Source organism: Tenrec ecaudatus, chromosome 18, assembly GCF_050624435.1.
Source record: "Tenrec ecaudatus isolate mTenEca1 chromosome 18, mTenEca1.hap1, whole genome shotgun sequence".
NCBI classification, from domain to species: Eukaryota; Metazoa; Chordata; class Mammalia; order Afrosoricida; family Tenrecidae; genus Tenrec; species Tenrec ecaudatus.
The window spans coordinates 4099251-4235420 of NC_134547.1; the positions used below are offsets into that span (position 1 = coordinate 4099251).

The window sequence follows — 136170 nt, forward strand, 5'->3', positions numbered from 1 at the left end:
CTCAAGTTATTAAATGTAGGAATGTGTAACCGAGTGCACATCATTACGTTGTCTATAAACGGTTTCCGATGCAGTCTTCCAAACCCATGTCGCTGTGGACTGAGCACATCCCCAAAAAGGCTCTGATCTGCCCCTAAAAAGTGTTCCTCACTCTGGGTTCTCTAGCTAAAAGATAATCTCATCAGTCGCCTAATCCAGGAGTGAAAACTTGTCATCCTCACTTACTGCACCTCACCTTTTCCCACTGGTCCTGATCCATTAGTACTCCAATTGTCTCCCTTCTGTCTCACTCCTGCTCCTCCCTGTCCCCTGGTCTGGACTCAGTTTAGGCTCATGACTTCCCTCTGGGACCACAGCATCAACTTCCTCCTTGGCTCCAACTTCACCTCTGCACAGCCTCTTCTTCCCTCCACCAGGTAGACTGACAGGTAGATAAAGGGGTGTGGATTTCATTCAGACACATGGCTACCTCATATGTTACGGGGTAAAACTGCTGCTCCAAAAGGACTTCTTGGCTGTAATATTCATGGCAGCACATGGCCAACCGATGGGTTCAGACTACCAGCCTTTTGATTAATAATAATTGGCTGCTAACTACAAAGTCAGCACTTCAAACCCACCAAGTGCTCCGTAACAGAAAATTGAGGCTCTCTGCTCCCAGATTTACAATTTACAGCCACAGAACCTCCCAGGAGCGCCTCAGGGGCAGGGCAGGCCATTGGACTGGAAGTCAGGGACTGTCATCCGAATTCTGGCATTTGGGGGCACGGTTCCACGATCCTGAAGGTTGGACAAAGGCAGCAGTACCATAGGGCACAGCCCCCCTTCTTGCAAGTTCAACCAAACCCGAAGCCAGAGAGGCGGGCATGTATTTTTCTCTAAAATGAATGGAACTGATGGTGAAGAAGCGGACAAACTTCATACTGATATTGAGTCCAGGCGGCGTCCCCATTTGAGCCGATTCTTCAGGCCCGCTGCCCTCACTCCTAGACCCCAGGAGGAATCAGCCCAGAGGCAGCAGCGCTGCATTGAGACCCCGAGATGCTTAAACTCTTCCCTGAAGAATGCTGTGCCCTCTGACTTAGACCTCACCAAAGCAGCAGTTTGGGCATCCTCAATGCACTCAAACGACGTGCCTTTTCTGTGTTCTTTTAGTTTCAGAAATAAAAAGAAGTTTAAGGGGCCAGATCGGGGTTGCAGGCTGGATAGGAAAATCCATCGAGAGGACCCCTTGGGAATCCTCAACAGTCACCTCCCCCTTCTGAGCTGACCTTCCACCATGAAGAGAACTGGCCAGCAGATCCTCCCACAAGCGACTGTTTTGATTGGACCTCTTTTTGAAGGCACTTTTGTGAGACTAAGACTAGTGTATTGCTGAGAGAACTTGTCTGCAGCCATTCGGTGACCCGTTTTGGGGGAAACCCTATGTACAACAGAGTGAGACACTGCCTCGTCCTGGGCTCGCCTCCTGATCATGTTTGAGGCCATTGTTGCAGCTATGTGGCAATCCATCTGCCGAGGGTCTTCCTCTTCTTCACTGACCCTTTGCTCTACCAAGCACGATGTCCTTGTCCAGGGGCTGAGTTGAAGTCTTAGAAGGGTTTAAATCGTAAGACATGAAAAAATGATTTGTAAATTATCAGGGGTTCATCAGGGAGGGAGGGGAAAATGAGGAGCTGATACCAAGGGCTCGAGTAGAAAAAAATGCTTTGAAAATGATGGCAACAAGTGTACACATGTGCTTGACACAGTGGATGCATGTATGGATTGTGATGAGCTGTACGAGCCCCCAATGAAATGATTTAAAAGAAAGCTCACAGGAGCAGCTGAACTCTTCTAAGTCACTGTGAAGCAGAACTGTCTTAATAGCAGTAAGTAAGCTTGCACCTTTTTTTGTTTAGAAGGAAGAGGGAAGGGGGATCTTTGCTTAGGGATTCTGAGTTTCTATTTGGGTGATGGACCAAGGCCAAGGGGTCTTGTGGCTGAGGACTAGACAAAGGTGTATGTGTAGGCTTGCCTGAGAAGCAGCTATCAGAGAACTGCATCCTAAGCATTTTGACTCCTGAATTGTAACCTGTTAAGTTAGGGTACTTCTACTAAGCCCAGAATCATGAAAATGATCTGTGTGTGGCTATAGCAGTGAATTACTGGACCCAGCAGAAATAGTGTGCTGTGGGTAGGATGGCTAGTGTCAGAACTGGCAAGAAGGTTGGAGTGGAGGCGTGCACAACCTCCGCTTCATAGGAATCGGCCTTTGACTGATGTTGACTTTGTTTCTCCTTCATGGCAATCCCGTGTACAATGGGATTGGACCATTACAATCCGTAGACTTGGCTGATTTTCCAGAATTAGACCTCCGAGGCCTTTCTTCCTAGTCTGGAAGTTCTACTGGCAACCCTTTAGCATCCCCAGGAGCACGCAGGTCTCCACTGACAGACGGGTGGTGTCTGCCTTTCAGATGCGCTGGCCTGGGATTGAACCAGCGTCTCCTGCACAGAAGGCGAGAATTTCCCCCCTGAAAAACACCCCTGCCTTCTTCTCAGGGTTGCCCAAGAATTCAAGCCAGGCTTGCCATTTACACGGTAAGTTTATTGAGACTTCCCAGGAGCTGGGCCCTGTGGAGAGAGTCCCGGAGCACGAGGAGCGGCCAGCGGACGAGACCAGCCGCTGGAAAAAGGTCCCTACAGAAAGAACACTTGCAGAGAGTGCTCTGAGACAGGGAGGGACATCGGGGTAGTGCTTAGAGAACTGGAGTCCCAAATCTAACCGGGGAGCGAGGTAGGAGGGTGCTCTAGCTGGCCACACTCAGCGACTTCCCGGCAACCTCTTGCTGCAGGCAGAGCTGATGGCCCTCAGCTCACTGCAGGCTGGCCCACTGCAGGGAGGTGTACACCACCTTCCCGTCGGGCTGCGGGGAACACAGCAGCAGGGTCTTTCTGACACTGGTTCCGAGGCGGCCGGCTGAGACCAGGTCCTGGAGTGGGATGGAGTCCCCAGCCGCCCAGCACTGCGCGATGTAGTGGGCGTGGAAGCGGAGCGGATCACCTAGGTGAGAGACAGACAGGCTCACAGCTAAAGGATTGTCGATGTAGCCACCAGCTGTAGACTGGAAAGCGTCTGGGGAATGACTGTCGCACGTGGTGCCATCAGGAGGGACCGGTCAGTCCCTGGTGAGAGGTGAGTGGACACAGTGGCAGCATGGACAGTGGTGAGGATTCTGCAAAGGTTCTAGATGAGTGGGACCGACTTGGTGGTACTGAACAGCAGCATCCAGCTTTTCAAACCGATCCTGTGGAGCCCAGGAACTCCCCCCCAAGGCATCTGTCTCCTCTGTGGTTTTTTGCTGCCAGGTCAGGTCTGTTCTGCTGGGTAGGTCTGTTCCCAGGACTTTCCTCTGGGTGGCTGTGGGAAACACACCAGGTTGTCCCCCCTCCCCCATAATATATGCCAAATCTAAGGTGCCCTTTGCAAACAATGTCTATACACTTGGAGCTCAACTGCTTAAAGGTTATCTGCTTGAAGGCTGTCAGCCATGAAGGCCATCAGGCCCTAGAGTCTGTCCCACCCTAAGTAAAGCCCACTCCCTTCTGATTAGAATGGGTGGTTCAAAGTCAAGCCAACTCAGGGAGGACCAAGGTTAGGTCTTGACTCTAGAGCCAGCCCATCTTGTCACTTGTATGCCCCCTGGTGCCTCCCCTTCCTATGGCATGTACACCCCTAGCTCGTCCCCCTCCTGTCGCACGTGTGCCTATGGTACGAGCCCTTCCTGTTTTGATGTAATTAGGGGGACTTGCACATCCCCTGACTGGAAATACCTTCGCTCTCTCTGCAGGGATCTGGCTACTGAGATCATGGCCTTCCTGGAGGTTGAGTGCTAGCAGGCGTTATCTTGTCTGATATCTCTAATTTTACCCCTCGATTACACAATCGCCCCTTGGACCCGTTCGATTGTGGGGGCTGGTACCCCACAGTATACCCACAGGGCAGCCAGGCAGGTCCATCCCCGAAGCTATCCTATAGGACAGAGAATTGTCCCCTAGGGTTTCCAAGGCTGTCATCTTAGTGGAAGCCAAGTCTTATTTTTCAAAGGCGATCAAAAGTGGCCGCATTTGTTGCTGTCCTCGCCCATGAACCCGGAGCGCAAACTCAGTCCACATCACGAGGAGCTCTGAGCACGGGCAGGGGCCCATCTAATGAGAACGACCCTACCGGACTCCAAAAGGAACACGTGCCAGGGGATGGAGCAGTCCACAGATGGGGCACTCAGCCCACAGATTTTCTGAACAGGGCCGGAGGGGACACACTCTTATCTGGTGGCCCACGCACGTTGCACAGGCAGGCCAGGCCGGCCTCGGCGAGATCGTGGGCTGCCGGCCACGGCAAGAAAGACGCTACTGGGGGACGTTTCGGGTCCCTAGTGCACAGGCGCACTATGCTGACGAGACAGAGGTCAGTGATACGTGATTAGCGGCATGACGGGAAGCTTTGAAAGGCCCGTGACAGTGACCCAAGTGTGACAGGAAGGTGCTTATAACGCGTGAGTTCACCACCAGAAAAAAAAATTATTTTAAAAGTGGAAGACTCCTTGTCATCAGGGCGATTCGGACTCACAGCAGGGACCCTAGAGGACCCTGGAGAGGTCATCTGCCCCACCGGGTTTCCAAGACGACAAACTTTGTGTAAACAGACTTGTTACATTTTTTTTTCTTCTGGAAAGTGGCACATGGATTCAAACCACTTCCCTGGCGAGCACCTTCGCCACACTGCCATCAGGACAGGACACCCCTGCAAAATGACCCAACTGCTTCCTGGTAAGCTTGGGCTGCCAAGTGGTTCCAGCCCCTTTGGGGGTGATGTGGGGGCGGGGGGGGGGGTTGGTTATTCACAGGCTAAGAAAAGATGAGGCAAAAAGACAATGAGATCTAAAACGCGTGTGGGATTGAGAAGGATCCAGGAGCATGAGGGGGCAGGTCCCTGTGGAGTTACATAATCTCCTGTCAATTTGCAAAGGGGTGGAGTCTAGCCTGTCAATCAGGTCGCAGCTTGATGACCTCATTTAGGAGACCCAAACTGAGATAAATAGTTCACTAGAGGCTAGATACATGCTCACTCCCTGCAAGACATTCCTGTTGACAAGACACATGGATCTACGCTGATAGAGCCAGAGCCCTGGAGCTGGAGGAGCCACTTGGAGACTCCTGCCAGCGCTGAGATGCTTCAGCCACCACTAGATCCACGAGACTTTCCACCCACTGGCCTGTGAATCTCCTGCACTCAGGTCATTGTGTTGTCTGAGTCTGAAGAGGAATTTATAGACTCGTATCCCACATATGGGCTTATAGGGCTTATGGACTTGATCTGGACTGGGCTGTTTTCTCAATATACAATTACTCTTTGATATAAAGCTCTTTCCTATACATGTCTCCCTGAATTTGTTTCTCTAGTCTACCCAGACTAACGCAGTCCCCAACCCAAACTCACCAGGATAGACCAGGAAGTCGCCCCCAAACTTGCCAGCAGCGCTGAGGAAGAAGCCTCGCTCCCACAGGTCTCTGTAGACACTGTAGCGCAACTCGTGGGCAGGGCGGCCCGCGTGGGGCCAGTCTTTGGACTGGACACGCCAGTCCAGGGGCCGAGCTTTGGCAGGTCGAGGCCGGGCCGTGGCCAGCTGGATGAGCAGAGCTGACCTGGGCAGGGAGGTGGGCCCGTCGGAAGGCCCTGGTTGGGAAGATGAGGGGCCTGGGTTTGATGGAGAGAAGGGAGAGCCTGGTGACTCCAAGGGGCCAGGTCTTCTGACCCCTTGGAGGACCAGGCCATAGATTGCGCAGTGAGATTCCCACAAGGCCTCTCTTGGCCCCCTGTCCACTGGTCCTTGGTCTCCACTCACCCTCACCTGCTGCCGCCGCCTCCTCCCTGGCTGGTTGGCTGGCCCTGGCCTCACTCTCCCCTGCAGTGGGGCTCCCCACGGCTGCTGGATCCTGTTCTAGCTTCTGCTTCTTGGCCGCTTGGCCTTCTGTGATCTTCTCCAGGAGCTCCTGACGGCGGGCCTCCCGGGCCTCAGCTGCCAAGGCGCTCTGATCCCGGAGATCCTGCTCCTGCTGCTGCTTGAAGGAAGCCAGCGCCTGAAGACGAGAATTCAGATGCAAGCCCTGGGCTCCTGCGGGACCTCCCGTTCCCACAGGCCCTCAGGAGCTGGGCGTTCTGATTCCTGACCCCTCCTACTACAAGAACCGTGAGTCTGGCCAGGCCTCAACCCCTACCCCAACAGTAATCTACAATCCCACCACAGGAACCACGGCCCAGGTTCCCAGCCCACCACCCCACTTCTCAGGAACCGTAACACTGAGCTTCCAGTGCCCTCTTCCAAAACGAATTGAGAATCCGGGGTTCCCCAGCCTCCCTACTACAGCGACCCTGAGTTTGGGACTCCCAGTTTCTTCTGTCTCAGGGACCGAGTCCCACACAGCTAAGCCCTCCTCCCATCAAAGGGACCTCGAGCACAGGAGCAGGAACCCCGAGACTGGGGCTCCCAGGTTCTCCTTACCTCCAGGACCCCGACTCCGCGATTCCCACCCCTCCCACTGCAGGGGCCCCGGAGTCCAGAGCTCTCTCCCATTGGAGACCTCAAAATCGCGATTCCCAGCCCCCTCTCACAGTAAGGACCCCACACCCGCTCCCTTACCAGGCTGTGGTTGCGGGGATCCGGGTGCGGCACGCTGACCAGGGTCACGGCGCCGATCTCGGCCAGCAGCCGCGCCTCCTCAGGCATCAGCAGGAGCGGGAGGCCCAGGCGCGAGTTCTGGCGTGGTCCGCGGGGCAGGGCGCCCACCGCGCGACCCCCCACGCCCAGGCGCTCCCGCAGCGCCTGCACTGCCTCGGCCCCCCACACCAGGGAACGGCCATTCGCCACCTCCACCACCAGCATCCTCCTGCGGAGCAAAGAGGTCACCAAGCCGCTCGAGGATCCCACCGGCCTCCCCTCGCCGAAGTCTCCCAAGCCGGCGGAGCCCCGCCCCTGGGCCTCGGGGGCGGAGCCTCGCTTGCAGCCGGGGGCCACCTGTTGAGGCGGAGGACCAGGCCCCGCCCCTAATGCCTTCGGGCGTACTCGGAGGAGTTCCGGTCCTAGGAGGCGGAGGCCCCGCCCCCCAGATGCTTTCGGGTCACCTCGCCAAACTTCAGGCAGTTCAGCAACCGAGTCCCCGTAACCAGCCAACACCTTCGAGGCATCTTCCCCGGAGAGGCTAAGAGACCCCATGGTCTTGGGCCATCCTGCAAAGCTTCGGGCTCTTAGAGACGGAAACCTCCACGCCTTCACCCGCGAAACGCCTTTGGGCCATCTCTCCAAACTTCCGCCGGGCGATGCCAGAGGAGTTCGGGTGGCGGAGACCCAGGCCCCATACCTCCGGAGGCTCCAAGCGGGATCCCTTGAGACTCAGCACTCCCCGGCCTTTTCCTACACTGATGCACAGTTCCGCCAACCTGAGCCACACCCCCTTTCCCAAAGCAGACGAACCCCACTGGCGAGGGCCCTCCTGAGGTCAAGGTCCCGGCACACTCCGAAAGCCAGCCCTTCCCAGCACCGAATGTCCCAAGGTCTCCGTCCCCTCCCCACCATCAGAATAACCAGCTGTCAGCAAGAGGAGGATCCCAAGTGTATCAGAGAACTGCGCTCCGTGGGATTTGCAGTGGCGTTTTTTAAGAAACACATTGCCAGGTCTTTCTGCCGCGGCACGGCTGGGAGGACTCGAACCTCGAACTTATTGGGGTGCTCGGCGCATTCTGAAGTTCACCACCTGGGAACGCTGAGCCGCACCTTCTCGGGGAGGCTCAGCACTTAGCTCCGCCCCTGGCCCAACGTTCCCAGTACGGCTCGCGCCGCGTGGAGTCCCGCCCCCACGCGAAAGCGAACCATTGGTTCGCTCGAGGCGTCGCGCAATCGAAAGCCCCGCCCCCTTCCGAAAGTTAGCGGTTTGCGCGTTCCCGGTGGTAGACCAGACGCCACAGCCCCGCCCCCTCCGAACGGAAGCGCCTCACGTTCGGGCGTTCTCGGCTCCAGAGCCCCGCCCTCGCCGGACGCGAGCGGTTCCGCGTTCCGGAACTCGCAGCTCCACTGAATTCCCAATACCGCCGTCCACGGAACGCTAGGGGTTCGGCGTTCGGGAGTCTTCGGCTTCCGTCCGTCCCACACCCTAAAGCTCCGCCCCCTCGGGTCGGAAACGCTCCCCTAGTTCGGCCATTTCCGCCCAACAGCGAAACTATAGAGTCGGAGGCCCGGTCTCCCGCGCGCGCCATTAGCTCTCTGGTCGAACGTGCTCACCCGACTTGAGAGAGCTCAGTGCGCGTGGTTTCCCTTCAGAATGCCTCAGCCTGTCACTTCTAAGCACCTACACGCAGCTCAGGCGACACCACTCGACGTAGCGTGCCACCCGCGGCTTTCTCCACCCGGACCATGTCGACACCGCCCCCCCACAGACACACACAGACGTCAATGGCGTCGCGCAGCCACCTCAGCGAAGCTACAAGTCTGGCGTCGGCTCCCAAAAGGCGAGCCCCTAAAACCTCCACAAAGCCCACCTAGGCCCCGCCCACTCGTAAGCCCCGCCCACCGCAATAACGACCCCGCCGTTGACTTAGAAACACAAGGCTTCTTCACCTAGCCCCGCCCCTGTGCAGACCTGGGGCCACGCCCCCCGTGGCTCCGGACCTTTTGAAAATTCCACCTTGTGAAGATGGCAAAGTGGTTCAGCGTTAGGTTTCGAACCGCAAGGTTAAGAGTTCAAAACTACCAACCGCTCTGCGGAGGGCACAGGCGGAACTTTCTACTCCCAATTAAGTATCGGAAACTCACAGCGTCGCTGTAAGTCAGCATTAAGTCAATGCTGTAAGTCAATGGCGTGAGTTTGGTTTGGTTTATGGGAATAAACCTACAGTCCCACTAACGGTTCAAAAGTGCGCTAAGGAAGGAAGATGTTCCAGTCTACCTCTGCAAAGATTACAACCTTGGGGACACTATGGGGCAGTTATAGTCTGAAGCAGAATTTGACAAATGAAAAGGCTTTTTTTTTTTTGGTGGCCCGCCTTCCTCTAAACTGGTGGCTCCGCCTCTTTGCAAGCCTGAGTCACGTGGGCCCGACCATCTCCGAAGAAAGCCGAAGCGTATCGCCCGCCTTCCCCCAAGCCGAGTGCTTCAGTTCCCGACCATCCCCGAAGTCCGCTGAAGCTTTCGGCCCAGATCCGAATTGAGCTGACGTTCCCGACAATAGCCGAAAAAAGCCGAAGCTTACTGGTGGCCCCGCCTCCGAACTGAAAGCTCAAGCCCCGCCTCTCCCCTCCCCGTTCAGTCCCCCTTCCCTCCGAACTGAAGGCTGCGGCCCCGCCTCTTCCCGCGCGGAGCCCCGCCCCCTACGTGCCCGCGGTCCGCGCCCCCGCTCCGTAGATCCGGGACCGTGGGTCCAGCGGCGGACTCGCACTCCCGGGGGACTCCTTCCCTGCTTGCCACGGATCCCTCACGGTGTCCGCGCGCCTGGCCCCCCCGAGAGCGGAGGCGGGGACCTGCGGGGCGGGGGAGGCGTGGCCCGAGCTGCTGGACCCCCGCGGGCTGGGGACTGATCGGCCGCCTCCTGCCCGTGCGGCGTGGAGCCGCGGGCCCAGGTGGGTCCGGGCGCCGGGACATGCATGGGGTCCAGAGGGTGGGGAAGGGGTGTTGCGGACCCACGGGGTTCCGGGGTGCAGAAGCAGCCCCGGGAGCGTGGCTGAGCACCGGCGTGTCGTAACCGCCTGTGGCTTTGCGGGGGCCGGGACCTGTTGGGGCTGTTGGTGCTCGCTCATTGGGGTGCAGCTAGGAGAGAGGTCAGGGTCGCCAAAAAGAGATAGACGGGAAGCTTGGTAGACGGGTGTTGGTTACGTGGGGTCTCAAAGAGGGACGGACTGGGAGTTCAAAAGCGGAGTCGGGGTGGGGGTGGGGTCCAGATTCCCGGAACCTGGAAGATGGAGGGGCTGGAAACGCTTGGCGCTCTAAAGGTGGGGTGATTGTTTCTGATGTTTCAGAAGAGGGGGAATCCAGAAACCTAAGTTCCGTGGGGGAGGGACTGCCCCTATGAGAAGGTAGGGAGGGGTGTGTGGGGGTGGGAATCCCAATTCCAGGCAAGAGAGGGTGCTGGGAGCTTCTGAGGAGGTGGTGACAGGAGGCATGCTCTCTTCGGCGTCCAGAACTGGAGTCTGGTGGATACCTGGGTGCTCAGATGGGCTGATGGTTCAAAAACAGGATCCAGAACGCAGAAGGGGGGCTGCCAGAGCTCTCAAAGGGGAAGGGGCCAGGAGGGAGGTTGTCTCTGAATTCCCATGGAAGGGGGAGTCGAAAACCGGGTCATCAATGGGGGGAGGGGGGCGTGCATGGGACGTCTAGACGTGGTTTCTAGACCCAAAGAAGCTAGCGGGCTGGGCCCCGGATTTCAGCATCTCTGAAGGAGGAAGGGATTAGATGGAGTTCTTCTCAAAAGGAGGGATTAGATGGAGTTCTTCTCAAAGGAGAGGCAATGAGGGCGCCATATAGAACCCTTGAAAACTGCCCACCTGGAGAGCTGACTTCCTGGGTTCATGAAGAGGGAAGCTCCCCGCCCCATCTCCGCCCAGGCCTAGCGGCACTTGCGGGTTCTCACCGCCACCCCCTGACTTCCCCAACCCCCCCCAGAGCATGTCGCCAGAAGAGTGGACCTATCTAGTGGTTCTTCTTATGTCCATCCCCATCGGCTTCCTCTTTAAGAAAGCTGGTGAGTCAAGTTCCCTCCCCTAGTGGAAAATAAGGGAGGGGTTGGGTGGGGCTGGGCGAAGTGTGGGGCACGGAGGGGGGGGGGGTCCTCTGGAAGATTCCAGGCTAAGGCTGCCTTTTCTCCCTCCCGCAGGACCTGGTCTGAAGCGATGGGGGGCAGCGGCTGTGGGCCTGGGGCTCACGTTGTTCACCTGCGGACCTCATACCTTGCATTCTTTGGTCACCATCCTTGGGACCTGGGCCCTTATTCAGGCCCAGCCCTGGTGAGAGCTGGCCGGGGACAACTCAAGCCAGTGTCCCTGGCCCCTCCCCCCGCCCCCCCCCAGCACAGCAGTCGGTTAGGTTGTGGGCTTCTAACCACTAGGTTGGCTGTTCAAACCCACTAACAGCTCCACAGAGGGAAAGATGAGGCAGTCTGCTTCTATAAGGAGAGTTACAGCCTTGTAAACTCTATGGGGCCATTCTACCCTGTTTTATATAGTTGTCATGAGTTGAATTAGACCCGATGGCAGTGGGTCTGGTCTTTTGGGGGGGAGACAAGGGGGTCCCAGTCCTCATCATCCCGTTTGAGGGGATACTCCACCGTCCCTATTCATATCCATCCTGTCTCTACATCTCTGTTTTTTGTATATCTCTGTCTCTCTGTGTGTTTCTCAGGCTCTCTTTATATCTGTTTATTTTTAAATTTTTATTAATTGAGATTTAATACATATATGATTCCATATTTGACTCACATCAAGTAAAATTGCACAATTGCAACCACAGTTTCCAAACGTTCTTTTTCTACATGGACTCCTTGACATCGTCCCCCTTTTACCACACAGCCACCTGTGCCCCTGGTTCCCTGAACTCCTTATTCTACTTGCTGCCCCTATAGGTTCTTCAGTCCTGGGTTTCATATACCCCCAAGCAGAAAAAGCATGTAACACAACTTCAAGAGGGTGACCCCCAATGACAATACCTCTGAGATACACCCTCATATAAAACCAAAAATATAGAACATTTGGAAACCAGATCAGGTCCAGCCAACGTCATAGTGGGGACCTGCTGACAAAGTTTGAACTGTTCAAGTCAGATTTCTATCTTTGATCTTCTGTTTTGATGTCTCTGTCCCTCACACTGTCTATGTTTGTACTGCCTCTGTTTTACCAGATTTGTCTGTTTCTGTTTCTATGCCCTCGCTCTCTCTTTCTGGATCATGAAGGTCAAACAAAACCAAAGATTAAGCGGTCTTCCCCAGAACTTTCACTTAACCCCTCCCCTTCCTCTTCTGCCCATTCCTCTCCCCCATCACCCAATCTCTGTCACGCCCATTGCCATTGCGTCCCATCTCTCTCTTTCTCTCCTGGGGGCGGGGCTGTGGGTGGGTGTGCAGCTGGACCTGGTGGGCAGGGGAGGTCCAGGCTGAAGCCCTTCCCTTCTCTGCCGCAGCTCCTGCCATGCTCTGGCTCTGGCCTGGACCTTCTCCTATCTCCTCTTCTTCCGTGCCCTCAGCCTGCTGGGCCTGCCCACGCCCACGCCCTTCACCAACGCCGTCCAGCTGCTGCTCACGCTGAAGGTGGGTCAGTTGCAGTCTGTCACGGCCGCGTGGGCCCTCACTAACCTCCACTGGGCCTGGGTTCCTGGGTTCACTTCTACTCCCATGGGGTGGGGGGAGCTTCTCTCCCAGACTAGGGAGGGGGGCGGGACTTGCCCTCAGGGCACCCAGGGTGGGATTACACCTTTCAGGCACCCTTATAAAAGTCTTTTCCTTTGCGGGTCCTCAGTGATGGGGAAGTAACAGCAGGTGCCAGGCAGGGCTGGGTGCTATCCCAGCTCGTTCACCTTGTTGTTGGGGTGGTCAGTTACGGTCTCCACCATTCCAACCCCTGGAGACACCCTCTCCCCCCAACACCCCTATGCCCAGAGATGGACCCCCAAGAGGGTGGCCTTTCAGAAGCGGATTGCCAGGCCTCTGTCTGTGGCACCTCTGGGTGGATCTGAGCCACCAATCTCAGCCAGTGGTTAAATGCTTAACTACCTGCCCTTCAGTGACAGGTGAACCATCCTACAGAGTTTGCAAACATTGGGCTCAGGGCACAGAGACTCCAAGCACCTGACAGGGCCCCCTGAGGCTGTGAGTGACAGCAGATTCTCAGGCCCGCCCACACCTACCATGCCACGAATGAGCTCCTACTGTGTGCTGGGCAATTACTAGGTTACAAATGAGCTCCTACTGTGTGCTGGGCACCTACCAAACCACGAACAGTAGACATCCAACGGAGCCCTGTGAGTTCGTGGTTGGAACCCATCCATCCACCTTCCCACGGGAGAACGAGGAGCCCAAGGTTACGCCCCCAAAGCCTTTGGGGGGCATGTCTCTTCTGTCCTACTGGGTCGCTGTGAGGTTGGATTGACTGGATGGCAGTGGGTGTGTGGGTGGGGTTCGAGGTATACACCCGAAAGAATGGCAGTGAACAGCTGGTCGACTGGGTCAGGACCTGAGCTGGGGTGAGGGCCAGACGGGAGCAGTTTGAGAGTGACCCGCTGGGAGTGGTGCCTTCCCCAAGGAGGGAAAGAGCCCTGGGGAATAACCGCCCCCACCCCCAGAGGCATGGAGAAGCCATGACACCCAGTCCTGGGTGGTGCCAGCAATTAACACTGGAAAGGGGGAGTCCTGCCCGCCAACCCAGAGGCACCTCGGAAGAAAGGCCTGGCGACGTGCTTCCCCTAGAACCAGCCATGGGAAATCCTGTAGCACCAAAACTACTGGCCCCGGAGACTCCCGGAAGAAAGGCGCACCTGGAAAGAGCTCCAGACCTGGAGCTCTTTTAAACGCTGTCACCAGAGGGTGCATTTGACAACAGGTCACAGAGGAGGGAGAGAACAGGAAGCTGGTGGGGTGTGTGCGGATGGGCACACCACCCCAAGGGAGGATGTAGTTGATGGGATTGCATGGCCTATTTGGGAACTGTTGGCCCTGCAGACATCTCTGGCTATATGGGAAAGCCCTCTGGGGCACACTTTGATCCCGGGGTGCTCGGGGTGCCGCCGTGAATTGGGGTCCACTCCGGATTTTTTGCACGGGATTCTAGGTACCAGAGGCTGGACTTGGTGTGGGGCTGATGTGAAAGATTCAGAAGGAGCCCTGTGGGTTCCCAAGGCTGTAACTCTTCACAAGAGTAGAAAGCCTCGTACCAGTGGGGTACTGCGTTGGCCGCTCACCGCAGGGTCAGCAGTTCGAAACCGGCGGCCCCTCTGCAGGAGAAAAGCGAGGCTTTCTACACCTGCAAAGACTGATAGCCTTGGGAACCCAGCAGGGCAGTTCTACTCCACCCCATGGGATTGCGCACCATGAGTCGGCAGGGAGTTTGCATTTTCCCAATGGTTTGTGATAACAAGTGGGCGACGGGCACCCAACTGTTGGTCTTATATGGCTGTGTTAGGTTAGAGATGTTTGCGTGTAGCTAGAAGTTTCCCCCACCGTGTTGTTTAGACGTTGACAGGCCCTAGCCGACGTTCCATACCAGCCTCACCTAATGGTTCCAACTTAGGTACAAATTCGACTTAACAGACAGGTTTGGGCTGGGACTTGTTTATAACCCCAGGGGGACCTGCCTGTACAGATAAAATCCTCAGCTTGTCCGTGTCCACTGGTCCCAGGGGCTGCTGGGAGTGCGGGCTAAAGGGAGGTTGGTCAGCCAGCGTAAGGAAGGGCCTCAGCTCCCACATTTCCCCCTCCCACCCCCCTTCCTCTTAGCTGGTGAGTCTGGCCAGTGAGGTTCAGGACCTCCACCAGGCCCAGAGGAAGGAGATGGCAGTGGCCTTCAGCAAGGGCCCCACCCTGGGGCTGCTCCCCGACGTGCCCTCGCTGATGGAGACGCTTAGCTACAGCTACTGCTACGTGGGAATCATGACAGGTGAGCCAGCCCAGCCCCTCCCAGCTGTCTGTCTGTCTGCTCTGTGCCTGTCCTCCGCCTGAGCACGGCACCTCCCCTGTGTTCTCACCCCATCCCGCCTCACCTCTGCCCCAGAAACTGCTTCTCTGAAGGAGAAGACGTTAGTCCCACTCACAACTCCAACAGGAAGGGGGGCGGCCCCCGGATCCCCTAGAGGTGTCCCAGGGTCAGATGGCCTGTCGGGTTTCCAAGGCTGTAACCTGTACAGAGTTGACTAGTTTCAAGTACAATGAGGGGCAGTCAAGAAATCTACCAACATGTAGCACCAAGTAAACTTGCTGCACAAAAACCTCTTGTTGGGGACCGGTTAGTCCAGGTTGACAAGAGAAACAAATTCATAGACACTCGTGTATAAAGAAGAGCTTTTTGTATCTTGAGAGAACATCCCAGCCCTGTCCAGAGCAATCCATAAGTCCAATTCTAGTCCATAAATTCCTCTTTAGACTCACACAGCACATGCATTGTTGCTGAATGCAGGAAGATCACAGGCCAGTGGCTAGAAGGTCTTGTGGATCCAGTGGCAGTGGAAGCATCTCAGCGCTGACTCAGTTCTCCGTGTGTCTCCTCCAGCTCTCTGAGGGTCTCAACAGCAGGAACGGGAAGGCAGAGAGACGGGGTCTGCCCTCCAATGAGCTATTTACGGTATATATTTGAGTACAAGCTGGCCTGAATATCAGTGGAGGCACCTAATTTTACAACAAAAACTGCATTAAAAATGTGCCGAAAAACTCAGCTTGTACACAAGTATATACAGTAACTCCGTTGCACTTCCATATGAGGTCATCAAGTTGTGGTCTGATTGACAGGCTAGACTCCACCCCTTATCTCAAGTTGACAGGGGATTATTTAATGGCCACGGGGACCAAAGATGTCACTTTGAGGACTAAGGTACACCTGGCCCAACCCAGCTCCCTCCAAGGCATGTGAAAGAGGGACCAGAACTAGGGCAGACCGCAGAAGAACCGATGCCCTTGAACTAGAGTGTTTTCCCACGCTGGTGGAGAACATTGACTGTACCACGGACAGCCAGTTGGAACAGGAAGTCCAGCTGGATCGCTACATGGAAGCAAGGATGGTGAGACCTCGTGTCATCAGCAGAGACCAGTCCCTAGAGAAGGACTTCTGCTTAGTAAAGTGGGGGGACCTGAAGAAGAGACAAAGAAGACCGGACCAATGAGGAGCCGAGACCAAGGGCTCAAGCAGAAGGAAAATGCTCTGAAAAGGATGATGGCAGCATACACAGCAATGTGCTGGACACAATGGATGTATGGATTGTGATAAGAGCTGTAAGAGCCCCCAATAAAATGATTTTTAAAACAATAAAGTAAAAGAACCTGCAGGGATGGACTGACCCAGTGGCGGCAACAACAGGCTCACACATCGTAATGGTTACGGGGACAGTGTGTGGGACAGCCGGACGGTGTTTTGTTCTATCGTGCACCGAGTCACTGTGAGTCAGCACCCACCAACATGGGTCTTTAATAGATGCCCAGGTCGTTCTCCTGAAGAGCAGCTGGGTGGGTTTGAACTGCCCACCTCTCTATTAGCAGCTGAGTGCTTTAACTGTCAAGCCACTAGGAGGCTCCTGCCAGCTTCCTGGGAGCAGAGAGGAGACTGAGCTGAGAGAAATGTGTGCACAGCAAAGCCTGTGCAAACAGAGACCTGTATGAGGCGGGGAATTCCAGTGTTTTCTACTCAGACAAGCTACAGTGAAGGGTCAGGCTGCCCCTGTCCAACACAGAGAAGCAAGACAGTCCTACTGAGGGTTTATCCACAGGACCCCGTTGAAATGTAGAGTTGAGTGGTTTTTAGTAGACAAAACCAAACTCACCTCCAGCGAGTCAGTACTGAATCGTAGCAACCTCGGGGGTCAAGCGCTGGGTTGCTAGCCACAGGGTCAGCAGTTTGAAACCACTAGCAGCTCTGCGGGTGAAACACAGGGTTTTCCACCCCCGTTAAGAGTTACCGCCTCAGAAACCCACAGGAACGGTTCTGTCCTGCCCTGTGAGGGGCACTGTGAGTCGGAATTGAGAATACCAAAGGGCCTTGAAAAAGCTCGTGGAGAAATCCCATAGTCTTTCAATCCTGTTTTCCCACCAGCATACTGTTGAAGCCCCCTCGTGGTCCCAGCCACGTGTGTCCTTCCACGACGTCTTTGATCATCCCCGGAGAAGCCCGCTCCTTCCCATCCTATCCCTTCCATCCTCGGTTGGTCCCTGCTGTGAAGTAGACAGCCTAGCTCATGGCCACCCACCCCTTGGTCCCCCACGGTCAGAGGAGACTGTGACAGCCCATAGTGTTCCCACTGATTGATTTTCAGAAGAAGATTGCCAGCCTTCCTTCTTAGCGCACCTTCCTCCAGAAACGGTCAGGCCCCCGAGCAGCCCACAAGCCCCTGATGACAGTGGAGGGGTGGTGACGCATGAGGGACACATGCTGAGATTCCAACCCCAGTCTCCCCCGCAGGGCAGGCCAGAATCTGACCACTGAACCACACACCCCGCTCCCACTCTATCCCCCCCCCCACCAGCTACTGGCCACTCTCCTGCCTCTACTCTGCAGACTTTTAAACAAGCATTAGTCTTGGGCTGTTATTTTGGAAATAACATGGCTGTTTTTAAATAACATCGACATGGCTGGCTTTTCGGCAGACATACCTTATAAACTGACTTAGACAATATCCGTTCCCACGTGTCCGCTCCCATTCATCCGCCCTCTCAGATGATATCTGGTCTTTCGGCAGCTTGGGCCTTTTTCTACCCCGTGTCCACTGCTGTTCATCTCCACGGCTCCCTCCCCAGCCCAGGCCACCATCACAGTGGCTTATCTAACTGGCCGTGATGGTCTCCCGGTACCCATGGTCCTGTCCCCCTCCAAGCCCACATTTCTACTCAGCAGCCAGGAAACCAAAATTAACCAAACTCACTGCCTTCAAGTGAATGCCAACTCATAGCGACCGACTCTGTAGGACAGGGAGGAACTGCCCCTGCGAGTTTCCGAGGCTGAAACTTTTCACGAGTAGAAAGTCTTCCTCTCCAGCAGCCAGAGGACTCTGGTTAAGAGGGTAGATGGCAGCCGGCCACGTCTCTCCTCAAAGGACCCAAATGGTTTCCTGTTGAGAGCGCTCGGTGCTTGTGGGGCCCAGAGGACCCCCCCACCTCCCCCCCTACCCTGCCTTCCCACCCCCCACTCCACCTTCCCACACCCCACTTCCCTCTTTGTTCTCATGTCACAGGTGCATTGCACATTTGTCTGTCACTTTTGGACACTGAGGTCTCCCCACCTCTCTGAGTCCTGTCTGTCTGTCCGTCTGTCTTTCTCTTCCTAGTTCTCTGGTCCACCTGGTCAGTATCTCTGCCTACCCTCATGTTGGGGTGGCTGTCCTTCTCTGTCTCTGGAGTTCTTCGTCCTGCCCAAGCTCTGTAGTTTCTTCATTCCCGCCCGCCCCGGGCTCCATCCCATCCGGGGTCTGCGTGTGCCAGCGTTTCCTTCTTCCCTCTCTGTCCTCCGGATTCCTCTCCTCCATCGCCTCTGGTCCCTCTCCCCAGGGTCTCTATCTCCTTAGTCTCATTCCTCTCCCAGGGTCTCCATGCCCTCAGCCTCAGTCATCTCTCAGGGTCTCCATCCCCCTTGGGGTCTTTGCTCCCATCCCCAGTGTCCTTCCCCCTCATCCATCTCTGCCCTTCCTCTCTCGGGTCTGCATTCCTCCCCTCAGACGCTATCCCCCCATCCCTTTGAGGTTCGGTCCCTGCCCCAGAACCTCTGTATCCCCCCCCAGCACTCCCAGATGTCCTCCTGCAGGGTCTCCATCCCCCCTTCATGGTCTCTGTACACCCCTCCCAGTGTTATGCCAGTCACCCCCGAACCCCCCACCCAGAGCCTCCTCTTCTACCCTGTGAGCCCCTCCCGCCCAGCCCACCTCCCCACCATGCCGTCTCCCCATGTGCCCCCAGCCCCCAAGCTATACCCCCACCTTGGTCTCACCACATGAGACCTCTTCTTCCCCTAGCTGCATATCTTCCCACGCCCGGTCTCACCAAATGTCGTCCTCTCCCCCTCACACCCCAAGAACCCCCCGAGCTGCACCCCGCCCCCCATGCCCGGTCTCACCAGGTGCCCTCCTCCCCGCACAGGCCCGTTCTTCCGCTACCGCACGTACCTGGACTGGCTGGAGCAGCCCTTCCCGGGGGCCGTGCCCAGCCTGCGGCCCCTGCTGCGCCGCGCCTGGCCGGCCCCCCTCTTTGGCCTGCTCTTCCTGCTCTCCTCGCACCTCTTCCCGCTGGAGGCCGTGCGCGAGGACGCCTTCTACGCCCGCCCGCTGCCCGCCCGCCTCTTCTACATGATCCCGGTCTTCTTCGCCTTCCGCATGCGCTTCTACGTGGCCTGGATTGCGGCCGAGTGCGGCTGCATTGCCGCCGGCTTTGGGGCCTACCCGGTGGCCGCCAAGGCCCGGGCCGGGGCCGGCCCCACCCTTCAATGCCCAACCCCCAGCAGGTCAGGCGGCCGGGAGGCTCTCCCAGACACCCCCGGAGCCCCCACCATGGGCTGGCCCTGCCCCTAGGACAAGCGAGAGAGAGCTCGCGCGCGCCCGGGGAGCAGGGGGGCAGGCTCGCCATCTGTGTAGGGAAACACTACCTTCTGATTCCAAAAGCCTAACCTACCCCCACCCCCTTGTAGCACTGTAGCCCCTTAGCTGCGTTGCCCGTGGCCCGCGAGTCCCTTGCGACTCCCAGCGTTCCCATGTGTGTCAGGACAGCGGCTCCTTTTCAGGGCCATGTGCCCTCTGGGCAGCAGATTGCCTTGCCCCTCTGTCTGGGTTTGAACCCGCAGCCTTATGGCTAGGCGTTTGCACACATGCCGGGGATGCCACGGTGGAGAGTCTCTGGTGGTTGCTAAGGAACAGGAAGATGGCACCCCCTCTGTTGCCATGGAAGCATCACCCCCAAACCAGGTTGTTTTTGGTCGCCTGTGATGCCCATGTGATGGGGCGCCCCCAGTTGCTAGGCAAAGGGTTCCTTAGCAACCAAACTCGTCTCTGCTTGAGAGGTAGGGGACCCTGGTAACCCGTGCCCCTTCTCCCTGTAAGGGTTGCTTTTTGCTGCTACAAAACACGGCCGCCAGGTCAACGAAGTCCTGTGTAGCGGAAGTGCCCCCCCTCCCGTGTACAGTACCCCCAACCCCGTGTTCCTTAGACAGTAGCTTCTCTGCCTGTCCTGCCTTCTGGTAAAAGGCCCGCCATGCCAAGCCACCTGGGATCACCTTCCTCCGGCAGCTGAGGAAGCTGAACCCCTGTTAACAGTGGAGTGAGCCTCGTTACTGGTGACAACCGCCCCCCTCCCCCCAGCCCCTGTGTTACCGCTGTCAGGTGCCCAGTCCATTCCAGTTCACAGCGACCCCATGTGACAGTACCACTGCCCCCATAGGGTACCTTGGGCTGTCACCTTTAAGGGAGCAGGTCCTTCCCCTGAGGAGCCGCTGGGCAGGTTCACAACGCTGGCCTCTGGGTTGGCAGCCTGGCAGATGAGAGCTTAACCGCTGTGCCACCATCAGAATAAAACCGAACCAAACCCATTGCTGTCGAGTTGATTCCGACTCATAGCGACCCGTTAGGACAGAGAACTGCTTCATAGGGTTCCTAAGGATGTATCTTCTCCCATGGAGCGGTTGGTGGGAAATAGAACCGCTAGTCACTGTGGGTTCTTGTTGCTAGGGAAGTAACGCCCCAGCTGTGTTGCTAGGGAAATGGGAACCAGGAGCAGGGCAGAAGCCCTGCAATGTAAACTATGGCCTGCCCCTATGCCTTGGTACCATCCTCTTACCTGTTAGCTGTGGTTATCCAAGTCGGTTCTGATTCATAGTAACCCTATAGGTCACTGAACCGCCCCATAGAGTATCCAAGGCTGTAAACCGAATAGGAGCCAGTAACATCATCTTTATCCCATGGAGCTGCTGGTGGGATTTGAACCACCAACCTTTGGGTAGCAGCTGAGTACTTAACCACGCCTACCAGGGCTCTTTGTACCATTCCTTTACAGTTATGAGCTGCCATTCCGTTTGGGGGAGTAGCCCCACCGTGGGAACGTATTGCCACTGCCCAAGTGACCAGGGGCTGATTTCTGGTTCTCAGGAAGTCGTCCCCTCTAGAAAATGTAGAAGTGGATCCCTAACCTTACCCGGCCTCTTCCTCATATGAGCAGCCACCAAGGGTTCAGACAGGTTCAAGAAAAGCTCCAAAGCCGCTACCGGCTAGAGAGGACCCATCTCCAACGGCCGGGAAAAGGCCCCTTTCCGGACCTTTTCTGAACACGGAGGCCTTGTTGCTAAGGAATGCCCTTTCCCTAGCAACGGAGGCCATCAATGCGTCACATGTGGGCCAGACCATCGCTCCCTAGCAAGCGTGAACTACCTTGTTGTTAGGGGTAGTACTTCCCTAGCAACCACAGTGCCAGCCAGTCTGGCACCGACCTTTTTAGGAAGCTTCTCAGAACAGAGCCCGCTTGGTTGCTAAGGGAAGACTTTCCCCCCTCCGTGTGTCTAAGCCCAAGCAGGGTCAGGTTGCTAAGGATGTATAGCTTAGCAACCGTAGCCTTTGAGGCTCCTAGGTGGCTGCTGCAGGCCCAGTACCCAGAGAACCCCACCATTGGCAATCCGGACTGTCCTAGCTAGTCCGATGGCCCTCGAGCTGTTGTTACTGGACCAGATACCCCTCCTTAGCTTCCTTCCCGGGCTGGGACAGGTGCAGGTGTCAGGGAGGGGGCCTGGCTGAACTGCATGTCTGTCCCGACCCTCATCCTCCACCCCCCCACCCCCCAGTCCGGAGAAAGCAGCCGCCCTGGAGTACGACTATGAGACCATCCGCAACATCGACTGCTACAACACAGACTTCTGCGTGCGCGTGCGGGATGGCATGCGGTACTGGAACATGACGGTGCAGTGGTGGCTGGCGCATTATATCTACAAGAGCGCACCATGGCGCTCCTACGTCCTAAGGTGAGCCCACCAGAGAACTACTACTCCCAGCAGACCCTGGGGCAGCCCGTGGTCTCCCTGACTGGGCTTCGGCCCCCGAGGCTCATGGGAGTTGTAGTTTCCGGCCTTGTAGGCCTCCGCCATGCTCAGCTCACTGAGCTAAGTCTTGCCCCCCACCCACAATGTAGGTCTCGGTTTCTACTTCTGTAAAGTCAGCCTTATTCAGCAGAAGCCCTGTCCTGAAGAAATTTCAACCAGTGGCCTCAGGAGCTGCCCTTTTGTAATCTTGGCCTTGCTGGTGACTTAGAAACGTTGGAGGGGTTGGGTGGCCTCTTGGGGTTCCCTCGTGGTTTCCCCAATTGTTTAGTAGGGTTGATGCTTTTACCTGTTTCACAAAGTGGCTTTTGGAGCTAAAAACATGTATATTTCACACACACACACACACAAAGGAAGGAAGGAAAAAAAAGTTCAATCCGGCTTTCGGCACCAAAACAAACAAAAAAAATAGGGGAAAAACCCTGTCACCCTCCACGTTAGGGGTGTGAGCACCTAAGAGGATGGCAGAGTCGTTTCCAGTGCAGGAGAAGATGGGGAAAGATCTTGGTGATGGGTTGGATGAAGAGGAAGCTCTTGGCGTGGTACAAATGGTTTGCGCCCAACTGCTACCTGAAAGGCCGCCAGTTCGACCCCACCCAGGGCCACGGTGTAAAAAAAAAATGAGGCCCAATGATCTGCTTCTATGCACATTATTGCTGTTAGGTGACGTCGACCCCGTTTCCACGGATAGCAACCCAGAGCGTGACAGAGTAGAACTGTCTCATGCCCACAGTGGGTTTGCTCACTTGTAAATCGTTACGGAATGGAGCCCTGGTGGCCCAGTGGTTCCGCACTTGGTTGCCAACCCTCAAAGGCCTTTGCTTTGAACTCACATGCCGCTCGGTGGTTAGAAGATGAGGTAGTCTGTTTGTGTAACCGGTCCAGCCTGGGAAGCCCCCGGGGACAGCTTCACTTTGTGTTGTCGCAGAATCGACTCATTGGCAACTGACCACAGCAGGAGGGAGGGTCCTGAGCGGGTTCCGCTCCATCACTTAGAGGTGATGAGTAGGTTCATGCTTCGGGGCAGGGTTGGGCTTAAGAATCGGACATTTGGACGCCATTGAAGTAGCAGTGACCTGTCAGTTCGAGGGCCGAGGGCCAAGTCCACGCATGCCCAAGGAGCACCAGTGTTTAGAACAAGGGCCCTCCCTGGGGGCGGGGCAGATTTTTTCCCTTGCCCCCTACCCAGCTCCCCCATATATCAGCATCTGGAAGCATTTTGGATGCCACTTGCGGGGGGGGGGGGGTGGTGGATAGTATTGACATGTGGAGGTCAGTGTTGCTGCAGTTCAACATGCTGCAATGAATAGAACAGACCCTGTTATGAGTTAAATTGTGTTGTCCTCCTGCCCCTAGCTGTTGTCCCCTCCCCACGCCCCATCCCCCAAAAAAGAAAAAATCCAACCGCAAGGTTGACAGGTCGAATGTGACAGCCACAGCTTAGGAGAAAGATGAGGCTATCTCCATCCGTAGATTTCCAGCCTCTGGACCCAAGGGCCAGTTCTACTCTGTCTTAGAAGGTCCCCCAGCAAGCCACTAGGAGTCAGAATCGACTCGGGGTTCGGGGTTCCTTTCCAATGGACCTGCAATGCTCACCATTCAACTCGGGCGGGCGTGCTTTGTCTTGGTGATGCTAATGAGACTGTCTTAGTTTCGGGGTCCTCTTGTGAGACATGAAAGAGCAGGTCACGCACGGAGGAGGAAGCACAGGATGGTAGAACTGCCCGTCCCCCCCCCACTCCCTCCACAGTGTAAGAGCACAGGCTAAACCCACTTCCTCCTGGGTTTCCCATGGCTATTCCTCCTCCCTTCCCATCACTTCCTGCCGTCTGCGCTTTCATCTCTGGGCAGCGGCTGCCCTTTAGATCTGGATGGTTGCTTGTGGCAATGAGTGGGTATTTCCCGTCACCAGGAGCCCTGGTTACAAACTGGACTGCTGATTGTCAAGGCAGCAGCTGGCGACCACCAGCCTCTCCTATGAGAAAGACTGGACCCTCCCCCCTAAAGAGTTACAGTCCTGGAAACTCAACAGCAGCAGTTCCACCCTGCCCTATAGGGTCCTACGGATGGATCGGCATCGCCGTGGAAGGGACAGCCGCCAGTTTGGTTTGGTGTGGAGTTCCTATTTACCTCGTAGGCCTGCCGATGGCTTGGCAGAAAGCTGGGGTCTGGGTTGTTGAGGTTTGGTTGTGTTTGTTTTGTCTTGGAGACCCCTGTGTTCAGAGGAGACAGAGATCAATGGCTCGGTTTCTTTGAGAGAAAGTGGGGGAAGATGGCTTCTGGGTTGCTTCCCCACCCCACCCCCACTTGCTTTTTATTGTGGACAGAGTGCAAGTGGACAGGGCAGATCTGTGTCCCCGTCCCTCTCCCCCACCCCCTGCCAACAATTCATACACATTTTGTTTCAGGTCACTGACTACACTGTCCACAGTGTACCATCCCTCATCTCACTGCTTCCTGCTTCCTGGTTTCTCCATCCCTCCCACCCCACCTCTTCCCCTAGCCCTGCTGAACTTTGTCCCTTGACTCAGTGTTGCCCTTTGGATCTCGGACAGTTGATGGTTCTGAGAAGTGCGGGCCTCCCTGGTGCTGATCGGTCCCTCAACTGAAACTTCCACTGACAATTGAACTGCAGTTTCTGTTCCACAGCAGCGGGTGTCTGGGTCCTTGGGGAGCTCTCTAGAGAATGGACCACAGACTGGAAGCTTCTGGGGGCTCGAGGGTGAGGGTGGTGGCCTTCCTCACCCGGGAGAACAAGACACAAACTTGATCCCATGCGGATGTGATGAAGGGGGGCCCGGGCAGGACTGGGGTGGGGCCTGGGAGTTTGTATAACTAGTTGCCAAAGAACATGAAGCGGAAGCAGGGACAGCGTTGTGCTGAGCAATTAGAGGCCCTCCTGTGTAACAAGGAGCCCTGGTGGTGTCGTGGGCTGGGCAATAGGCGGCTGAGTGCGAGGTCAGCAGTTCGAAACTACCAGCCCCACAGGACAAGGAGCTTTCTACCCCTGTCAGTCCTGCCTGGGACACCCAGTGGACCTGGGTCACCTTGAGTCGGTATTGACTCAATGGCAGCAAAGTGTTTGTTTTGTTTTTCCTGTGGGAACAAAGACTATAGGATGAAACACATACTGATCCTCAAAGGGAAAGAGGACCCAGGGGTTCCAGATATTGGTTGGCAGCCAGGGACTCCTTGACCCCTGCAGGAGGCAGATAAGCAAAGCCTCCTCAGTCTTCAGGAGAGAAGGAAGAGGGCTGCTGGTCTGAGGGAGGAGGGGCTGGGGGTCAGGACTCCTAGTCTGAGGGAGGAGGGCTGGGGATCAGGACTCCTGGTCTGAGAAAGGAGGGCTGGGGGTCAGGACTCCTGGTCTAAGAAAGGAGGACTGGGGGTCAGGACTCCTGGTCTGAGGGAGGAGGAGGGCTGGGGATCAGGACTCCTGGTCTAAGAAAGGAGGACTGGGGGTCAGGACTCCTGGTCTGAGGGAGGAGGAGGGCTGGGGGTCAGGACTCCTGGTCTGAGGGAGGAGGAGGGCTGGGGGTCAGGACTCCTGGTCTGAGGGAGGAGGGCTGGGGATCAGGACTCCTGGTCTGAGGGAGGAGGAGGGCTGGGGGTCAGGACTCCTGGTCTGAGGGAGGAGGGCTGGGGATCAGGACTCCTGGTCTGAGGGAGGAGGAGGGCTGGGGGTCAGGACTCCTGGTCTGAGGGAGGAGGGCTGGGGGTCAGGACTCCTGGTCTGAAGGAGGAGGGCTGGGGGTCAGGACTCCTGGTCTGAGGGAGGAGGGCTGGGGGTCAGGACTCCTGGTCTGAAGGAGGAGGGCTGGGGGTCAGGACTCCTGGTCTGAGGGAGGAGGGCTGGGGGTCAGGACTCCTGGTCTGAAGGAGGAGGGCTGGGGGTCAGGACTCCTGGTCTGAAGGAGGAGGGCTGGGGGTCAGGACTCCTGGTCTGAGGGAGGAGGAGGTCTGGGGGTCAGGACTCCTGGTCTGAGGGAGGAAGGCTGGGGGTCAGGACTCCTGGTCTGAGGGAGGAGGGCTGGGGGTCAGGACTCCTGGTCTGACGAGGAGGGCTGGGGACCAATACTTCTGAGTCTAAAGAAGAAGGTTCTGAGGTTTGCAACCCCCTAGTCTGAGGGCGGAGGGGGCCGCATCCTGGATCCCTGGGTCTAATGGAGGAAGGCTGGGACTCCTGGGTCTGAGAGAAGAGGGGGCCGGCCCAGGGATCTGAGGCATATCAGCTGCCCCTCCCTCCTGACTCCTGGCTTCCCCTCCCTCCCCGCAGGAGCGCCTGGACTATGCTGCTGAGCGCCTACTGGCATGGCCTGCACCCTGGCTACTACCTGAGCTTCCTGACCATCCCGCTGTGCCTGGCGGCCGAGGGGCGGCTGGAGTCGGCCTTGCGCCGGCGGCTGGGCACCGAGGGCCAGCAAGCCTGGGACTGGGTGCACTGGTTCCTGAAGATGCGCGCTTACGATTACATGTGCATGGGCTTCGTGCTCCTCTCGCTGGGTGACACGCTGCGCTACTGGGCCTCCGTCTATTTCTGCATCCACCTGCTGGCCCTGGTAGCCCTTGGGCTGGGGCTGGCGCTGGGCGGGGGCAGCCCCAGCCGGCGGAAGGCAGCCCCCCAGACCGAGGGCCCCGCTCCAGAAAAGCTCCGTGAGGAGTGAGTAGGTCGCCATCCACCACCGTGAGAACCAGCTGCCCTGGGAGAATGGCTGGAAGGAGCGCCCTGCGTGGGACCCCAACCTCAGGCCTCGCTGTCCCCCACCCCAATCCCCCACCTGCTCCAGTGCCTAGAGTATCCAGACCACGAGGCCACCCAAAAGATGGGGGCCTTCAAGAGAGGTGGGGTCCTCAGCGTGGGGCGAGGAGCCTCGGGGCCGGGCTCCGGGGAGTGGGGTTCCACTTTCCTCTCTCTCTCAGTGTATTTTTCTTATCTCATGGAATCATGGTTTCGAAAACAGGGAGCGGGCTGACCTGCCCATTCCATCCCCGGGGAGCACTGAGGCTCGGTCCCCAACAGGCTTGGGGTCCACCTTAGGCCCCTCTCACCCTCCCATCAGGCTCCCTGGGCCTTGACAGGGGGCGGTCAGTGTTAAAATCATACTCAATAAAGTGTTGCACAAGACGGTCACGTGTGTCTCCCTGTGTGCCTGGGCCCCCCGCCCCCGGGGGAGGCGCCAACGGGGGCTGGTCCTGTCCACTGCCAGCACCACCACCGCCCGCCCCCCAGAAAGAAGGTGAGGCACTTTGGTGGCGCAGCGTTTATGCACTCAACTGCCAACCAAAGTCGACAGTTCGAACTCAACAGCCGCTCGATGGGAGAAAGCGGAGGCTGCCCATCCACTGTCCCGGGAACCTAGAGGCAGCTCTGAGACCCTGCCCTATCAGGTCTCTGTCTCGCTGTCTAGTTCGTGAACGGCTTCACAAAGGCAGATTTCTTATTCTCTCAGTGTGGGAGGATCCAGCAAACTCACTGCCTCCAAGGTGATTCTAATTCATAGCAACCCTATAGGACAGGGTTAACTGCCCCTGTGGGTTTCCAAGACGATACCTCTTTTTCTTTTTCATTTTCCTTTTTTAAATAAATCATTCAATTGGGGAGGGAGTATTAATCTGGGTTGACTAGAGCGACAAATTTATAGATACTCAATGGTATATAAGAGAGCTTTATATGAAAGAGTAATTGTTGAGAAAACATCCCAACCCAGTCCAGATCAAGTCCATAAGTCTGATATTAGCCGATATGTCTGATACCATTCTATAAATTCCTCTTTAGACTCACGTTACACATGCAATGATGCCAAATGCAGGAAGATCACAAGCCAGTGAGGGAATTCTTGTGGATCCAGTAGTGGTGGAAGCATCTCAGTGCTGGTGTGGGTCTCCACACATGGCTCCTCCAGCTCTAGAGCTCTGGCTCCATCAACATAGCTTCATCTGTCTTGTCAACAGGAATGTGAAGCAGAGACAGTGTCTCCGGCCTCCAGGGAGGCGTTCCCAGAGTCCTTAGGAGAAGGCCATGCCCACACAGAGGCCTCATTGGCTATGACCTGATCGACAGGTGAGACTCCAACCCTCTACGCAAGTTGACAGGAGATTATGTAACTGCCATGGGGGGTTCTTACCTATATGATAACTATACCTTCCTTATCTCAAGCAGACATACCATTATCAGCACCAACAATTCTTAAACATCTTTCTTATTGAGCTCTTTGATATTAGCTCCTCTTTTTTTTCTTCCTCTCCCCCTACTCTGTCACCCCTTGAACCCTTAATATAGGATGTATCAATATTATTATTTATACCTATGTTATGCCGCCCATTCTGTCCACTCACCTACTATGTTGGTATTCTTCCCCTGGGGCGGCATTATTCTGCCATCATTGCTATCCAAGACGATAACTCCTGAGAGGAGTGGGAAACCACTTTTCTCCCTAGTGTGGGAGGCTAGCAGTGTGAATTTGGGGCACCAGCTCTAGGGAAAGTCTCGCTCTCTTGGCTCTAAGTCAAGAGACTCTTGGCTCAGAGTGTCTCCTGAGCTCCCGGGCCAACTCCACGTGGCTCTGTATCTCTGTTCCCCCAGCTCTACTTCTCAACTGGGTTTCACCTCATTTACACCAAAGGCGACTGTAGCTCTTTACGAGAATAAGAAACCTCACGTATCTCCTGTGCCAGACACAGAGATTAGAGAAGGGAGGAGCTCCAATGGCAGAGTGGTTTCGTGTTCAGCTGTTCACCACCAGATCGGCTGTTCAAAACCACCAGTGGCTTGGTGGGAGAACGAGGCTAACTGCTCCTGTAAAGAGTTAAAGTCTGGGCAACCCACATGGGCCATTCTACCCTGTCCTATAGGGTCACCAGGAGTCAGCACTGACTCAATGGCAGTGACATTGTTTGGGTGATATCAGGAGAGGCACTCACAGTGGACCCTACCCTCCAGCAACCGAGGGTAGAATTTCCAGCAGGTTATTGGAGAGGGAGCCCTGGTGGTACAGCAGGTTACGCACCGAGCTGCTAACCTGAAGGTGAGCAGTTTGAAACCACCAGCTGGTCCTTGGGAGAAAGACAAGGCCATTTGTTAGTGTTCTTCTGAATATGAAATCCCAGTAGGTAAATCTATAGACATAACGGGATTCGTGGTTTCTTGGGGACATGGTTGGAGAGGTTGGGGGAAATGGAGAACTAGTAATCATGTTCCAAAACAGACTGTGGTGAGGACTGTACAACTCTCCTTGATGTGACTGAACTGTTAAAATTGTATGAGATATGAATTATATGCCAAGAAAACTCTTGGGGTGGGAGCAATTACAGTTTCAGAAACCCACAAGGGCAGTTCTACCTTGCCCTACCGGTTGCCCTGAGTTAGAATTGACTCCATGGCTGCGGAGTTTTTGTTTTGATATTTATCTTTCATCGGAGGGGGGGGGGGCAAATCATTCCATCCCTAATAGCCACCAGAGTCAGAATCAACTCGATGGATAGGTGAGGTCAGGGCAGCGTAAGGAGCCCAGTTGCACAGGTACAGCCAGGACTTCCAGTCCTTGGGAGGATGTGTGTGGCCTCAGGTGAGGCCTCACCTGAGCTTCGCCTGAGGCCACCTGGTGGCCAGATAGAGACCTGGGCTAGGCCCCTCCCTTACCTGGAACCATCCGCCCTGGTGACTGCCTGCTGGACAAACACGGAAGCCAAGTGCTGGACACCATGGAAGAGAGCCCTGCCTGGAGGCCTGAGGCCAGGGGCTACTTTGAAGCCTGGTCAGCACCCCAGGAAGCCAGAGCAGGTAGGGGGGTGGGTGTCCATGTTCAGGGCAATCCTAGTGGAGAAACCCTTGGACTGGGCAGAAGTCAGGGGGCAGAGAGGGGGTCAATGGGGACCTAGCCTACCTGCAAGAGGAGGAAGCTGGACCCTGGCCTGTGTCTTGGAGGAGGAGAGGGAGGGGTGGGGGTGGGAGTGGGGATGCGCTGGGGTATCAGGGAACAAGAGGGGCTGTGGGCCGGGACTCCAGGACAAGACAAGGAAGTGCAGAGCTGAATTCCTCCAGTGTAGGCTCCTGAGAATCGGTCATCATTTTGGACCCCGGGGTCTGAGAGAGGAGGGCTGCGGGTCAGGACTCCTGGTCTGAGGGAGGAGGGAGAATGGATTCCCATGTCTGAGAAAAGAGGAGCCCCGAGCCTCCCTGACCTGAGGGAGGAGTGGGTTGGAACCCCTCAGTCTAAGTGACGGGAGTGGGAGTGGGTAGGAAGGAGGACTCCCTGATCTGAGAAAGGGGTGGGGGTTGGGGGCTGGGACCCTTGGGTCTGAGGGAGGACTCTTGATCTTAGTGCCTCGTGGGTCTGTGGGAAGAGGGGTCATAATTCCTGGGTCTGGGGGCAGAGGGAGTCAGGCCTCTTGGGTCTGAGGGAGGAGGGGTCGGGAGAAGGACTCCCTGGTCTGAGGGAGGAGGTCTCCTTCCCCAGGCCCGACCCTGTTCTCGGTGCTGAATGAGCTCCCCAGTGCAGCCACTGTCCGATTCCGAGGCCCTGGGGTGTTGCCTTGGGGGGCCCTGGAGGAGCAGGACGAGGATGATAAAAGCTATACCCAGGCCTTCACGGAAGCTGAGTACATGGACCTGCAGGATCCCCGGCCCTCTCGGGAACTGCCATGGCCCATGCAAGCCCGGCGGGCCCACAGGTGAGACCCACCTGCTGCCTGACCCTCAAAGCCACTGTTTCTCTCACCGATGGCTTCTTACTTCTCTCTAAGAGGGAGAATCGTGATCAACATCAGCCCAAGGCTGGTGGGTCCTGTAAGGTGCAGATCAACACACCCACTCGCTCTCCACCCATTTGACCAATCCTAACACCACACATCCCTCCTGTGACAGACTTGATTTGCTCTATTCAGATTCTATAATTTGTTAAGCAGCCACAGAGAAATCACAGACCATACTCATGGTTGTGGTGTTATTCAGGGAAGAACCCAATTACAATTCAGGTTCAGGAATGCTCAGGATACAGTTCTTCGCTCATGATACCCTTCTCAGCTGACCATGTTTGTCGCTGGCCTTTGGCAACTCATCCCAGCCTCTGTCCTCCTCAAAGCTATTTTAGTTTCACCAATAGGTGCCCAGCAAGCCTGTTGCCCAAAGACACTCAGCTTTCTCAGTCTGTGGGCTTAACCATTGCACTTCCAGGATTCCGTAGAGAATCCAACCAAAACCAAATTCACTGCCACTGAGTTGATTCCAACTCACAGCCACCTTGTACAACAGGGTCGAACTGCCCCTGTGGGGTTCTGAGGCTGTAAATCCTCATAAGAACAGAAAACCTCATTTTCTCCCTCAGAACAGCTCATGGTTCAAACTGCTGACCTTGTAGTTTTAAGACTCGTGAGGTTGTTTCTGTCCCTGTGATGACTCTAGCACAGTTCACGCCCTCCTGCTGTTGGTGGAGGCTGGTTTTGCATTCTTTCCAGGGTGGAGCTGCTACACAATCCCCAAGAGCCCTGGTGGGGGTAATGAATTAGGAGTTAGACTAATAACTGAAAGGGCAGCAGTTCGAAACCACCAGCCGGTTCTAGGGAGAAAGATGAGGCTATCTACTCCTGTAAAGAGTCACAGCCCCCAAAATACACACAACAGGTCTACCTTGTCCCATCGGTCGCTAGGAATCAGAATCAACTCGATGGTAGTAAATTTGGTCCTGTGTATGAGTGACACACTGGGTTACACGTTGAGCTGCTACTACAAGGTCAGTGGTTCAAAACCAGCAGCTGCTCACCTGGAGAAAGATGGGGCCACCTGTTCTCATAAAGATGTATAGCCCTGGAAACCCAAGTTGACATTGCTGCAAGAGTTCTGGTGGCTGACGGGTTATGTGTTGGGCAGCCAATTACAAGATCAATGGTTCAAAACCACCAGCCACTCCATGGAGAGAAAGATGAGGCTATCTGCTCCCACACAGATGCACTGGCTCCGAAACTCACACAGGCAGTTCTACCCTGCTCTATAGGGTCGCTATGAGTCGGAATCCACTCGAGTGAAACACTTTCTAAGACCCCCCCTGGGTGGTCGAACTGCTTTACCCTCTCAAAGCTGCTAGGGGGAAAGCTGGCGACTGCGGCCCGATAGCCTCAGGTCCAGTTCGAGTGGACTGTGCGGGCGTCCGCAAGCGAGGCATCATCTCTGACTCCATTTCCCTTCCAGGAAGAGCCTGGCTCGGGACCAAATGGCCCGAGGTTCGGGGTCCAGAGCGGACTGGGCCAGGAAGCTGCGGAGGTGCAGACAGAAGATTCGAGAAAGTTGGCATAGACTGCAGCCATGGGCGTGGACGCTGAATAAGATAGGGGGTGCGTTTGAGCTTACTGGAAATGTATGGGACGGGTGAGGAAGAAGAGGCGGGACTTGGCAGCTAGCCGAGAGAAGGGACTAGGAAAGAGGGGAGAGCCTGGCAGCCCACAGGGAGGAGAGACAGAGATAAGGAGGCGGTAGTGCCTGAGCCAGGGGCAAGGGCAGGGCCAGTAAGAGGGAGCAGGAGGAGCAGAAAGGGCTGGGTTTGGTAGCTCACAGGAAGGAGGCACAGAGAGGGGGCGGGACCTTATCACCTGCAGAGAAGAAAGGAGGGACCTGGCAGCCCCCCAGGGAGGTGCGGGCGGAAGAGGCGGAGCCTGGGACTGGCCCTGAAGAGAGAGGGAGAAGGGGCAGGGCCAAGAGAAGGCGCTGGGAGGTGGGCGGGGCCTCGCAGCCTGCAGAGAGAAAGGGCAGGGAGAAGAGGCGGGGCCTGGCAGCCAGCAAGGAGGAGGGGCGGGGCCTGGCAGCCAGCAAGGAGGAGGGGCGGGGCCTGGCAGCCAGCAGGGAGGAGGGGCGGGGCCTGGCAGCCAGCAAGGAGGAGGGGCGGGGCCTGGCAGCCAGCAGGGAGGAGGGGCGGGGCCTGGCAGCCAGCAGGGAGGAGAGGCGGGGCCTGGCAGCCAGCAGGGAGGAGGGGCGGGGCCTGGCAGCCAGCAGGGAGGAGGGGCGGGGCCTGGCAGCCAGCAGGGAGGAGGGGCGGGGCCTGGCAGCCAGCAGGGAGGAGAGGCGGGGCCTGGCAGCCAGCAGGGAGGAGGGGCGGGGTCTGGCAGCCAGCAAGGAGGAGGGGCGGGGCCTGGCAGCCAGCAAGGAGGAGAGGCGGGGCCTGGCAGCCAGCAAGGAGGAGAGGCGGGGCCTGGCAGCCAGCAAGGAGGAGGGGCGGGGCCTGGCAGCCAGCAAGGAGGAGGGGCGGGGCAGAAGCCTGAGAAGGAACCCAAGGTCTGTCTGTCTCTGCTGCCCTCTTTAGGCCAGTTCGGAGCCGGCACCGAGTCTTACTTCTCCCTGCTGCGCTTTCTGCTGCTGCTCAACGTGCTGGCCGCTGTGCTGACTGCCTGCATGACGCTGCTGCCCACCTGGCTAGAAGGGGCTCCCCCGGGACCCCCCAGCCTTGGGGTCTCCTCACCCTGCGGCCCCTACAACCCGAACCCCCAGGGCCTGCTCTCCTTCTCCAGCCAGATCTTCAACTTGCTCTCCGGAGAGGTGCCCCACAGGGGAGCCTGGGGGAGCCCGCCCTCAGTTCTGAGGTCAGGTGCCTGGGTGAGCCTCCTGATCCCGCCTCCCGTCCCCAGACCTCACCACGACCCCTGTCTGCCTTCCTTCCCCAGGGATACTTAGAGTGGTCTCCTCTCTTTTATGGATTCTACCCGCCCCGCCCACGCCTGGCCATCACCTACCTGTGCTCAGTCTTTGTCACTGGCCTCCTCTGCCTCCTGCTCATTCTGCACCGGTCAGTGACAACCCCCACACGCAGCTCTGAGTGGAGGGGAGAGGGAGGCCGACATCTCTTAGTCTCAGGCTGTGGCCTATTCCTCTCTGCTTGAGTCCAATTCGATTTTTAAACGTTTATGCCCTGGAGGCTAGGGATGGGGCTGCATGGTTCAAACCCATCCTAGTGGTACCACGGAAGAAAGCCCTGGCGATCTGCCTCTGTAGTGATTACAACCAAGATCATGGTTTCACTGTGTAATCCTTGAATATTTAGGGGCACCATGAGTCTCAGTCAACTGGACAGTGATGGGTTAGGGGATAGGGATGCCAGCCCTCTTGTCACTTTAGAGCCCGGTGGTTGACAAACAAACAACCAAATGAACCCTTCCTTTTGTGATCCCCGGGACAGAGTGCCCACCTATGTTTTCCACCTCTGAGGTCTAGCGGGAAACTGCTATCCCACTTTTAATACATGCTGTCATCTGGTGGGGACCTATAGAGCGGCGTGACTCTGAAGAAGCAGGTTTCATCCCGCCAACACCAGCGACCCATTGGGACATATGTGTCCTACTAATTGAATCACAACGCCTAGTGCCTCAAATATCACTGTAAAATATTTACTAAAAAGAAAAAAATCTGTAAAAATTCCAGGCGGCAAATGCTTTCAGTTTTGTGGCTCAACTACTCAGAAGGTTCAGTGTTGGGCTGCTAACCCACCAGCTGCTCCACGGCAGAGAGACGAGGCTGGCAGTTCCCGTAAAGATGTACAGCCTTAGAAACGTCCCAGGGCAGTTCTACTTGGTCCTATAGGCTCCCTCTGAGTTAGAAGCGACTTGGCTTCATGGCAGCCGGGGCTGCTTGTCCGTAGTTTGTTTGGCCTCAGCTGTGGGACTGCAGCACAAAGACATTCGTAGGCCATCAAGCCCATCCGTATAGTTCTGGCCCCATTACACTTTCATTTACAGAAGCAGCTGTTGGGCTGGATTTGGCCCATGGGCTGTGGTTTGCAAACTCCCGTGAGAACGAGTCGATGGGGTGACCAGGGAAGGTCTCTCTGGAGAGGATGTAGACAGAGAACTGAGAGAGATGCGGAAGAGCGGCCGGGCAAACAGGCAAGCCTCAGCGTCCTGGCAAAGGTAGAAACACCTGCAATCTCTGAGGTAGAAAGGAGAAAGGCCGGTGTGAGGAGGAGGAGGAGGAGGAGGAAGAGGAGGAGGAGGAGGAGGAAGGATAGGAGCTGAGTTCAGACAGGGTGTGGGGCCACCTCAGGCAGGCTCTGTGCTAGAAAGGGGCCTAGACTTTTCAGGGCAAGGAGACGCTGTGGGGTGACAGGTTTTAGGCAGGAGCCCACTGCATTGCATTTTAAGAAGGCCCCACTGACAGAGTGGACTCTGAGAGAGCAGGGGTGACAGTGACGGCAACCAGGGAACCACATGGGATGTCTGTGGAAGCTGTCCAGCCAAGAGATGGGCCAGGCGGTGGGGTCTCTTCTCAATTCTCTGCTTCTGTCCCTTTCTTTGGCCCTCAGCTTCTCTCTCTGGGTCCCTGTCTCCTTCTCTTTCCCAGTCTCTATCTGTGTGTCTCTAGTTTTCCATCCCCTTTCCTCAAGGTCCCTATCCTCCCCCCTATCTCTGGAGCCCCGTCCTCCTTCTCTCTGGAGCTCTGTCCTCCATCTCCCTGGGTCTCTGTCCCCCCTCTCTCTAGGTGTCTGCTCCCCCTAGGTGTCTGTCCCCCTCTCTCTGGGTCTCTGTACTCCCCCCTCTCTCTAGATCTCTGTCCCCCCTCTCTCAGGGTCTCTGCCCTCACCCCTCTGGGTCTTGGTCATTCCTCTCCCTCTAGTCTCTGCCCCCCTTCTGTCTGGAGCCCTGTCTCTATCTTCCAGGTTTCTGCCTCTCTGATTTTGGATGTCTGACCCCCTTTGGATCTGTCTCGGACTCTCTCAGTTTCTATCTTGAAGCCTCAGCGTCTCCGCTCCTTTAACCCATCCTGTGGGGTACCAGCCCCCACAATCAAATAGGTCCGAGGGGCAGCAGTGTCATTGAGGGGTAAAATTAAAGAGACATCAGACAAGATAAAGCATGGAAGTGCTCACCTCCAGGACCCCTGTGACTTCAGGAGCCAGGTCAGCACAGAAAGAGAGAATATATTACCACCTTCTATACACTTTCCACCCCAGAAACCCAGCCTGCCAGGCTCCTAAATATGAGACTACAGAATTCATCTGTATACACCCTTCCCATTCTCTGCTTCCTCAATCGGACGATTGAGGTGTAAAAATGTCAAAGGTCTTGTTCGGTGCCATTCAGTGGAGCCTGACTCCCAGCAAACCCCACGTGAAGGAGGAGCACTTCCCTTGAGAGTTTCCACCGCTGGAATCTTTACTGAAGCTGCCTGCCAGGCTCGGTAGAGCCGAGCTGTGCCCCAAATGCCTATCTTTGAGTTAGCATCTGGTGCTTAACCCTTGCGCCACCAGGGCGCAGGGCTCATTTTCCCAGGGTGCTCCAGGAGAGGGGGCGTCTGTGACTGTTCTCCCACACTCTGCCTCTCCCCTCGCAGCTCGGTGTCCGGGATGAAGCAGACGCTATTGGCCGAATCCGGGACTCTGACCAGCTACAGCCATCGTGTGTTCTCTGCCTGGGACTTCGGTCTCTGCGGGGACGTCCACGTGCGCCTGCGCCAGGGCACCATCCTCTTCGAGCTGCAGGTGCGCCTGGGGGCGGAGTCTATGGCTGGTGGGCGGGTCTGGAACAAGGCAAATGGGCGGGGCTGCAAGTGAGACCATGGTCTTACAAGGGGTGGAGCTTGGTGGTGCCCAGGGCTAGGCAAACTAATTGATAAAATTGACTAGCGCTCCAGGAGTTAACTACAAGGTCAGCAGTTCTAAGCCACCAGCCACTCCGAGGCAGAATGATGAGGTTTCCTATTCCTTTAAAGAGGTACAGTCTCGGAAACCCACAGAGGTCGTTCTGCCCTGCCTTGTACGGTCTCTAGGAGTCGGGCTGGAGCAGATGAGAGTGAGTTTGGGTTTGATATGAGCGCTCTAGCTCAGCTTGAAGTGCAGGACTGGGCTGGTGGGGCGGGGCTAGAGCAATGAGCAGGGGCCAGGGACATAAAGCAGGACTGGACTCCAGGAAGGAGCCCTGGTGGCGCAGTGGGTTTAGTTGGGCTGCTGATCCCCAAACGAGCAGTTCACACGCATCCGCCGCTTTATTTAAGATGAAGCTGTCTGCTCCCCTACACATTTACACACTTCGGAGACCCTATGGGGCAGGGTAGAACCGCCCCTGTGGGTTTCCCAGACTGGAACTCTTCACAGGAGTAGAAAGCCTGGTCTTTCTCCCCGCTGACCGGCTGGTGGTTTTGAACTGTGCGGGCCGCCCATTTGAACCCCAGGCCGGTCGGTCCAGCAGGGTGGGCGGAGGGGCGTGGCCTGGAGGTGGGTGGGGCGTGCCCAACCAAATGCCAAGCTTGGTCAGAGCTGGTGGGAGGGGTGGGGAGTGGCGAGGAAGGGTAAGAAGTCTCTTGTGGCCTCAGGTGGAGCTGGAGGAGGCCGCGGTGCGGCGCCAGGCCACGGTGCAGACCCTGGGTCAGCAGGCCAGGGTGTGGCTGGTGCGAGGCCTCCTCAATTTGCTGGTGATCGGGCTCCTGGGGGCGGCGTTCTACGGAGTGTACTGGGCTATGGAGACTTCGGTGCAGCTGCAGGTGCGAATGGCCTTCGGGGACGTGTTCCTGGGTGGCCACGTGAGGAGGGGGCCGACGTCCAGGAGACGTGGGGGGACCCAGATAGGACTGGGTCCAAAGCGGGGATAGGAGGGCTTGCAGCATAACGGGTTCTCTCCAGAACCCCAGATCCTCTTCCGCGCCTTCCGACTTCTTCGCAGGAGCAACCCTTCGTCCAGCAGACGGCTCTCCTCAAGCTCGGCGTGAACTACCTCCCGTCAGTCTTCATCTCCGGGGTCAACTTCGTGCTGCCGCCCGTCTTCAAGCTCCTGGCCCCGCTAGAGGGCTACACTCGGAGCCGACAGGTGGTTTTCATCCTGCTCAGGTGCCAGACTCCCGGGCGGGGCGGGCAGGTGGGAGGCGCTGGTCAGAGGGGCGGTGGGTTCCGAGAAGGAAGCCCTGAGAACCTGGGGTGAGGCTGTCAGCAAGCCCCACTTTCTTCTTGCTCGGGGGGGGGGGTAGGGGGGTGGGGGGGAGGGCAGGGGAGGGGACGGGGATCGGGATCTGCTGTCTCCCCCACGCAGCCGCAGGAGGGTCCTGGCACGAGGCCGGCCCTGCGTCGGTCCCAATCCGCTGCCTCCGTGCCCCCCCCACTCGCCCCCCGCAGGACCGTGTTCCTGCGCCTCGCCTCGCTGCTGGTCCTGCTCTTCTCGCTCTGGAAACAGATCACTTGCGAGGGAAATGCTGAGGCTCCCGACTGCAAAACCTGCGGCTACAACTACAAGGAACTTCCGGTGAGCAGGCTGCCCGCCGGACACCCGCCTGCCCGCTGGACACCCGGGCCAGCGGGAGGGGGGTTTAGGGTGGTGGGCGTCCGGATTCTAGGGTCTGAGGAGGAGGGGCTGGGGGCCTGGGTTCTTGGGGAGGGGCTGGGGACCAGGACTCCTTGTCTGAGGAAAGAGGGGTAGAGGTCAGGAGGGGCTGGGGTTTGAGGGTGTAGACCTCATGTTCCACATGTTGTGGTGACCCTCTCAACCATAAAATTATTTTCGTTGCTACTTCATCACTGTCATTTTGCTACTGTGATGAGTCGGGCGACCCCTGTGAAAGGGTCACTCGACCCCCAAAGGGATTGCGAGCCTGACTCCCAGATCTGGGAGAGCCCTGGGTTAGAAAAGCCCAAGGAGCCTGGGACTCGAAATCCAGCAGGAAGGAAGGAAGCGCTGAGTGAGACCTGGAGAGAAATATTCCGATTTGGATATACGTATGCCTGGACTGAGCATGGGTCTGTTATCCGCAAGGGTGGCGGTTCAAACCACCTGCTGCTCCGGAGAGAAAGACAAAGACGAGGCTGTCAGCTTCCATAAAGCGCCTTAGGAGAATTGACTCGATTGCGGTGGGATTGGGCTTTGGGGGCGTATGCCTGGATCCTCAGGCCTTTCTGACGCTCTGCTCCCTGTTCAGTGCTGGGAGACCCGGCTGGGACAGGAGATGTACAAACTCCTGATTTTTGATCTACTCACCGGCTTGGCAGTCATGCTGCTCATCCAGTTTCCTCGAAAGTGAGAGACCTGCCCCCAAAGGATAGACCCCCACTATTTCACTGACCACGCCCCCAATGGCTCCGTGGCGGTCCCGCCTCCTACTAACTCCACCCCTAACGCAGGCCTGCCTCCGCCTCAGGCCCCGCCCCTTACATGCTCCTTCAAGCCCTTTGCAACACTGCAAGCTCCGCCCCTCTGCATATGCTCCCTTCCGATTGGTGGGCGGGTCACGGGATGTTGGGGAAACCCTGCGCGGACATGCTCCTGATTGGCTGGGCCCCGCCTCTCAGGCTGCTCTGTGGTCACTGTCCCGGGGCGTTGGGGCGCTTGTTGGGGACCCAGGAGTTCCAGGTGCCGGATGAGGTGCTGGGGCTGATCTACGCACAGACGGTGGTCTGGGTGGGCAGTTTTTTCTGCCCCATACTGCCCCTGCTCAACACGGCCAAGTTCCTGCTGCTCTTCTACCTGAAAAAGGTGAGCCTGGGAAAGATGAGGTGGCGGGGGGTAGGAGGGGGTGAAGCCAGAGGTGTTGGGAGCCTGGAGAAGGAGGGACATTGCTCTTAGGTCCTGGAGGAACTGGGGTCAGGACTCCTGGTGTGAGGAAAGAGGCTGCGGGTCAACCCCCTGAGCCTTAGACCTACTCCCCTTGCCTCCCCAGTTCACCCTCTTCTCCACCTGCTCCCCGGCCTCCCGAACCTTCCGAGCCTCCACGGTGAATTTCTTTTTCCCCCTGGTCCTCCTGCTGGGCCTGGCCATCTCCGCCATTCCAGTCCTGTACAGCATCTTCCTGTAAGTGGGAGAGCCGTCCCGCCCTGCTCCCACCCGCCCCAGTCAGCCCGCCTGACTTACGGCCCCACTGGAGCCCACTGGCCTCTGGCTTTAGGATCCCGCCTTCCAAGTTGTGTGGTCCCTTCCGGGGACAGCCGTCCATCTGGAACCGGATCCCCGAGTCCATTCACAGCCTCCCTCAGACGGCTCAGAATGCCCTCTTCTTCCTGGGCTCACAGGCTTTTGCCGTGCCGCTTCTCCTTGTCTCCAGGTGAGGACCGGGTCCTGCATCATCCCTGTCTTAGACCCAGGGGGAGATGGGGTGGTGGTGGGGGCAGCTTAAGGTCCTGGGTCTGAAGGAGGAGGGGCTGGGGGCTAGCACTTATTTTCTCAGGGAGAAGCTGGGCATCAAAACTCTTGGATGGCAGGGAGTAGGGGCAGGGGTGAGGACTCCTGGGTCTGAGGGAAGCGGGGAAGAGGGGCAGGACTTCTGACCTTGGGGTCTGGGCTCTTGGTATCTAGAGCCCTAGATGGGGGGTGGGGGACAGGCATTCTAAAACTGTAGTGTGTGACTTCTGCTTCTTTTCCCCGCAGCATCCTGATGGCCTATACTGTGGCCCTGGCCAACTCCTATGGGCGCCTCATATCTGAACTCCAGAGGCAGGTGGAGACGGTAAGACACCAGGAGAACTGGTGGGGGGTGTGGCTGACGAGAAGGGCGTGGCTAAGGCTTGGGAGGCTGTCTCACCTCCTCCCTTCTTTTCACCCCAGGAGTCTAGGAATAAAGTATTCCTGGCACAGAGAGCTGTGGCGCTGAGTTCGGTCCCGGGTGGCCTCTGACCTGCCTTGTGGGCTCACCATGAAAAGACCACCCACACCTTCCAGCCCCGTCCCAGACTCGGTGTCAGGCCCTTTGGCCTTGGATACTCTTGCCATCTATAAAATTGGGAGCCTTGACCAGGACGCGCCGGGCTTCCATCCTGAGATTCGCAGCTTTCCAGCTACGGAGTGCTTGACTCTCACGTGAAGATTCCCTTTTATCAATAAATGTCATTGGACCGGAGGCTGCTGCTGGCACGGTGGTTAAAAGCGCTCAGCTGCTTGCTAATGGAGAGGCTGCCGGTTCAAAACCACCGGCCACTCCCCTGAAGCCTCGGTGGCAGTCCGTTTCCTGTAAGGATTTCGTGTCTTGACAGAATAGATTGGAGGAAAACGTACAACGGAACTCAACATCGTGAGAGAGACCAGGCTTCCTAGACTGGTAAAAACTGGTATAACTAAAAAATGAATAAATAAAAGAAACTGGTGGAACTCCATAATCAACTATTTTTTTTATCAAAAGGCAGCATTTACCCAAGGACAGCGTAGGGCTGGGGAAAGAGGAGGAGTGGGAACAGGGAACACAGGGAGGAAGTGGGATTGAGGGGCTGCAATGGATGAGTTGAATCAGGATGTGTATGAATTGATTGAAAAATGTCCCATAATTCACAATAAAAAGTTTAGAAAAAACTACAAGCCATGGAAACCCTATGAGGCAATTCTACACTGTCTTATAGGTTGACTCTGAGTCGGAATCTAATGGGTGACAGTGGGTTCCCTGAAGCCGGGGGCAATCCTTCAGCCTTCATCCTAGTATTACTGGGCAAGTGTGGTAGCCAATGGGTGGCCGCCTCGGCAGTGTTGAGGGCGGGACATCTTGTGATTGACTCTTAAGCCTGATCCGAGGCGGTTGCTACCAGACACCTAGCGTCAGGAATTCGAAACTGTCCCACGGGAAACGGCTCAGCCAATCAGCCGTCTCAACCGGCCTCGAGGGGCGTGCCATCGGCCCGGGACTAATCCGCGACCGGGGCTGGGGTAGCAGGGCGGGAGCATCCTCTCGCCAATCCTAAGTGGTAGGTGGCGGGTGTGACAGTCCGACGACGGTTCCGGAGCCATGAATATCTTGCCCAAGAAGAGCTGGCACGTCCGGAACAAGGACAATGTGGCCCGCGTGCGGCGCGACGAGGCTCAGGCCCGGGAGGAGGAGGAGGAGCGCGAGCGGAGGGCGCTGCTCGCTCAGCAAGAGGTAAGAGCCAGGCCGAGCGGGAGCAGTTCCAGGGACCAAGTGCGCAAGTGCGCGGGGCCGGGCGAGACGCGCAGGCGCAGTGAAGCCGCGGTGCGGGGCCAGTGTTCGCAGCGCGCCAAGGTTCACCTGCGACCATCTCCAGGGCCCCTCTCCTGCCCACTTGGGTGCTCCAGGTCACCTGGGCAGGGCGGAGGGGAGGAGCTTAATGCCCGTGCACTGAATGAATGCAATGAGCCCTTGCATGATCGGAAGAACATCGCTTCTTCGCTTGCCCGCCCGCAAGCCTCCACGATAAATGCCCTGGTGGCGCTGCGGGGGAAGCGCCTGCAAGGTTGGCGGTTCAAACCCACCAGTCAGTCCGCGAGAGGCAGATGTTGCCTTTAGAAAACTGTACAAGCTTGGGAAGCCTACGGGGCAAGTCCTCTTCTGTCTGAAGAGGATCGCCGTGGGTGTGAATTGGATCCGTGGAAGTGGGTTGGATTTGTATAAGGACTCCTGGGGACTTAGGGATGTTTCCGTAGAGGGTTCCAGCCGAGAACACCCCGCGGAGGCAGTTCTACCCCTTCACACAGCCATTGTGAGCCAGAATCATTGCAACAACGCTCTCTTATCTAGTGAATTCCCTAGCTGAGAAGTCTGCACTCGCGGTGGTTCCAGCTTTGGCTGCGATGTAGAAGGTAGGACCTGGCGGCCTGCTTCCTTAAAGATGGTTGTTAGGTGCCCTGGCATTGGCTCTCACCCCTAGTGACACTCTGGACACGAAACACAAACCCCTGCCCACCGCTGTCTTGCCCCAGCCTCACAGTTACCGCTGCCCTTGAACCCACTGTGGCGGCCACTGTCAGTCCACTTCATTCAGGGTCACGGACTCTCCACCGCGCATGAGGTCCTTCTCCAGGGACTGTCTCTCCTGACATGTCCAAGGGATGTGAGTCAAAATTCTGCCACGCTCCTTTCTGAGCATTTCATCCGCGCTTTTTCCGAGACAGACTTGCTCCTTCTGCCAGCCCCCAGTACATTCCCTTACCACTTGCCACCCCCAGGAGGCACACATCAATTCTTCGGTCGTCCTTGTTTATTGCCCACTTGCCCAGTGCCTGTGAGGTGATGGAAAACTCCACCGTTTGAGTGGGTTGCATCCTTCTTAGCCTTCACGGGGAGGGGCATAGTTGTTTTTGAACATTAAAAAAAAAGTTTTATTAGGGGCTCATACAACTCTTATCACAATCCATACATACATCAACTGCGTAAAGCACATCCGTACATTCATTGCCCTCATCGTTTTCAAAGCATTTGCTCTCCACTTAAGCCCTTGGCATCAGGTCTTTTGAACATTTTAAAGAGGTCTTTTGCTGCGGGATTTGCCTAGTGCAAATCGGTTGAATTTGGTTTCTGGAAGGCTGTTGCGGTGGGCGCTGGTTGTGGATCCAAGTAAAGCAAAAACCCTTGACCACTTCAGAATTCCCTCTGTTCATCCATCAGTCCAGTGTGAGGGGATCTGTTTTCAATCCCTTGCGGTACTGCCCACACTAGAGTTTTCTTTTTTTCATTTAAAAAAAAAATTTTAACAATTTATTAGGGGCTCATACAATTCTTATCACAGTTCATACATATACATACATCAATTGTATAAAGCACATCTGTACAGTCCCTGCCCTAATCATTTTTTTCTCTTTTCTTTTTTTACATTTTATTAGGGACCCATACAACTCTTATCACCATCCATACATATACATACACACTAGAGTTTTCATGAAGGGCTTCGAGGCTTAGATTTCAGCAAGCAAGGTTGTGTATGTGCATACAGTGAGCCGTCCCTTCAATCCTGGAGGAGCATTGGTCTTCTTATGGTCCGACTTCTCGGGATGTTTGCCCAGCATGTTTGTTTGTATAAAACCAAAGTCACACGCACTGCCATACAGTCGATGCCGACTCTGAGCCACCATCTGGAACAGAACTGCCCCTGTGGGTTCTCAAGACGGGAAGTCTTTACAGGAGGGGCAGAGTGAATTAAGTGTGGTAGAAGGATACAGCCACGCCAGGCCACTTCCCTTGTTCCAAATAACACAGCTGCTTCTTGCTCTATCCGCGGGTCTGCCTCTTGGTTCCACATGAGCACAATGAGTGTTTTGGAATTCTCACTCTTCTTCTCAAGGCTCTCCATAGTTCATTATGATCCACACAGTTCAGTGCCTTCACAACGTCAACAAAACCCATGTAAACATCTTCTGGCATTCTCTGCTCTTAGTCAAGATCCTTCTGACGTTGGCAGTGGTGATTTCCCTCATTCTGCTTTCTCTTTTGAATTAAGCTTGAATTCCTAGCAGTCAGTCCCTTGTACATGTACCACCGACTTTTTTAATTCTCTTCAGCAAAACTCTACTTGGGCCCAACATTAGTGATCTAGTTCGATACTTTCCACCATTCCTCTTTGAAGGGGGTACAAATATGGCTCTTCCCATTGGTTGGCCAAGTAGCCGTCTCCCAACGCTGCGTCCACGTGTTGAAACATTTCAACCGGTATTCTGTCAGTCAGAACATGAAGCCTGGTTTCTGGCTACTGCCTTCAGTGCAGGGTGGACGTCTTCCCTCAGCCCCATTGGTCTGTGATCACAGGCTTTAAGTGGGGTGGTAGGAAGCTGAACTGGAGTTCTCCAACAGCTGCCGGTATTGCTGTAACTTGATCACAGGCACCTGCTGGCGTAGGCCAGGGACCCCTCCCAGTCGACCTCAATGACCAAGCCAGGTGGGGCTCACTGGGAACTCCTAGGGCTCCGAAGCCAAGCCTTGGATCCCTGGAGGTTCTGCATGCCCTGACTGTACCCCCTGTGCCATTCCCCTCCAGGCCCGCACGGAGTTCCTGCGGAAGAAAGCACGTGCACACCAGGACGCTCTGCCAGCGCTGGAAGCCGGTGAGCCGCGGGCTGGCCCCGTGGACCTGTTCCGGGAGCTGCTGGAAGAAGGGAAGGGGGCTACCCAAGGCAACAGAGAGTACGAGGAGGAAAAGCGACAGGAGAAGGTGAACACGGGGCTCGGGTAGGCCTGGGCGGGCTCCCAGACAGGAGTGTGTGGTCCACTGCCGTCCAGCTGTGGGCTCTGTGCCTGGTGCAGGCGCTCCACCACCAGGCAAGAGCTCGACAGCTGCAGCCCATCCAGAGGCTCCTGGGGAGATAGAGGCCCACTTCCGGAGGCCACAGGCTTGAAAACCCTCCAGGGTGTGGGGTGTGGAGCGCGGAGGAGGGGCTCTGCCCAGTACAGCTTGCTGCCAGGTTTCTGAGCTGGGGCCCCAGGACCCTCAGGCCCGGCCCTCACTGAAGGGTGGGCATTCGAACCCTGCCAACCCACATGCCTTTGAGACGGGCATGGCCACCTGCCTGGCCCAGGGAGCAGTTCGTGGCTGCAGACGGAGGGGGGATGGGAGGCCCTGTGACTTGAGTGGGAAGTGGGGAGGACAAGGACTTCCAGGCTGGATGAATCAGCTGGCTTCATGGGGGAAAGGCCCCGCCCCAATGGTCTATGTTCTTGCCTGTGAGCAAGTTAGTCGTTGGCCCCGTCCACCCAGAGACACCTTGTTAGAAAGGCCTGACGGTCTGCTGGCCATGGAAAGTCCTTGAGGGCACTTCTGCCCTGCACCCACATGTGCTCGCTGTCAGCACATGGCTGCCCCACCGAGGGAGTTGAGGGAGTGGTGCGGTATAATTTTTACTGCTGCCCGGGGACGTGGGGCTCCCGTCCATCTGCCCTGTCCCTCCTGGCCAGCTGGGGTGGCTCTCGGGTTGGGGACCCAATGGCAGCGAACAGGACTAGGGGCCCCACCCTGAGGGTGCCTCCTTCATCCCCGTGCTCCAGCTTCCAAGACCCTGCTGGGTAGCTATAGCTCCTAGTGTCTCGGCCTGTACCTCCCACCCCCACCCTGGCTGAGACCGTATTAAAAGGTAAACCTGCTCAGGGTCCCAGCCCACCTGGTACCTGCCTCTGCTCTGCCTCCCATGCTAAAGGCCCCTCACCAGGGACTGTGCGCCCAGGAAGCAGGGTAGGGCACGGGCACTTGTTCACTCAGGTGGAGGTATCAAGGGCAGGTGAGAGCAAATGCGAGCAAACCCGTGCACCCCTTGCTCTCAGGGTCCCCTCCTTCCCATCAGTGAGTGAGGCAGGGGCCACAGGGCTGGGGACGAGCAGAGGCCAAGCCTTGACCCTTGAGCGCCCACACTCATGTCTGGCCCCCCAGGAGAAGCAAGAGAAGGCGCTGGGCATCTTGACATACCTGGGCCAGAGTGCAGCTGAGGCGCAGACACAGCCCCCGTGGTACCAGCTGCCCCCCAGCCGAGGGGCACCCCCAGCGGGGCCCGGCCCTGACGAAAAGGTCAAGGGCCGCCTCGACCCCCTGCGGGAGATGCAGAAGCACTTGGGGAAGAAGCGGAAGCACAGCGACCCCAGCAGGAGGGAGGTGCCGGCAGAGAAACTGCGGCCCAGAGGGTGAGCAAGAAACAAATGGGCAGGACGGTGGTGGTCACGTGGCCTGCAGGGAAGTCTGTGGGCCATGCCTCTTCTTGGAGGGAGGGAGACTGGCCCTGGCCCCCATTAGATCGCCAGGCCCCTCCCAGCGGGCAGTAGTAGCTGCAAGGACTCCCCTGAGAAGGTCTCTGGCCTGATGATCAGTCTCCCTGCAGGTCCCTGACCCTGGAGCAGCTGCGAGCAGAACGCCTCAAGCGGGAAACAGCCGAAAGGGCTCGGGCAGAGGCCTTGCTGGCCCGGGTCCGGGGCGGACAGCCCCCAGAGGACACAGAGGAGATGGACGAGCGGCGACGGGGCTACAACTCCCAGTTCAACCCACAGCTGGCCCGGCGCCCCCGCCACCAGGACTCCCAGCCTCCCCGCTGACCCCAGTGGAGGCTCCGCTGACTCAGGATGAAGCCCTTGGCCAGGCCACCTCCCAACTAATCTCTACCGACCAAACGCTCTACTGCACAACGGACCCAGGGGCACACAGCCCACTACCCCAGCCATCTCTGAGACTCCCAAGGGGAACAGGAGAGGTCGCAGCTGCCAGCATCATATAAAACTATTTATTCATAAATATTTTCCAAAATGAAAATAGGTTTACCAAAAAATGTCCCTCACTGGGGAGGGGAGAAGGGGCAGCCCCGCCCCCAGGCACCAGGGCGGGGCTGAGGGGATGAGACCACCTGGCCCCTCCCTGCTTCCTGGGGGAAGGGGCTGCCCCATGGGAGAGGGCACCCCCAGTCTTCCAGGGCAGGGGTCAGCATGCGGGGAGGGGCGGGCAGGGCCGGCCGGTGTCACTGGAGGTCCCGGTCCTCCAGGTAGCGGTACTCGAAGGTGAAGCCCTCCTTCTTACGCTGGCCCCACTTTTCGTAGTCGAAATAGATATAGGTGCCCTGCGGGGGAGGGGAGGAGGCAGTGCTCAGTGTAGCCCCTTACTGGTGACAAAGCTGGAGGTGCAGGTGACCTTGGAATCCTGCAGGCCAGGGCCAGGGCTGCTCTCAGTGACCATGAGGCCACCCTGGGAAGGGTGGGCTCCTCCACACGGATTAGCCCTTTCCCCCCGTAGTGAGCCAGTTTTGGAAGGAACTAGTGGGTAGGGGGAGTAGGCACCAGGGACACGCAGGTAGAAATCAGGTGCCGATCCGAGTTCACAGCAACAGAGCACGTTCCACTGTGTGGGGCATTGGGGGGGGGTGTTAGACTGGGGACTCCCACCTGCTCGAACTCGTCTGTAATAGTCTTGGGCTCCTCGTGCCGCTGGAACCACATCATGTACTTGGTGTGGAACCGCCATGACTGCTTCTTCAGGGCCTTGGCGGCCAAGTATTGCGCCTTCGTGCCCTGGGGGGAGGGGGGAAAGATGGGCCATCCACGGGGCGCTAGGGCACAGAGCCCCCACTGCCCAGGAGGGAACTGTGTTCTGATGGGCAGCAAATGGCGGGAGCTGAACTCACAGGTCAACCTACATGATGGTGGGCTGACAACTGCCACTCTCTGACTTGAGTGGGTCCCCTAAGGGAGTCCTTGGCCAGAGAGGTGTGGCTGACTCTCTGACCCCTGACCCTTAGAGCTCCACCTGGCTGGCCATGGGGACAGGGTACACATGGCTGGTTCGGCAAGTAGGGGGTGGGCGTACTTCCAAATAGTAGAAGATGAAGAAAAGCGTTTCTGTGGACAGGCGCTGGTAGAACTCCACGGTGTCGGAGTGCGGCGGGGGCATCTGGTGGTGGTAGGGGGGCGTCGGGCAGGGGTTCCGGGGGAGGTACTGCCTGCAGGGCCACAGAGGGGGTGTGTGTCAAGGTCCACTGTACCCAGGGCCCCAGCCCCACCTCCCAGGTCAAGGGTGGTTTGGGGGAGGCCGGGCCCTCACCGGATCCGCTCGGAGTCTGATGGGTGGGGCATGTGGTGCCAGGCGGCCTCCTCCATGGCCTGCTGGTAGAGCTGCTCCTTGGTGAGGGGCACAGGCCCCAGGGGACACACGCCCAGCGACAGCGGGATGTTCACCTCTGACAGCTGCAGGGGTGGCGGCGCCGAGACAGGAGGAGCAGATGTGCTGCTCAGGATGATGTCTGTGGAGAAGGGTACCGTCAGCCCTGGGGCCCCGATGTCCTGCTTCCCGCTGCCTGCCCCTCACCTGCTACAGCTTCACCTCTCTCTGTCAGGTGCAGCGTTGGCACAGGGTCCCCGATGCCGGAGCTGATCGCTGCCCGCTCCGCCATGGACTTGAGAGAGCTCAGAGGCTCGGGAGCCTGTGGGGCAAGGGGTGACACTGAGGCACCGCCTTTCTGGTGCAGGACCACAGGGACCAGAGGCAAGCTGGGGAATGGGGGTGGAGGCATAGAAGGGTCACACCAAGCCCAGCATGCCTGAGCCCTGGAACAGTGCCAATGCTCTGCCTGTGGCTCAGCCAACAGCTGCCCGTCCAACCAGACCCCTGCCCAGAGTCAAGCCAGACCACCCTCGCCCTGATTCAAGGCGGTCATCTGCCACTCCCTCTGCGAGCAGGCCTTCTCTCCCCTCCAAAGCACAGCAGCCTCCACAGTCCTCACAGCCATGGGGCAAGTGGGGCCAGTGACCCTCACCCAAGCAGCCAAGCACCAGCAACCCACGATGCCAGCAGAGCCAGTGAACACGGTGTCCAGAGAGCACTGGCCGTAGGAAAATCCAATGCCCATCCCCCCTTCCCCTCCCTTTGGTGTGGCTGAGCGCCAGCCCAGCTTCTGGTCACTTAGTCCTGGGTGCCACCCCCCTTCCTTGATCCGTCCTCCAGGCAGACTCAGGCATGTGTGCACCCACCCCCCTACTCTGGAAGTCGCTACCCTGGCCCAGAGTGACCTGCCACTCGCCTCAGCTGAAGCGGCATGGTGAATGGGTGGTCTGGGGTCTCAAGAGAGACAGATGGGGGAGCTTTGAAGGAGAGACCTACAGGGGTCTGGGGCAAGAACAGCCAGCTCACCTTGATCTCTGGGGCACTGCTGAACTGCGGGGGCCCGTTGAGCAAGGTCCCTGTGGCCTTGGCCTCGCTGAAGCTGGGCGTTGGGGAGCTGGGGGGGTTCACAGGCAATGGCACCAAGAGGCTGGGCCCCCCGGTCGTGCTCGCTGAGCCCGGGGCTACCCCTCCAGCCCCGGCTGGGGCTGCCGAGCTGGGTTCCTTCCTGAAGAGAAGGCAGAGGTAGGGGTGTGTGTGTGTTTGTGCTCAGAGGAGGGCTGGGGGGAATATCAGGCCAGTCTTGGGAGGCCCTGCTGAAGACCCCCTGGAACACGATGGTAGACCAGCATGTGTGGGGTGCCTGGGGGAAAGCCTCTCTGTGGAAGGCAGAGCTGGGATGGGTCGCAGGTGTGGGCAGGGGTAGGAGGACCCACTCACGAGGTGCCTGGAGGTTGGTTGTGGGGGCCGGCTGGCGGGCCCAGAGCCTGGCTGCTGGTGCTGCTGCTCCCGCCACTGCTCAGCGCAGCCTCTGCTGGGCTGTCGGCCACCACAGAGCTGTAACTGGACGCCCCATTCTGCTTGCTGGTGCTGCCCCCACTGTTGGTGCTGCCGCTGCCCCCGCCACCAGCCTGGGCGCTGGGGGGCCGGGGCTGGGCTGAGGTGGGCCCACTGGGAGCTGGTGGGGCCACGGCCTGAGCATAGGGGGCGGGGGTGCCTGAGTTGTGGCTGGGGGCTGGGCTGGCCTTGGGGCCCAGGGCACTCGGGGGTGCTGCTGGGGTCGGCGCCCCGTTGTTGCCGGGGGTGGCACTCAGGGCGGAGGTGGCTGGTGCGGGGCCTGAGGGGTAGCTGGGCGGCACAGCCGCCGACTGAGCATGCTGGTTGCTGTGGGCGGGCTTGGAGCCGTTTTTGGCGGGAGACTGCGGGTGGAAGAGAGGAGAGGGTCAGGGGCACAGGGAAGATCTCCCACACACCTGACCTCAAGGCCCCCCAAGCCTGCTCCCATCCAGTCCCAGATCCCTGTCTTTCTTCAGGGCACAGCCAAGGATGAGCTGGTGACGAAAGCCGTGTGACGGTCCACTGTCCGGACTCTCAGTGTCACACACACTAAGCTGGGGACAGACACCCTGGCCTGGGTCAATACAGAGCCATGCTGGGCCCAGTGTCGACTGAGCTGCTGCCCACAGCTTCTGCTGCCCAAAGCCTGGTGCTCACTAGCCTAGCACAGGCCTGGAGGAGAAGGTCCCAAGGAAGTTTTGGGAAGAAACCACCCGGTGTCCCCAACCACTGCCCACAGTCTTGCCCGATCCTTGGCCTGATGGCTCAAGTTCCCTCCCACACTCCCAGCCAGCGCAGAGTGCCAGCCTCACACTGCTGTCCACCTGACCGTACTGCCCGGCCCTGCTCCCAGGCCAGGCTCCCACCCACCTGGCTGACCTCGCTGTCTGTCGATCGGCCCCTCTTCTTGTCGTCCTCGGAGTTCTCCTGGGAGGGAGGCAGAGTCAGACGCTGGCTGAGCTCAGGCCCACTGGCTGGCCCTCCGCAGAGAGCCCCCAGGTGGAGTCTCGCTCTGCGCCCTCACCGTGGTGCAGTTGGCGGGGCTGGGTGGGATGGGTGAGCTGGAGGTGGTGGACGTGGGCGTGCTGCTGGACTGGTTGAAGACCTCGTCCTCCATGTGGCTGTGGCTTGGGGGGGAGGTGGCGACCAGCGCCTGCGCTGTGGGGCAGCGGGGGGAGGGCGGGCTCAGTGGGCCCCGGTGTCCTGAGCCCCCACCCTGCCCCCCTGTGCCCCCCGGGTTGGGCACCCTCTGGCCTCACGAATGTCCTCGAGGTCCAGGTCATCATAAAGGAACTCGTTCTCCTCGAAGTCAGGGTACTGGGAGGAGTCCACGTAGTACTCCACGTCGTCCTTGATCTTGCGGATGGCGTCCACCAGAATGGAGTCGTTGTCCAGCATCCGCAGGATCGTCTCCAGCATGCGCACGTGGTAGCGGTGCTTCTCGATGTGCCGCTTCAGGCCCTCGATCCGGTCCTGCTTCTGCTGGCGAGCCCAGGGCCAGGCTCAGGGGCAGCCCGCCGCTGCCCCACAGAACCTGTCCTCAGTCCCCGGCCCTCTGCAGGCCCTGAGATCCAGATGCCAGCCCACACACAGCCCTCTGCGTCCCCAGCTGGCTGCCTCATCCCTTCTCCAACTACCCCCGCCCCTGCCCCACACAAATCACCGTCACAGGTGCCCGGAGACTGGGATGGGTGAGTCCACCAATTTCAAACCCTCTGCCCAGGAGGCCTGCTGGCACAGTGGCTAAAGCAGTGGACAGCTAACAAGAAGGTCAATGGAGTCCCAGTCGCAGACCCTAAGTGCTGTGGCCATGGCTCAGAAGGGACCCAGCGGAGGAGCTGCTGGCTTGTCCTCAGGGAATCAGGGCCGGGACCAGAGCCCTAACTAGTGGCTCAACTGCATTCCCAAGGCGCCCTCCCCCATCTTCACACCCACCCATTTCTTGGACAGCATAGGGCCTAGCTGGAATCCAGGCCCAGGCTCCTTTTCTCGGGCCACACTGGTGGCCGCCTTGTCTGAAGGTGCTGCCCTCCCCCTCCACACCGTGTGGCCACAGTCTCAGGCCACACATTTCCTCACCCGGCACCTCTCACACTGCTCCTCTTCTTGAAAGCCCCGCTGCCCACACAGGTGCCCAGGCTGCACCTCAGGTCCACTAGCCCATCCCTTTTGGTCCACCTGGTACCAGGCTCCCCCCCACTCACATCCTTGTCCCCCTTCTTCTTGCGCGTCTGCACCGACAATGACTCCACCTCACTCTCAAACTGGTCCACCTGCATGTTCAGGGTGTCGATGGTGTTCTGTGGGGAAACACACACACATACAGAGTAAGGGGGCAGCAGCAGCACCCACAGATCCTGGGGCAGGGAGGAAGGTCTCCCCCTCCACTCACACCCCCCTGCCCAGCCCCTCACCGTAAGCCACTGGCCAACCTCCTCCTTCTCCTTCTGCGCTGGGTCCACCTTCTGCGCCAGGCCCAGGCCCTCCTTGCTGTAGGCTTTGGTTTTGGTCTCTCGCTCCACCACTTTGAACCGTTCCATTTGCTGTGGGAAGGCAGGGGTGAGAGAGGTGCTGACGGGGTGGTGGTGGGGACCTTCCTGGGTGCCCCAGGCTCTCCAGGCACCCACCGTTTCAATGAGCTTGCGGTTGTCTATAAGCTGCCTCTTGTCCTTAATCTCGTTGGATGCCACCCAGGTCTTGATCTGGTCCCTCAGCCGCTGGGGAGGGGAACGAAGAATATCAGGTCTCTGGGGCCCCGTCGTTGGCTCCCATGGTCCCCTCCGCCCTCGGGACAGACTTCTGGCCCGCCCAGACCCTCCTCACTTGTAGCTTCTTAATCTCCTTCTTTAGGTCAGCCTCATACTTTTCTTTCTGGTTCGCGTTGGCCGCATTGTGGAGCTGAGGGAGCAGAGAACACAGGTGTCAGCATGGTGATGGCCATCCTGGTGCCCGTCAACCTCCTCTGTGGGCCCCCTTGGCGCCTGGACAGGCAGCCCCTGCCCCTCTGCCCGTCCACACACTCTTCCCTGGAGACCCAGCCTCTGTACCTTCTGCCAAATATCCTCAAACTGCTCCACGCCCTCGGACACCTTCTTGAGGCAGCGATCAATCTCACCTGGTCAGAGGAGGGAAAGGCCGTTGAGAGCTCTGTCAGCCAGGCCAGTGGGTGCGCGGGGGTCCGCAGGCAGCGCGCCGCCCAGTACCTTGGAGTTTGCGCTTGTCCGCCATCTTCCCTGCCCTACAGACGCACTCTCTTCATACTCTCTTGGGGACGGACGCTGCTGGGGAGACGGGGACAGACACACAGTCACTCCTGGCCAGGCCAACCCAGGAAACATGGACAAGGGAGGGGGTTGGGAACGGGAGCATGCCTAGACCAGGCCCATGCCGACCTGCCCTGACCTGAACCTGTGGGGCAGGGCTGGGAGTGGGGGCACTTCTGTGTCTGGGCACGAGTGACCCTGTACAAAGGACAGCAGGCACAGACCTCTCTGGCCCAGAGGGAGTCTTCTTCCCCAGAGGCGACACTAACTCACAAGGTTAATGCAGGACAGGAAACCGTCCCGCTGTACACAGTTGACGGCACACAGGGGATGGAGGCCTAGGACTGGGCTCTGGGAGAAAAGACTAGTCCTGACACAAGAGCAGGAGCCAGTGTGCACTCAGAGGGAAGGCGCCTGCGGCTCTGAGGAACCAACACCACCTAGGCAGGCAGGCAGTGCCTCAGAGTGCCACACAGCCTGCACCAGAGCAGGATCCCTCAGCCCTTAGGCCGACCCCCAGGAGACTGACGGCTCAGAAGCCCAGTGACCCAGGGAGCCCTGGCACAGTGAGTCACCCCACCAGGTTCCCACCACAGAGGGTGTCCCTGGAACTGGCACGGAGTTGCCCTGAGCTGCACAAGGCTGACGCGTCCCACCCAGGTGGCAGCCAGATCAGGTGGGGCTCCCTGGGGAGGCCGGTCCCAGCCAGTCCTAACAGAGCTCTCCCTGATGACAATGGTGTCCCACCTCTGTGCAGGCCCACCCACTCGTGGCTTCCCAGGGCTACCAATGTGGTCAGCGTACCCACAGGGCTGAGCTTTGATTTCAAGTCACTGAGCCCAGGGTGGAACAGGAGGCAGGGATGTGTGCCAGGTGCCACTGGGTGATGCTGGCACCTAAAACATTCCCCTAGTGAAAAAGCAAACACACTGTGTGGGTTCGGGCCCACAGGACCAAGTGGACCCCTGGGTTACCAGGCTGTCAGCTTTCCAGGAGCAGCCTCATCTTTCTTCCCAAAAAATGGTTGGTGGGTTCGAACCATCTACCTTTTGGTCAGCAGCCTTCTGCTTAATCACGGTGTCACCAGGGCCCCTTACATTAGGTTCCAGAGCTTACACTGCCTCAGTAAAGGGTCTGACAGAAAAGTGCCTCCATGACCCCCAGTGGGGCCCCATCCCAGCCTGACAAGGACAACATCTGCTCCAGGAAGGGGGACATCAGGGTCCAGGGTCCTGCAGCTGTCTAGCCAGGACCACCTGACAGACAGGCAGGGCCTCGGAATGCCATGCAGCCTGCACCAGAGCAGGACCCTCAGCCCTGAGGCCCACCCCCAGGAGGAGACTGATGGCTGAAGCCCAGGCAAGGCCACACTGCGCCCTGACACTCACACCAGGGGGACTCATAGGGAAGCCCCAGGGCAGGGAGCTCCAGAGGGGGCACCGACTCAGAAGTGCTCAAGAATTGGACCCCAAAGTGAGTCTAGCTCCCCAGGAAAGAGAAAGGCCTCATCCTATGTATGTGTGTGTGGGGGGGTGGGGGGAGGCACAAGAGCCCAGAGTAGAGGCAGGGCTGGGGCTGCAGGAGAATCTGCCTCAGTTTACAGCCTCCAGGAAGGACTTCACACCCCAGTTCCCACTGTCAAGAACCCTTAAATCAAACCCTTGCTGGCAAGTCAGTTCTGACCTTACAGGGCAGGGCAGAGCTGCCCCCATCTTTCCTTCGAAGAGCAAACTACCTACCAATCATTCAGGGGAGGGGCGAGTCCCCTCCCAAAGAGGGGCCCAAGGCGGAGAGAAAAGTCCAACGTCACCAGTGAGGGCAGCAGCTTGGGCTTGGATATCAGGCTCTCCAGGGTCAGAGTTGGGGCATGGTGGCCCCCTCTGAGGGCAGGGTGCCACCTCCCCAGAGTGTGGAGGTAGCACCCCCAAAGTGAGCGGGTGCTTGTCCCTTGGACAGTTCCCTTCACACACAGCACAGAACCAGGGTGGAAGGAGAACCCCGGCCTCCATCCTCCAGCAGCTCACCAAGGCGGGACCCTTTCTGAGGTGTGGGCCGGAGCTAGCTCGCTTCCGGTGAAGGAGGCACAGACAGACCCTCAGCCAGGAGGCGATTTCACCAAGAGGTGTCCAAGGTGTGATAAGGGGCCAAAACCAGATCAGAAAAACACCCAACCCTCTGCTAGGGACCCCACAGGGAAAGGGCAGAATGGCCCCACAGGGAACAAACCACCAATCTGTCCCTTGGCAGTCTGCCTACTTAACCTGCGGCACCACCACGGCTCCTTAAACTAAGGCAGATGGACCCTTAAGACACCATCTCAAGGAGATGGCATGCAGTGCAGGGCAGTAAAAGGCTTAATTCTGAGAAGAACCCAGGTGGCCTGGGAGTGGTCTCTGCCCACACAATGGGGTGCCTGAGCAGTGCACTAGCTTCACCAGTCTCCCTGATCCCAGGGAAGGAAAGGGCAGTGGGGTCTGTCCCCATGCCATGGCCTGCCCACCTTGGCCCACAGGGGAACCACAGCAGGTCTTAGGAGCATCCTCCCCGGGGCACAGAGGTGGAGGAGCCCTCACACAAAGGTGGGGACACTAGCATTCAGGAGTGGGCTAGAGCAGGATCTGGCAGGGACCCTCACCCACACAGAGAGCAATGCAAATGTGGGTTTCTTGCTTGGAAGAAAAAGCAGCAGGTCAAACAGTAAGGAAGCCTGCACCCTGATATTGATACCCCGTGATCTGAGGAGCCCTGGGCCCCTCTCTGGCAGCTGGGTGTCCCCCAGATCCACAGGGAGGGAGCCACTGCACGTCCTGACTGACAAGTCACATCCCAAAGGGGCTGCCATGGGAATGGAGGGTGAACCCTGTGATCAAGGGGGTGTAGAACCTATCAGGGGAGGCAGCAGCGTTGTAAGCCCAGTACCACACAGGGAGAGGTGAGGCCCCCCCCAACTTGGCAGTCAGGACACCTGCCCTACCACCCCAACAAATTGGAACAGTGGGAGGTCATACTCAGACAGGCCCAGGTGCCTGAGCCAGATGGGGTTGGAGGGGTGTTTAAGGAGTCCCCCAACCCCAATACAGAGGTGTAGGCAGCATCCTCAGAAATCCTGTTCACATTGAGGCAGGCCACTGGGCGTCCAAAACCCAAACGGTAAGCCCTGTAACCCCAGTGTGCAGAAGGCAGGCCTGACTCCCAGCTCCTCCATCTGGGGGTGGGGGGCAGACCCCTCCTCCCCGACTTTCACCAAAAACCATCGTCCCAAACCTGGACCAACTCGAACCAACTCCAGTGGGATGGGCGGGAAGTGACACTCAGAGACTGCACCATTGCTAAGGGGGACACTGAAGACAGACAACGGAGCCGCCCCCGCCCCCCAACAGAGGGGTCTGCATTGGGGTGGGGTGGGGGAAGCAGGCAGACCCTCTGGGTTGGATGTGACCATCCCCAGACGGTACTGAGGGAGCAAACTCTGAGCCATCAGAGAGACACTTTGAGCCCCAGAAGTCGCTCAGGAATGCGTACCCCCAGTTCTTAGGGGGCTTGCTCAGGACGGGCCGCACGCGCTGAGCACTTGGTGGGCAAGAGGGAAGTCCGGGAGGTGGGGTGGGAGATGACTGCTCCAATTGCCAACGAGGACCCCTGCCTGATACGGAGAGGGGCCCCCACTTCGTCCAGGGAGGTGGCTTATATTCCAAGTAGGAGGGGCGCGGGAGGAAGGGGGCCCCGCGTAGAGGTCTCGTCCCGTCGGCGACCCCCGAGGAGGCTCCGAGGCCGAGGGGTCGGCACTGCCTTCCCTCCACCAGGAGCCGGTGCTGGCGAGGAGGGGTCGCTCCCTCCCTAGTCCCCCGCCACAGGGAACGGCAAGGTTAGGGGTCCGGGGGTCCGCACCCGAGGGGCCGCCGACGCCTCCTGAGGGGGCGGGGGGCATGTCGCGACAGGCGGCGCTCTCGGCCGGCAGGGCGGGAAGGCGCGGGGACGGCGGGCGATGGCGGCGGGGAAGAGGAGGGGAAGAAGGGGTCCGGCCCAGTCGAGCCCGACGCTCTCACCACAGGAACTGGCGCCGCCGCTGAGGAGCGTATCGCGACAGGCGGGGGAGGCGAGCGCCCGCCGCCTTTTTCTCGCGCCCCGGACCCGGGCGCTAACGCGATAGCGGCGCGAAGCGGAAGTGGGATGGGGGGGTGTGGGCCCGGGGTTGTCTGACGACGGGGTCGGGACTCAAGGGAGGCCGCGGCGTCTGCCGATGGCTCCGCGGAAGCTGACCGGGCCCGGTTCAAGATGGCGGCGGCGGAGGAGGCCTCCCCTCCTCTCTTCTCGTCTCTGGCGCCGACCCGCCCCCGAGCACCCAATATAGGCCTATCATTGATCCCGCCGTACGTCGCTCTGACCCTTGTGAGGCCCTCTATTGGTTCGTGACGGGGATACGGCCGGCCCCCTCTCAGCAATTGGGCAATCGTCCCCAAGGCGCGGCGTTCGATTGGCCTCGAGCGCAAGCTGCATGGATTGGCTCCGGGTTTCTCCTCCGCCCCGCCTCCTCCTCCCGCCTCAGGGCACAACACGCCAGCGCGAGGCCTCGAACATCAATCAAGAAGTCCGTGCGGCGCTGATTGGATGCACCCGCCCCCCTTTCCCTATCCAATTGGTCTGGAGGCGGGGCTAGGCTGATCAGGGGCGGGAAGTCGTCCGTCAAGTTTAGAAGCGTTTTGAATTGGTTACGAGAGACTATTCTTCCCTCAAGCCATTGGCTGCTGTTGAAGGTGGGCGGGGAAAGCAGAGGAAGGCATGGCGAGTGGGCGTTAAAGGCCGCGTACCTAATGGGAGACAGACAGGTGCCTTCAAAGCGGGGGCCGGGCTGAGGTCATCTGCCAATCAAAACCACCGTTGGGCCAAGGGGGCGGAGACTGGTGGGAACACCCGCCTCTCTCCATTAATTGGGCCGCACTGTCATCACTCATCCCGTTGAACCAATACCGTACAGAGTGGGCGGTACCTGCTCCTAAAGCGTGTGAAAGAAGGTGTAGCAGGCAGGTTTGGGCAGGTTTGCATCTCTTTGGTTTCTCTTCTGCCTTAGCCGAGCAGGCTTGCCCCTGTCACCCAGCCCCATGGTCCTTCTCTAAGTACCTGTCTTTGGCATACCTTTGAGTCTCAATATTTGCTAAATGAAGGGAAGCAGGAGGCAGCGCCCCGGACACTGGCAATCACAGTGCAAAGATGCTTGGGAAGCGCGAGGCGTGCAGTCTTAGCTCTGCCCCCGACTGGCGACGCCACCGCCAGGCCCACAGTTTGCACAAACGTTCGGAGTCCTGAGAACGGAAGAGGCACAGATTAGATTCCGCTGTACCGATCTCGCGGCCCGTGAAAACCTCCCCAAAGACTTCTTGCTGTGTGCTCATTTGAGTCCTGTTGATTATGATTTGTTGGGGCTTTTTTGTCACGTCTAACCGTTTAGGCATTGGAATTAAGGTCTGGGTGAAGAACATGGACGGTCCTTTGGAGTGACAGAAGCAGCAAAGGATCTTGGTGGAAGTAGAGCCAGAATGTCCTTAGAAGGGGAGGATGGCGGCCACACTTCGGCTTAACGTTCTTTGGACATGTTATCGGAAGAAAGATATCCTGGATAAAAGTGTGTGTGTGTGTGTGTGTGTGTGTGTGTGTGTGTGTGTGTGTGTCCAGGACAAAGAGGAAGACCTTCAAGTTCATTGCTTGGCAGGGTAGCCCGCAACAGTGGATTCCAATATAGCATTGACTGCGAAGATGGTCCAGGCCAGGGGGCAGTGCTGCCTTCTTATACAAGGGGGTCACTTATGAGTCTGAACCACCACCGTGATTTAAGGAGCTCGGGTGATGCAGTGGGTTAAGCTTTGGGCTGCTGCTTGGTCTATTTTAAACTCAACAAGAAAGAGATGAGGCAGTGAATCCTCATAGATCTTTACAGGAGAGAAACCCCAAAGGGGGGAGGACATTCTATTCTGAATCAGCTTGAGGGCAGTGGCTTAAAAAAAAATCCAATGAACACAGGAAAACGGGAGGAACTGGGATAAGCAATGGTAGACGAACTTGCTTGCAATAGAGACCTCTAATCAGAATGAGCACGAGTTGTTGAATGTTGAACAGTGATCCCTAAACTTTCACTTAACTCGGAAAGTTTTTAAGAAAATTATTCATAATTCCATTTGGATAGTTTTCCATTCCCCTCCCACCCCAAAGCGATGAGATTTTCAATGGCCTATTATTAAGGAGGCAGTCTCCCAAAGTGCCTCGGAGGGGCTCTCAGCCTGGCTCTTCGCTCTGTCCCACGACATCTGTGTCCCGGCCTCAGGTGCCTCTGCCCCCTCAGAGATCTCAAAACATGCTCCGCTGGTGTCTTCCTTCACAGTCCTGAGCTTGCTCCCTCTTCCTGCTTCTGAGACAGCTCTCTAGTACACAGGAAGAGCTTGATGGTGTGGTTTTCAACTTGCAGCAGGCCAAAGCCCCAAGTTAACAAAGGATGGTGGGCTTGGTTTACACCCTCTAGTAAGCTGGAGACTCTAAACACTTACTATCTCCTGTGGCAGAACAGAGAACTCCTGCCAAAATGGGATGGTAATTACCGGCCAGGGGGGCGAGAATTTCCAATACATCACAGAAGGGAGCAAGGGTAGAGGGGCTATCCTAATTGACCACGTCTCCCCCTCATTAGGTTTATAGACATCTTATTTGCATGGCCAAGAAGTCAAATGATGTATTGCATGGGATGTATCTACCGCAAAAGAACTTATTCAAGTTAAAGGGCCAAGATAGCATTTTGAGGACTAAGGCGCATCTGACCCAAGTCACGGTATTTTGAGTTGCCTCTATGCATGTGAAAGTCAGGACATTTAATAAGAGTGGAGAATGGCTGTATTTGAATTATGGTCCTGGTGAGGAATACTCAATATACCAAACAAGTCTGTCTTGGAAGAAGTATAGGCAGAGTGCTCCTTAGAAGCAAAGATGGGTATACTTGGGCTCTTGTACTTTGGAAAAAGACATCATGCTTGGTCAAGTAGGGCAAGCTGTAGAGCCAGCAAATTACTTACCAAGGCTCTTCCAGCTGTAGTCTCTAACTAACCACCAAAAAAAAGGACCTTACCCTGATGGTCCTAAGAGAAGGTGGGGAAGATCCTGATAGGATTCAGTTGTTGGTGTCTGTTAACGGGATTCATAGATTGACATCACGGTGAGTAAAAAAAAAAATGAGCTACCTCAGAAGCAGGAGTGGGGAGAGCTCATTACCATTAACAGTCGAGAGCAGAGAGAGCGCATCCTCTGGACCCCCAAGATCACTAAGCAGTGAATGTCCTTGAGCTGGGAAGGCAGCTTTATCATCAAAGGGGCCACAGGTATGTTGGCAGGTTGTGGGCAGCAGAGAAGGAGAAGAGTGTCTACGGATGAATCTTTTAGTCCCCTATATGCAGAAGTCTGGCAGGCTGGGCTTCTGGGGTGGAGGGAGGCCTTCACCCTGCGAGTTGGAGATGAGTCCTAATCACATTCTCATCATTAATGCTTGTGGGGAGAGGTCAGATGCTTATAGACATCCTCCCCGAGGGCAGTTAGTCACCAGACTACAGGGTAGGTCTCTAGGGCAGTTAGTCAACCAGACTATATGGCAGGTCTCACTCCCTGCTACTGGGGACAATAAACTATTCCTCCTTGAGGCCTGCCACCAAGCTGTTCTCACCCTACCAATAATGATCTCCATCAGTTGAGTCAGGGAACAGGCCAAACTGACTCTGTGACATCCAAAGTTAAGTTATCCGCCCGTCTTATCACATGTATACTGTTGCATGTATGTCCCTAGACCACCCCCTCTCATTTCTGTATTACCTATGGCACAACCCCTCCCTGTGATGTATGTCCTCACCTGTAATTAGGGGGCTTGCATGTCCCCAGAGAATATAAAAAACCTGGGGTAACATTAAAGAGAGGCTCTCTCCCTCCACGTGGACCATCGAGTGGGGCTGAGGTGAGCATATCATGAATCGTGTCTGACTCTATTTATTTCAGTACTTCACTTCTACCTCTCATGCTCTCTGTAACTTTACTATGATCTGTACTTATTATTGCTGTGCAATTGCGCCTACCGAACCCGTAATGATGTTAGGGGCTGGCTTCCCCTGACCAATGCTGTTCCCCACGATATCCTCCCATCATGGGTTGCCCCTAACAAGCACGTGGCCGATTGCTATGCAGCCTCTGCAGCTTTTTTTTTTGTTGCTTTTTTTTTATTTTAACAATTTATTGGGGCTGATACAATTTTTTTTCACAGTTCATACATATACATACATCAATTGTATAAAGCACATCCATACATTCCCTGCCCCAATCATTCTCAAGGCATTTGCTCTCCACTTAAGCCCCTTGCATCAGGTCCTCTTTTTTCCCCCCCTCCCTCCCCATTCCCCCCTCCCTCATATGCCCTTGGTAATTTATACATCGTTATTTTGTCATATCTTGCCCTATCCGGAGTCTCCCTTCCCCCCTTCTCTGCTGTCCCTCTCCCAGGGAAGAGGTCACATGTGGATCCTTGTAATCAGTTCCCCCTTTCCAACCCACTCACCCTCCACTCTCCCAGCATCGTCCCTCACACCCTTGGTCCTGAAGGTATCATCCACCCTGGATTCCCTGTACCTCCAACCCTCATATGTACCAGTGTACAGCTTCTGTCCTATCCAGCCCTGCAAGGTAGAATTCGGATCATGGTAGTTGGGGGGAGGAAGCATCCAGGATCTGGGGGAAAGCTGTGTTCTTCATCGATACTACCTCACACCCTAATTAACCCATCTCCTCTCCTAAACCCCTCTATGAGGGGATCTCCATTGGCCGACACTTGGGCCTTGGGTCTCCACTCTGCACTTCCCCCTTCATTTAATATGATATATATATACACATACATATATACATATACACATACATACACACACTTATCTTTTTTTTTTTTTGCATGATGCCTTATACCTGGTCCCTTGGGCACCTCGTGATCGCACTGGCCGGTGTGCTTCTTCCATGTGGGCTTATTTGCTTCTGAGCTAGATGGCCAGCCTCTGCAGCTTTAATGACAGGAGCAGACGTGTGCTATTGCTCTAGGGTCCAAAGACAGCCACACCCCTACCTGCCCCAGCACTGCTGTTAGGTTACTCCTCCAATGTACTCAGGGACCTCTAGGGGTAGGGTGCAGCCCACTTTATTATGTATATGTTTACTTACAATTACAGGGGCTTGCATGCCCCCCTAGACCATATAAGCCATGGTTGGAAATATATTCTATGTGGACTTGGCTCCTGAAGCATGGTGGTCCTGGAGGTGAGCTCTTGCATGCCTTATCTTGTCTGATGTCCCTTGAATTTTACCCCTCAATGACACAACCGCCCCTTGGACCCATTCAGTTGTGGGGACTGGCACCCCACAGGAAGTGCCCTAGAGTCAGTTTTGACTCTGGCCCCACAGACGACAGGATTGGACATGGTCTGATCCCAGCCCTCCTGTCTGTGAGCTCTTTGTTGCAGGCACCTCGCCAATCCATCTCAATGAGGGGCTTCTCTCTCTCTTTTATCCTTTCTGTTGATCCTGTTACGAAGCCGGAAGAGGGCTCAGGTTTGAGTTACTGGACGCCCGTGGTGCACGTGCAGCCAAGAGCTTCCTGGGCAGCAGCTCGCCCTCAAAGTGCCTGAGGCGTGGGTGTGGAGTCCCGTCGTTTATAGATGAGGAAACGGAGGTTCGGAAGAGTAACGCCACCTGTCCCGGGAGCCACACCAGCCAGGCTCACCAGTCGGCTGCCCTCCGCATGGGCTCCTGAGAGGACCAGGTGTCGGCCATGGTTGGCCCCAGTGTCACCTGACTGGATGCTGTGCCCCCCCCCCAAGAATATGAAGGGGGGCATGGAAAAGTTCTGGGGGGGGGTGAAATATGCCATCATCTTTCCATTTTCCCTCGAACTCTTGGAAGCTTCCTTGTGTCATCATGGTGAGGCCCAGTGGCTCGGCAGTTCCGTAAGGCCATATGAAGGGTGATTAGTCAGTGGTAAGGGGACAAGGGTGGGACGCAACAGCCTTTACTCAGGTCCCCAGCCCTCAGCGGTTATCAGGGGCGCTTCCATGGGGGTGTGGCAAGCGTCCCCTTCTGTCTTGCAAGTGCTTAAGTGAGAAATGAGCAGAGGGGGTGGAGGGAACAGGGACCTCAGTACCACCAGGAGACAAGATGGGGACAGAGTGCCCCTTTGGGTCCCAGGGTCCCTGCGCTGGGAACCTCCTAGACCTAGACCCAGGGGGGAAATTGAGGCCAAGGCATATGGAGCTTTTTTTTTCCCCAAGGGATTTCCGGCTCGCAGATGTTGAAAGGAGGAACTTCCCCCAGAGCTGACAAGGAAAGAGAGCATTCCCGGGAACTGGTGCACTGTTTGGAAAGCAGCCTCCAGAAACCTGTTGGCTCAGCGCCCCCTTGTGGAACTTTGGATACACCCCACCCCCACCCCCAACTGAGACACAGGCCCAAATGTGTCCCAAAGCCTGGGGGCTCCCACACCTCCTCCTGCTGCCCTGGGTGCTGGACAAGTGATCACTCGCTGAGGACCGGTTCTGGTGAGGTTTTTAATTAAAGTTTTTTTTTTCCAAATTCATCTCCTTCCTCGGCTGAACAAATACAAGGCAAAACGGGCAAAGCCTGATGACCACCACTTGGACCCACATCCGGTCGGGACCTCGACTCCAGGAGGCGGGGCCCCACTTCTGCGCAAGGCTCCCTGCACAGTCCTTGCAGCGGCAGCCGCCGGGGCGGGGCACGCCGGGACGGGGGTTCTCCTGGTCAGGGGAGGGCCTGGATCCTGGTCCCCCGGGGGGAAGGGTGGGGGGCGTGGGCTCAGGTGGACATGATGCCGCTCTTCTCGCCCTTCACCTTGAGGAACTCGGCCATGCTGGAGAAGTACTTCTGGTTGGCTTCCGCCACCTTCTTCTCTGCTGCCTGTGGGTTTACGATCTCCAGGCCCTGGGGTGGGGGGTGGGAGGTGTGTGGGTGGGAAAAGGGGACAGGAAGGGTGAGTGACAGGAGGCAGGGCCTGTGGTAGTGACCCCTTGCCCCCACCCAGCAAAGCCTGATAGATCTGTGTAAGCAAGTGGATCTCGGGTTGTGGGGGGTGTAACAGTTCACTTGTTGCCGTGGGCTGCCCTGCCCTCCCTACCCGCCGGCTGACCGTGGGACAGTCAGTAGGTTGGGGGCTTAGGCGATTCTAAACCCCCCTAACCGCGCCCCCCCTCTCCGCATCTGAGAACAGCCAGGTTCTGAATGAGGAAACCGGTCCTGGAGCAAATGACACCAATATCTGCCGACAGAGGCCCTGTGGCTGCACTGTCCCCCAGACCTCACACGCTGTCACTCCCAGCCTGTCACTAGGGCCCACCCCTGGCTCCCTCCTTCCTGCTCCAGTTGGTGGGCAATGGGTAGACAGCAGGGCGCCGGCCTCAGGCTCTCACTGGCACTTTGCAGCTCACACCCAGGACTGGAGGCGAGGTTTTCCAAAGGAAAGAACCCTGAGTTGCTGTGGGCTCACCCGGCTCACAGCGTCCCCAAGGGCGGAGTGGAACCGCCCCCTGTGGGTTTGCCAGGCTGGGAATCTCTACTGAAGCACAGCCTCATTGCTCCCCTGAGGAGCTACTGGAGGATTTGAACCGGCAACCTTCAGGTTGGCCGTGGAGTGCTTAACTGTCCGCAGCATGCTGGGGCTTCCGTTTCCCCAGTGCAGAAGCAGAAGGCTCAGGGCGGATGGTCTAGGAGGGCAGGGGAGGGGCTTCCGAGAACCAAGCTGACAAGAACTGCATGCCAAGCCCAAGGCGCCTGGCCTGACCCGGGCAGGGGCAAGGCACCTACCTGGAGCGGCGTGAAGGCCACGCTGGAGGCAGTGCCGGAGGAGCGGTCCCGGATGGTGGACTTGCCGCCATACACCACGCTCTGCTTCTGTAGGGTTCGCTGTGGCAGGGAGAGGGGGGATGGGGATGGGGCCTTAGCCAGCCTGTCCTATGGGGTCTGCCCATCCTCGGAGGCAGGGGGGAAGAGAGGGGGCTCTGCCACACCCATTCTGAGGAGGGCAGGGAGGATGGGGTGCTGGCTGGGGTACAGTGTGGCCCGGCCCTGCGTTACCTGCAGCGTCTTGGAGATCCTGGCTTTGGTGGCCTCGTTCACCTGCGTCTGCCGCACCCGCCCGCTGCCCGACTTGCCCAGGTGCCCCAGGCTGAAGCCCAGGTCCTCCTGGTAGGCGTCCTCCTCGATCTGCGGGGGACGGCAGGGCCTGCAGTCAGGCTACGGCGCTGCCCCTCCCCGGGTCCGTGGCGCAGACCCCTTTGTGACTGACACGGGTTGCCCCGTTTACAGTGAGTGACATGGGCCGGGCTTAGCTCTGTTCTCCCCCACCCCCGCAGTCCCAGGCGCCACCGCTTCATGGAAGACCCACGTGACAGTAAGCAGCTACAACCAGCCCGCCCCCAGAAAGGAAGCAGGCAGCAAGTGAACCGTGGTGTGGGGTCCTGTCCAGGGAGGCAGATGATACTGGTGGTCGAAAAGCGTCAGCGAGCACGTGGGTGGGCCTGACCCAATCAGAAGGCTGGAAAACCCGAGCCCTGAGCTCCCCACAGCCCAGGATGCCCTGCAGATGTGGGGCGCCATGACTGGTTCCGCGGTCAGGGGCTCAAGGCTGTGGGGTGCCGAGCCTCCAGCTCGCTGTGGGCTCCGTACGTGCCTCAAAGCTCACTGCCAACTCACAGCGACCCCACAGGACAGGAGAGAACTGCCCCTGTGGGTTTCTGAGGCTGCCTTTCCTGGAGCAGACAGCCTCATCTTTCTCCCCAGGAGCTGCTGGGGGTTTCAAACTGCCAACCTTGCAGCTAGCAGCCCAGTTCAGAACCCATGCCACCATCAGGCTCCTAGCCGGGCTCCGTGCGTCTCACACAGAGCTCAGAGGGAGGCAGGGGCTTGGGAGTCGGAGGGGCGGGCCAGGTGAGTGACGCTAGCTAGGAGCCTCACGAAGGGCGCTGGCGCGGAGGGGGCGCCCACCTCTCCGAAGCTCATGCGGTTGGCCTGCTTGCGGATCTCTGTCAGACCCAGCCTCTCCTTCATCTTTCGGTACCTGTGCACCACCGGGGAAGGGGCGGAGCTCAGTCAGGGGAGGAGCGGCAAGGCCCGCCTGCCCCTCCAGGCCCCGCCCCCGGGGGGCCCGGCTGTACCTGCGGCCACCCCGCTTCTTGCGCTGTCCATCCAGGGGCGCCGGCAGCGGCTTCACCTGCTTCACGGGCGGCGGCTCCTGCCACTTGTCGAACTTGCGCTCTATCTCATCCTTCAGCTCGTAGCCCACCTGCGCGCGAGCGAGCGAGCGAGTGACGGTTCCCTCCCATGGAAAGCTTTCAAACCTTTTTTCCCTGTGAACTGGGTGGATGCGACCCCCCTGGCCCCCCGCCCCCGTGCCCACCTCCCACAACGACGAACTTCTGTTCACCTGTGTCCTTGGTCCACGAGGTATGAGGGGCTAGGGGGCGGGACCCCTCGACTACCTCCCACTTGGCAGCCTTCAGGCCGGCCCGCGGAGGCTGTTTATTCCTGGTCAGGGCCCCCGCAGACGCCCCCTCCCCTGCGCGTACCTTGCCCTCCGGGCTCTCGTGGAAGCTGTCCACTCTCGCTGCTAGCGTGCACTTGGCCGCCACGAGCCGCGCTGCCTTCCGACGGAGGTCCTGGGGGGAAAGGGAACACGAAAGGGAAGCGGGGCCTGTGTGAGCTGGCCGGACAGATGGGCAGGCCGGCAGGACATCCAGGACGTCCTTCCAGCCGCAACTATGCTATTTCCAGCTGTCAGAGCCGAATCTGTCCCGGGCCCAGGTAGGTGGCTACAGCCTGGGGTGGGGGGGGTACCTCTTCCTTGTTCTAGGAGAGTTGGGGGTAGCATTTGCTCAGGCAATGGTCCCCTGGTCAGCTACTACAGGGCCAGATTCCTTCCCCAGCAGCCAGTCTGCCCCCAGGACCAGGACCCTTGCTCATAGCCACCCTGTGCCTGATCCAGCTTGGGACAGCCAGGTGAGGGGGCACACTCAGGGAGGGAGGCCCTCAGGGAGGGGCAATGCCACAAACATCAGGGTCCGCTGGGTGCCTGGCTCCGCTCCTTCAGCGCACACCACCCTGAGAACAGGGGCAGGAGGGGCAGGTGGGTGCTGTACTTTGCAGCAATGCATAATAAGGGATTTCCCAGGGGAATGGTTCTGGGGAGGGGGAGGGACGTGGAACAAACTTCAAACTGAAGAAACGAGAGACCAGGCTTACTGGTCTCAGGTTGTGGAAACGTATTATCAGGAAAGACTAGTCCCTGGAGTAGGACTTGCTTCTTGGTGGAAGAAGGAGAGCAACGAAAAAGAGGGCACCGCCCCCCGTCCCAACCCCCAACGCGACTCAGTGTCTAGTGGGACTGACAGGGTGCTGTTCTGCTGAGTCGGAGCCAATTCAGCAGCACCTAAGGGGCAGGTAACTAAGGCACTGCCGGGGGGGACCGGGCTGCTTCGGGCAGAGGGGCTGGCGCCTCACCGGGGGCAGGGACTGTACGATGTCACTGTGATAGATGTAGCCCGTGTGGGGCAGCACGGAAGTGGACGAGAAGCCCGAGAGCGTCTTGCGCTGAGCTCCAAGCAGCATGATGTTGCAGGCGGGCATCTTGGAGAGGTTGGTCAGGCCCCCGGCCACGCCTGCAGCAGGACAGGGAGAAGAGGGGCAGGGGACCCGAGGGGCACAACTCAGACCTCTCCGCCTCGCACATTTGGGATTTGCTAGTCTTTGCCAGCAGCCACTTCTTCCGGTCTCCCTTATGCGTTTCTGGGGCCTCACAGGGGTGGGGGAGAATGGCTTCCGCGGCTCTCGGACACTTGAAGGGAGCAGACCACCTCATCTTCCTCCCAAGAAGCTGGTGGGATTGAACCACCGACCGACCTTGCAGCTATCAGGTAAGCACCTGAGGGTTTGCCCCACCTGGGGACTTCACGACGCATGCACGCACGGCAGGTTAGTCCACCCACCCACCCCATGGGGGGTGTGGCCTCACCCATGATCTTGGCTGCGGTGGAGGCCCCGATGATGATGGAGAGGTTGGGGGCGATGAAGGACATGCGGGACTCCACATACTCGTAGATCCGGTGCTTGGAGGCGTTCAGCTCCAGGGCCATGTCACACGCCTCCTCCAGCCGCTCCAGCTCCTCCTCCGACAGCTGCTGCCTGGGGGGCGGGGCGGGCGGCATGGGAGGGGGAACCGGAAAGCCCTCCCTGGCGCCCCACCTGATGGGCCTCGGACACCCCTCTGCTCAGTGTGTGCACACGCACGCATGTGGCTGCAGGGCTGCAGAAAGGCCACGGAGGGAGGGCAGGATGAGACAACGCTGTGTTCTCAAGAGCTTTCGGAGTCCACGCTGCCCATGTGTGTGCACGGGGGCGCAATTCCGTGTGTGTATACGAGTGCGTGAGCACGTGCCTGTGTGCATGCACCTACATGTGAGTGGGCAGCTGGGTGTGTGTACATGTACTGTGTGAACTCCAGGTATACAAGGCTGTAACTGGCCCTGTGCATGTGGGTCACCTAGGGCCTGCCCCCTCCTTGCCACTAGGACCCTGAGGTGCTCTTCGCTCGATAGGGGGTTAGCAGCAGCCCTGGGAGCTCCTCCCTGCTGTGCACGCACCCCTGGGTGGTGGAGGCGGTGACGCTGACGACCATGATGGTGGCGTTGGTTAGGATCTGCTGCAGGTTTTCATTGTTCTTGCACTTATCCAGGCTGTTGCCCAGCTCCTGGGGGGGGGGGGTGGCAAGAAGGCAGGAGGTGGGCTGACGGGGGGGGGCGGAACAGAGACCATCTTCTGCCCTCCCACCTGACTCCTCCCCAGGCTCTCGCACCAGTCCACTCAGCGACCACTCATTCACACCCGTGAGGAGCCACCAGCCACACCAAACCACAGGCAGCAGCATCTGCCCCAGATGCCAAGACTGGCAGGCACGGAAGCTCACGGCCATTGCATCGATGCCTGCCTAGAGGGGCCCTACAGGACAGTGCCCAACTGCCCCTGGGAATAGACAGCCCCCTCTTTCTCCCTCGGAGCGGCTGGTGGTTTTGAACTGCTGGCCTTGCAGCAGTTCTTGCAGCCCAACATGTGAGTACTGTGCCACCAGGGTGGACCCGTGGTCGCGGAGCCTGGGGAGGAAGTGGGAGAGGCCTGTCGCAAAACAAACCGTGTAGGAGCAGTGGATCGGGAGCGAGCGGGCTCCATAAACCTTGACCCAAGGAGGAGAAAAGTTCACACAACCGCCACCCATCCCCTGGGGTGGTCCGAATCCCGTAGGACAGGCCAGGAAGCAGCCCAAGAGCCAAGGACCAGCAGCAGCCACGGGCGAGCCGAAGAATCGACCCGGCGGAACCCGAGGTAGGCATTCGGCCTCCGGGGCTCTGAGGAGACCCCTTCTGCTGTCTGGAGCCACCCACGCGGCAGCACTTGATTAAGGCAGCTCAAGGTGTCTACCATTCCAAAGCCAGGCGGTCCTGTCATGGACTGAACTGTCTCTGCACAAAGTGTGAGTCCACTTGGCTGGCCGTGATTCCCAGCGGTCTAGCAGTTATGGATGGATGCAGCTACCGCCCACAGTGGGATCCGCCTGGGGCGGGGGGACAACCCCCTCTTTTCAGGTCAGAGCCCTGACCCGCTGTGAGGGTGTCTTTGGACCCACCCGGGCTCCGCCCTCCCCACTCACCTTCACGGTGCGGATGTAATCCAGGGCGTTGGGCACCAGGGACTCCAGCTCAGGGAACCGCTTGGAGTACTTGTCCCGGATGAACTTGTGGATGATGTCTGAGGTGGACAGAGGGGAAGGGCCCCATGAGGAAAGGGGCACGGGAGGGGGGTGTCTCTCCACACAGGCACAGACACACAGCCCCCTGGGATGAAGGCTGTACCTATCGGTGGTCCCGCCCCGCTACTGCTGCTACCGCTCCGAGTCAGGCCCCTGAACACACTGCCGTGTGCACAGTGGGCCCGAGCTGCCCTCCAACTGGTTGCAGATGGACCGTGAGAGCCACGAAGAGCCCAGGAGCTGCTATTCAGACACAGGCTGCCAGGCCCAGTCTTGCAGGTTTCCACGGGCAGGGGCGGGAATGCCCTGGGCCTCCTGCCAGGCAGGTGAGAATTCGACCCCCACTGGAGCTCTGCATGCGGAGGCCACATGGTCGCTTCCGGTCCCTAAGCCCTGGCCCGAGCTCCGGAAGCAGCGGTGACAGCAGGGTGATCTTTGTGGGGTAGGACACTGGGCATGTGCGAGCTATGTGGCCAGGAGCTCTGACTCTCTTCCCCTGTGGCCTCCTGGGACTCGGGGATTCACTCACATCCCGCCCCCCAAGAACTGTGCCCTCCCCACCCCGCCAGCCCTGGCTTTGCTGGCGGGCCAGGGTGGTGCTGGCCAGCAGGGGTGGAGCAGTCACCTCGGACCATGGAGTAGATGGCTGAACAAAAAGAAAGGGCGGGCCTGGGCGCTGTGCTGGCCCAGACCTCTCACCTCGACTTCTGTGAGCTGAAAAGCCACCTCCCTCTTGTGGAAGCCGTCCTGTCACAGCAGCAGGACCGTGTGGACAGGACGGTGGCCTGGCTCCTGCCTCTCCCCCTCACATGTAGGGGCGAGTGACTGTTTGGGGGCCACTGTGATCCCCGCTAGCTAGCAGTCCTGGTGGTAACGTGGGTGATAGATGGGTAACTCACTGCAAGGTCTGCTGTTTGAAACCACCAGCCGTTTATTCCAAGGGAGAAAGAGGAGGCTGGCTGCTCCTGCCAAGACTTAAAGTCTCGGAAAACCCCACGGGCACAGTTCTACCACGTCCTATCAAGTTGCTATGAGTTGGCATGGATGGGAGGACAGGGCGTGCCATCTGGTTATCCCCACTCACTTAGCTCATTCTCGATCTCCACGGTCAGGTTGTTGGCATCCACGATGACCCGGTATTCAGGGGCCGCCTCTACCGGGCCCATCACTGTGAAGACGAGAGACAGAGGGTGTGAGTGTGAATCTACACATCCCCATCATTCCCCCACCCATCCCCCCCCTCTCACATCCCCATTATTTCCCCACCCATCTCTCTCTCTCTCTCTCTTACACACACACACACACACACACACACACACACCAGGGAAACTGGGGTGAGCTGGCATGTAGGAGGTGCTGAATGGTAAATCCGGGGCCGGCCCACAGATCTTTTAAAGGTCCCCCAGCCCAGTGTGCCTGCCTCCCTCCCACTTCTCCCCTCCAGACCAGATCCGACTTAAAACAAAACACCGAAACAGGTGTTGCAGTGGTCACAGCACAGCTTGGCTTCGAACCGAAAAGCTGACAGCCTTGGAACCCCCCAGGCCGGTTCTACTCTGTCCTGTCAGGTCACTGGGAGACGGAATCGTGGTAGGCTTGACCAAGAGAGAACCCATACCCCATTCAAGCACCCATGTGAAGTAGGCAACCCGTGTCCGACGGTTGTGAGCACACACAGACGGGAGGCCCTTCAAGAAGGGGGCGGGGGTATTGCAGTAGCTTTTCTTTCCGCCTCCCCACGAGCTTTGTGAAGCCCCTTTTGTACGCACAATCCTCGAACATTTCCACCACCATAAAAAATACACAAACACAAAACCCCTGCGCTTTTCAGCCATCACCTTTCCTCTGAGTCTCCTCCTCACACACACACGCCCCCAACCCCACCCAAACCAACTGCCCTCGAGTCCATTCCGATGCCTGGTAGCCCCCCATATGTGGCGGAGCAGAGCTGCACTGCAGGGGGTTCACACCCCAAGTAGTAAAAGTGCCAAGGGCCCCAGTGGACAGACGCACAGCCAGGGAGGAGGGGAATGACCTTCGGAGGCTTTGGCCTGCTTGCTGATGTACTCCTCGATCTTCATCATGATCTCGGCAAACTGTTAGGGAGAGCGGAGTCAGAAGCCTGGGACTGTCCCCAAGGAAGTGCTGCTATACCCCTCCTTCCCCACACGCCCCCGGTGCCTTCTGTGGAGAGCTGGCCGGGGAGCCATGGTTCCCTCTTACCATCTTGCTGTCCCATAGCTTGGCGATGCTCTTGACCGAATCCCCTGAGAGGTCCAGCTGCGTCTCCTCCTGCACGTCCTCGATGGTCGGCTCCTCCTCCTCCTCCCCATAGCTCCCTCCTTCCTCTTCTTCAGCCGCCTCCTCCAGGTCGGCCAAGAGCTCGTCTGCCAGGGACATCCTGAGGCCTGTCGGGGAGGGAGACCACGGTCACATCAAACCCTCTGTGCTTCCGGCAGGAGATTCTCCCCTGGAACCCCTGCTCCTTCTTTATCAGGGCTTCCAGAAGATTCATTCCAGTTCCACTCCAGATATCCAGAAGCAGGTTTGTTTTTTTTAATTTTAGTAAATCACTTTATTGGGGTCTCTTACAGTTCTTATAACAATCCACACATCTACTGTATCGAGCACATTTGTACAGATGTTGCCATCATCATTTCCAAAACATTTTCTTTCTACATGAGCCCTTGGTATCAACTCCTCTTTTCCCCCCACCCTCATGAACACTTGGTAATTTAGAAATTATGCTTATTTTCACATTTACACGGTCCACTGTTACCCTTTACCCACATTTCTGTTGTTCATCTCCCTGGGGGATGGGGTTGTACATCGATCATTGTGATTTGTTCCCTTTCTCCCCCCACCTCCTCCCTACCCTCATAGTATTGCTAATCTCATTATTAGTCCTGAGGGGTTATCTGTCCTGGATTCTGTGTGTTGAGAGCTCTTATCTTTACCCATGTATATGCTCTGGTCTAGCCAGATTTATAAGGTAGAACTGGGGTTATGATAGAAGAAACATTAAAGAACTAGAGGAATGTTGTGTGCTTCATCAGTGCTATACTGCACCCCTGGCTGGCTCTTTCCTTCCTTGTGACCCTTCTGTGAGGGAATGTCCAATTGTCTACAGATGGGCTTTGGGTCTCCACCCAGAAGCAGTTTTGACAAGATACACCCTCACCTGATTCTTACAGCTCTCTAGAAGAAATCACCCGGGGGGGGGGGGGGGAGTGTTAGTGGTGCAGCATTGGGTGGTTACCCAAAAGGTTGAGGGCTGCACCCCCAAAGAAGTCACTGTCTGCTTCCGCCAAAATTCATTCCAGGAAACCAATGGAGCCGCTCTCCTCTGGCCTAAGGTCCCTTGGAGTCAGAGTGGACCGGCAAATGAGCAGTAGAAGGTCCAACAACTAGAGTGAGCCAGTATATAGACCAACCTAACCTACAGGAATGGGCCCTGCACTGGAAATGAGCTTGCGCACTGGCGGTCAACCTAAAGCCTGGCCATGCAAACCTACCCAGCCACTCCGTGGCACACCAGACCACCTGCTCCCACATTTTTCCAACATCAGCCACGCCATGGGGGCAGTTCTACTCTGTCCCACAAGGGGACGCTCTGAGTCCGAATCAGTTCTAGGGGGAGACAGCACAAGAGCATCGCCACAGCCCCTCTTTCTTGGTTCAACACCTCTTCAGAGATCAGGGGTGCTTCTGTGAACGTGAAATCACTTGGGATCCACGTACCACACGGCCTTCGTGGCTACCCTAAGGTACGTGAATTCTCGTGGCGCACTGGGCTGCTAACTCTCAGGGGTTGTGGTTCAAACCCACCAGCTGCTCCGTGGGAGGAAGATGTGAGAGTCTTCTCCCATAGAAGTCTGGTTTCGGAAGCCCTATGGGGCGGCTCTAATCCGGCCCAGAGGCTCACGATGAGGGAGAAGACTCCATAGCAGTGAGTACGCAATGGCTTAAGCTACGAGCCCATGTCGGAAAGGTCAGCGGTGCAGGGAACAGCGTTTGCTCCAGAGCCGTAAGGAGCGCTTCCCTTTGCACAAGAAAACGACCCCGTTTATAAAGACGCGCCCGTCTCCGCCCACTCTTGCTCCCAAGACTCGGGAGCCTGGCCTCACGCTCCCCCTTCATCATCACACCTACCGTTTTCCCGTCTCGCAGCCCGGTTTCTAGGAGAAAAGCGTCCCAGGAGCGGCCGGCGCTTACTGGTGACGTCTCACAGCCGCGCCGTTTGAGACGAGCCAGCAAGCCGCGCTCTGATTGGTCAGCTGCCCGCGACGTTCTCGGCCGCGTTTGAAACCACAACTTTATTGGTAGGCGTTGCTCGGCTCAGACCCGGGAGGGCAGGAAAGCGGAAAGGGACTTAGCGGGCGTACGGTCCGCCGTAGACCGAGTCTGGGAAGCGGAGGATCGCCGTCGCTGGACGACAGTGTCGAGAATGAAAGACAGTGGCAACGCGGAGGGCCGGTGGTGGCGCTAGGCGGGAGAGTGAGGCGTTTGAGCCAGGACTCGGGGGGTGGAGCAGGTGGGGGTGGTAAGGCGAAACCAGACATAGGAAACTACAACTCCCAGGAGGCATTGGATATCGGGCGCTTCCTTTCTTACGCGCGGTACCTGATGGGACAGGTAGTTTTCTGAACGCCTTAATCTAGCCCTTGAAGGGGTGCAAGTTTCCAAGCTTGAGGCGTGTGGAGCGGGGAGCGAGATGGAGCTGGAACAGAGGGAAGGGTAAGTGACTAAGCCTTTCTGAAAACTACGAATCCTTGCAATCGCAAATGGGCAATGCTTTTATCTAAAGGGCTGACAGAAATCGTAGTTCGTGCAACTGTTATGCTTTATCTTGGGACATAGTCCCCCCTCCCAAATAGGGGTCTTTTAGGGACCAGAGGCTGCCCTCGGGCATCCTGGGGTGGAGGGACTTGGGGTCAGGACTCCTGGTCTGAGGGAGGAGGAGGGCTGGGGGTCAGGACTCCTGGTCTGAGGGAGGAGGGCTGGGGGTCAGGACCCCTGGTCTGAGGGAGAAGGGCTGGGAGTCAGGACTCCTGGTCTGAGGGACGAGGGGCTGGGGGCAGGACTCCTGGTCTGAGGGAGGAGGAGGGCTGGGGGTCAGGACTCCTGGTCTGAGGGAGGAGGAGGGCTGGGGGTCAGGACTCCTAGTCTGAGGGAGGAGGAGGACTGGGGGTCAGGACTCCTGGTCTTAGGGAGGAGGACTGGGGGTCAGGACTCCTGGTCTGAGGGAGGAGGAGGGCTGTGGGGTCAGGATTCCTGGTCTGAGGGAGGAGGAGGGGCTGGAGGTCAGGACTCCTGGTCGGAGGGAGGAGGACTGGGGGTCAGGACTCCTGGTCTGAGGGAGGAGGAGGGTTGGGGGTCAGGACCCCTGATCTGAGGGAGGAGGGCTGGGGGTCAGGACTCCTGGTCTGAGGGAGGAGGGGCTGGGGGTCAGGACTCCTGGTCTGAGGGAGGAGGAGGGTTGGGGGTCAGGACCCCTGATCTGAGGGAGGAGGGCTGGGGGTCAGGACTCCTGGTCTGAGGGAGGAGGGTTGGGGGTCAGGACTCCTGGTCTGAGGGAGGAGGAGGGCTGGGGGTCAGGACTCCTGGTCTGAGGGAGGGGGGCTGAGCAGTGGGGTCAGGACTCCGGGTCTGAGGGCGGTGGGGCTGCGGGTCAGGACTTTTGGGTCCGGACTTCTGCGACCCTGAACCCGCGACCCTCAGGACCATGGCGGCCGTGGGCTTTGAGGAGTTCTCAGCGCCGCCGGGCTCGGAGTTGGCGCTGCCCCCGCTCTTCGGCGGCCACATCCTGGAGAGCGAGCTGGAAACGGAGGTGGAGTTCGTGTCTGGAGGTCTGGGCGGCGCGGGGCTCCGGGAGCGGGACGAAGAGGAGGAGGCGGCGCGGGGCCGGCGGCGACGCCAGCGGGAACTGAACCGCCGCAAGTACCAGGCGCTGGGGCGGCGCTGCCGGGAGATGGAGCAGGTGGGTGGGTCTGCATCCCGTTCAGGGGTTCCCTTGCCTAAGGGACCCCCTCCTCCCTGTCCGCACCTGTCCGCCGGGACGGTGTCTTCAGGAGGCTTTGCCAGCAGCCCCGCCCCGCCCCTCTGAGGTCACTGACCGCAAGTCCCAAGGAGTGCATCCGTCTGCTCGCTGGAGCTGAGCTTGGGCCCCCCCTGCCAGTGGCCACAGCCCCTCAGCTTGTGCAGGCCCCAGGCTACCATCCTGGGCTTCCCAGTGGGGAGATTGGAGCTGCTGCTGCGAATCCTGGGAACCCTGGTGGCCCAGTTGGTGGTCGGCAGATAAAACCCACCAGCAGCTCCTTTGACAAAGGCGATCTGGAGGGAACAGTTCTCTGCCCAGCAGGGTTTCTGCGAGTCAGAGTGGGTGCCATAGCTGTAGGTTTGGCGTTTGTCCGCCCATCCCAGGCACTCAGTCTCACATCCCCAAACCCGACTCACGACCATCGAGTCGATTCAGACTTAGCACAATTAATTCAGACAGAACCACCCCTGTGGGGGTTCTCCACCTGTGGGTCGCGACCCCTTGTGAGGGTGTCAAAGGACCCTTTTGCAGGGGTCGCCGGATTCATCACGGTAGCAAAATGGGAGTGATGAAGTAGCAACGAAAATAATTTTATGGCTGGGGGGGGGTCACCACCACATGAGGACCTGTATGAAAGGGTCACGGCATTAGGAAGGTTGAGAACCATTGCTATAGATCTTTATGGGCCTCACCTTTCTCCCATGAGGTGGCTGGGGGTTTAAAACTGCTGACCTTGCAGTTAGCAGCCATGAAGCCACCATTCTAAGGTTTAACTCACAAGTCGTGACCCTCCTTGCACCTCAGCCTCTCAGCGCCTCTGTTCAGGCGTCCCCCACTGCAGTCCCCTGGCACACACCTTGTGGAGAACCAGCTGCACCCTCTCCAACACTCAGACGTGACCCCTGTGTTCTGCTCAAAAGCTTTCCATGGAAACATCCCATTCCAGACCCACTGCTGTCGAGTGGATTCCGGCTCACAGGGACCCTGTAGGACAGCGTAGAAACCCCGCAGGGCAGGGTAGAACTGCCCCCATCGGGTTTCCAAAGCGGAAATATCCGACACACGTCAAGGGCGGGCACCTCTCCTCTGGCCAGGGCCATTTGGATATTTCTAGCCTGCTGCATGCAGTCCCACGTTGAATGAACTCACCGCGAATGTTGCTGGCTGGACCTGCTTCCCCTTGGCGAGGCTGGTGATGCTAGCTGGCATTGATTGCTCATGCCTTACAGCAGCGGTTCTCAACCTGAGTCGCGACCCCTTGGGGGGACGAAGGACCCTTTCACAGGTGTTGCCGGATTCATCACAGTAGCAAATGACAGTGATGAAGTGACAAGGGAAATAACTTTATGGCTGGGGGTCACCACAACATGAGGAACCGTATGAAAGGGTCACAGCATTAGGAAGGTTGAGAACCACTGCCTTGCAGGGTCTGTGGGCCCACGTGCCCCATCGGGTGGCACAGCAGACTGCTCGGAGGGTTTCAGCTCAACTACCTTCTGGCTGGCAGTCGAGCGCTTTAACCACGGGGCCAGCACAGCGCCGACTCTTTCAAAAAACCGTCCCCTGCACTCTTAAAAAACAAAAAACGAACCAGAGTGACTGTAGCGGCTGACACCGTGGCTGAGTTCACCTTTCGGCAAAATTACAGAGTGGACGGGCAGAAGGTGGGGACAATGCCAAGCACAGGTGTTTTCTCCCCCTTCCCCGCAGGTGAACGAGCGGGTCCTGAACAGACTGCACCAGGTACAGCGGATTACGCGGAGGCTGCAGCAGGAACGGAGGTAACCCTGCCGGCTGAGCGCCAGCCTGCCTCTCCACCCTCTCCCTGTGAAGCAGGGTGCTGGCGGGGGGTGGGTGCTTCACCGGTGGCTCAGGCCTGGTCACAAGCCCGTGCACGCCACATGCCACATCCCTTTCTGCCCCTCCCGCGAGTTCTGGTCTCGGAGACCCCAGGGGCAGTGCTGTCTCACAGGGTCACTTTGAGTCCGTACGATGGCACCAGGGCGCGGAATGCATGCTGCTTGGCTAGCAGCCCAGTCGGTGCACTTCTCAGACTGGGGTGGAGGCTATCCGGGACTTCTTTGGGATTCACAGCCCCTGGGGGCAGTCTGCGCTGCCCCTGGGAGTTGCCCAGGGCAGGGCTGCGCTGGTGCCAGGCCCACAGGTTTTTCTCTCAAAACTCGGGGCCCTAGCTGGGCTTGAGGGTGCTCGATGAGCTCCATGCATGTCGCATTGTCATCTCCTGTCCCCGTGTCTGCGCCTCACCCACTCTGAATGGCTCAGGGCACTGCCCAGCTGGCCTGGCTCACAGTGACCCTCCAGGATGGTGGTCCATCGTCAGATACACGCAGTCTTCGCCTTCCAGTGGGCTCAAACCTCTGAACATGGGGGGGCAGCCCCCAAAGGAGCCCACAGTGCCCCCCTGCACTGACCGGACCTCCCATCCCAGGCAGGGCCCGGGGCTTGTGTCCCTGCTGGTGGGGCAGTGGCCGTGCTCTGGGGGCCTTCCCCGCAGCGGCCCACCCCCTCTGCCACGCAGGTTCCTCATGCGGGTGCTGGACTCCTACGGGGATGACTACCGGGCCGGCCAGTTCACCATCGTGCTGGAGGTGAGGGCCGCCCCGTGTGTGTGTGTGTGGCGGGGGGGGGGGGGGTGGAGTGTCACACACAGTGAAGACTCTCACACACACATACACACCCCTGCCAGGACGAAGGCAGCCAGGGAACGGACGCTCCCACCCCAGGAAATGCTGAGAACGAGCCTCCGGAGAAAGAGTTGACCCCGCCCAGAAGGACCCCCGCAGTCCCTGAGTCCAGCAGCCCAGTGGCGGGAGAGGGGCCCAGTGGGCGGAAGAGGCGTCGGGCACCCCGGGATGGACGCCGGGGGACAGGCAGTACGCTGACCCCAGAGCTGACCCCTGTGCAGGTGAGAGGCTGGGAGGCAAGGTGGGCCCTGGGAGAGAATCAGGGAAGGTGGGGGACTCAGGGTGGGTGGAAGGGCTGGGGTTGGGCAGATCACTGCAGTGGGTAGGGGTGGGGATTCAATGCGTCCTTACAGGGACCCACCCTCTAGTCTAGGGTCAGAGGATGTAGGTCTTAGCCCCCAGCCTCAGCTCCAAGGGCCAGTACAAGGGTGGAGGCACAGCAGGATGCAGGCCTGGTGGGGGTGTGATCAGGGGAGGACACACTGTGGACAGTGTGCCGCAGCCACTCACCGTCCTTGTCCCCCTCCCCTAGATCAAGGTCGAGGACGACTTTGGCTTCGAAGCAGACGAGGCCCTGGACTCGAGCTGGGTATCTCGGGAGCCAGACAAACTGCTGCCCTACCCTACCCTGGCTAGCTCCCCCTTCGACTGACCTGCTGCACCCAATAAACTGTTGCCCTTCCCACCCCCCGATTTCGCAGCCCTCATCTACGGCCCGCTGGATCACACACTCCGGAGCAGGGGCTGGTTTCCAGGTCTTTATTGGCCCGGCCGCGCCTGCGCTCACAGTTTCTTCAGCCACTCCAGGCTGGGGCCCTGCGGGTCCTGAGGGTGGCTCGGCACATCCGGCATGTTCCCGTTGTCGCGGAGGGGCACTGTGGGGCGGGAGGGGGCGGTGAGGCCCGCGAAGTTCTGGGGAGTGGGGTGGGTGGTCATGGGACTGAGAGTTGACAGGACCCGGGGGTGAGGGGGGGGGCAAGGTGCAGAAAACCAGGGATGGTGGGGGACGGAGACCGCCAAAGAGGAAGCCAGAAAGCCAATCACTGAGATGGCAACCAGGAGGGGACCTCAGAGACAGTGTCCCTGGGCACCACTGTCCGTGTCCCACAAGACAGCCAGGCTGTCTGTTCCCAGGATGATTTGTAGCCACGGAAACCCTGTCAGGTCATTAGAAGCTGAAATCAACTCGATGATGGCTGTGAGTTTTTGGGGTGCGGTGAGTTAAGCAAGGGGCAGTGCCAGCTGCACCCGGGGAGGACGACAAGGCAGTCTACTCCTGAGAAGCCACCCAGTCCCAGAAACGCAGTCCCAGAAGGCTATGAACTGGGATGCCCAATGGCCGTGGGTTTGGCTTCAGGTTTTCGACTGGGGGAATAGATCACCAGGCCTTTCTCACGCAGCGCACATGGGGCTGGGTTTGGAGACGCCGGGCATCCAGGTGGCAGCAGAGCACTTAAACCTCTGCACCATCAGGGAGGAAGGGAAAGCCAGGCCCACAGCCGAAACTCAGGCAGGGCCACTCTTCCAGGTCTGCAAGTTCTGGTAAAACGTTTTCAAAAGGCAGATTTCCCACCCAAGAAAGAAAAAGAAACCCCAAACCACGCCTGTCACTGTGGAGGTGATTCACAGTGACCCTGGAGGGCAGAGGGAACTGCCCCTTCTAATCCCACTGGCTCGCCAGGACCCTTGTGGGGCGCCACTCACCTGGGTAGCTGTAGGGCGTGGCCTGGTTCATCATGCTGGAGTACTTCGTGTAGGGACTACACAGGGGCAGGGTGACAGCTGTAGGGAGAGGGGGAATGAGATCCAGCGGCAGGGCGACCGAGGAAGCCCTTGGGAGCCCCCATTTGTGGGTGAAAGGTTAACAAGTGCTTTCAGGGGTGGCGGCAGCTGAGGACCGCCCCCCTGGTGGCACAGAGGGTGAGTGCCGGGCTGCTAACCACAGGCTGGGAGGTTGAGGCCCTCTGCTGCATTGCCCTGGAGACTTAGAAACAAACCCCACGCAGGGGTCAGTTCTACGCCGTCCTCTGGGGCCGCTACGAATGGGCATCGCCTCGACGCAGTTGGTGTTCACACCACATGGCATGAAGAGCAGACGCAGGACACGCCACGATCCGGCTTCTCAACCCATGGTGCCGGCGGGAGCGTGGGCCAGGTTTTTCGCTCGCCCTGGAGTGGCGGAGCGGTGCCACGTCAGGCCGCTCACTGCAAGGTCAGCAGTTTGGAACCACCAGCCTCTCCAAGGGAGAAAGACTGGGCTCTACTCCTGGTTTCCTCAGGGGCAGTTCCACCCTGTCCTACGAGGTCGCTGTGAGTCGGAACCGACTCCGTGGCAGTGGGTTTGTTTTGTTTCATTGTCTCCACCACTGTTGGTGCTGCCACGTCCCTCTGACTCTTTGCACCTCTGGGGCACAGCAGGGTGGCCCCACAGGGTTTCCCGGTCTCTCATCCCCCTCCACCTGGGGGCAGGCCACCAGATCTTTCTCACGCTGAGCACTCTCCCACTCAAAGCCAGACACCCCTCCCTCTCTGCTGTTGGGCCCGCCCTATCCTAGTGGATTTCCAAGGCTGTCACCTTCACGGGCGCAAGGCGGCCTCATCTTTCTCCCTCCGAGGGGCTGGTGGTTTTGAACTGCCGACCTCTCAGCAGACCGCTTAACACATTGCCCTACCGGGATTTTTAACAAGGCACCCCCAGCTGTGATTCCAGCCCCCACCCTTAGGTCTGGGCAGCCCTGTTCTAGAGCAGAGGTCACCCACCAGCATAGCACAGGCACGATAGGGTAGCTTGGTGGTTAAGCGTTGTGCTGCTAACCACAAGGCCAGCGGTTCCAAACCAGGGGAAAGACAGGGCTTTCTACTCCCTAAGAGTTACAATCTCAGAACTCACAGGGTCAGATCCACCCTGTCTTACAGGGCCACTATGAGTCAGCACTGACTCGGTGGCAATGGGTTCGTGCCCCCCCCCTAACAGGTTCCCAGCTGCAGCCCCACCCACCCAACTCTAGGCAGAGGGTAGAGGTAGAGGGCAGTGGTCCCTCCAGAGGCAGTTCTGTCCTATAGATGCAAAGAGCCCACAGTGTGTTGGGGGAAGAAGCGCTCCTTTAAAAAGATTATAGATCCCTGTGGCAAAGAAAGGCTGATGGTGTCTGGCTATCAAAAGATACAGCGTCTGGAGTCTTAAAGGCTTGAAGGTAAACAAGCGGCATCTAGTTCAGAAGCAACAAAGCCCACATGGAAGAAGCACACAGCCTGTGTGATCACAAGGTGTCGAAGGGATCAAGTTTCAGGCATCAAAGAACAAAAAATCTTATTGTGAATGAGGGAGAGGGGGGAGTGGGGACCCAAAGTCCATTTGTAGGCCACTGGACATCCACTTACAGAAGAGTCTCAGGGAGGAGATGAGCCAGTCAGGGTGCGATGTAGCAATGATGAAACATACAACTTTCCTCTAGTTCCTAAATGCTTCCCCCACCCCACCCCCACTATCATGATCCCAATTCTACCTTACAAATCCCGCTAGACCAGAGGATGTACACTAGCACAGTTAGGAATTGGAAACAGTGAATCCAGGACAGATGATCCCTTCAGGACCAGTGGTGTGTGGCGATACCAGGAGGGTGGAAGGAGGGTGGGTTGGAAAGGGGGGACCAATTACAAGGATCTACATATAACCTCCTCTCTGTGGGATGGACAACAGAAAAGTGGGTGAAGGGAGACATCGAACAGGGCAAGATATGACAGAATAATAATTTATAAATTATCAAGGGTTCATGAGGGAGGGGACAGCAGGGAGGGAGGGGAAAAATGAGCTGATGCGAGAGGCTTAGGTGGAGAGCAAATGTTTTGAGAATGAAGAGGGCATTGAAAGTACAAATGTGCTTTGCACAATTGATGTATGTATGGATTGTGATACGAGGTGTATGAGTCCCTAATAAAACGGGTCTCAGGGATTCTGCAGCCCTGAAGGAACTGTGCTCTTGGGGGTGAGAGGTAGTTAGGGATTGTGAACTAGCGCACAGGAGGTTGCAGGCAGTTGGGGGACCTTGGGGTAAAAATGGGACAGTCTTGGGGTAAAGGGATGGTAACTTTGGGAGCTACGATCTTGGGGGCAAGGGTGATACGCTGTGGGGCATGGGACTTGGGGGTGAGAGCAGGATGCTGATGGGGGTGATGGTATCAGAGTAGAGAAAGTTGGCAGGCAGTGGGATTTGGGGTAAAGGTGTAATTCCAGTGGGGGGTAGATGACTGGATTTTGAAGGGCTGGTGGTAGGCTGGTGGGGTGATGGGACCTGGGTGAAGGTGGATTGTTGGGGGCAGGGGATTGCAATAAGGATGGAATGTTGGGGAGCAATGGGGTCTGAGTTAAGGGTAGAATTCTGGTGAGGGAGGGTCAATGGGATTTGAGGGTGAACGGTGGAACGTTTGGGGTGATGGAATCTGGGGTAAGAGTGAAATATCTGTGGAGACATGGGATCTGGGGTGAGGATGGAACATTGGGGAGCGATGGAATATGGTGCCAAGATGGAATGTTTGGAGGGCGAGGGAGTCTGAGATAGGGATGGAATGCTTGTGGGGCGATGGAGTCTTGGTTAAGGATGGAATGTTTGTGGAAGAACAGGATCCGGGTGAGGCTGGGACGCTTGGGGGGGGGGCGATGGACTCTGGGGTAGAGTTGGAACATTGAGGGAGCAAGGGTGGACGTTGGAGGGGGGCGGGGGGCATGAACGTTCGCTGGGGCGCACTCACGCACCGAGGCCAGCGATGGTGAAGGACACGACCAGCACCGGCTCCTTGGCCCAGGCATTCTTGAGGAAGGTGACGAATTCTGCAAAGCAGGGGGAGGAGGGTCACCCGTAAGGGACTGCCCGCGGTGACCTCTAACCCTCGTGCCACCCCCACCGGAGAAGCCCCTGGGTGACCTCCACGTCGTCCCGCGGCGCCGACCCCACTATCTTAACGGTCGCTCCACTTGCCCCTTCTCCCGTTCCTCCGGAGGCTCCCAGAACTACCCGATTCCCCCGAGCCGGCACTTACTCGTCGCCATCTTGGCCTCGGCGGCGGCAGCTGTGAGAAAGCGAAGCACTCTGGGAGTTGTAGTTCCTGGGACGTCTGAGTCCACGCGTGCGTTCCGGCGCAGAACAGCAATGCCAGCAGGTGGCGAAACGTGAAGCACTCTGGGAGTTGTGGTCTCTCGGTACTTGAGTCCACGCGTGCGCCCTGGCGCAGGATCGACTCAGGCGGTGGTGGGGTCGTGGAGCCTTCTGGGAGTTGTGGTCCTGGAGCACGGGAAGCCGCTGCCTGTGTCCGCACACGCCAGAGGTTCTCAGGTCCGGTCTACAGGCGGTCTGCATCTCTGCGGTTTGGGCTGGTTACAGAGTCATTAGGGTCTCTTTTCTCTCGCCATCATCAAAACTACCCCGTGGGGAGAGTACAATTGCCCCTTTAAGTATCAGAGGATGTACATCTTTATGGGAGAAGAGAGCCTCAGCTTCCACCCGCAGAGCAGCTGGTGGGGTCGAACTGCTGACCTTGTAGTTAGCAGCGCAAAGTGTAACCCACTGCCGCACTCAACAGCAGGGACTTTCCTCTCTCAGCTTTGAAATCCCAGAAGGAGCTCTGAGCCCTCCTTGCAGACACGGAAGGCGAATCCCGAGAGGCCCTATTTTACCACTACTTCGTTTTATAACTTCCCCCATCTACCCCCCATCTCCCTTGCAAAAACGGAGGCCCTGGGCGGTCCAGTGACTGGCTGATTGATCATTTAGGTTTCGGCTCAAAATAATCTCTCCCGAGAAGGGTATATAAGGCTCTGTCTGGGGGCTTTCTGCTTGGTACAGATAGAGCGGGTGAACGAGCCTGCTGGTAGGCAAAATAATAGAAATATATCGTAATTTAAGATTTAAACTCATTAAAAATCCAAAACACGACCGCCCTCTCTCCCTTGCAGTAAAAATCCCTTTAAAGCTTAATTAGCAGGGATGTCCTGACTCAGGAAGGAGGCTAGCAAGGCCATTGAGATCAGGGGTGGTGGTCTGGAAAAGCCAGGCACTGAGACTTCACCCCAATTTAGATAAGGGAACTTGAAGCTTCAGGGGATGGTGTTTTAATGACCCCTGGCGAAATGTAGGTGTAGATCATTTCCCGGTAACTATGGCAAAACTGCCTTCTTGATGACCAATTGTGTCCTGTGATCTTTGTGAAAACTTGCTCATTGCTTCCTGTGGTCCTTTGTAAACCTCTGCTCCTGCCACACAGTTGAAGGGATACAGTCTTGCTCAGATTTTGAAACAGCTTATCGGAGAAACCACGTTGAATTCCTCGAATCAGCCTGGTCTTTGTTTTTGACTTATGGATGAAGGGCTTCCTGACTCCCATCCCCCTCCCTGCCTGCAGCCAGTAAGAGTACCATTCACCCATTCCAACCCCCAAAGCTCAGATAACAGCAAACATCCACACACGCACACACAAGGGTGAGTCAAAAAGTAAGGCTGTAAAATCATAGAGACCTTTACTGTGGTGTTTTACAAGAATACCAGAATGTAAAGCCATTGTTTTTCTTTTTATTTTATTTATTTATCTATTTTTATTTAATTTATTTTTTAAAAACTACTTTTATTGGGAGCTCTAACATCTCTTATCACAATCCATACATTCCTCCAGCGTGTCAGGCACATTTGCACATATGCTACCACCATCAATTTCAAAGAATTCTCTTCCCACTTTGAGCCCCTGATATCAGCTCCCATTTCGCCTCCCTCCCAAAGCCATTGTTTTTCAAGACATCCTAATCAAGGAGCCCTGGTGGCAAAGTGGTTACAAGTTCAGTTGCGATGGGCAAGGTGGGCAGTTTGAAACCAGCAGCCACTCCTTGGGAGAAAGACGGGCTCTACTTCTTTAAAGAGTGACTGTGTGTTGTGACTGCGTTAGTCCGGGTTGACTAGAGAAACAAATTCATAGGTGTGTAAGAGAGAACTTTATATCAAAGAGCAATTGTATGTTAAGAAAACATTCCAGCCCAGTCCAGATCAAATCCATAAATCCAATATTAGCCCATATGTCAGATACCAATCTCTAAATTCCTCTTCAGACTCACGAAACACATGCAATGATGCCGAATGCAGGAAGGTCACAGGCCAGTGGGTGGAAAGTCTTGCGGATCCAGTGACAGTAGAAGGATCGCACCACTGACGTGGGTCTCCACGTGGCTCCTCAAGTTCCAGGGCTCTGGCTCCATCAGTGTAGCTCTATGTGGCTTGTCCACAGGAATGTCTCGCAGGGAGTGTCTCTGTGTCCCGACTCCAGTGAGTTTTTTATCTCTGTAGCATCTCCAAATGAGGTCATCAAGCTGCAACCTGATTGACAGGCTAAACTCCACCCCTTCCCTCTTAATCGTCTCAAGTTGACAGATGATGTCATGACCACGGACTCTCTCTGAAACCCACAGGGGCTGATCGACCCTGTCCTGTAGGGTCTCTACGAGTCACCATCAACTCGATGGCAGGGCGTTTGAGGATTCTTGAGGTCTATACACGTATGGAAGTGGTGTTTCCGTCTCTCTAGCCCTTAGCTGAAGGAATCCTGGTTTCAAAAAGGGTTATTTTCCAGAGGAAACCACCTCTAACAGCTGCAGGGCCCATAGGCGCAATTGTATGGTTTTAATATATAAAGATCATAGTAAAGTCATAGAGGATAGGAAAGGTAGGAGAGAGAATAAAACAGTCAGACACATTTGATGGTAGCATGCTCTTGGTGGGCCACCTGGAGGTGGGAGAAGAGAGGGAGGAGAGAGCAGTCTTTACTATCTTGGGACATTTATAGGTAGCCATACACATGCCTATTCAGTCGTTACGTGTGTCACAAGGTGGGTGGCGTCTACATTAAGGTCCCTGAGCTCACAGGTGAGGAAACCTAATACCTGCATTGGGGGAAGGAATGGTGGGGGGCTGGGTGTCTCAGCAGGAAGAGAGAGCAACAGCATGTCTGCTTCTGTAGGGAGATTAAATCAACCATGCGCTCACTTTAAGGCAGCATAGCTTTTAGGGGGAGATTCTTTGGGATTGATATTTAAAGCAAAATAATGTACTTGGACTTAATCTCTGACTTACCAAAGTGGTGGCTTTCCTATCATGGAATACCAGCTTTCCAGATCCCCTCTGTGATCATTAGGGAATAGAGTCCTCGTCCTAGTTCCCTCGGTGTTCGTTTCCCAGTTATTCGTAGGGCCGCTGGCCACAAAGTCAGAAGCCTGAGCCCGCTCGTCACTCCATGAGAGTAAAATGGCACTGCCCAATGCTGTACAAACTTACAGCCTCGGAGACCCACTGGGGCCGTTCTGCCCAGTCCTATAGGATCACGGGGAGTCTGAACAGGTGGACCGGCAATGAGTTTTTACGCTTGCCCAAAGAATTGTGCCCTCTTGGATTGAAACCGCGGGCCAGTCCAGTCTGCTCTGTCTCATGGACAACAGAACCGAACACCGCCCGGTCCTGCACCAGCCTCACAGCCCAAGTTGCCGTGTTGGAGCCCATTGATGCAGCCACTGTGCCAACCCATCCTGTCAGGGCGTTTCTCTCTTTCACGGACCCTCCATGAAGCACGTGTCTTCCAGGGACTATTCTCTCCCCATCAACCAAGAAACAAAACTCACAGCCATGCAGCCCATGCCGACTCACGGGGACCCTGGAGGACAAGGGAGAACTGCCCTGTGGGATTTCAAGACTCATTTGACAGAGTCTCTTCGTTCATTCTCCCCACCACTCTCGATAACATGTCCAAATTTACATAACAGCCTCACTTCTTTTAAATCATTTTATTGGGGGCTGGTACAGCTCTTATCACCATCCATCCACCCATCCATCCATCCATCCATCCATCCATCCATCCATCCATCCATCCATCCATCCATCCATCCATCCTTCCATTGTGTCAAGCACATTTGGACATAGGTTGCCAACATCATTTTCAAAGCATTTTCTTTCTGCTCGAGCCCTGGGTATCAGCTCCTCATTCCCTCCCCCCCCACCCTCTCTTTCTCATAAACTCTTGATCATTTATAATTTTTTTCATGTCAACACTGACTGCTGTCTCCCTTCACCCATTTTGCTGTTGTCCGTCCCCCTGGGAGGGGGTTCTATTTAGATCAGCGGTTCTCAACCTTCCTAACGCCACGACCCTTTCATACAGTTCCTCATGTGGTGGTGACCCCCAACCATAAGATGATTTTCATTGCTACTTCGTAAGTCCTTTTGCTACTGTTAAGAATCATCATGTAACTATCTGATAGGCAGGATGCATTTTCATTGCTACAAATGGAACATCATGAAAGCATAGTGATGAATCACAAAACAGTATGTCATTATAGATTATGAAATATTTATTTCTAAGGACAAATCAATGACACTGTGTCTTGAAGCATGGGTCACAGTCTTCATGACCAGTACTTGTATGTGGGTGTATCTGCATGTGGGCAGACCCCCCTGTAGACAGATAGAGGAGCTGTGTCTTGGTTCCTAAGACCATCGGAAACATGCATTTTCCGATGGTCTTAGGCGACCCCTGTGAAAGGGTCATTTGATCCCAAAGGGGTTGCGACCCACAGGTTGAGAACTGATGTAGATCCTTGTGATCGGTTCCCCCTCCCTCCCCTCAACCGCCTCACTTTCTGACGAGCATTCAGGCTGGTCTTCCTCCATGACAGATTGGTTTGTTTCGCTGGCAGTTCGCGGTACTTTCAATATTCACCATTCACATACATGGATTCTTTCCCAGTCTCTGCCATTCATGGCCCAGCTCTCACGTGTGTATGAGGCGACTGAAAATACCATGGCTGGGGTCGGGTGTGCTTGAGACCCCAACGTGATACCTTTCTTTGCCTTTTGCCACTTAGGGGGGAAAAAGGTCTTTTGTTGTAGATCTGCCCAAGACAATATGTCTTAGATCTGCCCAAGGCAATATGTCTTAGATCTGCCCAAGGCAATATGTCTTAGATTTGCCTAGTGCAATATGTCTTAGATCTGCCCAAGACAATATGTCTTAGATCTGCCTAATGCAATATGCCGTTTGGTCTCTCCACAGTGGATCCCGTGAACACTGGTTGTGGATCCCAGGAAAATGAGATCCTCGGCAGCTTCCGTGTTGTTCTCTCTGTTTAGCCTGACGTGTCTATTGGCTCAGCCGTCACATCGTGATTATCTTTACATTGAGTTGTCACTACTACCAAAGCCTACGATCTTCGATCTTTATCAGCCAGCTTCCCCCATCCTACAGGGATTAAAACGGGGTTCCTTTTAAATTGTCTTTGAGTTCGGGGAACAAAAAGAGGTCCATAGAGATGAGGGACAGGACCAGGGCTATATGGTGGACGTTGCTGTGAGGTGCCCACGAGCCGGTTCCGACCCATAGCAACTGGATGCACAACAGAACCAAACCCTGCCTGTCCCTGTGCCATCCTCATGGTGGTTCCTAAGCCTGAGCCCACGGTTGCAGCCCCTGTGCCAATCCGCCTCATTAAGGACCTTCATCTTGTCACTGACCCTCTGCTTGACCAAACACGATGCTCTTTTCCAGGGACTGGACCCTCCTCATGCTTGTCAACATACGTGTGGGGAACAGAAAACGGGGAGAGAGTATATGTGGATGAATCCTTTGTTCTCACATATGAAGGATGGGGGTGGAGGAAGCCTTTCACCCTTGTGAGTTGGAGGTGAGGCCCAATCACATTTGTACAATTAATATTGTTCCCCACTGTATCCTCCCATCATAGTGCTACCTTATGGTTACCTCTTACAAGCACATGGCTGATGGTCACTGACTACAGGAGCAGACATGTGCTCTCTAGGCTGTAAAGACAGTCACTCTCCCTTAGCTGCCTCTGAGACTGGTGTCAGGTTGCTCCTCCAATGTACTCAGGGACCTTTAGGTTTAGGGTACAGCCCACTTTGTTATGTTTGTGGTTACCTGTAATTAGGGGAGCTTGTCCACACACACCCCCTCCTGAGAGTATATAAGCTTTGGATGGAAATAGATTGTGTTAGTCTGGGTAGTCTAGAGAAACAAATTCATAAACATTCATATGTATATAAGAAAGAACTTTATATAAAGAGTAATTGTATGTTATGAAAACATCCCAGCCCAGCCCAGATCAAGGCCATAAGTCCGATATTAGCCCATATGTCTGATGCCAGTCTATAAAGTCCTCCTCAGACTCATGAAACACATGCAATGATGTCGAATGCAGAAAGATCACAGGCCAGTGGGTGGGAAGTCTTGTGGATCCAGTGGCATGGTAAGCATCCCAGCACTGGCAGGGGTCTCCATTTGGCTCCTCCAACTCAGGGCGCCAGTGTAGCTCCATGTGTCTTGTCAGTTGCAATGTCTCTCAGGGAGTCAAAACAGAGAGAGAGAGAGTGTGAGAGTGTCTCCCATCTCCAGGGAGGAAGACAGGAGTTCCCAGAATCCTTAGGCGAAGGCCATGCCCACCCAGAGGTCTCGTTGGCTATGACATGATTGACAGGCTAGACTCCCCCCCTTCACTCTTAATCCTCTCAAATTGACAACAGATTATATAACTACCCCCATAGATTCTCTCTCTCTCTCTGCGTGGACCTGGCCCCTGAAGTCACGGCAGTCCCATGGGTGAGCAATTGCATGCCCTATCTTGTCTCATGTCTCTTATTTCACTTCTCAATTACACAACCGCCCCTTGGACCCATTCGGTTATGGGGGCTGGTACCCCAAACATACCTACGATGAAGTTTTGTCATCCTCATGATTCATGATCATTCTGGCTGTGCTTCTTCCAAGACAGATGGTGTTCATTCTCCGGGCTGTGCACGGCCGCTTAAGGGTGTTTGCCAACACCTGCTTCACAGACGTCAGTTCTTCTCCGCTCAGCCTACGGTCCAGCTGCATGGAAGTGCTGCATTCAGGAGAAAGACAGGGTTTTCGACTCCCAGAAAGACCTACAGTCTCAGAAAGCCACAGGGACAGTTCCACTGGGTCCTACAGGGTCTCTGTGCATCAGAATGGACCCAGTGACAGTAAGTTTGGTTCTGATTTTACTGAGGGATACAGTCTGTGTTACAAAAGATGACACAAAAGCCCGACTTGGTGCTCGCCCTCACGAAGAGATCGCAGGAGACATCGGTGCTAAGTGTGCTGGAGAAACCACATGGTGCCCGAGGACCAGAAAGACCAGGGCCAGAGGTCTGGCTTTTTGGGTTTTTTTGATATCTTGGAATAAGTTCTTTAATATCTTAAAAAAATAATTTCATTAGGGGCTCATACAACTCTTAGCACAATCCATACGTACATCAATTGTGTAAGCACATTTGTACATCCATTGCCCTCATCATTCTCAAGACACTTGCTCTCCACTTAAGCCCCTGGCATCAGCTCCTCATTTTTCCCACTCCCTCCCCACTCCTCCCTCCTTCATGAACCCTTGATGATTTATTAAATTATCATTTTGTCATATCTTACACTGTCCGACGTCTCCCTTCACCCACTTTTCTGTTGTCCGTCCCCCAGGGAGGAGGTCACATGTAGATCCTTGTAATCGGTTCCCACTTTCCAACCCACCCTCCCATTATCACCATTCTCACCACTGGTCCTGAAGGGATCATCCTCCCTGGATTTCCTGTGCTTCCAGTTCCTATCTGTACCAGTGTACATCCTCTGGTCTAGCCAGATTTGTAAGGTAGAATTGGGATCATGATAGTGGGTGGGGAGGAAGTATTTGGGAACTAGAGGAAAGTTGTATGTTTCATCGTTGCTACATCCCACCCTGACTGGCTCGTCTCCTCCCTAAAACCCTTCTGTAATGGGATGTCCAGTTGCCTACAGACGGGCTTTGGGTCCCCACTCCACACTGCCCCTCATATACGATTTTTTGTTCTCTGATGCCTAAAACCTCATCCCTTCGACACCTCGTGATCGCACAGGCAGGTGTGCTTCTTCCAGGTGGGCTTTGTTGCTTCTGAGCTAGATGGCCGCTTGTTAACCAGGTCAGAGGTCTTAAAGGCTTGTCCTAAACAGCCATCTAAGTCAAATGTCAACTAAGTCCACATGGAAGATGCACACACGCCTACGTGACCCAAGGATTGTAAATAATAATATCCAAGTCTGAAGGAGGGAATGGTAGCCCAGCTCAAACTGTTCAAATTCAGAGCACCAGCTTTGCAGAAGGCACGCCTGGCAGTGGAAGCCCCAAATCCATTTCCCGGGTGCACACAGGGGTTAAACCTCTGGTGAATCCCCTCTGCTCATTGTTGAGGGATGTGAAGCGCCCCGTTACCAGCAGAGAGCATTGTAAGTCTGATTATGGCAGATGTAGTTAAGTTAAAATGTGGCATCTTATCACTTGATCTGCCTTTTGACCCATTTTAAAGTTGTTTCCGTTGGTAACATATTCTGTTTTCTTTTTCATTGAGGTTTATCTCTGTTTTGTTTAGTTACTGTTGTTTTTTGCTTTGTATGATTTTATATGCCTGTGTGCTGTTTGGTATGAGTGTCTGAATATGAAATACAGGGTAGATAGATCTATGGGGACAGTAACCAGAGAGGGGCAAGGTAGGGGAGGGTGGGGAGAAATGGAGAGCTAACTGGGACAGGAGGAGGAGGAGGAAATACTTGGAAATGGATTGTGGTGGGGATGGTACAACTCCTCTTAATACGATTTGATGATTGAATTTTATGTGACGTATATGCCAATGAAACTATGAAAAAGAAATTGACCTGAAGGTTGAGGGCCCAGGCACAGTGGGTTAACAGCCCCACCCCAGTGTCTCATTCTGTACCATGGGAGCATGAGATAGTCAAGAGCCCACCCCATGCAGGGTTCAGGTTCTGGCTCCGGTGTGCCTCATTCCCGGAAGGGCAGAGGACTGGACTGAGTCCTGGCTCCAGCTGGTCTCCAGAGGCACCCACCATGTTCTTGGAGCTGCTCCTCCAGCTGCTGACCCTCTGTGAGCGCCCCGCTTCTCCCTGTGGCCCAGGCTGGGCTAGGAGGCTCTGAGGACCCAGGCACCCCAAAGGGGGAGGAGCCAAGGGGCCGAGTGCAGGGGAACTAGGTGACACCAAGGTGGGGATCTGGAGTTCTAGGCCAGAAAGAGCAGACAGGTTCAGGGCCCCAACACCTGAGTTCTAAAAGAGGAGGAGTTGGGGTCCTGCAAGGCCTGGGTCCCTGGGAGAGGAAGAGGATGGGAACAGGATTATTTGGATCCAGGGGAGAGGAATTTAGACTTCTGGTCTGAGGGAGGAGGGCTGGGGGGTCAGGACTCCTGGTCTGAGGGAGGAGGGCTGGGGGGTCAGGACTCCTGGTCTGAGGGAGGAGGGCTGGGGGTCAGGACTCCTGGTCTGAGGGAGGAGGAGGGCTGGGGGTCAGGACCCCTGGTCTGAGGGAGGAGGAGGGCTGGGGGTCAGGACTCCTGGTCTGAGGGAGGAGGAGGGCTGGGGGTCAGGACCCCTGGTCTGAGGGAGGAGGGCCGGGGGTCAGGACTCCTGGTATGAGGGAGGAGAAACTGTCAGCTCAGCTCTCTGGAAAAGGTGCAGCCTCTGAAGGGGGGCTTCTCATGTATGGAGAGAAGGATTCCTCCTTCCCAAAGGCAGGAAGAGCTGGGATTCTGGGTCTCCTGATGAGGTGCGGTGGGAGCAGCCTAGTGGTCTGGGATTGGGGAGCAGTGCCCCAGGAGTCCAGGTGGCTGCGGGTGAAGCAGAAGGGCTGTGGGCCACCGAAAGAAAGACATGGCTTTCTGTGCCTGGGATGCCCGGGGCCATGCTCCGGGGCATGCTCCCCTGTCACATGCTGTTCCCCCACTGAGATAACAGCCACAAAAATCACTTGAGTGAGTCAGAGTCAGCCGGGTGGCTCCTCAGACCACATCCCCGCCCCCCCACCTCCACCCCTCAGGACCAGTGTGTCATGCAGATTTCACTACTTCTCCTGGTGAGTAAAAGCCCCCAGCCTCCTTCTCACATCACCTCCTCAGAGGTTAATTTCCACAGTCAATCCCTCCCCTTGGACTTCCCTCCCCCCCCCCACCCTCCCCCAGCCTCGATTCTTTCCTGGAAGCTTTTGTGTCCACCGTGGCATGCTGAAGGAGCCCTGGTGGCCTAGTGAGTTTCATGAGGCCACTCTGACCCCAGGGTCAGCAGTTCGAACCCACCAGATGCCCCAGGGAAGAAAGACGAGGCTCTCCCCTCCTGTCACTCCTGAGCATTTAAGACCCCAGTCCCTAGTTGCCAAAGTGGATGTAGAATCTTGTCTTTGTGTTACACTGATTGTGTTAGACAGGGTTCTCTAGAGAAACAAAACCTGAATGCTAATAATTATATATTTTATATTTATACAGATCGGTATATAACGTAAGAACTAAACAGTTAATTTTATTATAAAGCAGTACAAATGGCTCAGTGCAACTCACTCCCGTGAGAAAGTTGTGAGACACTGGCAGCCCTTCAAGTCTTGAGGGCCGCCGGGTAGTCAGTCCTCTTTGGAGGAATTAAGGCTCTCCGGGCACAGGCAGCAAACAGCAAGGCAAGTGACCAATAGTCAGCCAGATGACAGGGTCTGACAGTCCCCAGCTCAAGCGATGTAAATTCCAATGGTGTGGCGAAGCAGGTCTTGAAGGAACCTCAAATTACAGTGACTCAGTCCACAGGTTAGGTGTCCCACAGGTAGTGTAGCTTGCAAATTGAGGCACAGAACAAGCAAGGTCCGATGATCAAAGAGCAAGAGACAAGAAAGGCGAGGCTCACCGAGCCATTTATCTCTCCGCCCTTAAATTAATCCCACATGTGTTTATCGGCCAGGCTGGCACAATAAACTAACTACCTCACCAATGGACCTCAGGGTCCCCGGAGACTGTGATCTTGATACCCCTCGCCCCCTGCCCCAGGCTCAGTGATTCGTTTCCTCAAGGAGTTTGTGTCTAAGTGTTCATAACTTTGTCCCCTGCATGTTCCGCCACGTTCATGGAGATATTTGTAGCAGGAATAAACAACATAAACAATCATTCCCCCAACCGTGGGGTGCCAGCCCCACAGTCGAACGGGTCCGAGGGGCGGTTGTGTCATTGAGGGGTAAAGTTAAAGAGACATCAGACAAGATAAAGCATGCCAGTGCTCACCTCCGGGATGGCCATGATCTCAGCAGCCAGGTCTGCGCAAGAGCTAGAACATATTTTTAACCCAGGCTTATACACACTGAGGGGACATGCAAGCCCTCTAATGACATGTGTAACAGGAAGGGGCTGTACCATAAGCATACGTGCAATAGGAGAGGGAGGGGCTAGGGGTGTACATGCAATAGGAAGGACAGGCATGTGTACACTAGGGGCACACATGTGACAGGATGGGTGGACTCTAGAGTCAAGATGACAGCCTAACTTTGGTCCTCCCTGAGTTGGCTTGATCTCGTCTTTGGGCTCTCCTTCAGGGGAACAATATCCATTATTCTTAGCAGTAGGGAGTGGGCCCTACTTAGCATGGGACAGACTATAGGGTCTGATTGCTGTAGATGACTGATAAACCTCAGGGAGATGACCTTTAAGCAGCTGACCTCCAAGTGGATGCTCATTGACCATGTGTTAGCAAGCAGCACCTTAGGTTTGGCATATAATATGGGGGCACAACTGGGGAATAACCTTTGTTTCCCACACCTGTCAAACCAATATACATCTTTTTCATGGATGTATATACATATATGTATAGATACATAATATATATACCCATATACATGTATCAAAAAACCCAAACTCATTGTTATTGAGTCAATGCTGACTCATAGAAATCCCTGGTAGATTTCCAAGACCATAACGGTTTACAGGAGTAGAAAGCTCTATATCTATCTATCTATCTATCTATCTATCTATCTATCTATCTATCATCTATCTATCTATCTATCTATCTATCTATCTATCTATCTATCTATCTATCTATCTCTCCACCCTTCCTCCCCAGTTATTGAGCCTGCACATCTCAGCATCTGTCCATAGGTCCCCCATGTTGCAGTACGGTGTCTATAACAACATTGGCCTCTGTTGCCTTTAACTCTTGCAAACCTCCCCATGTCTTCCCTGCTTCCATCATGCTTACCTAATTCCCTTCTTGATTTTGTTCTGCCTTCCCCTTCACCTACACCACTCATTTACTCTTTAGCCAAGGAGCGCTGGTGGTGTCGTGGTTACGCGTTGGGCTGCGATCGGCATGGTTGGCAGTTCACAGCCACCACCAGCTCTGCCGGAGAAAGACAGGGCTTTCTTCTCCCATAAACTGTCTCAGAAACCTGCAGGGGGCTGCTATGAGTCAGCATGGACTGGAGGGCACTGAGTTTGGAGTTACTCTTTAGCCAAGGAGCCCTGATGGTTACTCTCAAAATCAGTGGATCAAACCCACCAGTGGCTCCACAGGAGAAAGACGAGGTTGATTGCTGCCTTATAGACGACTGTCTTGGAACCCAAAGGGCAGGTTGTACTCAGTCACCATGAGTTGGAATCTACTTGATGGCAGTTGGCAGTGAATTTGTTTTAAGACCCTCTAGCCTGGGACTACTTCACTCTCTCTTTCTCTCCCACCCTTCCCCAAACCAAAATCCCTCCAAGCTCACTGCCTTGAAGTCCTGATAAGGGGAGTTGAAAACCCATTCTCTCTCCCAGGGAGCTTCTGGTGGTTCCAAACTCCCAGCCATGTGGATCTCAACTCCAACATGTAACCATGACACCACCTTCCTCTAGCCTTTTGTAACTATCAAAGATTGCTTCTTTACATGATGACTGTGTTAGTCTGGGTAGAGAAACAAATTCATAGACTAGAGAAACAAAATCATACACATATGATACTCATTTGTGTATAAGAAACAGCTTTACATAGAGAGTAATTGTACATTAAGAAAATGTCCCAGCCCAGTCCAGTCCAAGCTCATAAGTATGATATAAAGTCCAATCTATAAAGTCCTCTTCAGACTTACAAAAAACATGCAGTGATGGTGAATGCAGGAAGATCACAGGCCAGTGGGTGGAAAGTTTTGTAGATCCAGTGGTGTTGTAAGCATCTCGGTGCTGGCAGGGGTCTCCATGTGGTCTTTCAACTCAGGGCACTATGTGGCTTGTCAATAGGAATGTCTCCCAGGGAGTGAGTGAGTGGGTGTCCCACCTCCAGTGAGCTATTTATCTCCTTACTGCCTCCAAAAGAGGCCATCAAGCTGTGACCTGATCGACAGGCTAAACTCCACCCCCTTAGCTTGTCTCAAATTGACAACAGATTATGTAACTACCACAACAACCCATTCTGATTTGCAGCCTACACTTTCCTCCCAAGGGCAGCCTCCCTTGAAGATACTTCATTGTCACTCTGGCTAGCTCAAGGAGCCCTGGTAATGAATGAGTGAAGCACTCAGCTGTTCAGGAAGGTTGCGGGTTCAAACTCAACCAGTGGCTCTATGAGAGAAAAGACCTGACCATCTGCTCCCGTAAAGATGACCTCCTGGGAAACTGTGTGGGGCAGCTCTACTCTGCCACACGGAGTCTCCATGAGTCAAAAGCAACTTGGTTCTGAATTGAACACCATAGGGACCCCTGGTAGCATGCTGAGTCATGCATGGGCTGCAATCTGAACGGTCAGCAATTTGAGCCCATCAGCTGCCCTGTCTCCTCCCATAAAGATTTACAGTCTCAGAACCACTAGGAAGCAGTTCCACTCTTCCCTAGAGGGCCCTTGGGAATTAGAGCCGATTTGATGGCAGTTTAAAAAAAATTAAAACAACATAGCTTGGCTTTTTGTTTACTCCCAAGACAGTGTTTCTCAGAGGTGTTATGTCAATGAAGGTCACACTCTTGAAGCTGTGCTGTTTCTGTTTTTCGGTCTATAAACCCAGGATTGAGGACCCTATAGGGACATCAAGTAGAATAAGGAGTTTGGGGGAGGAGTTTAAGTGTGTGTGTGTGTGGGGGGAGGGGTGAGGGTGTGTGTGTAAAAGAGAGACGATGTCAAAGAGTCCATGCAGAAAAGGAATGGTTGAAAACCCAATCGAGGTAGCAATTGTACGATTCTACTTACTGTGATTGAACTACAGAACGATATATGTATTAGACCTCAATTAAACCCAAAACTCAACCCCCCAAACTATAACATAGCTAGTTCAAGCTTTTAAAAAGAAACAAAACACCACCAAAAAACCTGCCACTGCAGCCATTGCATGACAAGGATTCTAGTGGATTTGGTCATTCTCCTCTTGGTGTGTACTTAGCTTGTTTCCAGTCCCTCACCTTCACTATCAATGGAGTCCTGGTGGCATAGTGGGTCATGGATGAGGGCTACCAACCACAAGATCAGCAGTTTGAATCCACCAGCCTCTATGACGTGGAAAAAGGAGGCTGTCAGGGAACAATAGTTCAACTCTACCCTAGAGGGTGACTCTGAGTGGGAATCGACCCAATGTTGTTGGTTTTTAATCAATGTGCTTTAAGCACTTGAATTTAAGTTACTTGCAAACGTGTGTACATTGGCCCAGGGTAGAGGGGAGGAATCACTGGGTCTCTGGCCATGGCCCCATGTGCATCTTGACAGAAATTGAGTCCCATCAAGTGCACTTGTGTGAAATCATACCGCATCATCTGCCATGTGGTCTTCGGTTTGGACCGCTGCTTCAATGTAGGACAAACTGCAGGCAAACCATCTTACTCTTGTTTTGTTTCGATGTTTTAAAGGAATACTTGCCACCAAGGTAGACTGTTTTGACCGAATTGTCCTTCCTCTTCTGTGAATTGCCTGTTCATGCCCTTTGCCCAACTTCCTAACAGGTTGACTTCCAGGAACGATTTCTGGATTCTTAATCTATGTGGTTTATGAGGGAAGGATTTCTGCCATGGGGTCCAATGAATTCACTGTATCCCTTATGCGGTTTCTGTTCTGTATTGAAAGGAGATCTTTCCTACCACCACCCCCCTCCCCCGGTGGTGCTGTGGGCTAGACATTGGGCTGCCAGTTGCAAGATTGGTGGTTCAAAACTCACCACAGGCTCTTAGGGAGAAAGATGAGGCTGTCTGATCCTGGAAAGATGGACTCTTGTAAACTAAAAAGGGGCAGTTCTACTACTCTGTCCTGGAGGATGGCTATGAATTTGGCTGCTAACTGCAAGGTCAGCTGTTCAAACCCACCAGCTGCTGCAAGGGACAAAGATGAGACTTTCTGCCCCCATAGAATGATCGTCCCAGAGACCCACCATGTGCATGGGGGGGGGGGGCGGTCCCGTAGGGTCGATGTGAGTCAGCATTAACGGGATGGCACAGAGTTGAGTTTGAGTGACAAGAGACGTCTGGGACCAGACCCACAGTTGCATAACGGGGCAGTAAGTCTCAGGGTCAGTTTGCATTCTGCCCTTATCATTCACAGCCAGTTTCAAGAGGCCCTGATGGTCATCCAGCGGACTGCATTTTGACAGATACAGGATGGTGGTTACCCAGGGTGATGCTCCTCCTCCCCCAACCCCCCCTTCATCTCCTAGGGCTCTGGGGGTGGGGAGGGCAGAGACCCAGGCAGGCCTATCTCTTCAGCCCCACCAGACTCATACCCCAAGCCACGGCTCGCGGAGGCCGGGTGCAGTTGTTGCTCCAGGGGCCAATGTGACCTTGCGCTGCTGGGCTCCCCAAGCTGCCTGGAGGTTCGCCCTCTTCAAGGCCGGAGAGATGGACCTGGTGCAGCTCTGGGACGTGGCCGATGCGTTGGCTGAGTTCTTCCTGGAGGAGGTGGCCCCGGACCAGGGGGGCAGTTACCACTGCTGCTACAGGAGGCAAGGGTGGGGGCCAGGGGCCTGGTCCCGGCCCAGTAATGTCCTGGAGCCCCTGGTGACAGGCGAGGCCCCGGGGTGGGGGCAGAGGAGGGATGGGGGCGTAGGGGGAGTGTGTTGGGGGTAGAGGCAGGTACAGAGAGGGGGAAGGGAATGCGAGACAGACACGGGGAACACACCCACGCGCAGGGAGAGAAACAGACACACAATCATGCACGCAGGGAGAGGGACAGAGAAAGGCAAACTTGGAAACCAGAGATCTGGTGAGATGGGGATTCACAGGGGCAGGGGCAGGCTGAAGACAGAGCCAAAGAGATGTGAGGGGTAGGGAGGAGAAATAGTTTACAGAGCCCAAAGGAAAAAACACACACACACACACACACACACGCACACAAGTACACACCACACTGAGGGCAGAGAGGAAGAACCCGAAGCAGGAGGAGGTGTTTAGCAGACGAGGAGGAAGATGAGGGAGCACTAAGGAGGAAGAGGAGCAGGGGGGCGTGTGGGATACGGAAGGCAGGCTTACTCTAACCCAGGGAGCAGAGGCAGCAGAGGGGGAGGATGGAGAGAGGGGGCAGGGAGGGGATACAGAGGGAGAGGAGGAGGAGGGGATACAGGGGGAGGGGAGGGTGATGGGGAAGGATGGAGGATGGAAGAGAGAGGGAAGGGGTAAAAGGCGGGGTGGGGGCGGGTTGGTGGGCCGGGCCCATGGGACCCACTCTCCGCCCGCCCTGCTCCCCCCTCCCTCCGCAGAGACGCTGCCGCGGCCGACGCTGGAGGCGCTGCCCGGGCCGGTGGTGGCCCGCGGCGCGAACCTGTGCCTGCACTGCGCCGGCCGCGTGGGCGGCATGAGCTTCGCGCTGTACAGTGTGGGTGAGGCGGCGCCGCAGCAGTACCGGCACTCGGCGCGGAGATGGGCGGACTTCCCGCTGCCCGCCGCCCGCGTCCCGGGCACCTACAGCTGCTGCTACTCTACGCCCGCGGCGCCCTACCTGCTGTCCCCGCGCAGCGAGCGGCTGGAGGTCCGCTGGGACGGTGAGCCCCGGCGGACACCCGCTCCCGGCCCTGGCCACCTTGATGGGCAGCCCCGGGGGTGCGGACTCCAGCCCCCTCCACCTGGGGCCCAGATCCCCAGCCCAGCCCTTAAAAGATCGGGGTCTCAGCCCCCCTCCTCCCTCCGACCAGGTGTCCTACCCTCAGACCAGGAGTTCTGACCCCCAGCCCCTGGCCCCAGACCTGGAGTCCAGGCTACTGCTCTCACCCTCTAACCCTCCCTAACGTTGGGACTCAGGAATCAGGACCCTGCCCCACCCCTGGGAGTGGTGGTGGTGGAGGAGGGTCGTGATTAGAGACCTGGGGGGGCAGAGTCAGACTGAATTACGGATTCACCCAATGACCAGCACCACCCACCCCGTCACCCCCCATAGATGCTCTGCCCAGGGACTACACTCGTGGAAACATCATCCACCTGTGGCTGGCCGCCCCAGTGTTCATCTGCCTCTGCATATTGATGGTTTTGGGCTGTCACTGACACAGCAACGCCCCCGGTGGCCTCCAGGCATGAGACCCAGGGAACTGGATAGACTTCCAGCAAGAGAAGACTTGCCCTAGACTGAGAGTGAGGAGCTGGGGTCTAACAACTCTTGGAACCGCACAGCCCTGAGCCACATCTCTCTGGTGTGACCCCAATTTATAATAAGCAGACTTCATCTGAGCCCCCCTCCCCCCTACTCTAAGACCTGGAGCTGGACGCGATAAACTGAAAAAGCCAAACTCCTTGCAGCAGCGGGCACCTGGATTCAAATGCACCATGTAGAGCTGTCGTGGGGTTTCCAAGACTGTAGTATTCACAGGAGCAAATGGCTACATCTTTGCCTGCAGATGGCTTGGCGGATTCCCACTGCCGCCTTCTAGTTAGCAGCTGAACGCACGAACCACTGTGCCACCAGGACGCTGGGGAAGACATCTGTGGTGAAGACCTAATGGTTAGAAGGCCCCAGTTTGAATCCCAGCACTGCTGCTCACTGCTGCGGTGTGTTGGGAAATCAATGTCCTTCAAGCCTCAGTCACCCTTGCTGCAAGATGGGTCTGGTGATAACAACTTCTAGGATGGGTGTACAGAATAGTCAATAATGCCCACAGAGCATTTGGAGCAACAGTTGCTTAATAAACGTTGGCTATTGTAATGTATCAGGAGCCTCTACCAAACTCACAAGACTTGGAATGGTTTCTTTTCTTTTTTCTATTGTGTGTGTTGCAGCTCACATTTTTGGTAAATTCAGACACGGCGCGCCCCGCCCCCCTCTCCTAATTGCATTCTTGATCTCAAAGCAAACTCCTCCCAAACCTCTCCTTGTCCTACCGTAGAGGAAGATCCAACCATGTAGAGGTTCACCCTTAATTACAGCTTCATTTGCAAGGGGCTGTTCTTGAACCGTCAGCAGGTTAAAAATCTGGGTTTGTTGCTAGGCAACAGAGAGGAGGGTGTGCTGCAGTACAGCTTTGATGGGACTTCCCCGTGGTGGAGTTACTGTTTACATGGGTGCTCTCAAAGTTATGGTCAGATCATCCCACGTTGGGGTTTCTTATTTGGCCCGTTCCTCCCCAAGGCCTGATTGACCTACACAGTTCTGCAGGATTGATCATCATTTCTAATTTTAATCTGGCTAACCATGAGACCTTTGCCATTTCACACACAGACTCTACCTCAGAGAAATTCTTGCCACTCAACTCTTTTTCTTTTAATCATTTTATTGGGGGCTCGTACAATTCTTATCACAATCCATCCATCCATCCATCCATTGTGTCAAGCACATATGTATACTTGTTGCCATCATCATTTTCAAAATATTTGCCTGCTACTTGAGCCCTTGGTATCAGTTCCTCACTTTTCCCCCTCCCCTCCCTCATGAACCCTTCATCATTCATAAATTATTATTATTTTGTCATATGTTACACTGTCCGACGTCTCCCCCCGCCCTCTTCTCTGCTGTCCATCCTCTAGGGAGGAGGCTATATGTAGATTCTTGTAATCGGTTCCCCCGCCACTCAACTCTTCATGTGTTCCTTTCTTGTTCCATATTCTGATATGGGTGGCATTGTTTTCAAGATTCTATTGTTTTAAGATTTCCAACTTCCTCCTCCCCTCCCCATTTTTGGTCAGCCCCAGCTCTGACACCTGGCAGCTTGTAACCTTCAACAATACACAGGCCCTTTGTATCTACCTCCCCTCCCTGTAAAAGGGGCAACTGCAAAACTCAACTACGAGGATTTACAAGGAGAACTAAATCGATCACTGGATGCAACACACAGAGCAAGAAGTCAAATTTACCCCGTGACCCTGTTGTAACACTCAGACCTCACTGTCATCGAGTCGCTCCCAACTCAGAAGGGATCCTACAGGGCAGAGTACAACTGCCACTTACGGTTGCTGAGACGGTAAGTCTGTAGGGGAATGGACAGTGTCATCTTTCGCCCTTGGAGCAGCTTGTGGGCTCCCGCTGTTGACCTTGCTGTTGGTGGCTCAAAGCATCATCTACTGTATGTCCAGGTTCTCATACAGAACCCCCGCACTCCCCAAAAGTAGCCCCCCCAAACCAAGTTTATTGCTTTAATTTGATTCCTACTCCCGGTGATGCTGTGCATTCGTATTGTTATATGCCACAGGAGCTTAAAGACCACTGTAATGCTGTGAAGCCAGATTAGGAGTCTGTTAAGCCGGCAGCCACTGGGAAGACTAAGATGCTGAAGCCCCGGATAGCAGTCTGGCAGGGTATATAAAGGCAACAAACTCATTCTGTATTTTTAAGCTGAAAAGCACAAGGCCCCAGCTGCATCTTGTTTTCCCACTCAGGTTAGTCTAGCTGAGTACAGAAGCTGAAAGAAGCATTAGTCTATAATAACATCCTGGAACAGGCTGGGAATTTTTACACAGTGTCTGGGAATGAGATTACAATTCCTCCCTGGAACAAGGTAGAGAGTAATATGAAAGCTACAAACTTGGGCTGGAAAATTACCTGGACAGCTTGATATAACAGTGGGCTATAGGGGATACGGCCTTAAGGCAAGATGGCATCACCCACACTTCCCTGGGGTGGGGTTGGGGTGTAAGTCAGAGTATTGGGGGTGGTTGGAACAATATAACAAAGTAGAACTGCTCCATGAGGCTGGTTTATCTGTAATCTTTTTATTCACTTTATTTTTTATTAGTTGGGATTTACTACGTAGATCACTTCATATTTCAAGCACGGTAATCTTTATAGATAGAAGTAGATCATCAGGCATTTCTCCCGTGGCACCACTCACTCATTAAATGGGTAGATAGGTCACAGATGCACTTATTCAACCATTTTCTACCAATGGCTTATTGAGTCTCACCCTTACTTTATGTTCTCCATCTGCCTTTTCACTTGCTCTTTCATGCATCATCGTGAATTTATCTTTCTCCTCCCTCATTCACTATTCCACTCACCCATCCATCCCACATTGACCAATGAACCCAGTTTTAATCCACTCACTTTTAAATTCATCTACTCAAGACCTGTCAATCTCTATGCATTTTATCCATCCAGTCACCCCGGGGATTCTTCATCACACTTGAGTCAGGCATGAAGGAGCCCTGGTGTCAAAACAGGGTAAGCCTTGGATTGCTCATCAGTGAACCAAGGTTGGTGGTTCAAATTCACTAGCCACTCCAGGAGAAAAAGATGGATAAAGAGGAGCTCGCTGCTCCCTGAAGATTTACAGGCTCAGAAACTATTCGGGGTCACGATGAGTCAGCCCCTCACCTGACCTGGACCAATAAGTAACATCAGAATAACTGGAGGAAAGATGGAAGTTGTCAAAGATTTTGGCTTGCTGGGATCCACAATCAGTGCTCATGGAAGCAGCACTCGAGGGACCGAAAGATATGTTGCACTGGGTAAACCTGCTGCACAAAACATCTTCAGAGTATTGGAAAGCAAGGAGGTTACTTTGAGGACTAAGGGGTGCCCAAGCCAAGCCAGGGCATGTTCGGTCGCCTCGTATGCCTGCGCAAGTTGGATGTGGAATGAGGAAGACTGACGAAGTGTTGATGCATTTGAATGGCGGTGCTGGAGAAGAACATGGAAAGTATCATGGACTGCCGAAAGAACAAACACGTTTATCTTGGGAGAAGTACAGCCAGAATGCTCCTTAGAGGCGAGGACGGCAAGAATTGGTCTCATGTACGTTGGACATGTTGTCAGCAGAGACCAGTCCCTGGAGAAGGACATCATGTTTGGTAAAGCAGAGGGGCCGCAAAGAAGAGGCAGGCCCTTGAGGAGGTGGATGGACACAGCGGCTGCAACAATGAGAATATTTGTGGGGAGGGCGCAGGACTGGGCAGTGTTTCATTCTGTTGGACGTCAGGTCGCTATGGGCCAGGGTCAACTCAATGGCACCTAACAACGACAGCATGAGTCAGAATCAACGTGATGGCAGTGACAGGCTTGGTGGTGGGCTCAACAGAGTCCAAATGTGTAAACGGAGTACATAAAACACATCAGCATAGTAACACTAATTTCCTTTTTTACCACGAACTCTAAAGCTGTGCCTGACCCAAGCCAGGGTATTTTCAATCGTCTCTTACGCCCGTGAAAGTTGGACGTTGAATAAAGAAGACCGAAGAAGAATCGTGTTCAAACCATGGTGCTGGAAGAATATTCAAAGTACCACGGACCGCCAATAGGACAAATGGATCTGTCTCGGAAGAAGTACGGCCAGAGTGCTCCTTCGAGGTAAGGATGGCAAGACTTTGTCTTACATACTTTGGAGATATTGCCAGGGGAGACCAGTCCCTGGAGAAGGACACCAGGCTTGGTAAAGAAGATAGACAGCGGAAAAGAGGAAGGCCCTAGTGGAAATGGATGGACACAGTGGCTGCTACAATGGGCTCAAACAGGACCACTGTGAGGATGGCGCAGGACCGGGCCGTGGTTTGTTCTGTTGGACACAGGGTCGCTATGGGTCAGCATTCACTCCACAGTACCGAACAGCCACCGGGAATACCTTTCATTTTTCCAGGTGACTCACATGTCCATGTATATCTCTGATCGTCACCACCAGGCCTGCACAGCACGGGAGAGACTGTGAGGTCGTTGTCAGGTGCTGTTGTGTTGATCCTGATGCCCACTGTACCCGGGTTCCAGTTCATATGCCCACAGGCTTATTCCACATAGCACGCATTTAAACACGCGTCTGACAGTAGATGGCTGCAGATGAGTTTCCTCACCAGTGCCCCGCTCTTTGTGTCATTGGGGTGCCTTCCAAAAGAAAAGATCCAATCAGAACGCCGACGTCGGAGGGGATCTGCCAGTCCTGCAGGACTCAAGGCAGAGCGGTCCCCTCTGAAGGTGATGGCAACTGTGTCTTGGGATTCCCAAGGGGTCATCTTGATCGACTTAAAAAAAATGAACAAAACCAAACCGTTTTTGCTGACGTATGATTCCACGTACCGCACGATCTACTGGTTTGACTATTTTAAAAAGAGGCGTGCAGATATTGCTACGATCGAGGGTCATCCCGGTAGATTTCCTGGAAGGTCGCTGGAGGACAAAGGGGCTTATGATAAAGAAGTTTTAGATGAAGGGAAAGCTACGCTGGTAGGAAAAAGGCCAGGGCCGCGTGCCAAGGACGTGTTCCCATCCTCCCTGTGCCCCTGCTCATTCTTTGTGGGCAGTGAATGCTGCCCTCTCAGCAGTCCCTTGGGAAGCCTCCCTCCAGCTGCCTGCAGCCCCGATCTCACCTCATTCCGGTTTCGTTTTCTCCCTCCAAAGAGGATCTTGATTTGAGTCCCCGGAGGAATGCCCAAAGGCCATTTTGACTGGTGTCGATCGAAGAGCTCAGAATTTTCTGAGAACGGGTCAGAGAGGTGGAAACCCCTGCCCCCTTCAGAAGGGCACAGGACCTAGCTCATGTTGAGAAACATGAACTTCACGATGTGATGGTTGGCCAACAAGGCCTTGTGACTTTCCCTCATGTGCTAACAGTGGGCTCAGGTGTTTCCGGTGCTCACAACCTTGGCTGAAACCACTGTGCCCATCCCTCTCACAGGGGCCCTTCCTCCTTGCCATGGACCCTCTGCCTCACCAAGCATGATGTCCCCTCTGCAGGGACTTCCTGATGAGGTTGCCAGCTTTCTTATCTAAACAGCGACCGCTTGTTACATAAAGACATCTGTCCGTTCCCTTCCTTTCAGTTTTCAAGGGGGAACAGAAAAGAGGAACTTTTATCACCGCTGACATCTGCAAAAACGGCTTATGGTTCTGGAGGTGGCTGTGCCTTGGGTTTGTCACCGAGAGTTCATAGAGAGATTGTGATGGGCCGGCTGTGCCCCCTCCATTCAAGCTCCTCTTCCCTGCTGAGCTCTGTTCGTCCCTCGGGTCTCAGCGTAGATGCTGCTTCTCCTGCCCACTCTTGCCTGGACCGCATATTTGGCCACATTGCCCTCTCTAACTGTACTAACACATGGCCCTGAGTTAGGAACCTTGGGAGACACAATGGTTATAGCACCCAGCTGCTACCCAAAGGTGCGAATGCACCGGAGAAGGAGGAGGCCATCGGTTTCTGTAAATCTTACAGCCTGGGGATGGACGGGACGCTTGTACTCTGTCCTCTGGGGTCACTGTGAGCTGGAATCAACTTCACCGGCATGGGTGTGGGTTTGGGTCTCTCACGCTGTGGCAGTGACATCATCTCGTGTCAACCTGAGGGTCTTAAGCGTGAAGGGGTGGAGTCTAGCACCTGTCAGTCAGGTCACAGCCCAATGCTTCCTTGATGGCATGACCTTATCATGAGGATGTTAGGAACTTACTCTCTTTCTCCCTGGAGCCCCACACACCCTTTCTTTGCTTCAATTTCCTGCTGTCGAGACACTCGGAGAGCTGGAGGAGCCATGTGGTGACCCATGCCAGTGCTGAGCTGCTTCCACCACTATTGGATCCCTAAGACTTTGCACCCACCAGCCTGTGATCTTCCTGCATTTGGCATCATTGCATGTGCTGCATGAGTCTATAGAGGAATTTATGCACTAGTATCAGACATATGACTTAATATCGGACTTACAGACTCGATCTGGACTGGGCTGGGATGTTTTCGCCAAACAAAATTGCTCTCGTTGATATAAAGCTCTCTCTTACACACCTATGAGTGCCTCTGGATTGGGTTCTCTAGTCGATCGGCCCGACACACTGGGCAAATGCTGTCCCTTTTGATTTCATGTGACTGTTTGTTCTAAGGAGTGCTAGCCGCCTGGTCTGAGGAGTGTTACTATTCACTTTACAGGCCTGTTTCTTGTTTGGCTGAAAGGTGAGGCACGGGGTTCCATTTCAAGCTTAAAAGAGCAATTGATGATTTCATCTCCAGGGTTCCTCCAGTCTCTATCAGACGAGTAAGCCAAACCCAGATCCATTGCTGTCAAAGTTGATTCTGACTTGGGAGATCCTACAGGATCGAGCAGAATGAATCCATTGGGTTTCTAAAATTGTACTCAGCAGGTGTGGTTGTAGGTGTAGCTCCCCGGGTTCAATATGCACAATTGTATGGTTGATTGAGAGCATGAGAGATAAAAGAGAGACTGAAATAATGGAGTCAGACACATTTCATAGTAGCATGCTCCCCTCAGCCCCTCTTGGTGGTCCATGTGGAGAGAGGGGGAGGGGAAGGAGGACAAGGGGCAAGGGAACAGGGGAGCAAGGATGGGAGAGGAGAAGAAGGGGAAGCCAACCAGAGGCCAAGAGGGGGAAGCCCAAGAGAGCTCTTTATTGTTAACCCAGGTCTATATACCTCTGGGGGGAGTGCAAGCCCCCCAATTACAGGTAAAGACATACGTCACAAGAAGGGGTTGCACTAATGGTTATAGTAATGAGAGGGGGACAATCTAGGGATATACAATAGGAAGAGAAGGGATTGGGGGTACACATGTGACAAGATGGGCGGATCCTAGATTCAGGATGGCAGCCTAACTTTGGATGTCACTGAGCAGGTTTGACCTGTTCTCTGGATCTCCATGGAAACCATTATCAGTAGGGGGTAAACCCCACCTACAGGAACCAAATCAATGACTGCAAACCTTTAGGGAGAAGTAGCCCATTGTCCATCGGCCCTACCTGTCTGGCAACTGACTGCCTTCAGGGAGGATGTCTCTAAGCATCTGACCTCCCCCTATATGCTGGCACAAAGCCCCTCATGTTTGGCATGTCTTTGGGGTAGACAAAGCTGGGGAAAGTCTCTTTATAATCCCACAAGCATGCATCTCTGGCTCCATGCACCTGACTCACCTGACCTCACTCGGTGTGACTTCTTTTTGTTTCTGAGGATGAAGAGGGGCATGAAAAGGACAGCGATGTGACCACATAGGAAACGTAGGAAACGTGAAGACAAGAATGAGGGAGGTGCCGTCAGCCATCCAAACAGATGAGTTTGAAAACTGTTTCCAAGAATGGCTTCTCAGATCTGACAGGTGCACTAAGTGTCATGGAGAGGACTTCAAAGCTGATTAGGTTGTTTGATTTAAAAAAAAAAAAAAGGAAATACATAACTTTGAAAAAAATCCGGTTTTTTTCTTTGTGTGTGTGTGTGTGTGTGTGTGTGTGTGTGCATCCTCATATATCCTTATGGGAGCAGACAGCTACATCTTCCCATGGATTTAAACCATTGACCTTGAGGTTAGCCACACAATTCATAGCCCACCAAACCACCCAGGCTCTTTATTAGACCAATAAACCCGCCACACCCCCTCCTCTTTCTCTCTCTCTCTTTACTTAAAAAGCAATTTTGAGTTTTGTTCCATACTTTTCTCCTATTTATCCCAGGACTTCCTACTGCGATCCCTTCCAGAGCAGTCAGCTGTACAAGCAGGGCACCACCTCGTTCTTCTGGACTCCGAGTTGTGGAGCCTGGCACTGGTGGGGTCCACTAGGTTTCTGGTCTCTCCCTGCCCGGAACAGAGACTAGGGAAGGACTTCAAAGACCGATCGTGCAGGTAGGTCTTTGTGGAGATGACCACCCACTGCGAGACTAACACAACCACTGCTGTATCTTTTCTGGGAGGCGGCCACACAGCAGTTCCTTGTCACCGCCCACATCCTCGTGAGTCAAGGGTCTTTCTGTGGTTAGGTGTTTGGCTAGTACCCAAAACGCCAGTGGTTGGAACTCACCAGCTATTCTGCAGGAGAGAGACATGGCCTCTCTTTCTGTGAAGATTAGATATAGCTTTGGACACTCCATGCTGTGGCTCTACTCCATCCTATGGGGCCATGATGAGCCATACTCCTTCCACATTCTGATTCAAGGTAGCTCTTGTCACCATCTCACTGTGCTGTCACTCACCCCGCTTCCTCCCTGTCTCCTGTCTCTATTCCTCCTCCTCTTCCAGCCCTCTGAGTTGTGTCCGGTGGGTAAAGGCTGGGTTGGGTCTTACATGGCTGAGTATTCTAACACGGAGGTGAGCTCTGGTGGACCTGAAAGATGGGTCATCACCGTGGGACTCCCACCTGTCTCTCTCTGATCAGTAAACCTGGTTGCATGCTGTCTCATATTTCGTCTCCCACTCTATCTGGGACGTCCCACTGTTGGCTTTCGTTTCTGGGGAATACAGAGAGCCGTGAGTCTTCGCACTAGCTATCAATCATTGTGGGGGGTCCAGCCCACATCCAGCTGGGTCGGAAGGGATGGTTGTGTAATGGAAGAGAAGAAATGAAGAGGCAGACAAAAGTTTTGGGGTGTGCTGAGGACCAGGAAGAAAGCGTGTGCGGATGAATTCTTTATTCTCATATTTCAGAAGCCTGGCAGGCCAGGGCTCTGGGTGGAGGGAGGCTTTCACACTTGTGAGTTAGAGATGAGTCCTAATCATATTCTCATAACTAAGATTAATCTCCACAATATCCTCCCATCACAGTGCTGCCTTAAAGTGACCTCTTACAAGCACATGACTGATTGCTATCTGGCCGGCAGCTTTATCTGTAGGAGCAGACATGTAGCTATTGCTCTCCCTGCTCAGGGGACTGTCCCTCCCCCTTCCCTACCCCCAGCACTGGTGCTAGGTTACTCCTCCAATAAACTCAGGGACCTCTAGGGTTAAGATACCTGCCCACTTTTCTATCTATGTGTTTATCTGTAATTAGGATGCTTGGCTACCCCGAGATTATATAAATTCATGTAAGAATACATTTTCTCTCTTCTCCAAGAGCTGGTTCCTGACACCATGGGGGCGAGCCCCATAACACTTTTGTCTGCCTCTTCATTTCTTCTCTTCAATTACACAGCTGCCCCTTAGGACCCATCTGTTTGTTGGCTGGATCCCACAAATCTTGTCCCAATCTCAGCGGGGGTGGGCGCCGAGTCAGACCCGGGAGGGAGTGTGGGGACCTGGATGGACCTCTCCTCGTTCACACTGGAGGAGGAAGGCAGGCCAGCACTGCTGCTGTCCAGGCCTGCTGTGCTGGTGAGGATGGGGTCAGAGGTCGTGGCTCAGTGGTAGAGCAGTCTAAGGCAGCGGTTCTCAACCTGTGGGTCCCGACCCCTTTGGGGTTTGAACAACCCTTTCACAGGGCTCATCGATTCATAACAGGAGCAAAATTACAATTATGAAGTAGCATTGAAAATAATTTTAGGATTGGGGGTCACCACAACATAAGGAGCTGTGTTAAAGGGTCACGACGTTAGGAATGCTGAGAACCACTGGTCTAGAAACGTCAGTAATGGTCCTCTTTATTGCAACAATACAATAGCTACATTTTTTTAGTCATTAAATGAGTGTTTTCTTTTGCAGTTCTTAACTTGCTGGGCATTCCACTGCACCACTGTGGATGCCACCTATGATGTGTTGATGTCTATGTTGATGTCATCATGAGGGTGGCGTCCATCAACATTGCAGCCCACAGACTGGGCAGGCCCCAGGATCTCTTTAATAGTTCCAGAGAGTTCTCCGGCCAAGGATCGGTGCCACATCTGACGGGCAATGTAGACGTTCCCACTATGCTTAATGTTTTTCTGCTTCTTTCAATCCCTAGGTGGTTCTTTGAGGGCTTTGCTGATGAGGGCAGAGGCAGCAGGTACCACTTCATACCGGGCTTACCCATTATGGGTACCACACTGGGCTTGTCCATTATGAATGGCCAATTTCCCAGTAATCCTTAAGCCCTTCCAGTCACCGGTGGTCTTGGCAATGTCATCACCAACCTTCTTTGGAGACAAACCCAAGGGGCCGGTCTTGGGGGCCAGTGCGGACGTGGCACCGACTTCCCCACCCGTGCACGCTAAGTACACGACTTTGATTTTGTTGGGGTCCACCTGGGCGGCATGGTGGAGGCGGCTGGTGGCAGATGAACCCAGATGTGGGACCACAACAATAACTTCTGAGAAGCAGCTTGGGCTGAAGGATGGAGATCTTGCTTGATGCTTGGTCGCCCTGGCAACAATGTTATAATTGGCATCACTGAATTTCTGAGTGTCACCAATGCTTGCAAGACGGTTTTGCCCCACCCGGGGGGAGGAGTACCCGCTGGCAGGTTGTTCTTATATACTCCTGGAGGTGTGCGTTCAAAAGATGCTGCTAGATTTCTTGGTCTAAGGTGAGTTTGGAGAACCTTGTTTCATTTCAGCAGCCACGTTGTTAGATGCCATCAAGCGCTCTGACTCACAGCCACCCTAAGATACAAGAGAACGGGACACTGCCCTGTCCCGTGCCATCCCCACAACTGCTGTTATGTTGGAGTTCACCGTTGAAGCGACTGTGTCAGTCCATCTAGTGGGGCATCTTCCTCTTTTGCTCTGTCCTCTCCTTTATCAAGTCTGAGGTCCTTCCTCAGGAACTGGTCCCTCCTAGATAAAATGGCTAAAGGACATGAGACAAAGGCTCACCGTCCTGGCTTATCAGGAGCGTGTCAAGATTCCCTTCCAGCACCAGGATTCTAATGGTCCGCCTTATCCAATGTCTTTGGTCTTCCTTAGTCAATGTCCAACTTTCACGTGAACCAAAGAGTACAACTAACGTAGAGCAGGGCGCTCTCCCTGATTTGGACCGTTGTGAAGAGCACGGAGAGTCGGATATCAGAAAGGAAACGACACGTTTGATGAGTTGCAGCCGTGAGAAGTACGAGGGAGCCCTGGCGGGGTAGCAGATTACCTATCTATAGATTACAGATCTATAACCTTGGAAACCCCAAAGGGAAGATGTATTCTGTCTTTCAAGGTCTCTACGAATCAGAATCCATTTGCTAGTACTGGGTTTCCCTTTTTGGTTTGGTGAGAAGATATATATAAGAGAGATGGGGCGGGTCTTGTAGAGCCATTTATCTCTTTCAATATTTTCTACTTTTTTGGCTGATGTTTTTCTCTATTTTGTTCTCTTGTTAGGTTTTCTTTTTTGGTATGTGTGATAGTTAGGTTTATTGTGCCAATGTGGCCAATCAGAACATGTGGGATTAATCATGTCACAGTTTGATTGGAGGACAAAGAGATAAATGGCTCTACAAGACCCGCCCCCATCTCTCTTTCTCTCTGGTGATTGGCCCAGCATGCTGCTGCTTTATCTAGTTCTCTGCCTCAAGCTGTGTCCTACACTGCCTGTGGGCCAAGCCGACCCATGAATCATGTTGCTGGAGCTTGAGGCTCCTTGGAGACCTGCTTTGCCATGCTGCTGTGCGTACATTGTTTGAGCCTGAGGATTTGCATTGCTTGAGTGCTATATCCCACCGGGGCCTACTGTGCTAAGCCCCTGAACCACTGACTGTTGCTGACCCACCCTGTTGCCTGCTGTCTGCCAGGAGACTCTGCTTGCTTACCCTGAGGGAAGACTCTGCTGTCTGCTTCCTTAACGTTGGACCCAGCAGCCCACGTGAGTTGAAGGACTTCCAGTCTATTAACTGTTCCATGGAAGTGAGTTGAACTGAGCCCCCTGTGCTGCTGTGTGGACTAATTAGCTGTTATACTCCTTCTCGCTGTATAGACCTAAATATATATAATCATTGGTGTCCTGGTTTTGTTTCTCTAGAGAACCCTGCCGAACACAATATGTTTTCCGTATATGGAGTCCAGGATAGATCCACCTAGAGAGGCAGTAATTAGATTAATGCTTTCTTAGGGATGTGGTGGAGGAAGTTGGGGGCAAATGGGAAGTTGATAACGCTGAGAACAAGAACGAAGAAAATGTTCTAAAATTGATTGTGCTGAGGCTTGCACGACTTTAAAAAATCACTTATATTGGGGGCTCTTATAGCTAATATAACATTCCCTACGTCAGTGGGATCAGGCATATTTCTACGTATGTTGCTATCATAATTTCCAAAACATTTTCTACTCGAGCCCTTGGTGTAAGCTCCTCTTTTTTCCTCTCCCACTCTTGTGAATCCTTGATCAATTATACATTATTATTATTTTATATCTTTTTTTGTTTGTTTTTTCATGAGTGAAATATGTATGTATTTCTTTAAACATTTTATTAGGGGCTCATATAACGCTTATCACAATCCATACATATACATACATCAATTGTATAAAGCACATCTGTACATTATTTGCCCTAATCATTTCCTCTTTTTTAAAAAAATATTTTATTAGGGGCTCATACAACGCTTATCACAATCCATACATATACATGCATCAATTGTATAAAGAACATCAGTACATTCTTTGCCCTAATCATTTTCAAAGCATTTGCTCTCTACTTAAGCCCTTTGCATCAGGTCCTCTTTTTATTTTTCCCCTCCCTCCCCGCTCCCCCCTATTTTATATCTTACACTGTCCATTGTCTCCCTTCACCCACATTTCTGTTATTTGTCCCCTTGGGGGGGCATATAATCCAACCTTGTGATGGTAACCAACCTTTCTTTCCCTTCCCCCTCCCAGGCCACCCTCCCCCTACTCTTATGATAATGCTACTCCCACTACTATTCGTGAGGGGTTTATCTGTCCTGGGTCTCATTTATCAAGAGTGCTTCTCTGTACCAATGTGTGTTTTCTGGTCTAGCCAGATTTGTAAGGTAGAACAGGGTGGTGGTAGTGGGGTGGGGGTGGGGGGAGGAGGAAGCATTCGGGAGCTAGAGGAATGATGTGTGACTAATCGGTGCTATATCTCACCTTGGCTGAATCATTTGCATGACTCTTCTTGATATGGCTGAACTCTTGAGCTGTGTGATAGGTGGGCTATGGCCGAACAAAACCTTGATCGTCCTCAGCTCTGACCAAGCTCCAGCCTTCAAAGGTCCCTTCGGCGGCATTGCCCCAGCAGTAGAGGACTTTCTGGAAGACCAGAGAGCCTGGTTTCTCTGAGAGAGACGCAGCTGTTACACTCTGGATTTCCATCGGTCCAGCCGTAGCCTTCCATCAGGCCAGCCGGGCCCCTGAATTGGGATTTCACTCGCCGTCTCTTCATGCTCATATTCTGCGTGCATTCAGTTGCTTGCCTTGTGGCGAGAAGGTCTGAAGTCCAAGGGCAAAGAGCCAAGTCTGTGGGAAATGCCCGAGAGGGTGTCACAATCAGTAACCATCATTTCCTGTATGTCACTGACTTTGAGAAGCGGTGGGTATGTAAATAGAGACGACTTGAACCCCAGAGCAGCACGGTTACGGTGCGCTCTGAACCTCAGAGGACTTCTGGAGCCCCAGAAACGGTTGGTCGGAAGCAACATCGTTGGAAGAGGCTGAAGGGGCCCGCCATGCACCCCTGCTCTCTGTTCCTCCTCTGTTTCGGTAAGTCGTAGGGGGGAAGGGGCGATGATGTGGGGCCTTGGGGGATTGGGAATGAGTTGGTGAAGCCAGAAGGGGGAAAGTGATAGATAGAAACCAAATGCAAACCAAAATCCAGCCCATTGTTCCTGGGTCCATTTTGACCTGATAGGACAGAGAGCGCAGATGTAATTTGTAAACATAAATGAATATCAGAGCATGTTGTGGCTGTTCGGTGCTGTCGAGTTCAGACGCCCAGAGACCGTATGAGCCAGCAGAATGAAGCATTGCCTCCCGATTATTACGTTTGATCCCACTGTGTCAGTCCCTGTGTCCATCTGCCGCCCGGGAGAGTCTAACTCCTTGGGGCTGACCTTCTGCTTCCTCATGTCTGGCATGTTGATTCAGGAACTAGCTTCTGCTAGTTCCACACATGGGTGACATAAAGTCTCGCCACCATCGCTTCTAAGGAACCTTCTGGCTGTACCTCTTCCAAGACAGGCTTGTTTGTTCTTCTGGCGGCCCCTGGTCCTTTCGGTATGCTTCTCCGGCACCGCCATAGAACATCCAGTTCTCTTTTTGTTGTTTTTTTTGATTGACTCATTTAATTATTAGAAGGACGACTTTAGGTGGTAGTGACTGATGATATTAAATCCTGAAACCACCTGTCCACCTCCTTCTTGAATTTCTCCAAGGTTACTAAATGACCATCATCTTTTAAGACTTTGTTTTCCTTGTACAGACCCAACGTTTTTAGGGCCTCCTTGTGTTGCACAAGTGATACGGAGCCTTTGTTCGCGGAGTCCAGCATCTCACACTTGGCCACGATGTTGGTGGCATCCATAAAGAAAGGAAAAGTCACTCCTGTCACTTGGGCAATTCTCATTCTCTCCAACATCGTTATTAAAAAGTCTCTTGGTTTCTCAGGCCGGAAAAAGAGCAGGCTACTGGCGAGCGAGGTCAGCAGCTCCATGATTGTCTGATTTCCCAAAGCCTCCTTAGCCTCTCATTCCGTGGTGGCCTGGCTCCATGGCTCCACTTGGGGCCGTTGCTAAGCACAAACATCACGTTCTTATTAGTTGCAGCCACCTGCTGGTCGGAGCAGCCGGGCGGTTCACCTGGTGAAGGCTCGCTGAAGGTGGGCAGTTCCGACACAACCAGAAACATCTCTGGCAACAAGACCTGGCACTTGGCTTCCAAAAGGCTCACAGCCTCGAACCCTCTAGGGGGCATGGTCCTCGGCACACGCAGAGGGTGGCCGTGGGTCAGATCCAACTGAACAGAACTGATGCTAGCGTTGCTTGTAGACTTGGACCCCTTCTTTCTAGTTTCTCTAAGATATGAGCGAGTGTTGGAGAAGGAGCGAAGGCTCCTGTCTGGCCTTGTGAGGTCCAGCCTCATGACTGAAAGCCTCCTGAGGGGCGGCTGTGCGATGGGGGAAGCATAGAGACAGACAAAGCGTGCAGGGTGCTTACATTTCCAGAAGCCAGGAACAAGAGACAGAGAGTGAATGTATTCTCCAACAGGCTTATGTAGTCTTAGGGCATGCAGGGCCTGTCAATCACACACATAACAAGGTGGGCAGGGTCTTAGCTTTGGATGTCCCTGAGGTCATGGGGAGAGTAATCCAAGACCTGTATCGCAGGTAGGCAGAGGGGAAGCAACTGCCCTTTGAGCGGGGAGAACAATGGAATGTGTTTGTTCTTAGAGACTGGTAGCCTGCGGCACACAATGAGCAATCATCTGTTTGTAAGAGGCATCTTTAACGTAGCATCATTGGGGATATCGTGGGGATGATTTTTAGTTTGGAGAACTTGACTGGGAGTTCATCTCGATCTCACTAATGAGAAGGCCCTCCTCCAGCAGCGTCAGCCTTCCAGACTCTTAATTATGAGCCTAGAGAATTTGACTGCATACATTCTCTTCCTGGTCCCCAGTTCCCCACACGGCTGTGGTATTCTCTGGGATCGGGATTCGAGAGATGACTGAGCAGAGAGTAACCTCCTCATACAGGTTCTCTATTATTTAATCTCATGTCACAGCACAAGCTACACTCATTCCGCCTTCCTTAGAAATGTTCTGTGGCCGACGGCTCGTTCCCCTACGTTCTCTAGTGCCAGATCACAGAAATACCAAAAGGGGTGGTTTTCATGAACAGAAATTTATTCTCTCACAGTTTAGGAGGCTAATCCTCCATAGCCTGGGGGTGAGCTCCGGGGGAGGAGTGTCGATCGCTGTTGGATCTGGGGAAAGGTCTTTGCTTCCTTTCAACATCGTGGGCCGGGTGCTCCCTGGAGAACCTCATGTGTCTTGGCATCTATCTTATCCTGGGTCTAGGAGGCTCGTTGGTTTTCTTTCTCCAGAGAACCCAGGCTAATACGACACACCATGACATAGACGTCCACAGAAATGGCTCCCCAGGCCTCAAATCTGAATGCCATTTGCAGAATTGCAGGATGTGAATGGGCCTGCCGAGAACCGTCGTCCCACAGGCTCTCTGAGACCCAGTGAGACGGAAAGGCGGATGTGGCACTATGGGAGCTGAGGGCTGGCCATCGGGAGAAGCATCATGGCCTCGGTCCAGATGATGAGGGCACGTAGGAGAAACACAGAGTCAGCAAGTGCAGTGCGGCTGTGGAGCTACCTTGTTGCATGGAGAGTCATCTCTCGCTGGGAGCTTGGAGCAGAAGTCACTAAGCATACTCTGGTTTCTTTTCAGATCATATAAGAACATGAAAAGCAGAAGCAAGGGAAAAACAGATAAAAAAGGTGGCTGTGGTAACAGTAACCATAACCCAAGCCAAATCCTGTTGCCGTCAAGCTGGTTTTGGTCATAGCAAGCCTATGGTATATTGTACATTATTCTATATGCCCCAGAGGGCCTATGGTGCATGGTATTCTATTCTATATATCACAGAGGGCCTATGCTGTATGGTATATGATTCTATATACCATATGATTCTACATACCATATGGCATATGGTATATGGCTATGGTATATGGCATACCATAGCAAGCTGATGGTGTATGGTATACGATTCTATATATCACAGAGGGACTATGGTGTATGGTTTTCTATTCTATATATCACAGAGGGCCTATGGTGTATGGTTTTCTATTCTATATATCACAGAGGGCCTATGGTGTATGGTATACGATTCTGTATATCACAGAGGGCCTGTGGTGTATGGTTTTCTATTCTATATATCACAGAGGGCCTATGGTATATGGTATACGATTCTGTATATCACAGAGGGCCTGTGGTGTATGGTATACGATTCTATATATCACAGAGGGCCTATGGTGTATGGTATACAATTCTATATACCATATGATTCTACATACCATATGGCATATGGTATATGGCATACCATAGCAAGCCTATGGAAAATGACATCCAATTCTATTTACCTCATCCAGCCTATGGTATACGGCAGAACCGCCCTGTGGGTGTTCTAACTTTGTACTTGTTACAGAAGCAATCTGCCGCTTCTTTATCCTGAGAGCCAATGGGCGGGTGGGAAGGTGGGATCAAGTAACCAGCCCTCTGGCAAGCAGTTGAGTGCTTTCCTCACCGCCACCCCCCCCCCCCACATCCAAACCCAAAGCCACCGTGTTGATCCCAGTCCATAGCAACTCCATGGGACAAAGTAGACTTGTTTGATGATCTCATGGTCAGATCGCAGGATGCCACAGGAAAATAAGATGACATAAGGGTGGATAACAGGGAGAGAGGAGCTTTTGGAGAAGAATGGCAAGGCCTTCAGACACTGCGACATCATGGGGGGCATTGCGCTGCTCGTTGGCATCAAGTGGATTCCGACCCACAGCAATACTATAGGATGGAGCGGAGCTGCCCCGTAGGGTTTCCCGCTTGTGATCATGAAAGCGGGCTGTCCTATCTTTCCTTCTGAAGGGGTCCTGCTGGGCTTGCGCCTCCTATGTTTTGGTTAGCCACCTTAGCGTCTGTGAGACCAGGACTCCTTTAAAAAAATCATTTTATTAGGGGATCGTACAACTCTTATCACAATCCATACATACATCAGTTGGGTAAAGCACATTTGTACATTCATGGTCCTCATCATTCTCAAAACATTTGCTCTCCGCTTAAGCCCCTGGCATCAGCTCCTCATTTCTCCCCCTCCCTCCCTGCTTCCCCTTCCCTCATGAACCCTTGATAATTTATAAATTATTATTTTGTCATATCTTACACTGTCGGACATCTCCCTTCACCCATTTTTCTGTTGTCCGTCCCCCAGGGAGGATTACCACCTTGTAATCGGTTCCTGCTTTCTACCCCACCCTCCCTTCACCCTCCCATTATCACCACTCTCCACTGGTCCTGAAGGGATCATCCACTCTGGATTCCCTGTGTTTCCAGTTCCTATCTGCACCAGTGTACATCCTCTGGTCTAGCCAGATTTTTAAGGTAGAATTGGGATCATGATAGTGGCGCGGCGGGGGGGGGGGGTTGGTTGGGAGTGGGGAGGAGGCAGCCAGGAAGCATTTAGGAATTAGAGGAAAGTTGTATGTTTCATCGTTGCTACACTGCACCCTGACTGGCTCGTCTCCTCCCTGCGACCCTTCCATAAGGGGATGTCCAATTGCCTACATGTGGGCTTTGGGTCCCCACCCCGCACTCCTCCTCATTCACAATATTTTTTTTTTTGTTCTTTGATAATGCCTGATACCTGTTCCCTTACACACCTCATGATCACACAAGCTGGTGTGCTTCTTCCTTGTGGGCTTTGTTTCTTCTGAGCTAGATGGCCGCTTGTTTACCTTCAAGCCTTTAAGACCCCAGATGCTTTATCTTTTGATAGTTGGGCACCATTGGCTTTCTTCACATTTGCGTATTCACCCACTTTATCTTTAGTGATCGCATCGGGAAGGTGAGCACACAGTGATATGATTTTTGTTCTTTGATGTCTGACAACTGATCCCTTCGGCACTTCGTGATCACACAGACTGGTGTGTTTCTTCCATGTGGTCTTTGTTGCTTCTCAGCTAGATGGCCGCTTGTTTACACCCCTTTACTCTGAATTGTCTCAAGTTGGCATCAGGTAATGTAACTACCACAGAAGTTCGCCAAAACAGAGGAAGACTGGCAGCAGCGACTTTGATCAGATGGATGGACTCAGTGGCACCAACAATGGGTTCCAAATGAGTAATGATTGGGATAATGGCTCGGGGGGGGGCAATGGTACCTTCTGTTGTAGCTGGGGTCCCTTTGAGTCGAATCCACGTGATGGCTCCTGACAAGAACAACAAAAATGTTCTCAGAAAGAGATTCTGCCAGGGGAGGGAAGGGGGTGTCATTCAGGGATCCTGGCAGGGAGCAGGTGACTCATGGGAGATTCTTTCACAGGACTGGGTCTTGGCCATGGATGTAGGACTGGATGTGGTGAGTGTTTCATCAATTAAACCCACCTGGATCCTTCACCCCATTTCCTCACTCCGCCTTCCCCTCCCCCCTCACATGGGCTCCCCGAGAGCAAGGTGAGTGTCCGACACAGCCCTGGTCTCTGCTCTCCTTCCAGACCCACCTCCCAAGCCCAGCCTCAGCATCTGGCCAAGCTCATTTGTCCTTCCTGGAAGCAATGTGACTCTGAGGTGCCAGGCTCCGATCAGGGATGTACGCTTTGTTTTCAGAAAGTCAAAACAGTTTCAGCATTCCACACAGTCACCTGATGCCACAGAGAGCAAGGCTGAATTCTCCCTCATGGACGTACAACACAGTGATTCAGGGGAGTACACTTGTGAGTACTCCAGAAGGGGCTCCAGTAGATCCTCACCGCCCAGTGATGTGGTTCTCCTTCTGGTTACAGGTGAGGAGGGGGCTCTGGGACGACATACGGGCTTCCTTGGGGCAGGGGCAGTTAAGGGAGGAATCAGAGGAAGAGAGAGGGACAAGGACTTGCATCTCCAGTGTAGTGTAGTGCAGTGTACTGTGGTGTGGTGTAATGTAGTGTAGCATGATGTGGTGTGGTGTGGTATAGTGTGTGTGGTGCACTGTAGTATGGTGTAGTGCAGTGTAGTGTGAGAGATGGTGAAAAGAGATAGGTAGAGAATTTGAACCTTGGTTTCCTCCAGGACTCATGGAAGGGAGCGTCCTTCCCCAGCATCAGGAGGAAGCATTGGGGGTATTTTGGGGACTCCCTGTCAGAAGAGCAAGGGTGAAGGGCGAGCCGAGACTTTTCACGTGACCTCTGAGCCTTCCTTCTCCACAGGAAACTTTCCTAAGCCTTCCCTGCAAGTCCACGTGAGACCTAATGTGACTGCAGGAGAAACGGTGACTCTGGATTGCAAGCAGTTTGGCAATGAGGACAAATCTCTACATTTCGCTCTGCTGAAGGAAGGCACCTCAAAGCCCATAAAGGTGCAGAGTCAAGAAAGGAGAAAAGCACAGTTCCTCCTTCAGAATGTGTCTGTCAGCGACTCTGGGAAGTACAGCTGTGCCTACTTCCAGTCTGCACCCCCTTTCTGGGCCTCCCACATCAGCGATCACCTTGAGATCTGGGTGACAGGTGAGGTGTGGGCCATTGGGAGACTGACAGCTGGGTCACCTGCCGGTCCTCATTTATGAGGGAGCGTCCTGCAGGGAGGTCATGTTCTTGTCAGGCTTTAAATCCTGGAAAAATCACTTGGGGAGGAAGGAGTTGGTGCCAGGGTGCTGGAATAATGGAGAGGCCCTGTGATGAGAGAGGGGATTGGGCAGGGCAGAATCGTAGAATAATTCATTAGCGAACTGCGGACAATGTGTGGATACATTTGGCTTCAATACCTAAAACCCGGGATTGGATTTCCACCTAGAATCTTCCTTTGCCAACACTGGTTTGTGTTCTCCTTGAGTCAGCTTCATTCTATCTCACTGGCTCCCTCTATTGAGCGGGGACGGGACGGTGGGGGTGGGGTATGGCTCATGATTTTCAAGAGCTGCGTCTCCTATCTCACGAACCCCATTGTGCAGAAGGACAAAGTCTGGTCTTCAAGCCGAGGTGCAAAAGATCCCGAGGAGCAACGCTCATGGGGGTGTTCAATTTTCGTGTTACTGTCTGAATCCATCACTGACAACCCTGCTTGGATTGTTGTTGCTGTCTGGTACCATCAAGTCGGTTTTAACTCATAGTGACCCGATGCACAGCAGAAGCAAACACTGCTGGTCCTATACCCTCTTCACACTCGTTAGGGTGAAGCTCCTTTTTGCAGCCACTGTGGCGACCTCTCTCCTTCAAGGTCTCCCTCTTTTTTCACTACTTTTCCAAGGAGCTTTGGTGGTGTTGTGGTTACATGTTGGGCTGCAATCCTCACGGCCCGTAGTTCGAAACCACCAGCAGCTCCTCAGGAGAAAGACTGGGCTTTCTCTTCCTGTGAAGAGATATAGTCTCAGAAACCCATGGGGGGGGGGTTGCTGTGAGTCAGCATTCACACGATGACAGTGGGGTTTCTCCCCTTGTATTGAGTGTCAGTCTTGGAAACCCACGGGGGCTCACTATGAGTCAATGTTGACTCAATGGCTGTGAGAGAGTCCATGCCCCAAGTCTCACCTCTAAGGAACATTCTGGCTGTCTTCCTTACAAGGTAGACCTGTTCTTCCGGTAGTCTAGAGTATTTGAAGAACTTTTCTGTGGGGTACCAGCCAATACAAGACAAGACAAGACAATACAAGACAAGACAAGACAAGACAAGACAAGACAAGACAATAGCGTCTGATTGCTCTAGATGCTGATAACCCTCAGGGAGATAACCTTTAAGCAGCTGACCTCCAGGTTTATAGTCACTGACCATGTGTTAGCAAGCGGCATCTTAAGTTTGGCATATAATATGGGGGACGGGGGACAACCAGTGTAATGCTCTCTCATTCAATGTCCAACTTTCCCGTGCATACAAGGCGCGTGCCTATACCATGGCTTGGGGCAGGCATTCGTTCGATGTCAAAGTGATGATCTTGATCTCCAACACGTTTAAGGGATCTTGGGCAGCAGATTTGATCGCATTGACTGTAGATCCAAGCAAGACCCCGTCATCGACAACTTCAATCCGTTCTCTGTTTATTGGGAGGCTACCGACTGGTTCCCGGGTGAGGATTTTGCTTTCCTTTATGTTGCGTTGCAATCTGTACTGAAGGCTGCCCTCCTTGCTCTTCATCAGCAAGTGCTTCAAATACTCCTTGCTTTCAGCAAGCACGGTTGTGTCCTCTGCCTACCAAAGCTTGTTGAAAAGCTCTCCTCCAATCCTGATGCCACATTCTTCTCCACAGAGTTCAGCTTCTCAGATTATCTGCTCAGCTGGAATACGTATGGATACAACCTTGACACACACCGTTCCCAATGTTAACCCAAGCAACATTCCCTGGTTCTGTTCAAACGCCTGTCTTTCGGTCCACATCCTGGTTCTGCATGAGTACTATGTAGTGGTCTAGAATGCCCATTCTTCTTAGTACCATCCATCATTTGTTGTGATCCGCCCAGTTGAACGCACAATTCACAAATAAGCATCTTTCTGGTATTCTCAATTTTGAGCCAAGATTCATCTGATGTCACCAATGATATCCCTGCATGTTCAAATCCAGCTTGAATTGCTGGCAGCTCCCCGATGATGTACATACAGTTACAACCACTGCTGATTGATTGTCAGTGAAATGTTACTTGCCCGTGATATCAACGGCATTGTTAGGTTGCATTCTGCTGTGTCACCTTTCTTTGGGGGTGGTGGTGGTGGATGCAAATATGGCTATCTTATGATCAGTAGCTGTCTTCTAGATTTCCGGGCCTAGGTAAGTGAGTGTTTCCAGTCCTTCTTCAGTTTGTTGAAACATTTCGATTGGTATTCCTTCCATTCCCAGGAGTTTATTTTGTTGTTGTTGTTAAAGCTTTCTTCGGTGAAGGTTGGTCTTCTTTCTTCAGTACCATTGATTCTTGATCATACGCTAATTCTTGAAATGGCTGAATGTCAAACAGTTCCTTTTTGATACATATGTATAGCGGCCATTCGGTTGTTGAAAAAAAAATTATTTGCGACAAGTAAGTCATTGGTCTTGCAAAATTCTATCATGCGATCTCCAGTTTCATTTCTATCACCAAGTCCGTATTTTCCAACTTCTGTCCTTCCTCTTTCCCCCCCTACTTTTACATTACAATCACCAATAATTATCAATGCATTATTTATTGGGGCCTCATACAACTCTTAGCACAATCCATGCATACATCCATGATGTCAAACACATTTGTACATTCGTTGCCCTCATCATTCTCAGAACAGTTGTTTTCTACTTGAGCCCTTGGTATCCGTTCCTCATATCAGTGCATCTTGACTGCATTTGCTCAATTTCAGACTGAAGATGTTGGTAGAATACTCTAATTTCTTCATCATCGGCTTTAGTGATTGGCATGTAAATCTGAAGAATAGTTTTAGTAACTGTATTTTCTTGTAGGCTTCTATATAGCCTATCAAAGACAGCATTGCACTTCAGGATAGATCTTGGAATGTTCTTTTTTTTTTTTTAATATGGAACGCTTCACGAACTTGCGTGTCATCCTTGCGCAGGGGCCATGCTAATCTTCTCTGTATCGTTCCAATTTTAGTATATGTGCCGCCGAAGCAAGCACGGAATGTTCTTTTTGAGGGTGAATGCAAAGCCATTCCTTTTGAATCTGTCATTCCTAGCATGGTAAACCATAAAACCACACGATTGTCTGCTTCCAATTGGCCAGCACCGTCCATTTCAGTCCCCAAATGCCTACTCTATCAATCTTTATGCGTTCCATATCATCTTTGATGACTTCCACTTTTCCTAGAGTCACACTTGGTTTGAGATCCATAATTCCACGTTCGGATTATGAATAGGTATTTATAGCAGTCTCTTCTTATTTTGAGTCATGCCCCACCAGCAAATGATACCGAAGGTTTTACTCCATCCACATCATTAAGTTGACTCCACTTTGAGAAATAAAGAGCCTGGCTCTTCCCAAGTCACATTTTGAATGCCTTTCAACCCGAAGGATTCATCTCCTATCATTCTATCGGACAATGTTCCATGGTTATTCATAAGGTCTCAGTATGCCTTCATCAGTCTTATTTTGGGTGCCTTCCAAGGCAAGGGATCCATCTTCTGGCATTATATCTGACAATGTTCTATTGCCATTCAGAAGGTTTTCAGTGGCTAATCCCTCCGAAGTGGACAGCCTACTCCTTCTTCACAGTCTGTTCTTAATCTGGATGCTCTGCTGACACCTGTTCATCTTGAAATTTGAAATGCCAGCGACATAGCTTCCAGCATCAAAGAAACATGCAAGTCACCACAGCACAGCAAAGTGACAGGCGCATGGGGGTTGTTGCTATTAGGTACCAACTTGCATCAACCTGATGGACAACAGAAGGAAATGCTGTCAGGTCCTGATCCATCCTCCCCATTGTTGCTGTGCTTGAACTCCTTGTTGCAGCCACTGTATCAGTCGACCTTGTTGAGGGTTTTTCTATTTCTCATTGACTCTCATTTACCAAGCAAGATGGAAAAACTGACAAGTCCCCGTGTTAGAGTTTCATGTGCCCTCTTTGTATGGCCCCGCCCAGTCCTTTGGTGGGGATTAGAAAGGCTATGACTTCAAGAGGATGACTATTACTATTACTTCTAAGTAATTCACTGCATCAGAAGAAGAACTCCCTGACCCCTTTTCACATCCTTTGTTTTCCTTAGACTCCTGGTTCTCGACAAGGGATCATTTTGTCACCCGACAGCCTTTGTCCATGTTTGGAGGCCTAATTTTTAGTATCGGGACAAAGTGGGTCACTCCTGGTGCCTGATGGGTAGAGACAGGGATGCTGCTAAACATCCTACAGTGCATTAGTCAGTCCCCCTCCCCAACAAAGAATTACCTGGTGTGGAATGTCCATGGTGCTTTGCACGAGCAACAATGCGTACAACGAAGAAGGAAATGTTCTAAAATGATTGGGGTGATGATTGTACAACTCTTGTTGGTATGATTGAACTCTTGAATTGTGTGATCTGTGGATGAAGCGCCGGTAAAGCTGTTAACAAACAAACAAACAAACAAATGTCAACGGGGCTGAGGTTGACAAACTCTACTGTGCTTACTAAAGGGAACTGTGTCCTATGGAAAGACATGTTGGAATCTTAACCCCTGTGCCCGTGGATGCAAAGAGTCCCGGTGCCATAATGGTTAAGTTCTAGTCTGCTAATCAAATGGTCAGTAGCTTGACCCCACCAGCTTCCTCTCCAGAGAATGATCTGACAGTATGTTCCCACGAGATGACAGCCCAGGAAACCCTGCGTGGGACAGCTCTGTTTTGTCACAAGGGGTTGCTGGGAGAGCCCTGGTGGCATAGTGGGTCACACAGTGGGCTGCCAACTGCAAGGTGAGCAGTTCAAAACCATCAGCTGCTCCTTGGGAGAAAGACGAGGCTTCCTACTCTCATAAAACGTTACCATCTCAGAAACCCACAGGGGCTGTTCTGTTGGTCAGGTGGCTAGAGTTGAAATGGACTCAGTGGCAGTGTGAGTTTGCAGTGGCGTACCTGTGAGATTACTTACAACTCCTGACAATGACCAAGACAGACGTGGCCTCTACGACTAGGTCAACAGGAATCTGCTGGGTGGGAAGGCGGAGCTGAGAGGAGGAGCTTGCCATAAACAGCATCTCACTTCCTTCCCCCTTGAAGCTGAGAAATGAAGAACTGATGTGTGTTCACATACCGCAGAAAATAGGGGAACAAAGCAGTGGGGAGTCAATTATGATCCTGCTGGTCCTGCTTTCGATTTGGAAGTCCAAAGCCAAAGAAGATGGTGGTGGGTGGGTGCTCTTCAGATGGTTTGAACCAGTTGGAGTCCATTAGACAGCTCTGAATCGGAAGAAGCTGAGTCAGCAATAAATGAACCTCTTAAAACAACAACCAAAAATCCAGTCACCACCATTGAGTCCGTGCTCATTCAGAGTGACCCTCTAGGATATGGCAAAACTGCCTCTGTGGGTCTCTGACACTGTGACGCTTTTAAAAAAATCATTTTCATTGGGAGTTCTTTTTAATTTCAAGGAGGTTTTTATTTTTTAAACATTTTATTAGGGACTCATACAACTCTGATCACAATCCATACATACATCAATTGTATAAAGCACATCTGTACTTTCTTTGCCCTCATCATTTTCAAAGCATTTGCTCTCCACTTAAACCCTTTGCATCAAGTCCTCTTTTTCCCCCCTCCTTCCCCATGCCCCCCTCCCTCATGAGCCCTTGATAATTTATAAATTATTATTTTGTCATACCTTGTCCTGTCTGGCGTCTCCCTTTACCCCCTTTTCTGTTGCCCGTCCCCCAGGGAGGAGGTCACATGTAGATCCTTGTAATCAGTTCCCTCTTTCCAACCCACTCTCCCTCTACCCTCCCAGTATCGCCCCTCACACCCCTGGTCCTGAAGGTATCATCCGCCCTGGATTCTCTGTGCCTTCAGCTCATATCTGCACCAGTGTACATCCTCTACTCTATCCAGACTTTCAAGGTAGAATTTGGATCATGGTAGTTGGGGGGGGAGGAAGCATTTAGGAACTGGAGGAAAGCTGTATTCTTCATTGGTGCTGCATTGCACCCTGACTGATTCATCTCCTCTCATTGGGAGCTCTTACAGATCTCCTAACATTCCACAGTTCAGTCACATCAAGCAGTGTTGTACAATTGCTACCAAAATCAGTTTCAAAACATTTTCTTGCTTCTTGAACTCTTTGATATCAGCTCCCTTTTTTCCCCCCTCCCCACCTCACCTCCCAGGAACCTTTGTTCTTCCCACCCCCCCCCCAATAGTTTTTTTTTCCCCTTTTTGCCATATCGTACACAATCCAATATATCCATTCACACACACTTCGGTTGTTCGAGCCCATTGAGTGTGGTTATAGAGAGACTGTAACTCTTCATGGGATCAAAAAGCCTTTTCTTGCTCCCGAAATTAGATGGGGTTTATTCTGGCTCAATATTTGGGAATCGAGTAGTTCCAAACCATATCTGGAAAGGCATTCCACCAATCATCAGCAGAGGTTGGCTTAGAATGACAAGATTCAGAAGCAAAAGCTCATGCCCGATTGGCTTACACAATGTACTGTCCAGCCATTGTCAGAATCTCATGTCAATCTCTCTGAAGGTGGACGGGTTGAAAGGCAAACTAGGCTTGAGTTTCGGTGAAGACACATCTTGGGGGGCTGTTGTCAACTTCACCGCCAACACCGTCGTGCCAACACACAACTCTGTTTTCATTTCACCTTCACCGGACTCACGGGCTCTGAGGGGGACAGTGCTCCATGGAGCGGTCAGGGATTGGTCTTTGGAAGTGGATTGTCAGGATTCCTCCTGAAGTGTTTCTGGGTGGACTTTGACCTCCAACCTTGCAGTCAGCAGCCAAGTGCATCAACAGTGCTTCCCGCCCAGGGATTCCAGACAGTCTAAGGAGTCCACCTTTTCTGCTTTGGGGAACTTCCAAATGAGGCCACACATTGGCAGGCAGTGAGGACTGCTCACGGTGAGCAGCAGGATGCTTGTGGCTACTCAGCGCTAGAGCCACTTCCTACCGATAGCAACGCTGAGTACAACAGACGGAAACACTGCTGGGCCCTCACCTACTCACGCGTGTCATTATGATTGAGCTCGTAAATGTGGCCCCTTTGCCAACCTACCTCATTGAGGCTCTTTCTCGCTGACCCTCCATGTTATCAGGTCTGGTGTCCTTCACCAGGGACAGGTCCCGACTGATACCAGGTCCAAAGTATATGAGACCAAGTTTCCCATCCTTGCTTCTAAAGAGCATTCTGGCTGAACTTCTTCCAAGACGGATTTCATTATTCGTTTGGCCCCCAAGCCCCCTGCCAACGAGTCGACTCTGATTCATGGGATGCTATCGACGGTTTCAGATCTACAGAGGAGCAGAGAGCTTCGCCCTGTGCGCTCGACCTGCTGTGCTTGTGCTTAATAGCCCAGCTCATGGCCCACTCGGCCGCTAGGACGACTTTTCTAGAAGCTCCCGGTACTTTCGATATTCTTCACCAGGATCATCCTCCACAGGCACCCATTCCTCTTCACGCTTTCTTATCCAGGGCCAGCTCTCACATGCATCCGAGGCGATTGAAAATACCATGGCTTGGTTGGGCGCATGTCAATCCCGAAAGTTTCATCTTAGCTCTGGAACAATCTTCAGCAGCATGCCAATGCAATATGTCGTTTTGTGTGTGTGTGTGTGTGTGTGTGTGTTGTTTGATTTCCTGACCACTACTTCCATGGGTGTTGATTGTGGATCCAAGTAAAACGGAACCCTTGACAAATGCGTTATTTCTCCACACATCATGCTGTTGTCTATTGACCCAGGGCTTGGGTCCATGGCTCGGATGTAGAAGAGGTTAGAAGCCAAATTCTGGCCACTATCTCTAGGGGAAGGCTTTCTTTCTCTGTGGCTCTTGTACAGAGCTTTTGCTCCTTCGTGCCTTGGTAATCTTCGCAGAGCATTGTGTCTTCTCCTGGTTTTCACTTGCTTCTGTGCTTGATCTATTGTGGTTATTACATAGCCACAGTGGCAAAGCAGCCTGGCACTGGTATAACAATAGATCCATACCCCAAAGGAACAGAATAAAGAACTCGGAAATACACCCATCTACCTACAGATAAAGGACTGAAAACATTACATGGGGAAAAGGGAGTCTCTTCAACAAATGGTGTTGGCAAAATTGGATCACCATCTGCAGAAGACAGAGACAGGACCCATACCTTACCCTATGGACAGAAATAAGCTCAAGATAGATCAGAGACCTAAGTACAAATCCCAGAGTTACAAAGATCATCAATGAGAAAATAAGGATGGTTTTCAGGGTTCTATTATAGGACTTCAACAGACATACCATCAAACACAAGGAAACACACACAGAAGACAAAAACAGATGACTGGAACCTATGAAAACTAAGACAGGTATGTGCGTCAAAAGAGTCCCCCTGGACTGGAAGGGGGTGGGGGGAGGGAAGAGAGGCCATGGATTGGGGTGGGGGCAAAAATCTTTGGCTGTCATAATGGAAAAAAGATTTCTCTAAAATTTAGAAAACTGAAAAAAAATTTAAAAATCAAAAAAATCTAGAAAACTGTAATACTTCAATAAGAAAAAAATAACCCAATAAAAAGTGGGCAATGACAACCTAAGAACAAGTCGTTCTTATGACACGGCCCTGCTTGATGCTCACTCTTACGAAGAGATCACTGAAGATTGAGCAAAGTGTGGTAAAGATATTAGATGGTGCCCAGCTCTCAGAAAGAATAGGGCCTGGAGTTTTAAAGGCTCATCTTCAAACAAGCAGCCAGCCAGGTGAGGCATCAACTAAGTCCACGTGGAAGAATCACACAAGTCTGTGTGATCTAAGGATTGTGAATAATAAAATTCAGATCCCAAAGAGGAAATGGTACCAGAGCTTAAACTGTGGATACCGAGTTTACAGAAAGTGATGGATGACAGTGGAATCCCCAAATCCACTTGGCGCGCTGTCACGTGGATTAAGCCTCTGGTGAGTTCCCTCTGACCAGAGGTGAGGGAAGTGACTAGCCGTGCCATCAGACAGCATTGTAAAGTTGAGTATGGCCAATATACTTAGGTTAAAATGTAGTTTCATATCACCTGATCTCCCCTTTAGACCCATTTAAAAGTTGGTTCAATTTTTAATAGTTCCTGCTTCCTTTTTAATCGAGACTTTTCTATGATTGGTCTAGTCGTTGTTAATTTTGTGTTTTGTATGAATTTCTCTACATGAAATCCAGGATAGGTAGATCTATAGAGACAGGAACTAGATTGGTCATGGTCTAGGGGCACAGCGGAGGAGGATGAGGGCAATGGGGAGTTGGCCACAATGAGTCTGAAAAAAGGAGAAAACATTTTGAAATTGTGGTGATGGCTGTACCAATCTTCTTAAAAGGCTTGAATGATTAAATCGGATGATATGTGAAGTAGATTCCCATAAAATATTTTTTAAGTAGGCAAAAAGAACACGAATATCTGGAAGATGCAAATCAAGACAATGGTGAGTTATCACCTTACACCACCACCAAGGGGCTCATTTCAAAACAAACAAACAAACAAAGGAACAACAAATACTGAAGAGGGTGCTGGGACTGGAACCTTCTTATACAGCTAGGGGGTCTGCAAATACGTCCAGCCATTGTAGAAAGCAACCTGGTGCTACTTCAAACAACTGGGAATAGAAACTCTATACAATCCAGGACTCTGCTCTTTTTATAACTCAGAAGTGATTATGTTTGGGACCCGCCCTGCACCAATACCGCACCATTAACATAGCAATGACAACCGCATTCCCAAATAGAATCACATCCCCAAGTACAGGAGTTAGAGTTCCAAACATGTTTTCGAAGGATGCATTTCAATCTGCAAAACATGGTCCTACGTGAGGAGAATTCACTGGAGCCTTGGGGCTTGTGAGTGGACCAGGCCATTTTTTTTGGAGGGAGGTATTCTTGTGTCTTTTATTTGTGCCTCATATTATTTAATTTTCTTTCCTAGAGTCTAGAACCCAAAGTCCGACAACGACTCCTCCACAAACCGGTAAAAAAATTAAGAATCCCATTTCCTTTTGTGAAACTTTCAAAAGAGCCCCCGCCCAATCCAAATCACAGAAAAGCAGATTCTTATGCAGCAGTCACACATTGATGCAGCAAACCCTGGGAAAGCTGGAGCCTGTGTGAGGCAGGAAAAAAACAAAAAAAGAAAACGCTTCCCACTACACCGAGTGATAGGAAGGTGGCGAGACCAAACCGTGTCCAAGGCGGTAAACTGTCACATCAGAAAACCAACGCAGTCCCGACGAGATCTGATTCCTGAAGCTTTCACTGAGCCTGTTCTCGTTTAACTGTATTTTACTGCGATTGGTTTCCCTTCAAAGAAAGCTAAAACGGGTGTCTTCTCTGGTTCCCAGCACGAGCACCATTTTATTTTGCCTCTCCTTAGCATCATCTTCTAGATCGAAGTTGGCATTTATCATTGCTTGCGCACGTGTTTACACTTTCACTTTGTGCCTCGGTGATGCAGTTGGTGAACATGGGACCGCTAACCACAAGGGCCAAACCCACCAGTTGCTCCAGAGGAGAAAAAGGAGGCCGTTGGCTCCCGTGACGATTGACAGCCATGGAAACCCTCCGGGGGCATCCCAAGCTGTCCTGTGGGGTCACTATGAGAAGGGGTGGGGGGGTGGCCTCTCCACTTCAGTGAGTTTGTTTTTGTTTGGGTTTTGGGAGCAGGTATTGCAAAGAATTCCAGGCTGCTGTTTGTAGGAGTATGAACAGTCTGGCACTCTTGCCACACAGTCAGTGCCTGGAGGATGCAAATGGCTAGACGTTGGAGTCCACCCAGAAGTACCTCAGAAGGTTTGGTGCTGTCCTTCCAACAAGTCAGCCGTTGACAACCCGATGGAGCCCAGTTTTTTGCTGACAAGGGCGGATCACCATGAGTGGGAAATACACTTGTTGGCCATTTATTTAAGAAAAAATTTTTTTTAAGGAAACAAATTTTGGGGAAGGACACCAATCCCTGATCAGGATCACTTCCCCCAAACATAGGAGTCGGGATTCCAAAACATGTGTCCATAGGACACGCTTCAATCCCTGACACCCGGTCCGATCCAAATGAAGAGAATTCGCTGTCCACCCTACACTGGCGTCTCAGGGCCCTTGAGTGGGACAAGGTCATTGATTCCACCCCACCAGCTACTACTCCATGAGAGAGGATTGAGGCAATCTGCTTACATCGGAAACCCCATGGGACATTCTTTCTCTGCCCTGAAAGAGCACTATGAGCCGGAAGGAACTTGATGCCAATAGGTTTTGATTTTGCAAATAATGCGCAGAGAGCTTTAACAAATTGTTTAGAAATAATACAGTTGCTCCGCAATTTGATTGTTTGTGCTCACCTCAAACTTTGTTTTCCAGGTGACAACGGAGGAGCAAGGTCTAATCCAAGAGCAGGAGAAACACTAGGTAAGAAGATAAGACTTCTCAGGACATGTTGTTGAGGTCGCTGCCTGCTGTTGAGTCAATTCTGACTCATAGCAAACCCGCGTGACAAAGTAGAACTGCTCCATAGGGTTTCCACGAAGCTGGTCCCTAGGTCTTTGGTACTGCTATGGTGCTGAGCAGGTTTCAGGGAGAACTTCCAGTATAAGACAGGCTAGGAAGAAAGGCCTGGTGGTCTATTCCTGAAAACCAGCCAGTAAAAACCGTGTGGATCCTAATTGTCCAATCCATAACCGATCATGGTCACCATGAATCCAGGTCTACTTGACTACCACCAATAAGACAACTGGGTCAGAGTCACAGTTCCGTCTACCCATTCGCCACATGACTTGGAATATCTTACTTCAGTGCTGCAAATCTCAGTTTCCTCCTCTGTAAACTGGGCGCATTGTTATCTCTCTCCTGGGATCCGTGTAAGAGAGGCGAAGACTGTAGAAAGGAATCTGGCATGCCACAGAAGCATCAGCAATAGCAGCCATGTTCCATCTCCAGGCATGCAAACGTGTCTCCTGTTCTCCTTCCACCAGGAATAATTGGAATCATTTCCCTTACTGTCATCTTCACCTTACTCTTCCTCCTCCTCTCAGCCTTCTGCATCTACAGATACACCCGGTGTGGTGAGTTCAGGGAAGCAAGTGCTAAATATTTGGGGGAGGTGGAAGAAATTAGAAAATGGAGGTTAATCCTTTCTCTTTATCCACCCCCGCCCCACAACTTCCCTCCCCCCCCCCCTTTTTTTCAGGAGCAGCTTGTAACAAGATAACCAAAAGGTAGGGATTCTTGGACCACCTCATCAAACAATACTGTGCTAGTCCGGGTAGACTAGAGAAACAAATTCACAGACACTCATATGTATTTGAAAAAGGTTTATATACAAGAGCAGATGAATATTGAGAAAACATACCAGTCCAGATCAAGTCCATGAATCTGATATTAGCCCCTATGTCCGACACCAATCTATAAAGTCCTCTTCAGACTCACAAAACATGTGCAATGACACCGAATACAGGAAGATCATAGGCCAGTGGGTGGGAAGTCTTGTAGATCTGGTGCATTTCAGTGCAGGCAGGGGTCTCCACACGGCTCTCCAAGCCCAGGGTTCTGGCTGCATCAGGGTAGGTCTATGTGGCTTCTCCTCAGGGATGGCTCGCAGGGGGTGAGTCTTGAGTCTTGTCAGTATAGGGTCTCCAAGGGAGTGAGCTGAGAAAGAGTGTGTCTCCCGCATCCAAGGAGGAAAATACCTGAGTTCCCAGAATTCTCAGAAGAAGGCCATGCCCACCCAGAGGTCTCATTAGCTATGACCGGATTGACAGACTAGACTCCATCCCTTCACTCTTAATCCTCTCAACTCGCGAATTGACACCAGATTATGTAATGACCACAAATACCCAACTCTCCCTTGAACATTTCCTTGAGTACCATAGACCTTTTATTTTGCCTCACAAGTTCATAGTCTGCAGACCAGCCCCATTGGTTTCCTCAAATGCCTCTCCTGGTCCCATATGGTTTAGACCATCTTCAACTTCTCACCCAATACCGCTAAACCTTGAACAACCTGCGTTTTAAACAGGCTCGGTCTGCTCGTACACGGATTTCTTTTTGCCTGCCTGCTATTACGGTGAGCTCCAGTGGAGAGCGCATCTGCTTAACCTGCTGTGGGAGACTCTGAGTGAGCAGTTGGTGTCTCCGGCTCAAAGAGTGACTTCCTGTCCAACAGAACAAAACATGGCCGCGCAGCCCTAAGCCAGCTTCATGGTTGTTGCGTTTGAGCCCATGGTTGCAATCACTGGGTCACCCCAGCTCGTTGCAGGTCTTCCTCTTTGCCACCGACTCTGCCTGGCATGGCGTCCTTCTCTGAGGACTGTTCTGATCACATGTCCAAAGTATGAGAGACCGAGTCTCACCACCCTCACTTCTAAGAAGGATTCTGGCTGGACTTCGTCCACCATCGCACTGGCGGTATGAGTGGACTTGCGTAGTTAAAATCCATCTTGTTCAAGGGCCAAGTGTATCCTTGGGGTCTTTACTTGTTGTGGGGGGTTTGTGGGAAACTGGGGAACCGGGAAAAGAGTGTATGCGGATAAGTTCTCTATCCTCATGATTAAGAGGCCTGGGAGGCCAGGGTTCTGGGTGGAGAGAGGCTTTCACGTTTGTGAGTCCCAGTCCCAGTCTCCTAATTGAGCATCATCCCTACAATATGGAGGAGGTGAGCGTCCAAAACCTTTTGTCTGTCTTTTTAAGGATTACCTTCAATTACACAGCTGTCCCTTAGGGACTGTTGAGTGGGTTCAGAGTCCCGGGCATCCTATGCACAGCACTGCCCGGTCCTGTTTCACCCTCACCACTGTTCTTACTTTCAAAACCATCGGGCCAGCGGCTGGGTCCCTCCATCCTTCCTTACAGACCGAATGGCCTCCAACCACTTCCTTCTCATCAGCTCTCAAGACTTTCCTGGGACTCTGACTTACCCGAAGACCCCACGGTGCTGCATTCCAACTGGGAGTCAGAAGGAAGGGTCTTTGATTTACAAAGATTTTATGTTGTGATTTTGCTTTGCCTACCAATCACAACCCATCCGTGGTTGGGAGGTGGGGAGGCTTGTGTGTGTGTGTGGGGGGGGTGTCTCTCCCTTTATTTCTAAATTAAATTTGTGTTGTGGAGTCAGTGTAAGTTTGCAGAGAGCGGACCATCTGTTTTACATGCAACAGTTCATGGACATTTTATTTCACATCACGGATGGCAACCCGTCAAAGTAACATCGTGCTACCCACTTCCTCCCAATGTTTTCTGTTCCGGTTCCTCCTTCTTTCCTAACCCTCTGAACTTTGTCCCTGGATTGCCCTTTTTATCGCAAATGGTTGATTTGCCAAAGCTGTGTGCGCCTCTCGGGTGGTTTGCTCCCCTGTCAGACCTGTCTGTGTGCAGGGTCTTTATGAGCCGTGGTTGACTCAATGGCAATGAGTTTGAGCTGACTGCTTGGCAGAAAAGTTGAGCAGGGTGGGTGAGTTCACTTCCAGTCCTGAAGGGCGATAGTTCGGAGAGTTCTTCCAGACTCTACTTCCATGATTTGGAGTTCACGCTCTCATTTCTTTTCCCTCCAACACTTCACTTGGTTCCTCTGCCTCAGCTCCAACTCTCCCAAGGAAAGAGAAGAACTAGTAGCAGGTAAGTTAACAGGGGGATAAAGTGGTGGTGGGGTGGGGTGACACGCACCTATGTGTTTG

The 136170-nt window shown here is 54.3% G+C and overlaps 9 protein-coding genes, 1 non-coding gene and 1 pseudogene across 25 annotated transcripts; 5 read left to right on the forward strand and 6 right to left on the reverse strand.

The window, feature by feature from the left end:
- Positions 1-2568: 2568 nt before the first annotated feature.
- On the reverse strand, positions 2569-8553 carry TSEN34 (tRNA splicing endonuclease subunit 34). Of its 7 annotated transcripts, none has more exons than XM_075537199.1 (5): positions 8318-8553; positions 6683-6929; positions 5888-6122; positions 5482-5739; positions 2569-3045 (listed from the first exon to the last, which is right to left on the reverse strand). In XM_075537199.1, the coding sequence occupies exons 2-5, from the start codon at positions 6923-6925 to the stop codon at positions 2858-2860; spliced, it is 924 nt and encodes a 307-aa protein (XP_075393314.1). In that variant the 5' UTR covers positions 6926-6929; positions 8318-8553; the 3' UTR covers positions 2569-2857. The 7 variants fall into 7 exon arrangements, with proteins under 7 accessions (XP_075393314.1, XP_075393316.1, XP_075393315.1 ...); XM_075537201.1 differs by lacking the exon at positions 8318-8553 and adding an exon at positions 8035-8157; XM_075537200.1 differs by lacking the exon at positions 8318-8553 and adding an exon at positions 7751-7892.
- Positions 8554-9392: 839 nt separating this feature from the next.
- MBOAT7 (membrane bound acylglycerophosphatidylinositol O-acyltransferase MBOAT7) lies at positions 9393-26896 on the forward strand. Its single transcript, XM_075536267.1, has 8 exons — positions 9393-9651; positions 10691-10769; positions 10902-11031; positions 12200-12326; positions 14508-14667; positions 18840-19200; positions 21520-21696; positions 26048-26896. The coding sequence occupies exons 2-8, from the start codon at positions 10694-10696 to the stop codon at positions 26433-26435; spliced, it is 1419 nt and encodes a 472-aa protein (XP_075392382.1). The 5' UTR covers positions 9393-9651; positions 10691-10693; the 3' UTR covers positions 26436-26896.
- Positions 26897-29472: 2576 nt separating this feature from the next.
- Positions 29473-40845, forward strand: TMC4 (transmembrane channel like 4). Its single transcript, XM_075537837.1, has 15 exons — positions 29473-29551; positions 30228-30441; positions 31955-32097; positions 33060-33292; positions 33418-33539; positions 36077-36224; positions 37055-37222; positions 37402-37565; positions 37848-37974; positions 38645-38742; positions 39015-39198; positions 39383-39513; positions 39608-39763; positions 40087-40165; positions 40264-40845. Exons 1-15 carry the CDS (start codon positions 29473-29475, stop codon positions 40330-40332), a joined length of 2115 nt encoding a protein of 704 aa, XP_075393952.1. The 3' UTR covers positions 40333-40845.
- Positions 40846-41345: 500 nt separating this feature from the next.
- On the forward strand, positions 41346-46637 carry LENG1 (leukocyte receptor cluster member 1). Its single transcript, XM_075536414.1, has 4 exons — positions 41346-41560; positions 44406-44579; positions 45789-46036; positions 46231-46637. Exons 1-4 carry the CDS (start codon positions 41429-41431, stop codon positions 46439-46441), a joined length of 765 nt encoding a protein of 254 aa, XP_075392529.1. The 5' UTR covers positions 41346-41428; the 3' UTR covers positions 46442-46637.
- Positions 46605-57120, reverse strand: CNOT3 (CCR4-NOT transcription complex subunit 3). 10 transcript variants are annotated; one of them, XM_075536405.1, is made up of 17 exons: positions 56857-57120; positions 52751-52825; positions 52595-52662; positions 52371-52445; positions 52175-52264; positions 51962-52090; positions 51752-51847; positions 50807-51029; positions 50572-50705; positions 50418-50474; positions 49431-49909; positions 49020-49218; positions 48213-48312; positions 47934-48132; positions 47700-47832; positions 47279-47404; positions 46605-46956 (listed from the first exon to the last, which is right to left on the reverse strand). In XM_075536405.1, the coding sequence occupies exons 2-17, from the start codon at positions 52773-52775 to the stop codon at positions 46858-46860; spliced, it is 2232 nt and encodes a 743-aa protein (XP_075392520.1). In that variant the 5' UTR covers positions 52776-52825; positions 56857-57120; the 3' UTR covers positions 46605-46857. The 10 variants fall into 10 exon arrangements, with proteins under 10 accessions (XP_075392520.1, XP_075392525.1, XP_075392528.1 ...); XM_075536410.1 differs by having other exon boundaries at positions 50807-51026; positions 52751-52828; XM_075536413.1 differs by having other exon boundaries at positions 50427-50474; positions 50572-50700; positions 52751-52828.
- Positions 57121-63392: 6272 nt separating this feature from the next.
- On the reverse strand, positions 63393-73968 carry PRPF31 (pre-mRNA processing factor 31). The gene is made up of 14 exons (XM_075536558.1): positions 73827-73968; positions 71898-72082; positions 71710-71770; positions 70759-70842; positions 69576-69673; positions 68515-68621; positions 67887-68056; positions 67376-67533; positions 66445-66534; positions 66034-66161; positions 65864-65936; positions 64955-65083; positions 64685-64783; positions 63393-63805 (listed from the first exon to the last, which is right to left on the reverse strand). Exons 2-14 carry the CDS (start codon positions 72072-72074, stop codon positions 63680-63682), a joined length of 1500 nt encoding a protein of 499 aa, XP_075392673.1. The 5' UTR covers positions 72075-72082; positions 73827-73968; the 3' UTR covers positions 63393-63679.
- A 22-nt stretch (positions 73969-73990) lies between these two features.
- TFPT (TCF3 fusion partner) lies at positions 73991-79109 on the forward strand. The gene is made up of 6 exons (XM_075536559.1): positions 73991-74411; positions 75396-75654; positions 77425-77495; positions 78254-78323; positions 78422-78640; positions 78952-79109. Exons 1-6 carry the CDS (start codon positions 74389-74391, stop codon positions 79069-79071), a joined length of 762 nt encoding a protein of 253 aa, XP_075392674.1. The 5' UTR covers positions 73991-74388; the 3' UTR covers positions 79072-79109.
- Positions 79110-79164: 55 nt separating this feature from the next.
- On the reverse strand, positions 79165-83535 carry NDUFA3 (NADH:ubiquinone oxidoreductase subunit A3). Its single transcript, XM_075536560.1, has 4 exons — positions 83457-83535; positions 83173-83247; positions 80124-80201; positions 79165-79294 (listed from the first exon to the last, which is right to left on the reverse strand). Exons 1-4 carry the CDS (start codon positions 83464-83466, stop codon positions 79203-79205), a joined length of 255 nt encoding a protein of 84 aa, XP_075392675.1. The 5' UTR covers positions 83467-83535; the 3' UTR covers positions 79165-79202.
- A 15331-nt stretch (positions 83536-98866) lies between these two features.
- Positions 98867-100738, forward strand: OSCAR (osteoclast associated Ig-like receptor). The gene is made up of 3 exons (XM_075537838.1): positions 98867-99269; positions 99961-100242; positions 100635-100738. The coding sequence occupies exons 1-3, from the start codon at positions 98867-98869 to the stop codon at positions 100736-100738; spliced, it is 789 nt and encodes a 262-aa protein (XP_075393953.1).
- Positions 100739-111001: 10263 nt separating this feature from the next.
- On the reverse strand, positions 111002-116127 carry LOC142432612 (large ribosomal subunit protein uL11-like; annotated as a pseudogene).
- An 8268-nt stretch (positions 116128-124395) lies between these two features.
- LOC142432829 (U6 spliceosomal RNA) lies at positions 124396-124502 on the reverse strand. Its single transcript, XR_012780934.1, has one exon. It is a non-coding gene; the product is annotated as a U6 spliceosomal RNA (small nuclear RNA).
- Positions 124503-136170: the final 11668 nt, after the last annotated feature.

Bases quoted from the DNA above. Each gene is read 5' to 3' on its own strand.
- TSEN34 (XM_075537195.1), bottom strand. From the start codon at position 7,255: ATGGGGTCTCTTAGCCTCTCCGGGGAAGATGCCTCGAAGGTGTTGGCT. The intron at 5,740-5,887 runs GTGAGTGGAGAC...CATCAAACCCAG, and splicing joins GGCGGCGGCAGCAGGTGAGG to GCCCCTCATCTTCCCAACCA. The intron at 3,046-5,481 runs GTGAGTTTGGGT...TCTCTCACCTAG, and splicing joins CGACTTCCTGGTCTATCCTG to GTGATCCGCTCCGCTTCCAC.
- MBOAT7 (XM_075536267.1), top strand. From the start codon at position 10,694: ATGTCGCCAGAAGAGTGGACCTATCTAGTGGTTCTTCTTATGTCCATC. The intron at 10,770-10,901 runs GTGAGTCAAGTT...TCCCTCCCGCAG, and splicing joins CTTCCTCTTTAAGAAAGCTG to GACCTGGTCTGAAGCGATGG. The intron at 11,032-12,199 runs GTGAGAGCTGGC...TCTCTGCCGCAG, and splicing joins CTTATTCAGGCCCAGCCCTG to CTCCTGCCATGCTCTGGCTC.
- TMC4 (XM_075537837.1), top strand. From the start codon at position 29,473: ATGGAAGAGAGCCCTGCCTGGAGGCCTGAGGCCAGGGGCTACTTTGAA. The intron at 37,223-37,401 runs GTGCGAATGGCC...ACTTCTTCGCAG, and splicing joins AGACTTCGGTGCAGCTGCAG to GAGCAACCCTTCGTCCAGCA. The intron at 39,764-40,086 runs GTGAGGACCGGG...TTTTCCCCGCAG, and splicing joins CCGCTTCTCCTTGTCTCCAG to CATCCTGATGGCCTATACTG.
- LENG1 (XM_075536414.1), top strand. From the start codon at position 41,429: ATGAATATCTTGCCCAAGAAGAGCTGGCACGTCCGGAACAAGGACAAT. The intron at 41,561-44,405 runs GTAAGAGCCAGG...ATTCCCCTCCAG, and splicing joins CGCTGCTCGCTCAGCAAGAG to GCCCGCACGGAGTTCCTGCG. The intron at 46,037-46,230 runs GTGAGCAAGAAA...GTCTCCCTGCAG, and splicing joins GAGAAACTGCGGCCCAGAGG to GTCCCTGACCCTGGAGCAGC.
- CNOT3 (XM_075536405.1), bottom strand. From the start codon at position 52,775: ATGGCGGACAAGCGCAAACTCCAAG. The intron at 49,910-50,417 runs GTGGGTGGGAGC...TTCCACCCGCAG, and splicing joins CAGACAGCGAGGTCAGCCAG to TCTCCCGCCAAAAACGGCTC. The intron at 48,133-48,212 runs GTGAAGCTGTAG...CCTTCTCCACAG, and splicing joins GCTGCACCTGACAGAGAGAG to ACATCATCCTGAGCAGCACA.
- PRPF31 (XM_075536558.1), bottom strand. From the start codon at position 72,074: ATGTCCCTGGCAGACGAGCTCTTGGCCGACCTGGAGGAGGCGGCTGAA. The intron at 65,937-66,033 runs GTACAGCCGGGC...GGTGGTGCACAG, and splicing joins AAGAAGCGGGGTGGCCGCAG to GTACCGAAAGATGAAGGAGA. The intron at 63,806-64,684 runs GTAGGTGCCTTG...CCCCCACCCCAG, and splicing joins TGGCCTTCACGCCGCTCCAG to GGCCTGGAGATCGTAAACCC.
- TFPT (XM_075536559.1), top strand. From the start codon at position 74,389: ATGGAGCTGGAACAGAGGGAAGG. The intron at 78,324-78,421 runs GTGAGGGCCGCC...CACCCCTGCCAG, and splicing joins AGTTCACCATCGTGCTGGAG to GACGAAGGCAGCCAGGGAAC. The intron at 78,641-78,951 runs GTGAGAGGCTGG...CCCCTCCCCTAG, and splicing joins CAGAGCTGACCCCTGTGCAG to ATCAAGGTCGAGGACGACTT.
- NDUFA3 (XM_075536560.1), bottom strand. The intron at 80,202-83,172 runs GTGCGTGAGTGC...CTCTCCCTACAG, and splicing joins CTTCACCATCGCTGGCCTCG to CTGTCACCCTGCCCCTGTGT. The intron at 79,295-80,123 runs GTGAGTGGCGCC...CCCGCCCCACAG, and splicing joins CACGCCCTACAGCTACCCAG to TGCCCCTCCGCGACAACGGG.
- OSCAR (XM_075537838.1), top strand. From the start codon at position 98,867: ATGGTGGTTACCCAGGGTGATGCTCCTCCTCCCCCAACCCCCCCTTCA. The intron at 99,270-99,960 runs GCGAGGCCCCGG...CTCCCTCCGCAG, and splicing joins CCTGGAGCCCCTGGTGACAG to AGACGCTGCCGCGGCCGACG. The intron at 100,243-100,634 runs GTGAGCCCCGGC...CACCCCCCATAG, and splicing joins GCTGGAGGTCCGCTGGGACG to ATGCTCTGCCCAGGGACTAC.